At 36.0% G+C, this 144,179-nt stretch overlaps 1 protein-coding gene and 1 long non-coding RNA gene across 6 annotated transcripts in view; one reads left to right on the top strand and one right to left on the bottom strand.

Annotated features, from left to right (window-relative positions):
- Nucleotides 1-6,982, top strand: part of LOC145690107 (uncharacterized) — a 49,035-nt gene extending 42,053 nt beyond the window's left edge. The window contains exon 2 of the long non-coding RNA XR_014132169.1: nucleotides 6,783-6,982. This is a non-coding gene — a long non-coding RNA (uncharacterized LOC145690107). The remainder of the gene's footprint in view (nucleotides 1-6,782) is intronic.
- Nucleotides 6,983-75,557: 68,575 nt separating this feature from the next.
- Nucleotides 75,558-137,596, bottom strand: mtm (phosphatidylinositol-3-phosphate phosphatase). Of its 5 annotated transcripts, none has more exons than XM_081764675.1 (15): nucleotides 137,454-137,596; nucleotides 130,381-130,516; nucleotides 123,974-124,072; nucleotides 116,534-116,740; nucleotides 112,279-112,386; nucleotides 110,832-110,888; nucleotides 106,292-106,444; nucleotides 102,830-102,979; nucleotides 100,646-100,812; nucleotides 97,762-97,892; nucleotides 94,715-94,890; nucleotides 93,380-93,487; nucleotides 91,663-91,847; nucleotides 81,634-81,835; nucleotides 75,558-76,019 (listed from the first exon to the last, which is right to left on the bottom strand). In XM_081764675.1, the coding sequence occupies exons 2-15, from the start codon at nucleotides 130,501-130,503 to the stop codon at nucleotides 75,873-75,875; spliced, it is 2,013 nt and encodes a 670-aa protein (XP_081620801.1). In that variant the 5' UTR covers nucleotides 130,504-130,516; nucleotides 137,454-137,596; the 3' UTR covers nucleotides 75,558-75,872. The 5 variants fall into 5 exon arrangements, with proteins under 5 accessions (XP_081620801.1, XP_081620800.1, XP_081620799.1 ...); XM_081764674.1 differs by having other exon boundaries at nucleotides 137,438-137,567; XM_081764673.1 differs by having other exon boundaries at nucleotides 137,274-137,485.
- Between the last annotated feature and the right edge of the window lie 6,583 nt (nucleotides 137,597-144,179).

The following is a 144,179-nucleotide window of genomic DNA, read 5'->3' as shown; positions in this document are numbered from 1 at the left end:
TTGTGATAACAATAGACAACAAATACGCTTGGAGAACAAGCCTTTATTGTTAATGCAGTTTCTTTGATGAGATTTCTTGTCACTCACTCCGGAATGAACCGAGTGTTTATAACGTACGTTGCATTATACTTTAAGTCGACGTCACGTATTATACAGCCTCTGTGCTCAAAAGGGACGCTGAAGTCCAGAACAACCATCAACATAATAGCAGAACAGAAAAGAAAGAAAAAACATAGTTTTTCGGCTGACAATTGTTGTCTTTATTTGTTAATGTACTAAACATTTTTTTAAAATAGAGTTAACACGAAAATTGTGGAACATCAGGGTACTCATATGGTTAAAAAGTAAAAAGCATGCTCGAGACGTAACAGAAATATTTTGTTTCTCGTACAATTGATAATATTGTGCACGTCGTTGATATTCTAGAGATAACAACTGAATGTTTTCTTACATAAAAAACAACTTAAACAAAGTTATCTTGCCATGGAATTCTATCTACGTCGCTTACAAAATACCGGTAATCAGCCCATCTGTTTCTGCTTCCGTTTGCTGTGTTGCCTCCTTTTGGTGTGCTACACGTATTGGGGATTTCCTCAAACCCTTCTATCGTTAAATGTCACAATTATAAAAATGTCTCATTTTTCTTGCCTTAGAAATGGATTATTCGGAAACACTAAATCCATTATTTTTATTTAAGAGTTTACATTAAGAATTTCAAATCTCCAATCTAAGCGAATACTCATATTGAACACTTCTCAATATATAACGGGAAATGTCACTACTATAGGAATGAAATGAAATCCTTGAGTTTTACGTCGCACGCTTATACCGGGTAGGCTAAAGGAAATAACGATGATGATGATAAATGAATGAAATGGTGGAATGAACAAAGTGGAAGGAAACGGGAGAACTTCGAGAAAACTCACGCACACGGTGCTTCTCGCACCACAAAGCCCACTTGACCCAAGCTGGGATCGAACCAGAGGTGAACACTCTATCACTGAGCCACCAGACCCCACTACTATAGAAATCCCCCATCTCCCCTTCAAGAGAAAATTTTCAAAGACGCTGAAACCTGTGCTCCATTATTTTTATTATGAGTTTATATGCCGAATTTTACATCTCTAACTGAAGCGAATCCTCACATTCGGTAATTTGTAAATAAATAAAGGAAATTTTACTATTATTGAAACGCCCCCTCTTGAGCGGGATATTCGGGAAGTCTAAAATAAATGTCTCATTTTTAATTTAAAGCCACCAACTATGTCAAAAAATCGAAATTAGTAACGAAACTACGCCAGTGGCCGCTAATAACATCTGAAAATGTCTATAAATAGGTCTTCGAATGTTTAACTTTCTGTGCTCTTACAAACGATAATTAGTTAACATAATTAACTTACCTTAATGTAACAGTCAGAGCTCCTCCGTGGTTAAGCGGTTAGCGTACGCGCCTTTGGCGTGGGAGAAGCTGGTTCGATTCCCGTCGGGAGCTCATGCGGTTCGGATTCCACGTCAATCAGTAGGTCCATGTATCATATAGCCTCGCTGCTGAACGGGACGTTAAACTCAAAATCAACTCATTAATGTAACAGCCAACATTTCAATTGGTGGTATCGCAAGTCTCATGAAAGTATCTTCTGCTTTAATTTTGTCACTTATTTTCGATAAGAGTTCATCAAATGAAGTGATGCTCATGCGAAAATAATTAAATAACTTTTCTTCGTCATTGCGCTAATCAATAAACATGGAAGAAAATTCATCTTTAAGCAGTCGTGAGCTTACGTACGGATGAACCCAGTATCGTCTCTGTTTCTTCCTTAGGATTTTACTGGCTAAGTATACGAAAACAGCACGTTTTCTTCTTTCAATTTCCATCTTCATTCAACTGCAGCTGAAAATAAAATGAGCTGTTTTCTATGTCTATGTGAAGTGGTTGGAGTGAGACGCCCGCACGAGTCTAAATACTATACAATTGCTATACATTTCTTCGACAACATCACCCGAACACTTCGTCTTGATTTCAGTTTTGTAGTGATCTTTCAACGGAAATGTTGCTCGTCGTTTTAAAATTTCACAAATATTTTTTCCTGTGTCAAACATGTTAAAATTATAGTGAACTGATAGTCAGACAGTGAAACGGCGCAAAATGGCACTTTTATTGCGGCAGGAAACGAACAATCTAACATCCTAAGACTAAAATATGTCTGTCCTCTGCTGTGTTGCTAATCCTACAGGTTTGTCAGTAGATCTACTAGATTTTCAAATTACCTACTGATCTATGGATGGATTTTTAAAAAGCTATTAAATCTGTTGAAATTTAAGAGCTGGATTTAGATTTGGTGAGGCCCTAGGCTACTGAAGATAATAGGACAATTTATGTGTCCAGATTAACGTAGAACCCTATATACAGAAACGAAGAAACCAGTGATATTTTAGGAAGCAGGGTAGCAGAAGGAACCCCATTACATCATAGGGGCCTATACAAACTAAGCACTGTTGCTATATGCAAATCTTACTGCAAAAGGTTACCAAGCAAACAGCACGAGTGCATATGAAGCATTATTGGGCTGTATTTGTTTTACTTCAACTTAATGGCAATCGAGCATTACAAACGAGTTAGGGCTATTTTCGAGATGCCAAAGGCTGTATAGAGCGGCATTCTTATATGGATTTATTGTTGTACGCGTGTTTTAACGTGAAACCAAAGGCCATTAGAGAGCGGTTCACGTCCGGAGACAGATGCTCCTTGTCACTCCTAAGGCTCATTTTCCCTAAATTTAAAAGAAATATAGGAAAAATAGACTTATTCTGAACTTTATTAACCAACCCTCGTATACTTCCAAACGTTCTAGAAACTCTTCTCTCATCACTTTGGAATGTCTCCTCGTCTGTGTTAGTAAGCCTCCGTCAGTTTTTGTGACCAAATATGGACATACGTTGCAGAGACAATGATTTCCTTTGTGAACGCTCTCTGAGTCCGGAAAAACGGGAAAGTTGCAAAAACACTTTACTTCTTGTCATCGCCCAACGCTGATTCGATTATTTAAAACGTCCGCATTTCTTCAGCCAAAGAGTGTGAACCTGGTATTATACGTCATCACCGGGGACCTCCAGCCCCGAAAAAATGTATAGCATAGTGAACTGGACAAAGGAGGTAGTTCGTAACAAGCAGTCTGAGGGAGTCTTCTTGCTCCTAATTTCCGCGCGTAGTGCGCTTATACGAGAGCAGCGTTCACTGCTGCCTAAAACATAACGTGCTCATCTTCGAGTATGACGTCTGCATTAGTGAACAGATATATATTATTAATTACAAAAGGCTTGAATTTGTGAATCAGTTAAGCAGTTAATTTAGAAACAGTGCGACTTATGGTCTAATACTAAAGTGTTGGAAGTTGAACATAATAGTTTTATTTACGAAAACGTTTCAATACGATTAGTCAATCGGAGTTGTTATTCACCATAACGAATGTAAGCCAAGCCCCAAAGCACGAGTCGGCCGAGACTACGGATTCGATATTATACTCAAAGCACCACTTGGGATACTTACTGAGGAAAGATCAGTCGGGACTCAAACCTAGGACTTCAACCCCTGAAACAGCGCACACATTTGGATACAGGACGTCGAGGGAGCAACTCGTAAGGCTAGCCGAAGAATCACGTGAGTCAACTTTTAGTTAAGCCACGCCACCTCATCGTAATTAATAATGAATTGTTAATTATGGGTATGTTTGAAACTTGAATGCATGTAACATTTGTGCTTATACAGTAACATTATATTCTTTTTATAAAAAAGAGTGATTTTATCATTTGTTGCACAGTTAATATTTAGTTCTATTATATGTGTAGCTTAACAGATATCTTTACGTTGTCTACATTTTCGTCTGCCGTGTTTCCAGTCACCGCAAGTCGGAATTGTGGGCATGGGCAGTGACCATAATCGTCGTAGCGTAACTGGAAATTAAGATTAAGAAAAGGGGAATGTATGAGATAAAAAGTCAATCCGAACCACGACGCATACCTTGGTCACAAGGCAGAAGAAAAGTAGGTAACTAAGTGTTGAATACTGAAAAGTTGAAAAACGATGTTCAAACGAGGAAAGAATAGGTGCAGGCAGTGACGCACGGTGGGAACATATTAAACGTTGCTTATAGCAAGCCCCAGAAGAAGCAGTAGGTTACCGCGAACACTTTTCGTTAAAAAATTCGAAGAAAAATGTTCAAACAAGGAAAGAGTAGGTGCAGGTAGTGACGCACGGTGGGAACATATTAAACGTTGCTTATAGCAAGCCGCAGAAGAAGCAGTAGGTTACCGCGAACACAAAACTGCTAAGAAACCATGGGTTACAGAGCAGATGTTACAGAAAATGAGGGAGAGGAAGATGTGGAAACAGGTTGATACAGAAGAGGGCAGAAAGATGTACAGAAAGTTAAATAATGAATTACGAAGAGAAACAGACAGAGCGATGGAAGAGTTTTACAAAAGAAAATGCGAGTACATAGAAGAATTCGAAAGAGTTGGGAAATATGAGGAAATATACAAGGAGGTGAAATCTATGGAATTTCGGAGGAAACATGGGGATATTATGATGGCAGTAGAAAATAAGAATGGGAAGGTAGTCAGCGAGAGAAATGAGGTCATAGGAAGGTGGAAAGAATACATTGAAGACTTATATGAGAGTAGGGATATACCGTGTAGCCTAAATGTTGAAGTAGAAAATGAAGTAGGCGAGGATGATAAAGGATTTAGTATTCTTAGGGATGAGTTTGAAAAGGCTACATCCGAGATTAGGAATGGAAAGGCAACCGGAATAGATAACATACCAATCGAATTCATTAAAAATATAGGAGACAAGGGAAAGAAATAATTGTTCCGACTATGCAATGAAATATATGAAACAGGAGAATGGCCAAAAGACTTTCTGAAAACGATCATGATACCGATGGCTAAGAAATCGAACTCAAAGAGATGTGAGGATTATAGAACTATTAGTCTCATATCTCATGCAGCTAAAATTCTGCTCCGAATACTGAACAGAAGGTTATATGAAAGAACAAATAAAAAAGTTGAGGAGGAGCAGTTCGGGTTCAGAAGAGGCAAGGGCACAAGAGATGCAATTGGATTATTAAGGGCGATCGGTGAAAGATTTATAGAAAAAGGGAAAGAGATGTATGTTATATTTATTGATCTTGAAAAGGCTTTTGACCGCGTGAATTGGGAATTGTTGTTGGGAGTTCTAACGAAGATAGGGTTGGAATGGAAAGATAGAAGACTTATAAGAAACTTATACATGAACCAACAAGTAAGTGTTAGGATAGGGGAAAAAGTGACGGAAGACAGTGCAATTGGAAGGGGAGTTCGACAAGGATACTGCCTCTTGCCAACACTATTTAATGTCTATCTAGAAGAGATAGTGAAAAAGAGTTTACATGATGATGATGGTATTTCGGTAGGAGGTAGAATGATTAGATGCATAAGATTTGCAGATGATATGGCGCTTGTTGCAGAATCTGAAAAGAAAATCAATAAAATGTTAGAAAAAATGAGAAAGGGCTTTGAAGAATATGGGATGAAAATTAATGTTAGAAAGACAAAAGCCATGGTGATTGGAACGAAGGGGTCTGTGTCAAATATAAAAGTAGGAGGGGAGAAAATAGAACAAGTGAATAGTTTTCGATATCTGGGTAGTATTCTTAGTAATAACATGAAGTGCGAACGTGAAATAAAAGCAAGGATAGGAATGGCGAAAGAAGCCTTTAAGAGGAAGAAAAGTCTGTTTTGTGGGACCTTAAAGAAAGAGTTGAGAAAAAGACTCATAAATGCTTCGTGTGGAGTGTTGTACTGTATGGGGCGGAAACGTGGACATTACGTAAAGGTGATGAAAATCGACTGGAAGCCTTCGAAATGTGGGTGTGGAGAAGAATGGAAAGAATTAGTTGAGTCGAGCGCAAAACGAATGAGAGAGTGTTAGAAATGGTGGGTGAGAAAAGAGCACTTTTAGATATTATTAGGAAGAGAAACTGGTTGGGGCATTGCGTAAGAAAAAATTGTATCACGAGGGACGTCCTAGAGGGTATGGTGTCGGGAAAGAGAGGGAGGGGGCGAAGGAGACTACAATTAATGGATGATATAAAAACAGAAAGATCATACGCGAAGACGAAGAAGTTAGCGGAGGACCGTGGAGCATGGAAGCTTCTCAGCTGCGGCAAGTGACCTGCCAATAAAGGCAGAATACCTATGATGATGATGATATATTTTGGAAATGTCCATTCAATTTTTTTCCTTTAAGTTTTGTCTATCCCCAGAAAGTGGGGCCCTAAACTATAGCCTGTTTAGCTTATACGTAAATCTGGCACGGTTTATCTACGTTATAATTACCATTATGCACTATTATGTAATAATCGTGGCGCTACTTTGCGGAGTTACACAGTAGTCCCGTTATATTTAATTCTAATAAATAAGTACATTTAATGGACAGTTGAGCAGTGATGGGTAATTTGATTCTTCTCCCAGAACTGATTTATTTACCATCACCATTAAAGATTCGTTCATCTGGATCTACTTCTTTGATTTCGCATTGTTAATGATCACGAGTTCCTTGGTTTTACAATTTGATTCCTCCAAACAAGGAATTGTTCCTTTCTGTATCGAAGATTTTGGTTCTGGTAAGTTGAATGAATCTGAGTTCCCGTATGGCTCCCCAATATGTATTCTTCCTCATATCGAAAGTAGCAGAAACTACTTTTATCAATTCAGAAGTTATTACAAAGTTTCTTTTTTTTCAGTGAAAAAGATGGGAATGATTGAAGGAGGAAGCTGAAGGAGGAAGCATACAAGGAAAGCTTGCGGTGTTTGAAGATACAGAATATCCAGAATACTCCATTTTTCGGAATAAAGGCAATATTATATGTAAAATAAGAGCAAAGCAAATATTGTTTCTTCGTTTGAAGTCTTCTATTTATTAAAATATGTTACTATTACTACACGTTGAAGTTTCTTTTTATTTCTTTCGTTTCTTCTCTCTTTCTTTCTCTCTGGTAGAGCGTTCACCTCTAGTGCATGGGGTTCTTGGTTCGATCCCCGCTCAAGCCAAGTGAACTTTGTGGTGGACAAACACCGTGTGCGTGGGTTTACTCGGAGTTCTCGCGTTTCTTCCCACTTTCTTCATTCCACCATTTCATTCATTTCTCATCATCACAGTCTCCTTTAGCCTAGCCGGCATAGGCGTGGGAGGTAAAACTGAACTCTCTCTCTCTCTCTTTTTTTTTTTACATGACAAAATAAATTAAAGAAAGGTCAAAATAAGTAGCTTTTCTGCCATATTTAGTCTCAAAATTTATTCAAATATAAATACCAGCAACTATAAAACAAGTCTCATGTATCTTGAGTCCATTTTATTCTCATGGACCCATACAATTTATTGAATTTGTGTTGCCTACATTTTCGAATTTAGACAGACAGATGTAGGGTGACAATCACCAGATTTTCATGTTATGAACAAACATTGCTGCTTCTCTGAGAATCATTCTTGATTGCTACATAAAGTCTGAGCAGTTACAGAGGTTCGAAAGGGTGGAGTATCGAAACCCTATCTTCTTGTCTCTAGAACAAATGTATTTTAGTGCGAGAGTGGAAGTTTACAGTCCACTGCTATCTCACCGCAAACTTCACGTACCGCACAGTGAATTCTTGTCTGCTTCTTGCCACGCAATGTTTCAATCTTAGTGAACATTCTCTGATCGTCAATATATATATTGGATTCTTGGGTTGGCAACATTGGTATTGTGTCTATTGACGATCAGAGAATGTTCACTAAGATTGAAACATTGCGTGGCAAGAAGCAGACAGGAATTCACTGTGCGGCACGTGAAGTTTGCGGTGAGATAACAATGGACTGTAATACAGTTTCTACTGATGAAACGTGGGTATGATACTTGGAGCCGGAGTTGAAATCACAGTTCAGCAAACGCAGAGCTGCATCTTCCCCATGACCAACAAAATGTCGACGAGCTCAATCAAAAGTCAAATAAATATTGACTTTTATTTATGATAACCAAGGAATCATCATAACAGTTCCTCGTGGAAGAAGTGCCACAGCAGTGTATTATCGTGACTTCTTGTAAGAAATGCCCAGAAAAATGCAACAAATTCGACCTCATCTGATCGAGACTTCGCTACTCATTTTTTTGCAACAACATACGCCTGCATTTTAGGAGTCTCAAATAACGCGAATATGTTTCATGCTCCCTACAGTCTGGACACCCGAATCCACTAGAACGACCTATTCCCAAAGTTGAAACAACAACCTACGCGTGGACGTCGTTTTGCAGAAGAGCTTTCTGCCTCCGTTATTCAAGCCATTCTACAGTTGTATACACGACTCCAAAAGTGCATTACCACCTGCAATTCTCGTTTTCCTGCAATAGCAGGCAACCCAAAAAGCTCGGCGGTTGGGTTGGTTCCGAATCCGAAAGGCGCTGGACCAAACCTCAATTTTGTAATAAATATATCAGTGTGGCAGACTGCAAATGAGGGAATAAAACAAATTGTTAAAAATGACAATAATATTATCATGACGGAGATGGATGACATCAAAAGTTACAAAATGATCTTACTTAAGCAGTTCAAAAAAGATGAATGGCAAAAGACACATATCAGAGGAAAACATTTCTCTCCTCACCTCCCTAAAAAAGAATCTCATAAAAAAGAAAAAGTTACATAAAGTTACGTAAGTTTTAATACAAAAGCCCCACTCTATATTGTGAAAGTTGACACCCGAAAGGCAAGAACAACTGAACCAAAGTCAATAAAATTGTGCACAGATATTGTAGACGTAAAAGGAGGGAATACGAGTTTCGTATTTTCCTGGAAAAAACGGTTGGGTGGGGCACGGACCCCTCCAAACCTTTTATCACGAAATATCAAAACTGCTAGTAACAGTATGTCAGAAGTGTGTAAAAGACATGAATAATTGCAACGGAACATTTTGTATTGAAAATACGCAAAAACTAAAGGAATACGGCCTTTTTAAATTTTCTGCGGAAAAACGGATTTAGGGGCAAAAGCTCCCACCCAAAATTTTGAAACTTGATATCCGAAAGGCAAGAAGTGAACCGAAGTGAACGAAATTAAGCGCAGATATTGCAAACGTAACATGAGGATACGAGTTTCGTATTTTCCTCGAAAAAACGGTTAGGTGGGGCACGGAACGTGGCACGGAAAATCAAATGTGCTGGTAACAGCATGTCAGATGTGTGTAAAGGACATGAAGAATTTAATCAAACTGCGTCTATGGACAATACGCAAAAAATAAAGGAAAACATTTATTTAAATTTTCTGTGAAAAAAACAGTTTTAAGGGAAAAAAGCTCAAACCCAAAATTTTGAAAGTTGATGCCCGAAAGGCAAAAGGAAGTGAACCGAAGTGAATGAAATTGTGCACAGATATTGTAGATATAAAATGGGGGAATACAGTTTTAGTATTTTTCTGGAAGTAACGGTTCGGTGGGGCACTAACCCCTCCATACCTTTGATCACGAAATATCAAAAGTGCTAGTAACCGTATCTGAGATGTGTGTAAAGGACATGAAGAATTGCAACGAAACTTTATGTGTGGACAAAAAAATAAATGAATATTGTTTTTTTTTTATTTTCCGCGGAAAAACGGTTTTAGAGGGAAAAATTCCCACACAAAATTTTGGAAGTTGACGCCCGAAAGGCAGAAGAAAAAATGAAATCTTTCAGTTTTACGTCTCACGGTTATGCCGGTTAGGCTAAAGGAGACAGACGTTGATGATGAGTAATGAATGAAATTGGAATGAAGAAAGTGGGAGGAAACGGAGAACCCGTAGAAAACCCACGCACACGGTGTTTGTCCACCACAAAGTTCACTTGGCGGGGGCTGGGATCGAACCCAGGACCCCAAGCACCAGAGGTGAATGCTCTACCACTGAGCAACGGCGGCCCCTGAAAAGCAGAAGTAAACAGAAGTGAATAAAAATTTTCACAGATATTGAATACGTAAAATGAGGATACGAATGTCGTATTTCCCTGGAAAAAACGGCCGCATGGGGCACGGACCCCTCCAAACATTTGACCACGAAAAATAAAAGTTCTTGTAACAATATGTCAAATGTGTGTATAGGACATGAAAAATTTCAACGAAACTTTGTGTATGAACAATAGGCAAAAAATGAAAGAATACGTTTTCTTTCTGCAGGAAAACGGTTTTAGGGGGCAAATGAACCCACCCCAAAAGTTTGAAATTTGACGCCGAAAAAGCAAGAAGAAGTGAACCGAAGTGAATGAAATTTTTCACACATATTGTATAAATAAAATGTGGCAATTCTAGTTCCGTATTTCCTGAAAAAACTGTTAGGTGGGGCACGGACCACTCCAAACATTTGCTCAGGAAATATCAAAAGTGCTAGTAACAGTATATCAGATTTGTGTAAAGGACATGAAGAATTCCAATGAAACTTTATGTACGGGCAATACGCAAAAAAAATGGAGAATGGTTTTTCTGCGGAAAAACGGTTTTAGGGGCAAAAGCTCACACAAAATTATGAAAGTTGACGCCGGAAAGGCAAAAAGAAGTGAACCGAAGTGAATCAAATTGTGCACGGACATTGTAGACATAAAATGAGGGAATATGGGTTTGCTATTTTCCTGGAAAAAAGGAGTGGGTGCGGCACGGACCCTCCCTAACGTTTGATCACAAAATATCAAAAGTGCTAGTATGTCAGATGTGTGTCAAGGACATGAAAAATTGCAACATAACTTTGTGTATGGACAATACGCAAAAAATAAACGAACACGGGTTTTTCTAAGTTCTGCGGGAAAACGGTTTTAGAGGGCAACAGCTCCCACCCTAAATTTTGAAAGTTGAACTCGAAAGGCAAACAGAAGTGAATCAAAAAAAAAATGAAATGAAATCTTTGCGTTTTACGTCCCACAGCTATGCCGGTTAGGCTAAAGGAGACGGTGATGATGAGTAATGAATGAAATGGTGGAATGAAGAAAGTGGGATGAAACGGGAGAACCCCGAGAAAACCCACGCACACGGTGTTTGTCCACCACAAAGTTCACTTGGCGGGGGCTGGGATTGAACCCGGGACCCCAAGCACCAGAGGTGAACGCTCTACCACTGAGCCACCGCGGCCCCAAGAAGTGAATCGAAATGAGTGCAAATGTGAACATATATTGTAGACATAAAATAAGGATACGGGTTTCATATTTTCCTGGAGAAAATAGTCGTGTGGGGCACGGACTCCTCCAAACCTTTGATCACAAAAAATTAAAATGCTAATAACAGTATGTAGAAAGTGTATAAGGGACATGAAGAATTGCAATGAAACTTTTTGTATGGATAATACGCCAAAAATAAAGCAATACGGGTTCTTTTATGTTCTGTTGAAAAATGGTATTAGGGGGCAAAAGCTCCCACACAAAATTTTGAAAATTGACGCCCGAAAGGCAAAAAGAAGTGAACCGAAGTGAATGAATTTCTGCACAGATATTGTAGACGTAAAAGGAGGGAATACGGTTTTCTATTTTCCTGGAAAACAGGGTTGGGTGCTGCATGGACCCCTCCAAACCTGTGATCACGAAATATTAAAAGTGCTACCAACAGTATGTCAGACGTGTGCAAACAACTTGAAGAATTCCAACATAACTTTGTGTATTAACAATACGCAGAAAAATGAATACTTTTTTTTTGTTCTGCGGAAAAACGGTTTCAGGGGCAAAAGACACCACCCGAAATTTTGAAAGTTGACGTCCGAAAGGCAAGAAGAAGTGAGCCGAAGTGAATGAAATTGTGCACAGATATTGCAGACGTGAAATGAGGGTACGAGTTTCGTACTTTCCTGGGAAAAACAGTAGGGTCGTGCACAGACCCCTCCAAACCATTGATCCCGAAAAATCAAAAGTAATAATAACAGTATGTCAGATGTGTGTAAAGGAAATAAAGAATTGCAACATAACTTTGTGTATGGACAATACGCAGAAAGTAAATGAATACGGGTTTTGTTATGTTCTGCGGGAAAACGGTTTTTGGGGGGCAAAACCTCCCAAACAAAATTTTGAATGTTGACTCCCGAAAGGCAAAAAGAAGTGAACCGAAGGGAGTGAATTTGTGCACAGATATTGTAGACATAAAGTGAGTGAATACGGGTTTCGTATTTTTCTTTAGAAATCGGTTGGGTGGGGCACCGACCCCTCCAAAGCTTTGATCACAAAAAATGAAAAATGCTAGTAACAATATGTTAGATGTGTGTAAAAGACATGAAGAATTGCAACAAAACTTTCTGTGGACAAAAAATAAAGAATATGTTTTTCTTTTTTGCGGAAAGACGGTTATAGGGGCAAAAGAACCCAAAACCAAAATTTTGAAAGTTGACGCGCGAAAGGTAAGAAGAAGTGAACTGAAGTGAATGAAATATGGACATATATTGTACACACAAAATTAGGGAATAAGTTTCCTTATTTTCCTGGAAAAAACGGCCAGGTGGAGCATGGGTCCCTCCAAACCCTTCATCATGAAATATCAAAATATCTAGTAACAGTATATCAGATGCGTGTAACGTACATAAAGAATTGCATCAAACTGCGTGCATGGGTTGAGTTGAGTTGATTTTAGTTTAGCGTCCCTTTCAGCAGCGAGGCTATATGAGACGTGGACCTACTGATTAACGTGGAATCCGAACCACATGAGCTCCCGCCGGGAATCGAACCCGGGTCTCCCACGCCAAAGGCGCGTACGCTAACCGCTTAGCCACGGATGAGCTCTGCGAGTATGGTCAATACGCAAAAAATAAACGAATACATTTTTTAATTTTGGTTAAAAACGGTTTTGGTTATCAAAAGCCCCTGTCTACAATTTTGGAATTTGACCTCAAAAGACAAGAAGAAGTGAATGAAATGTCCACTAATATTGTAGAGGTAAGGTGAGGGAATACGTGTTTCGTATTTTCCTGAAAGAAAGAAAATTGTGAGTGAACCGAGGCGTTGAGTCGCGGGAGAAGTGGACCGAAGCGAAAGCAATTGTATGTAGATATTGGATATGTAAAATATGGCCTCTCGTGTTTCACAAGTGTCGTGTCTCCATCCGATTTCTTCAAATTTGGCAGATCAAGTAACAGCAAACACAAACAGTATAGCGTATTTTATAGTATTTCAGGAGGCACCTTTAACCCTTGCAATGTTTTTTTAGCATAAAGAAAAACACGTGTCGATTTATTTCCAGTTTGCTATTGGTATGCCAAATTTGAAGCAAAACGGATAGGAACACTTGAGAAACACGAGAGCCCTTATTTTACATATAATGTCTACACACAATTTGATTTGCTTGGGTCCACTCCTTTCTGAGCTATTACGGTAATATTTCCTTTTTGAGGGGGGGGATGGGACCTAGGCCCCAACACTGTTTTTCCCCAAAAATTAAAACACGTTTCATATACTGTTTTGCAAATAGTCCCTTTACGAAGTTTCGTTCCAATTCTCCATATTCTTTAGGAACTTTTGCGTATGCTTATTTGCACTTTTGATATTCCGTAATCAACGGTATAGAAGGTCCGTGCCTCACTCAACCGCTTTTCCCAGGAAAATACGAAACCCAATTATCTCGTTTTTCGTCTACAATATCTGCGCACAATTTCATTTAATTCGGTGCACTTCTTCTTGCATTTTGGGCCTCAAATTTCAAAATTTGGGATGGGGGCTTTTGCCCCCTAAAACCGTTTTTCCGCAGAAAATAAAAGAAAAACCGTATTCGTTTATTTTTTGCGTATTGTCCCTACACAATGTGTCGTTCCAATTCGTCATGTCCTTCAAACACTTCTGTTATTAGCAGTTTTGATATTTCATGATCAAAGTTCTGGAGGTGTGTGTGTCCCACCTAAACGTTTTTTTTCTCAGGAAAATGAGAAAAACGTATTCCCTCATCTTATGTCGACAATATCTGTGCACAATTTCATTCAGTTCGGTTCACTTCCTCTGGCCTTCCGGGCCTTAACTTTCAAAATTTTGGGTGATAGCTTTTGCCCCCTGAAATCGTTTCTCAGCACAAAATAAAAAAAACCGTGTGCCTTTATTTTTTGGTATGTTGTTCATACACAAAGTTTCGTTGCAATTCTTTGTGTCCTTTACACACATTTGTCATATTGCTATTATCACTTTCGATATTTCGTGATGAAAGTTTTGGAGGGATCCGGTCCCCACCTAACCGTTTTCTCCAGGAAAATACGAAACACTTGTTCCCTCATTTTATATCTGCAATATGTGTGTAAAATTTCGTTTACTTCGGTTTCCTTGGTTTTTGCCTTTATGGCGTCAACTTTCAAAATTGTGGGTGGGGTCTCTTGCCTCTTAAAACCCTTTTCTCCGCAGAAAATAAGAAACACGTATTCGTTTATTTCATGTATAGTATCTACCTTCCAAATTTTATCAAGATCGGAGTGTTACACTTCAGAAGTGTTGTTTGTTAATAATAATATTTCTCTAAAATTTTATGAACAAATAGAGGGAATTAAAGCGAAAAATTGGGATCAATTGGAACTTCGGCTCCTACCAACATTGAAAGAAATGACAGCACGAGTATTTAGATGCAAGGTAGACATAAAATTTAGAACTGAGATTTAACTATATTTCTGTCATGATTTTAATGCAGACTTCGAAGTTCTTAAATGCTAATTAAGTCAGGATTTCACATCCAAATTAAGTTGCAACATAATAATTCTTGTTAGAAAACCCGAATCGGCAATGCGAATTTAAGATTAGCCGATACTTTAGATAGCATGGGAAAAAGGTGAAGAGTGTAACCTAAGTGTGCTGCCAAGTGAGTTGCGAGGCGGTTTAATAAATTGGATGTCTTCTACTCGGCAGAGTCCACTTCAACCGTTTAATTTTGTTTTAAAACAAAACATTTTTGTCATGAGTTACATTTAGGGATGCGCAAGAGACGAATCGAGACAGGATTTTCCTGACAAAATTCGAGTCGAGACATGGCACTTTCAATAGAGAAATATACATTTTTCGAGTCGAGACATCACTTTTACAGCACATTTTCGAGACGAGACAGCCACAAATCTTGTCTCGTGCGCATCCCTAGTTATATTAGCACACACTACATGAGTGACAATTTATATTATGATAGAATATACTATGAGCTTTAATAGAAAAAGTGTAGACACTCGATAATTATTTTATGTAGTAAGATTTCAATAGATTCAGTGCTTGATCGTGCCGTGTATGAAGTTATGAAATATGAATTGGTTTCAACAGGCGCGGATGCAAGAGGAATTTTATAGGGGATAGGGATAGAGCCCCCCCCATGACGCTCAGGTGTACACTGGATAGAGTGGGTTTCAATCCTACTTTATTTACACTGGGTAAAGTTGGAAACTATGGTTTAGTCCAGCGTTTCCCAACCTTTTTCAACTTGCGGCACACTTCAGGGTAACTTGAATTCTCGCGGCACACATATTATTATTATTATTATTATTATTATTATTATTATTATTATTATTATTATTATTTGAAAATATAAAATACTGTAGTATTTTTTTCTGATTACTGACATCCTTCTCACAGAGAAGAAAGCTAGACCACTGTTTTTCCCCCGTGGTAAATCATTATGCTTATTTTTCATTTTAATTTAAAAATAGAAAACAATTACAATCAGATATAGGGCTCAAGTTGTTAAAAATACACTTTTTTTTCGAAAACTGTATCCAACCTTTCATTAAGAAGGAGGATCACTAAATAACGAACGAACAAACGAATCTCTTTTACTTTTAAAACACAAATATAGGTAATTCGTATGCATGTTTACTTTGCCGGAAGGATTGAATAATATTTTAAAATTTCAAGTTACGAAATAGTCTGCAACAATAAAGAAGCAATAATGGTCATAACAATGATAACAAATACTTTTTTCAAAATTAGAAATGTACAGAAAAATGTTCTACAGAAAAGTAACACAGTATGAAACTTTAAATTTTAGATTCATAGTAGTAATTTGAAATACAAATATACCTTTTTCTGTATGTCTTGCAATTTGATTGCTATAGAATTAATAATTTTGTTCCGATTTCCTCGCGGCACACCAGCGACCCATTCGCGGCACACCGATTGGGAAACGCTGGTTTAGTCCATCCCTTGATCATATTCTGGTTCTGCGGTGTTAATATCTGGTCAGAACTTGCTGTTCTAGAAGCCTTAAGTTCATACGCGATAAAATAGTATTTCCGCATTATGCACCTTTTTAAACTATTTTCAATATTTGTATGTATCTTCAGATAAACCCTCCGTGAAAAGTTTTATTTATTGCATACTGTATTTCTGACGATGCTTCCATTATCAAATAGTGTATGTAGTTTTATTTAACATAGAATTGCATACGACAAAACAGTAGAAAACATTCTCATTGTTTTAACTTTTCTTGAGTTGATTTTGAACTTAACGTCCCTTTCAGCAGCGAAGCTATATAAAACGTGGACCTACTAATTAACGTCGAATCCGAATCACATGAACTCCCACCGGGAATCGAACCTGGGTCTTCCATGCGTTAACTTTACTTGAATTTGGACTCGAACGCTCTGCAGCAGATTTAAAACGGTGGACTTGCCACCCCTGAGTTTTTCAATGAATGTATTTCTTAGTAATTATTTTAATTTTACTTTTGAAAAGGTGTAAGCATTTTGCTTTTTAAAAAAATCCTTGAATTATACGTAGTCAGTGTTGAATACAGGTTTCATTTTTGTACGTGGCAATAGTAACTTCCATGGTCCCCTCTCTTCTACCTCTAGACACAGAAATTTTGTTTTTAATAACGCCAAATTACGATTTTTATCCATAAAGAGTGGCTGTCCTACTAACTCTTGTATCGATTTCCTGTTAAGCAAAGATAAAGTGAATCTGAAAAGGTAGGGGAACTGTAGGTAGCGGCATGACATCACGCCGTCCCCCATGCCTATCTTTGCCCATTGTAATTTCTTAGGAACTGGGGGGACGCCGTACACATTTTTTGGAGGTGGGGGACGGCGTCCCCTGCATTCCCAAGCACTTTTACCTCTGCTGCTAAGTATTAATTGCTGTAAGGACTAACGAAAACTATTATGTGGTAATTCTACTACTACTACTACTACTACTACTACTACTACTACTACTACTACTACTACTACTAATAATAATAATAATAATAATAATAATAATAAATGATCTGAATGATAAAGATATTTTTTTAACTTTCTAATACAATCTCTGTGGGCTTTCGCGAATCTGGATATATTGTTTTTATGAGGAATAAAGAGGCTTCAAACAACGACGATTTGTATAAAAGTCTTATCAGGTGTCTGACAGCTGACGTTGTTTTTTTTAACACAATGTTACAAGGCACAGAAGCGTGCGGGCATTTTGCTTTTTTTTCGCCTGAGTGTAGTTTTAGTACTAAAATCAAGACTTTCGTTCTGTCGTTGGCACGTGCCGAAGCAGCTTGTTTGCTGTGCGATGTTTTGCCTTCAGGCGATCGACTAGATCGAAGAGTCAAGAAAGAAAGAAATAAACAAATCGATATGCTTGTTTCATGGAGATATGCTTGCTTCTTGGCATTAGTGTTTGAAAAACAAAACTGTTCTGAGTATCCATTTTGTTATGTCCATAATAAGTATAAAGGGAAATGTTAATTCTCATATATAGTAGGGGTAAAACTGAGGGGGAACGCGAGGGTAACGTTATATATATTAGGGATGGCCGGATCCGGATCTGGTCGGATTCGAAGATCCGGATCTGGATCCGGATCTCGGATCTGAATCCGGATCTCGGATATGGGTCCGGATCTCGAATCTCGGATCTGGATCCGGATCTGGATTCGAAATTCGGACTGGGTTCGAAATTCGGATCTCAGATCTTGATTCTTATCCAAACCCACATCCCACCCAAATTGTGATAAACTTGAATATCAAAAATTCGCCGAAAGAAATTTCACGAAGTCCTGACTGAAGAAGAAAACAGAAAATTAAGAAGAATACTGGCAAGTCTATTTGTCTCCTTCAATCTACACTAACGATTAAATGCTTGCCTAACTAAAAAATAATCTGATTTGATCCGGATGAGAGTTCGAATGTCGAATCTAAGTCCACCCGGTTGCAGGACCGAGATGAAATACATACATATTTATATTTGAAACCGGAATACAAAACACGAAAATTTAAAATTCCTCAATACACCTATTTCATTGACAGTTAAGAAAACATAAACAGTTAAGATAAGTATTGACTAGTTTTTACGTATATTTATCTTGCTCAGTCTTCTCAAAATATCAAATGTATAACTTACATTTAGATTTAATAATTATTTAATAAATCACAATATGAGCACCGAGAATAAACTATGAATTTTGGTGCCCCTTATCTAGATTTGAAATTTCGGATTCATACATAGAATCAGGCTGAAAGATAAATATTTGAGATCTGGAAACCGAAACAAGTGCTAGTACCAAGATCGTAGCCGTTTGTACCTAGGTAGTGCGAGCGGAAGGCACTTGCACTAAGTCCGGGTGTACTTTGGGGAACACGAGAAACTAAAAACAGATATATATTCTTTTTTAGGGGCAAGTCGCGCTTTAACATGACTTTTCATGAGTGTTGTGTTTAAATACGAAAACTGTAATGGCGACTTGTTTGAAATAAATGCCATTTTTTTAGCAAAAAAGTTAGGTACTTTCACATTGAATAAAAATTACCAAAGCACATTTCACTGATGAGAGTGCTGGTTCTTATGGAAGCTTTCACACTGAACCGAAGATTTCCTCATGTGGGTATCGGATTGCCACAATTCACCTTTCTGAAAGACGTGCTTTATCAGGAGGTCGGCCAAGATTCTTTTGGACTTAGCGTGTAGACTGCTTTTGGTCTCAATTATTCAAATATAGTAAGACTAACCGTATATAAAGTTGGTTCGAAATGATTTAAAATGAAGGGTGCGGTGGCTCCGTGGTAGAGCATTCACCTCCGGTGATTGGGGTTCCTGGTTCGATCACAGCACGCGCCGTGTGGACTTTGTGGTGGACAAACATCGTGCTCGTGGGTATTCTCGGGGTTCTCCCGTTTCCTCCCACTTCCTTCATTCCACCATTTCACTCATTTCTCATTATCACCGCCTCCTTTAGCCTAACCGGCATATGCGCGGGACGTTAAACTTAAAGATTTCATTTCATTTCATGATTTAAAATATCACTAATTGACCTTAAGGGTATAATTGCGATTTAAATATTCGTAAATTAGAAGAGATGTAAAAATTAAGCGTTAAAATAAATCCGATAATTCCTAATGCAACCTAATAATAGCAATAAAACTCCTTATGTAACATTTTTAAAGCTAAGATTAACAGTTATGTTCTTGAAGAGGGTTTATGGCAACATAGATTATAAATCCAATTATCATAAGTAGTACCTCTGACAGCCCCGCATTTCACATCACCATCGCCCTTCATCCTGACAATTCCGGACATCCGGGCAATTCACTTACCCACAATGACTTTTCAGGCGTTCCAGTGACATCAATATCTCAGTTTGGGTTTGGGTTCATGCTTCGGTGAACCTTGACTATCACCATCAGCAGCTATTAGAGAATCAGAACTTATTTCTGTATTAGATAATGTGGGTAACTATAGCTTTTCGTCTATAGAAGACTGAAAGCCTGCCTTCGGTGCCCGTGGTCATGGGTTCAATTTCCGGAGAGGCACTCAACAATTTCGATGTTGACCCAGCATCGTGGGGGAGTTATCTTAAGTAAGAGGTAGCGGACTCCGTCTAGAAAGCCGGCATAAGGACTTCGGGTGTCGATGCGTTGACTACACATCCCCACTTTGAACGTAAGGCCGCTGGTAGGAACCAAAGGACTGTCGTGCCAAGAAATTAGTTTGTTTTAATTATCATAAATGCCTTCTTTATTATTAAATTTTATCCAATATTTTCTTCTCAACTAGTTTGCGAAACACGGAGCTAGCTACTTATTTTCTTTTTAATTCATGTTCATAGTTAGAAGAACTAATCACTAAAGAAAAACAATCTTTTCAATAAAATTCGTCTCTCGTCTTTCGTAGCTCTAAGTTTAGTTATTTTTAGTTTTTTTTAAGTTGAAGGGCGGTTTATCATTTCCCCTCGCTTTCCCTATTTTTTTCTAGTTTTACCTATATTTCTTTGCACGGATATTGCACCTATACCCACGTGCTTAGTGTGTTCGTTTACAAAAGCGGGCCATTTTCCTGCCACTATAGAAAGTAAGAGTGCACTGTATCAGAGAAATATTAATTGACGTACGTAAGTGAATATATCTGTGACAAAGTCATAATTACTCAGTTTTTGCATCGTACATAGTTTCCTCATCCTCATTAATCTCTTTACCCCCGCTTCCTGAATTCCAGTTCTAGTATTCTTTCTTGATAGTGGACTGATGTCTCATGTAGACTTATTAACTATAACATCAGCAATAAATAAAGTACGGTTTAATTTGCACTAATTTTAAAACATTACATTAATTAAATAATAATAATAATACGGAGCGAGCTCAGGCTACTTGTTATGATTCTTGCTTCGCAATTGGATAATACCGGATTCGAATTCGGAGACCAACCATCCTGACTGAGGATTTTCCAGGGTTGTTTCTCAGTTATACTGGGCAAATGCTAGGTTAGTACCTTGATCTAAGGCTCTGGAGACCTTCCTTCCATTCCTTTTCCAATGTTTTCATCTGTTGATTACTACAGTGTAAAGTAGCCTCTGAGGATGTATCTGGTAGCTTATAGTGAAAAAACAATAACGACGTAATATATCTTCACGAAACGTGTGGGTTAATTTAACTACAGCCTTATAGTCCCAATATATAGCTAAAGTTTTAATATCAATTTCCTGACTTTTAAATACTATTTTCATATTGTTTCAGCTTTCAATTTTCTCATGTATGTTTCCACCGAGAATTGAACCTGAGATCACATGAACAAATGCGAATATGTTAAATATTTTTGAACACTTTAATATACAAAACACAAAACGCTTCAATGATACGACGCATGGATATGATTTGGTTACCTCCTGCAATGTATGTGTAAAGAAACATGGAGGGTGAAGAAAAAATAATAGAAATCTCTTTTATATTTACTCCTTCAACAAACGACCGACCTCAGAATGGCAAGCCATAAGTTAGGTAATAAAGTCATACAACGAACACAACCATATCGCTCTCTTGAAATTCTCACGCCAATCAGTCTATATTTTTTGTTGTATATACCTTCGAAGTGAAAGATATTCATTATTACATTTGTTGATGGTTGGACTCTAGTGAGTCAGAAACTACTATTAATAAAGAGTTTGTTTTGTCTAGTATTCCTGCGATTAAAACGGCCTTATCTAAAAGATATTTCATTTGTATCTGAGAAAAGGAGAAAGTTTATTTTCTAAGAATAAAATAAATATTATCAATGTGAAGTTAACATTAAGTTTCGAAGAGGAGCTAAACAGAAGAATTTGTTACCATTTACATCAGTTTTCAGACAGTTCACTATACTCTGAAATGGGAAGAAATCAAACTTGGAAATATTTTACTAAAGCGACTTCGACAGAAAGTGCAACATGTAAATATTGCAAGGTTAAAATAAAATAAAGAACAAAGGTAGCACAAACGTGTTACGGAAACATTTAAAAGCACAGCAACCTACTATATCAGTGAATCCGAAAAAAGTTTTAACGAATTTTAGATATTCAATTTTATAAGATCACAATTTCAGATGTAGGTTTGGATACGAATCAAGATCTGAGATTCGAATTTCGGATCCAGACCCGAGATCCGGATCTGCGATTCGGATCCGAGATCCGGATCCGAAAATTTTTGGCCATCCCAAATATATATAATAACATAGCATATTTCTTTCCAAAATTTTATAAAAACTATTTATTTTATAGAGTTCTAAATTCGACCAAATGTTTATTAGTATTAATATTGCATGTTCACTTTTACTTTTTCTTGCTAAGGTAATATTATAGCGCGCTAATTAAAAATTAATTTTCTTCCATTTAAAAGCTGTTTAAGATATTGGCTGCATTTTGCAACAGTGCAGAACAGCATATAGGAATCTAACCAGGTAGATTTCTTTCTCTCTCTTCCCTCGCTAGGTCACGTGCGTGAACTTAGGATTGTCCGCGGAGAAAAAGAAACCGATGGAATGCAGATTGACAGCAAATAAGAACAAAGTCTGTTTTCTTTCTCTTCATAGATCGTAAAGATTTCCTTGATTCTACGTAAACATCTCCGCGAATAATTACCTGTACAGGAATATTGCAGCTAACAACGTACGAAAGTTTCAGAAAATCTGTCTATGTTCTTTTCAAGTGTGGGGAGTCTGTTCATCTTATAAAATCAGTTTCGAAATGTAGAGCGTAGAACAAACTCACTTATTTTTCGCATCAACTGACAAAAGTTTACATACAGATCAAAGAGAAGTCTTAGTGCGTTTGCACACGGCAACGATAATCTCGGTGGAAGCATCGAAATGTCGGCGGAGAAATCGACTTCAATGTACTCAAATCGTAGCTTACACACGCCACCGATATTATCGGCCGATCCTCCGACACGCAGATGCTGTCGGCCAAGCCCCAGATAATGTCGGCGGTATCGCCGACACCGATTTTGTCGGTAGCAATGTTTTCTTATGATTGGATGCACATGTGGCCGATAATGTCGGCCGGCCAGTGGGTTAGATGAAGAGAGTGAGTGACAAGGCGCTGTATATTTTTGTTTCGTTTCTTGTCTTTGGAATTTTGTTGTTTCCATTTTTTTTCTATTATAATTGTATAATAATATTATTATTATCTTGTCCTATAAACAATTTCGGAACAGCTTATTATTTTTTTACAGTCTCTGTTTTGGAGTAGCTAATTCCCTTTATTAAATAAGTATAAAATGTGGGAAGTTTGAAGAGTACTGGTTTCCCTCTAAATAGCTATTACCAAATAGAATATAGAAAATTTAGATAACCAAGTTCTTGATTATTTTCCACTAATTTTTAATTTTTGTTCTTTCTCTCTCTGTCTCTCTTTCTCTCTCTCACACACACACACTCTTTGATGGTATATTTTTTAATCTATTAATGCATTTAAATTTCAATACATTCTGGAAATTAATTTAAGCGTAATTTTCAAATTTTGATACACTGTGAACATAAGCATATTGTAAAACTTTGTGTAAATTCGTCTCATATAAGGAAGAGGTAGAGCAGTTAATAAAAAGAGTGTCCGGAATCGTCTCCCACTACCAGTTTTATTATAAAAATATGAGTATTTGTACAAAATACTATACAATTTGGTCTCTATTTAAAAGGGTGATTAAAAGGTAGTCTTTGACCGAGTGGTCGCAGACAGGATCTCCAACAGAGCCCCGTAGCAGGCTAAGAGGAGTGGAGTTAAGGAACCAATGCTCCGTAGCAAGCAGAGGCAGGTTAAGTTGCCAACAGAGCCCCGTAGCAGGCTAAGCGGCTGAGGTTGGGATACCCAGACAGAGCCCCGTAGCAGGCTAAGCCAGGAGATAGGATAGGCGTAGTCCCGTAGCAGACTAGAGGCCTGGGGTTAGGTTACTCCAAGAGTCCCGTAGCAGACTAGAGGAGGGTCACCAGAAAACTGGTGTCGAGTTGCCTTCGTCCATCCAATTTATAGCGTCCCTTGGGTGGCGGTGGCGCTTCTGCTTCGATTTCGTCTTCTGCTCCGTAGGAGGGGCTAAACGTCGTCTGCAGGTGATAGCAGGTCCCTCTGGTGGAAGATCCTCTTGCCGAACCATGTGGTGTTGTTTGTAAACATTGAAGCGTGGAACTGCTTGTTTACGACATCACATAGGATATTACACCCCCCTGGCTTGTTTAAAAATAAGCCGAAGGGTTATTTTTGTTTATGTGATAGTTGGCAACACTGAAGAATCACACACACAAAAGAAATCACTGAACACTAAACACTTGTGGCACTGAAATAAATGAAAATCACTTTTCGGAGCAGTAATGTGGTAGCGGAATATAGAGCACTAAACAGGTGGTCCCTATATACAGGCAGGATCCGTACATGGTACATGATACTTCATTTCCCTCGAGATAGGGCTGTTTTTGGCTTGGCGTCAATAAATATAAACTAATTCACTTATAGTAAGTGGGGTTGGAGTCTGTGTTAGCTGTTGCTCCTTAGTTGTATTATTGGTATTAAATGTTTCCAATGGAATAGGAGATGAAATTTCTATGCGGTTCGTTCTAGATTTGTTTGGTAACGAACGAAGACGACGATATAATATGTATAAAATAATAAGACTTAGGAATACTAAAAAAGTTGCAATTGACACTGAGATATAAAGATAATTTATATTGGAAAGTTCTAATTCGAACGGCGTGATTTCTTGGTCACCCTGTATAAGGTGTAAAAGTTTCTAAAATATTTGCACTAAAGATATGTATTTCAATAAAATAATCCAATTTTAAATGTCAATGACAATAGTAATAATGGTCCTGAATTCCTGGTCATCCTGTATAATGTAGATGTGGTCATAACTTTTGAAACGTCCTGTACAATATTCAAGTTGCATAATGTCAGTTACAATATGTAGTTTACAGAGGAAAAGAAAAAAAATATCGATGATAATGTAGAATTATGTTGGCTGTCCTTGTAAAAGATCAGTTGCCTTTTAAATGCGGAAATGCAGATCTCAGCATTTTTTTTTTTCATTCAGTTGCAGAATAATGATTCAGCTTTTTATAAAACAAAGAGGAAATGAATGTTCGTGTCGTTATGAAAAGTGTTTTTATCTGCTGAAGTCTTGACTATATTTCTTTCTTCCTAGTGGTGAGTACTGCATTTTTTTTTTTTTTCGCTCGTTTAGAAAATAAAATGAAGTTATTTATTCTTGTTCTATGTTTTGTAATTCTTGATAAAATGGCTTGATTCGGTCTATTGAGATTTCTTGTATTTTCTTCCGAAAAGAATTTGGAAATTCTATCTTATAAAGGTTAGGATTCAGTCTATCCAGGATTTGAACGGGTCCAACATAGGAAGCTGAAAAACTTTCCGGCACTCCTATTTGCCGATTAGGAAAGTAAACTAGTACTTTTTGTCCCTTTTCAAATTGAGTTTGTCGGTGTCTGCTATCGAAATACTTTTTCTGCTTATTATAGCTAGCGATCAAGTTATTCTGTACACTCTCACGTATTTTATTCAAATGTTCTTTGTTGACACATAATGTTGGAGTTGACGCTAACGCAATATCAGAGATGGTCTTAGGTTCATATCCATACATGAGGAAAAAAGCAGAATATTTAGTTCCGGCTTGCACAAATGTATTAATTGCGAATGTAATATATGGTATCAGCTTCGGCCAAAGATTTTGGTTTTCTTGCACGAAAAATTTAAGTGCATTCTGTATTGTCTTGTGGAATGTTTCCACTACCCCTAGGTTTTTATGGTCGTATGCAGGGCAAAATTTAAATTCAAAGTTATAGCATTTTGCCAAATTTTGCAGCCTCTTAGCGTTATGTACTGGATGTCTATCCAGGTATAAATATGAAAAAGGTCCAAATTTGAGTATGATGTCATATATGAGAAATTGTTCAATTTCTTCCGCTGTTATGTTGTCCACAACCTTGGTCACACAATATCTTGTGCACATTTCTATGGCCACTAATATGTGTTTAAACTGTCCATTTCCCACTGTTATTTTTCCAATAGAATCATATTGCCAAGCTGTTGCGATCGGCTTAGGTGGGTGATGGAGTAATTGACCCGCTGGTTTAACTGGTAATTTCTTGAGTTTCTGACAGGAAATGCATGTTTTAATTCTGTTGGCAATGTACGCTTTCATATTAGGAAAGTAGTATTTCCTAAGCGCCGAATGATATGTTTTGGTATATCCAAAGTGTGGTGCCATTGGGTTATTGTGTAAGGCATCAAACCACTTACTTAATAAAGATTTCGGCACACAAAGTAGATATAACAATCCTAATTGGGGATGCTTCTGTGTTCTGTATAATATCCCGTCCTTTAGAGAAAAATATTTTGCGGCCCGAAGAGTAGACAACTTATTAGGTTCCTTATTTTCCAAAACAGTGATGATGTCAGAGAATGAAGGATCTTTCCTTTGTTCTTCTGCTAAATTTGGTAGGATTATAGGTTGTTCAATTTGGAGAGTAGTGTCTAAAGAATGGGATGCAAATACTTTAGCATCTTCTGTGTCCGAGAAATTGTCAATTTCTTGTTTTTCTCCCTGTTTAATCTCCTGTTTATCTTCTAAACGACTAAAGATGTCCGCTGGGTGTAATTGACTTTTAATGTGTTGTATTTCGAAATTGTAGTCTGCTAAGAATATTCGGTAGCGACTAAATTTTCCAACTTTGTCCACTTGTGTTGTGAGAGATGTCAAGCATTTGGCGTCTATAAATAATTTAAATCTTCTATTTAGTAGGAAGTATCTAAATTTTCTCAAAACATAAATTAAGGCGTACAGCTCTTTTTGCCAAGTGGATGCTTTCCTTTCACTTGGTGTAAAACGTCTACTAGCATAGGCAACAACACGTTCTTGTTTCGTTTTTTGGTTATAGCATGCTAATAAGCCTCCTGCGGAGATAGAGGAAGCGTCGGTATACACACGTATTTCCAGTGAAGGATCGAAGTGAAACAAAGATGGCGCGTGTATGATGTCAGTCTTAAGTTTCTCAAATAATTCGTCATGCTGAGAGGTCCATTTAAATTTTGAATTCTTGTCTAAAAGGCACTGAAATGGTTCTATTTTTTCTGAGAAATTTTTGATATGTGCTCTTAAATAAGAACATAATCCTAAAAAGCTTTTCAGAGTTCTTTTAGTAGTTGGTTTCTTAAAATTTCGAATCTTGTTAGCGATTTTAGGTGAAATCTTGATTTCTTTCCCACTAACTGTGAAGCCTAAAACGTCCAATTCTGTGTATAATAAGTGGGTCTTTTTTGGACTGGCACGAAAATCATGCTTTCTTAATCTTTTAAAAAGTAATTCTAAATCCGATAACTGTTGTTTCCAATTTTTACTTCCTATGACCAAATCATCAGCGAATGCAGTTATACGGGGTGGTAGGCCCTCTAAAAGCATGCGTACAGCTATACTGAGTCCGGCGGCGGAACTGGAGTGACCCATGGTACACCTCTGGAATTTATATGCCTTTCTAGTATGGTTGACCTCAAAAGTCATGTATTTTTGGCTTTTGGGATGCAACAATAGCTGGAAATAGGAGGATTTTATGTCGATTGTGGATATGGAGTTTTTTCCTCTTAAAACGTGTAGAATATCCTCCGTATTTTGAAATGGTATACTTAGGTAATGTGAGAACCTATTACAAGCTTGGAGGTTGAGAACTAAGCGGAACTCTGAAGTATTTGGCTTCTTCACTATGAGAAGTGGCGATGAAAACGAACTATCGCTAGTTTCCTTGATAATATTTGCGTCTAAGAGTTGCTTAATTTGTAAGTCAATTTGAGGTCTTACTGCTAATGGAACCGGAGGAGATCTTTGATGGAAGGATGCTCCTTTGTCTATCCGTATTTTATGTATATAACCTCGGAAATATCCAATGTCTGTTGGTGTGTAGGAAAAAACATCTCTGTATTTAAAGAGTAAATCTTGTACGGCTTTCTTTTTTTCTTCTGATAAATCCGGGTTTATGTCAAACAAATTAATATCAAAAAATGATTTTGTTTCTTCTAATCGATCCTGAATTTCTTTGTCTGATCTGTAAAAAGTTTCGTCATCATGGCCATTATCTTGACAATTACCCTGTAAATCTACTTCTTGAAGATTCTCTTCTACGTAAGCAATTGGGGTGCTCTTTACTAACGTTACCGGTCTACTAGTAGGATTTGATATCAATAAAGTCAAATTATTCTTAGGTACCTTAGTAGGTAACGTTTGTAGTCCGTATTTGTCCAGCAAATTTTCTAATGGAGAGATGAAAAAATATTTATTATTCTTTTGCCGATTCTTGACACTAATTGGTAAAAAGAAATGTGACCTGGCTGGTATGGTAACCTTTCGAGTTGTAAAAACATCAGCCGACTTGTGCTGTTTTATTGTATGCATAGCGTTAGCAGATAATTTTTCCTGGGTATCAATTTCAATTGGATACTGCGGAGGCCGTGGTTTCTTGTATACTGACAACATGTTATTCTTTAAGTCAATTTTGGTCTGTAATCGATTTAGAATGTCTTCACCGAATAAAGGCAAAAAATCTCCATGTTCTAAAATTCTGAAATAATGAGAAAATGTTGTTGAGCCAATTCTGAATGTAATCAAAGCTATATAGCGTAAATTTACGACAGAATTCTCAATTCCTCGTAGATTAGTGCTAAAAGGAATCAATTTTGTGTTTGGTGGAAGCCAATTTTTAGGCCAAAGACTCAATGAACTGCCAGTGTCTATGATTACAGGATACTTCTCTTTATTAATTGTTACATTAATTAATAATTTATGTTCCTGGTTTAACATTTTAATGTTCTCCCTTCTATCTGATAACGGAGCTACTGCATAAAGTGATGTATTTGTCAATCTTTGTTGTTCACTTTTTTCCTGGTTCTCGGCCCTCAGAACATGTTCTTGAGAGGGTGTGTCCTGGGGCCCCCCTAGGCGTTTCCCTGCTGATTGTTCTTATAACATGTACTGGAAGAATGACCTTTCTTATAGCACGTACCGCATACTGTAACAGTTTCCGGCCTAGGATTACTATTATTATCTTTATTATTATTTTTAGAATTGCTCTTATTTCCATTTCTCTGCCGATTTTGATTTCCGTTATTTGTACTTTTCGACCTATAATTGTTACGGCCACCTCTTCTAAATTGTGAGTTCTTAATGGCATTTTGAGCTACAAGAAGAGATAGTTCAGCCATTTGATTTGCTAATTTAGTAAAATCTAATGAATTGTTTGCACTGGAATTACTAGATGTGCTAGGCGCGGGGGGTTCGGGAGGGGGATTCGGATTAGCAACTTGGGGGGAAGGATTTGGAATTATCTGATTTTGTGATGCACCCTGTAGCTGTGGTGCTGAAGGTGTAGGAAAAACTGAAGCTGGTTGCTGGTATTGATTCCAACTAGGTGTTGGGTTACATATTGGATAGGTCAGTTGTTGATGATGTACAGGGAAGGAAGCGCCAGCGACTGCTGATGAATGTAAACTGCTGACTGGTGTACTCTGATCGCAGAGTGAATAGAATGCCTGTTGTAATTCCACGTAATCACGTTTCTTCATGAGGTCATTTGCTTTCTCGAGGTTGTGTAAATGCGTTTGTAAGGCGTGAACAGTTGTAAATGTTTCTAACGCTATCTTTTGCAAAAAAGTTTTCTTTAAACCTAAGGATAAATAATTTATTTTCTGCTCCTCGGTGGCCTGAGGCAGAACTTGTCTAATGACCCTTAATTTTCTGAGAAAATAAGCATCTACTGGCTCGTTTTCACCTTGTTGGACTTGAAAAATTTCGAATTCCGCTCGATATGCCGGTAATCTTGGTCTACTCAGTGCAACTAATTTGTCTTTTAATTGGTCATAATTAAGCGCTTCTAACTGATTCTGGGCCTTTAACTGTAGGACTAAATCAAGTGCTACATCTTGTAAGTACATAGGTAATAGTTCTTTCTTTTTCTGTTCATTCCATGAATGTAATAGTGCCAAATGGTCAAAGAGCATAAAAAATCTATCGGGGTCTTCCGTAACGTGTCCCGAATACTTAGTGAGGTGTGGTATATTAAAAGAAGGGCGCGAATTTTGCTCCATGTTAAAAATGTTTTCTGGAAAAGTGTTTTTACCAGTTCTAGTTTGAGGCATAAACAAAATTCAGTTCACTTAAAAGCACTAACACTTTAAAAAATTCACATACCTTCCACAGAAAAAAAAGTCCACTTCTGGTTAATAAAAATACTGTCCGGTAGGGGAGTATTCAGAGTTTATTCTGAGTCGGTCAAGCCTCTACCATGTAAAACTTTGTGTAAATTCGTCTCATATAAGGAAGAGGTAGAGCAGTTAATAAAAAGAGTGTCCGGAATCGTCTCCCACTACCAGTTTTATTATAAAAATATGAGTATTTGTACAAAATACTATACAATTTGGTCTCTATTTAAAAGGGTGATTAAAAGGTAGTCTTTGACCGAGTGGTCGCAGACAGGATCTCCAACAGAGCCCCGTAGCAGGCTAAGAGGAGTGGAGTTAAGGAACCAATGCTCCGTAGCAAGCAGAGGCAGGTTAAGTTGCCAACAGAGCCCCGTAGCAGGCTAAGCGGCTGAGGTTGGGATACCCAGACAGAGCCCCGTAGCAGGCTAAGCCAGGAGATAGGATAGGCGTAGTCCCGTAGCAGACTAGAGGCCTGGGGTTAGGTTACTCCAAGAGTCCCGTAGCAGACTAGAGGAGGGTCACCAGAAAACTGGTGTCGAGTTGCCTTCGTCCATCCAATTTATAGCGTCCCTTGGGTGGCGGTGGCGCTTCTGCTTCGATTTCGTCTTCTGCTCCGTAGGAGGGGCTAAACGTCGTCTGCAGGTGATAGCAGGTCCCTCTGGTGGAAGATCCTCTTGCCGAACCATGTGGTGTTGTTTGTAAACATTGAAGCGTGGAACTGCTTGTTTACGACATCACATAGGATATTACAATATGGAAAAAATCCTGATTATTATTACTTCCTTTTATTTTCATTGGAATTGTGTGCAGATCACTTTTCCTGGTTCCACTCAATAAGCAGTGATTGAATACAATATTTTTTGACAAGTCAAAGTAGAATTATTATTTGGAAACGAAACCAACACAATCAAACACTCTTTCCCAAGCTCCAAGGACAAGTTACTCACTTGGCATTTTCTTGATTGTGATCTCAACAATAGGGATGTGACTTCATGCTTCACTTGTTACAGATTTTTTCTCTCACTTCCAAAACTATCCCAAATCTCCCATTTTAAAAAAATAATGTGTAGAATGGCAATTGAAAACAAAGACCAAAGCTATGTATCCAAGCTTTCCCTCTCCCCTTTGTACCGGGATCGACCCCCTGATAGAGCTCTGCATTTTAGCTACAGTGACTGGGTCAAAAGGTTGTGTATTATTGCATTCTTACCTTTCTAGTTTTGCTTAGATTTTTAGAGATGGCAGGAATTTTTCCATTCGATATTTTAACCGTTATTGAACTTGTGGAATGTAGACTTTGCATATGGGATAAGATAACAGACTCTTTCAAGGACAGGATTGAAAAGCAAAAAGCACGGCGAGAAATTTATGCAAGCCTTGTCCAGGATTTTGAGTTCATGGACAAAAAGAAACGAGAAACGACAGGTATGTATGCAACAGCGCAAATCTGTCTTCAACATTAGGGGAGGGAGGGGACGGGTAAGATCGTTCCCATATTATATATATACATATATAGCGATGTTCAAAATATTTCTGTAGCCGAGAATGCTGTAGAGGATCAGGGGAGCAGAATTGTCTTCAACATTGGGAGGCGGGCAGATTTGAGGCTTATTCTGAGTGGACATTAATTTCATCTCACTTTCCTTTCTAGCCATCGGACACAAATAATCAAATTTCTCTCCCAAAAACACATTTCAAATCGGATTATTGGGGAGGACAATCTCCCCAGTTCCAATATTGGAGGGGACATGTCCCCTTCATCCCCCCGGGATTTGCTCCAGTGTATGTATGGAGCAATGTAAAACAGAATTACTAATTCGAATTTTATCATTTAATCTACTATGACATTAATGTTAACTACATGGAAAACAAAATAATATATATACATGTGTTTTCATTGGGAAGGCCGATGGGGGCTGAATTTGAACGTAAACACTATCGGGGTTGTCACTATACATCTGAGCAATCCCGATAAATATGGATTCGACACAAATATTGGTCATTTTCTACTACTTTTACATGTCCCGGTAAACGCCCCCTGAGACCCCCTTGGTTCGAATTGTGAAAAAATCGCCTCTGGCCTCCAGCCGATACCGCGAAAACTATGAATGTGACACTAAAATCTGCCATTTTCTACTACTTTTACATATTCCGATAAAAGCCCCTATGATCCTCTGGTTCCAATTTTGAAAAAAAACATGCCTCTGGGCAGCAGCCGATGGGGGCAGTATTTGGAAGTCAACGCTTGTGTGAGTATCACCATTCATCTCAGCGACAGTGAAAACTATTGATTTGAGACTCATATCGGTCATTTTCCATTATTTTTACATATCTCGCAATTCTCCACCCCGGTGACTCCCGGCCCACATACAATGGTGGCTGAATTAGAAAATCATCGCTAATGAAAGTATCACCATTGATCTCAGCGACCGCGAAAACTATGAAATCGACACTAATATCGGTCATTTTCTACTACTTTTACATGTCTGGGTTAACGCCCTCCTGAGACCCCCCTAGTTCGAATTTAGTCAAAAACGCTTCACCTTGGTCTGGGACCTGAACCAAGGTATCCGTGTCCAAAATTTGGTAACTCTCGGCCAACTTGTCTGGTTCCCAGGCCGGTCCCGGTTGAAAAAAAAAAACTCTTCGTCTTGATCTGTGGCCTAGACCAAGCTACCCGCGACCAAATTTTAAAAACTTTCGTCCACTCGTCTGGTCCACGGGCCGCACACAGATAGAGAGACAGACACTCAGGCAAACTCTATTTTATTTATATTGGAAAGGTCAGATCCACCGTTATTGTAATAGAGCGGTGCTTGAGTGATTGATCGTAGAAATTTAAAATCCAATGAGTGATAATTTCATAGCCTTGTTTTATTACAAGTTTAAACTCTTTAGTCAGTAGAGAAGAGGGCATGATTCGTGGGTCAGAGTTGATGACAATGGGTTTCGGTGGGTCTTGGGTCACAGTGTGTGACAGTGGTTCATGGTGGGTAGTGGGACAGAGTGGGTCACGGTGGGTCATGGGTCACGATGGGTGGTGGGTCAGTTGGTCGTGGCTAAAGTTTTCATTGCCCCACACTCTCTCTGAACTACAGTGTTGAAAATTAATCAGTGAAAATCAATTGCAATTGATCAATCAATTGAAAGTAATTGCTGTGGAAATCAAAAATTGCAATTGAATTAATTGCTAATTAATTTCAATTGCAATTACTTTCAATCGATTGATTAATTGCAATTGATTCTCCTTTATTAATGGGCAACTGCAATTAACAATTAACCATTACTTACTTCCGTTGTCAATTGCAATTAACAATTAAATTTACAGATTAATTGTTAATTGTCAATTCAATTGAAATTTGCCCAACACTGCCACTCTTCTCTTCACTGTCCCGATCCGGCCCTTCAAACTTTTTTTTCCCTTCTATCGAAGCCAGTACTGCCTATTTGGGAAAAGTCTCAATGTAGAGTGGTAGTGGTAAAAACGATGCATATTCGCCGTTCTGTTGGAAGGGGGGCTGGTGGAATGTGCCGTAAAATTTTACGTTGCCCCCATAGGAAAAATCTAGATTCGACACTAATATATATATATATATATATATATATATATATATATATATATATATATATATATATATATATATATAAAATTGAGAAACACTATGTTTGTGACTATAACTCTCCCGAACCGCCCCACTGATCTTAATCAAATTTGAAACATGGATGAGTTTTACGGTTGGGCTGGTTTTAGGCTATTCACTTTGATGGTACAACTTAGGGGGGGTGTAAAAATAAATAAAATTTAATAATTCCTGAACCACTCGGCCAATCTTGATCAAATTTTCAACATAGATGAGACTCAGGCCTGGGATCGTGTTATTTAAATTTGACGAAGTAACGTGGGGGCGGAGAAGGAGGATATATATATATATATATATATATATATATATATATATAAAATCAATTTATATAAGACTGAAAGCCACTATTTTTGTAACTTAATAACTCTTGAACTATATCTTGAATATCCGACCGATCGCAATCAAATTTTCAAGATGTATGAGGTTTGGATCTGGAAACATTTTTGTAATTTTACTTTAACGGTACATCCTAGGGGGGAGGGGGGAACGTATAAATAGAAACTAATAAAACCTAATAACTTTTGAACCACCCAACCAATCTCGATCTAATTTTCAACAAATATGAGGGTCGGGCCTTGGGTGTTTTTTTATCATTTTACTTTGACGAGCCAACGTAGGGGAGGGAGAGGGGGCAGATATATGTAAAAAAATAAAAATAAAAATAAAAATAAAAATGCCTGTCTCTGTGACTTCATCACTCTTGAACCACCCGACCGATCTAAATCAAATTTTCAATATACATGAGTATAGGGGCAGGGATTACTTTAGGCTCTTTACTTTGACGAAACAACGTAGGGGAGGGCGAGAGGGAGAGAAATTTAAGTATGATCAAAAATGACCGATATTAATGTTGAATCCATAGTTTTCGGGCCCGATGAGACAAACAGTAACCCTTCTGATGCTGTTTCAATCCAAGTTCAGCCCTAATAGTTGGGAAGGTGGAGGGTACAATGGAGGAGAGGGGGATAAACGTTTAAAAATGATCGAAACTGAGTAATATTAGTGTCGAATCAATAGTTTTAGGAGTAGCTGAGATTAACAGTGACAATTCTGATTTCGTGTGCCGCAGCACGGGGGAGGGGGAGCTATATATAATAATAATAATCGAAAATAACCAATATTAGTGCCTAATCCATAGTTTTCGGGATCATTCTGATGAACTGTGACATCTTGGTAATATATGCTAGTAATACTAATAAAGCTCAGGTACTGTCCTTTCTCTATTTCAAAACCACCTATTTTTTTAAATCTCTTTGCTATAATATCTATTACTGGAGCTATCAGTATATTTTTGTTTTTCGTCTTTATACAACACCACGGTTATAAAGGAAGGTCTTTTATATGTGGGTTCGGAACTTGAATCTGATAGGTCGTTCCCAACCATACTATCTCGCCTCCAGAAAAACTGGATTACAGGGCAGAGTCTAAAGCAAGAAATTTCTCTCTCTTTTGCTAAAAAAAAACTTTAGTTCGCATACTAGTCATAGCACATGTTTAGAGGTTTTTCAACGAATCTGTATGAGACGAGACCTGCAAATGACACAATACTGAAAGTTGAGCTTACACCAGGAGTCGAATCTGGTATCATCCTAAAACAAAAAATCCTAATGGCTGACTACTTTAATGCTCATAAATCATTCTAATGTAAAAATTTTTGGTGAGCCCGGCTCCCTAGACTCCCCGTGGATACGAGCCTGTGTGACCCCCCACCCTCGAACACAATTTTCTGGAAGAAAGCCTCTATTCTTCCTTTTGTCTGTCTAGTTTACTGAAAACATGAATAGCAAACTAGATCACAGAGCATAGAGTTGGAAATGATGGACATGTTGCATTGCAGACATATTTCGTACCGTTGGTGATTTTGGGAGGTTTTCCAGGGACAAAATTCACCTCGGAGTTATATCTCCTATGGTGCTCAATATGAGTTGAGTTGATTTTGTCGTCCCTTTCAGCAGCGAGGCTATATAAGACGGGACCTACTGATTAATTGACAAACCCGAACTACATGAGCTCTCACCAGAATCGAACCCGGGTCTCTCACGCCAAAGGCACGTACGCTAACCACTTAGACACGAAGAAGCTCGGAGCTCAAATTAGAAAAGAAGAAAGCACATTATGGGAATTTCAGTGCAGACAACTAAGTACGACGACTGTTAAAAGAATATTTGTATATATTCTTGAATATATTGTAATAATGGTCAATCTTATTCGATAATGTCATTTTTTAAAAAAATAGCATTCTCTTTTCTTTAACTTACTACAGTATACAAGTTAAATTTCACACAGTGTGCAAAAGAGGGGAGGGATTACAACGTACGATGGGCTTCGTTCGCTTCCTATCCGATGGACAAAACCTTTCTTGTAAAATTCAGCGTTTCAAAGAACCTTTGTGGTTGCTGATAGCTACACACAAATTGACAGAATTTTAGTACTGAAGCTGCCTGAGGCAAAAAAGCAAGCACACCGCAGACGTGGTGGCTTCTGTGCCTCGTAACATTATGTTTAAAAAAACAGACACAAGGCAACTTGTCAGTTCTTGCAACTGATAAGGCTTTTTTTCTTTTATACAAATCATATTGTTGTTTGAAGCCTGTTTATTCCTTTCAAAAACAATATAACCAGATTCATGGGAACCCACAGCAGTTGCAATAAAAGTTGAAAAAATATCTGTATCATTCAGATACTTTATTATTATTATTATTATTATTATTATTATTATTATTATTATTATTATTATTATCACATAATATTTTTCGTTAGTCCTCACAGCAATTAATACTTAGCAGCAGGGGTTAAAGTGCGTGGGAACGCGGGGGACCCTATCCTCGCCTCCAAAAAACTGTGTACGGCGTCCTCCCACTTCCTAAGCAATTACAATGGGCAAAGATAGGCATGGGGGACGGCGTGACGTCATGCCGCTACCTACCGTACCCCTACCTTTTCAGATGATTCAATCCCATCTAGCCTAATCCCACCTCGCCTAACGATTTATCAGCCACTTATATCTCCAAAATAAGAATGTCTACCATTTTAGGCGAGATGGGAATTTCCATCTTACTTAATCCCATCTCGCCTAAAATGGCGGTAGGATGCAAGGAGGGAATTTCTGTACTGAAGAGGGAATTCCTCTAATAGAATTTTAACCAGATATTTCAATCAATATTGGCAATCTCTGTCAATTACAATATAAATATATAATAAGTACTATACAAGAAGAAAGCATAGGGGGAAGGCGATTTAGTGAATTTAGTTCACTTTTGGTTTATTTTGGGAATACTGGAAATTGATTGGCAAAGAGAAGCTAATCAGAAACAGGATAGAAATATAGAGGGTGTTTCAAAACAACACTTACAACGTTTGAGAGCTCATTCCTGACACCGTGATAAGACAACCTGGGTGCACAATGCTTCCTTTTGGCGCTATGACCAGCCAAAAACGAGTCGGAAAAATGCCCAAAACAGCCGTAACTCGAGAACAAAATGTCGGATCGAAGTCGGGGGAAAGGAAATGTATATTATTTTTAGCCATGGCTTCCATTAATGCACAACCCGATATGGTACAGAGGCAGCACAAAGGTCACCTCAAATAAATTGAAGAATTATGGGGATATTTTATGAAAGGGAGTTATAGCCCCACACAAGTTACTGGCACATGCAAGGAGCATTAGAATATTAATTCTGTGACATTTGTGAAAAATCTGACGCTCACTGGCATTTCCGGAACAAAATTTTGAATTTTTATAAAGGTACATCATCTAATGCTTCGTCCCCTGTGCCCCCCCTAAGGCGGTGCGTTACCAAAATAGCATTCCATATTTCGAAAAAGCATACTCTTTTGCTACAATGACGCCAAATTTCACACTAATTAACAAAAACACCTTCTTCTCGTATGTCCCTACTAGGGATATTTCTGGTGATTTTCTTACTTTTGAAAGGGGGCTGTAGCCCCATTATCAGTCACTCTTACATGTAAGGAGCATTGGAGCATTAATTATGTGACATTCGTGATTAATCTGACGTTATGTCACTCCGAAAATAAATTTTGGGATTTGGTAACACATCACCCACCAGCTTTTTACGGCCCTTGCCCCCGAAGGGGGGCCTTCCCAAAATAATGTTTGAGACGGCTTTACTAGCTTTGTGAATGAGTGTTTTTGCATTTCGTAACAAATACAACTCATTTGCCCCAAAATCTTTACGAATAATTATTGGAGAAAACTGCTTCCAAAATTTAACATTGAACCTCCCATAAGGAAAATGAACTTCTGTGTTTACACTTCCAAAAGGGGGGCTAAACATTAATTTTCTTCTATTTCCTTTAGAAATTCGAAAAATTCAGATATTTCTCAATAAGAGTGCCAAATTTTATATTAATGGTGTGAAAACTTCATCTTCTCCCAGTGCTGTAGAAAATTACACGAATTGTATAACAGTCTGTAGGTATATATATATATATATATATAATTCAAAATCACGTTTTCAGTCAAAAGAAAAAAATAATATTTCGTTTGTAATACCAATATTACTGTTACGCATACTTTGGAATACCAATATCTAATCTAAATGATCTAGACCCTCAAAAGTATTGTAATATTTATTTTGTATATTACTGTTACGCACACGCCTAAAATGCCATGATTGTTCTTTCATTTTAGTAGATATTTCTTTTAAAGTTATGTTTTTTAAGTAACATTCCGTATTTTGGAATGCAAAATATTGATGATAATGCTTCTACAATAACTTTGTTTTCCTTCTGTCGTATCTTCCTTTCTCACCTCGCAAAAGTCGATTTATGGTCAAAAATGGTTGGAAAATGAAAATAGGGATATTTCACCCTGTTTGACAAGTCTTGTTATAAAATACTGTACTTAGAAGGTAAATTCTGTACCACCAGACATGTCAACTCTGACGCGAAATCGTAGCAGTTATAGTAGTATTAACTGTGGTCGTAGTAGTAATAATAGAAGTAGTAGTAATATTAGTAGTATTACAGTACTTTGCAGTCTTGAATAAAGAGTCAGTTTCCCAAACACACTACGATTAACATAAACTGACAGTAAGACCGTACGAACACGGCAAAGGCAGGGGTAGTGGAGGACATTTAAGGGAAAAAATGACAACATTAGTTTCCAATCAGTCCTTGAGTGCCCGGTTCCAACCCGGAAATACGTGCGCCCGGTTCGGCCCTATAGCATTTGTGTCCGGGCCGAACAGGACACGCCAAGCCCGTGCAGGGCAGAGCCCTGCAAACCCAGGCCCGAAGACGGCCCGGCCCGGCCCGACCCGAATGGATCTGAATTCTGTGCCCGGCTCGACCCGGCCCGGACCGGTCCGAATCTCGAGCCGGGCTCTAACTGGGCCGGGCACGAAGCGGGCCGAAACGGGCCGGGCACAAATCGGGCCGAAACGGGCCGAGCACAAATCGGGCCGAGCCGGGCCGGCCCGAACACTGTGAAAGACGGATCGGAAACTAATGTTGGCAGCCTGTGTTAATCGTAATGTGTTTGACATGGGCGGCGATTAGGGGGGCAAAGGGGGCAGTTGCCCCCGCACTTTTTTAAGTAACCAATTAATGTATATGGTTTCATTTGGAAATGTAACGATTTTGTATGTGTTACTGATTTATAGGAAAAAATGCTGCCATATAATATTTGCTGTTGCGTGAATACGTATTGGTTGTCTTCCGTGGAGTAAAGAAAGCTACAGTAATTGCGTTTTAATCACCACAGAAAATAACCCCAAAAAATAACCTATTGGAGCACAATTTCAGCATACTTTCATTTCTTCTTACAAGGGCTCGATATGTTAGTGAGCCGCTTTGAAGCTAATCGAAAGAACATTATGCAAAAAAGTAGGGCCTATTTCACAAGTTATTCTTTAATTGCACAAAAATTGACAGTTCCTAAAATGTCTTTTCTTCTTTCTAAAGTAAGGAATATCGATTAAAAAGAGCGTGATAAGAAACAACTTCTACCTTTTCCATTGTTTTGTAGTGTAATATACGAGTGAAGTGTTGTGTTTAAGGATGTACGAGTGTATATACAATAAAATTTAGTAAATTGAACATAATTCTAGGTTTTAAGTTTATTTTGTATAACTGAAGTGTGGATTGTAAGTATTGTTGTGTTTTGATGTGTTCCAGGAAAGTGAAATCTGCACCTAATGGTAACGAACATATTTCAAGAAGTTGCAAAAGCAAATATTTCTTTAAATGTCGTAGCATATGCTTGTAGTATTTACTGTCTTTCATTTTCTAAGAGTAATAACATACATTTAATAGCATGTGTGGAATTAAATATTAAGTTTTTCATTAATCCTCAGTTTCAATATAACTTTTGCAAAACAAGCATCATTATTCATTACTATGATTAATATTATCCTTTCTATTTATTTGTTTTGCAAATTTATTAAATAATCTGATCACACAATTTTCCAGACAGAATTTTAAGATGTTCATGAGCAAGGAATCAAATCTCTTCTTACACTTTCGTTGTTTAAGAGTACAAAGGGCTAGTATCTACTTGCGTTGTTCTTCTCAATTTACTTAATAAACTATTATATACGAAGTAGTAGGGACCGACGTTGGTGCAACTGACTCAGCAAAAATTTTTGTGACGTCATAGGTCAAAGGTCAATGACCTTGGCCCGGGGTCAATGACCTAGGGGTACCTAGGACCACCCCCTCTAAATTTTGACAGGGGCACCTTGGTCCACCCCCTAAATTTTGGCAGGGGTACATAGGACCACCCCCCTTAAATTTTGGAAATTGCCAAATCTGAAAATTTGGTGTGGTAGCCTAGGACCACAGTATGTACCTCTATCCGTATTGGGGGTCTATGTCGTTCCCTTTCATGGGTAAAAAATTGCCAAAAATTCAAATTTCGGGGGTTTTTGACCTAATTTATCCCCTTTGATGATGTATTATTACCTTATATAGTTATATGGGCGTATACAGGGGTCGATTACCTTTCATAAGACATGGGTATATTAATGCACCCCTTGAAAAATTTGGGAGGGGTACCTTCCCACCCAACACAAGTACATACTGATCATGTGTAAAGAATGTTCCTCGAGGTACATTGGAATGTACATGATAGGTACGTGAATAGAGCAATCATGTGAAATACACATGTAAGGAATAAGGTTACTTCCGCCCAAAAGTACGTGCATGACACATACCGAGGAATGTATCTATTATGTGTATATCACGTACCGTGTATGTACTTGACACATTTACTTGGCATTGGCATGTGCCAGGAATGTACTAGGCATGTCAGTAATGTTCCTTAGGGCAGTGCTATGCAACTGGGGGTGCGAGTACTTAAATACTAAAACCTTAACGCTTCATTTTTACGTTCGAATTTAGAAGCTTGTACTTTTAAAAAAAGCCAAGCAACTAACTCTGAAAATATGTGCCCTCCTCCGGCATCTGTGTGGCAGTTTAACTATCTATTAAAATACTACAGTAACATTTACGAGCGACCGAGCTCTAACCTATAATCTTAGCATTCAAACCTTTGATTTACGGTTATTTGTGATTTCACGTTTATAACAAAGACAAATATTTTTAAAAGAGTGTAGTTTAAATAAATTACTGAAATAAATGTTTTTCACAAAGTTTATCCTTTTAAATTATTGTTCAAAGGCCTTTGCCTTTAGTAAGCCTTCTCCGAAATACATGCAAATGAATTGTGCTGCCATCTTTGGAGCTCTTTTAAAATACACATATATGTTTCTCGACAATGAGATCTCAGAAACTACAGGCTCTAGAAAGATGACGGTTTCACTGATCGATTGCAAATTTCATGTAGATTGTCCAGTTCTAATTGAATATTTAAAAAACATGGGCACTATTTCTTTAGTACATTTTTACGGGTACATTGGAAGTGTTGACCTTTCAAAAAATAAAATAAAACATCACATCCTAATCATTACACATTCCAACACCACACTGTTGTATATAGCGGTTGTATATGTCTCCGGCATTTGTTTCATAGCCAAATAATAATGGAAAAGGAAGGATAACCATTTCCTGAAGGATGTCTATATTATCAGGCTGAATTTCTTTAAGGAGTTAGTTTATACTTAAACTTACGTCTTCCCGAAAATTTTATTTAACGTCTAGTTTTAACGTACAGGTTTTGAACTAATTCTCTGCTGTGTAACGTCACAATATAACCATCAATGCTAATTTTATGAGGACAATTCTGCCAGTGGGGTTTAGAATGTTACAACCTAGAGAACGCATCAAACGTCAGAAAATTGCAAAATGACACACACAATATATTACAATGTGGCTAAACTCAGAAAGTGGCTATAGAAGTGAAAAGCATATGGCTAAAAAGCCACTATTGGCTCTTTGGAAATTATGTGACTAACGACGTTCTCAAAATGGCCAGATCTCGTCACAAAGTGGCTAAATTGGCAACCCTAGTCGCAATACGAAGCAAACGCACAACCATGCCATGGTACATGGGGTATGTGCCATTCACATTCCTCACATTCCAGTGAAGCATGTAAAAGTACCTTTCAAGTGTCAGAAATTCCTCGAAAGGCACGTACCTAGCGACACGTGCTATGCATATGAAATGTACATGTTTCAAGTACCAGGTACGTAAACGGTACATATGGAACTTAAATGGCACGTTCCTAGAATGTACCTGGTTGGGTGGGTTGGCCCACCCCTTAAATTTTGGAAATTGACCAATTTAAACATTGGGTATTATAGGACAGGACCCTAATATGTATTATGATAAATTTGGGTGGTCCACCTCATTTCCTTCTAGGGGTACAAAATTGCCAAAAATATAAACGTAAGCAATACGTTATACCACGTGTTTGGTGTTTGGTCGATTTTATCCCCTTTGATGAGGTGTTATTACCTTATATGGTTATATGGTCATGTATAGGGGTCCATTCCCTATCATAAGACATAGGTACATTTGTGCACCCCGGGAGGGGTACCTTGGCCCACCCTTTAAATTTTGGAAATTGCCCAATTTCAACATTGTGTATTATAGTATTGGACCCTAACATGTATTATGATAAATTTGGGTGGTCCACCTCGTTCCCTTTTAGGGGTACAAAATTGCCAAAATTTTAGTATAACCACGTGTTTGGTATTTGGTACATTTTACCCCCCTTTGATGAGGTCCTATTACCTTATATGATTATATGGTCATGTATAGGGGTCCATTATCTATCATAAGACATGGGTACATTGGTGCACCCCGGGAGGGGTACCTTGGCCCACCCCTTCATTTTTGGAAAATGCCCAATTTAAACATTTGGTATTATAGTACAGGACCTCAATATGTATCATGATAAATTTGGATGGTCCACATCATTCCCTTTTAGGGGTACAAAATTGCCAAAATATAAACGTTGTACCACGTGTTTGGTTTTTGGTCCATTTTATCCCCTTTGATGTGATTCTATGATTACAGGGGTCCATTTCCTATCATAAGACATGGGTATATTGCTGCACTCTTCTTAAATTTTGGCAATGGGGGTCCACTGAAATTGTCCAATTGAAGCATAGTACAGGACCTCAATATGTTTCGGTGGTCCTATTGTTAAATTTTTAAGTACAACCACGTGTTCGGTTACTGACTCAATTTATCCTATTTGATAAGGTATGGACGGGTATCCCCTTTCAATTTGGTAGGACCCTTTGGGTGTAGTAAAGTCACGTGATCGATGATTTGGTTTTGATGCGCGACGAGGTCCCTGGTCAATGTTCCCTCTTTCAAACTAAAAAATCAAACGAAAGTTTTTAAAACAAAAATTAAAACGAAAACATTTAAACAAAAATCTTGAAATTAAAAAATTTTCAAACAAAAAATTTTGAAACAAAAAAAATTCAAACAAAAATTTTGAAACGAAAAAATTTTCAACCAAAAAATTTGAAATGAAAAATTTTCAAACAAAAAATTTTGAAAAATAAATTTACAAACAAAAATTTCAAACAAAAAATAATTGTAACCAAAATTTTGAAACAAAAAATTTCAAACAAAAAATAATTGTAACCAAAATTTTGAAACAAAAAATTTTCAAACAAAATTTTTGAAACAAAAATTTCAAAACAAATTTCAAAAGAAAAATTTTTTCAAATAGAATTTAAATCAGTGATCAACTTTCACGGTTAACCGTTAAACTTTATCCGGTTTTTAACTATTCGAATAACAAATAAACGATTTTCAACTATTCGATTAACAAATAAACGGTTTTCAACTATTCAATAAACAGATGAACGGTTTTTTTCCTTTTCACACCAGTGAGTGTAAGAATTGTTGTACTCGCTTTAAATACGCATCATTTTTGAAACAAGGTGTTAGTGTTCATCATGGATACACAGTGGAAACATCCATTTACCTGTATTCTCGCAGGGCCTAGTGGGTGTGGAAAAACGTATTTTGTGAAGCGATTACTGTCACATCTCCCAACCATGATCAATGCAAAATTTCGTAAGATATACTGGTATTATGCAGAATGGCAAGACGTGTATGCAACAATGCCGGTTCCAGTAGAATTTCACGAAGGACTTCCACGAATGAAAGATTTTCAGCCTCAAGATGGACCACATTTGATTATTATTGATGACCATATGCGAGAAGTGAATAGTGATATTGTTGATATGTTCACGAAAGGATCACATCATCGAAATATTAGTGTGATTTTTATAACACAAAATGTATTTCATCAAAGTAAAGCAAGTAGAAATATGAGTTTAAATTGTTCGTATTTGGTGTTGTTTAAAAATCCACGTGACAAGTCACAAATCAAGCATATGAGTTATCAAATCATGCCTGAGCATCCACTGTTTCTACAAGAAAGTTATGCAGACGCAACAAGAAATCCACATGGTTATTTACTGATGGATCTTAAACAAGATACACCCGATGAAATGCGATTTCGTACAAATATTTTTCCCCCACGATTTGCATCATTATGTTTACGTACCAACAAAACATGTTTAAATTATTGTGCATGTGAAAAGAATGACTTAGTCTGTCACGATGTCTCCTACAGTGAAACACGCTGATCTGCTACGTGCTCTGCACAAAGCTAAACCAAGATTGCGTAAAGCTATTATTGCCAATGCAGACGCTTCATTAATTCATAGTATTTGTGAATGTTGTTATAATGTCTTAAAAGGCAATGTTCCACTGACAAGTGCGCAGAAGTCAAGATTAAAGCGTTACAAGAACACGCTCCGTTATCTCGTAGACAATACAAAATCATTGGATAAAAAGAAGAAACATTTAGCCGTACAACAAGGAGGATTCTTACCTCCATTACTTGCACCTATTGTAGGAAGTGTGTTATCCAGTATTTTGTTTAAACAATAAACATCATGGAACATAGCAAGAAGATGGTTTTAGTCCCACCAGAAATGCTTCAACGAATGCATGGATCATCATCCCGTGCGAGTGAAAATCGAGAATCTAATCTCGATCGTGAAATGCAATCTATATTGAACACATCGTATCCAAGTGATGATGAAAAATGGAATCAGTACAATAGAATATTACAGAAATATCTTTATGTGATACGTAAACAAGAAGAACCAATACCACTTACAATTACATCAATGAAACCTGATGGTGACGTTCCGAATGTTGACGATAGCACGAAACAAGAAATTTTAGCCGCAATACCACAAATGTATCGTAATAAAGCCGAACTACTATTCCGTCGTTTAAAACAAGATGACGCAATTACGTGGGATCATAAAGAAACAGTGTACATCAACGACAATAAACTACATGGATCCAATATTGTAGATTTAATGTGCGATGTGACTCGACCGATTAAACATTCTAATCCTCAAGGCTGGGAATTGTTTTGCAACTACCTTGCATCGTCAAACACACCTCAAGAATTGATTGGTAATCCACGAAGATTAAACTATATTGTCAAGCATAATAGTACAACAGCATCTGAAGGATCTGCACCACCAAAACCGGCACCTGAATTATTTTCTTCCGGAGAAGAAGAAGAAGAAGATGATGATGATGATGTTTTAGAAGTCCGACCAAAAAGAAAACGTATCATTCCACAATGGTCAACGTACAAACCATGAACAAAAAGTTGAAATCCATTTATTACAATCCAGCACACCCTGCATCATTTTCTACTGCAAAGAAATTATGGCAAGCCACAGGAAAATCTATACCTCTAGCCAAAATAAAACTTTGGTTAAACAAACAACCTTCCTACACGTTACATCGTCCGGTACGTCGTCGTTTCCGTAGAGATTTTTACCTTGTCAACAATATTGATGATCAATGGGAATGTGATTTAAATGATTTACAATCACTTCAAAACTATAATGACAATTACCGCTATATTCTTACAGTGATTGATGTGTTTAGTCGGTACGGGTGGGCTGTACCACTAAAATCAAAAAGTGCCGAGGATATAGTGAATGCATTTGAAATGATTTTTCAGGAAAGGAAACCAATTGTGCTACGTAGTGATCAAGGAACTGAATTTACCAACAAGACAGTACAAAAGTTTTTCAGGAAACACAACGTGCAACATGTTCCAACAAAGGATCCAGATATTAAAGCCAGCATCGCAGAAAGATTTAATCAGACATTGAAACATCGTATGTGGAAATACTTTACCAAATATCAAACATACAATTACATCAAAGTATTGCCTTTACTTGTAAAAGCATACAATGAAAGTCGGCATTCCAGTATTAAAATGGCACCTGCAAACGTTTCTCAGGAAAATTTACTGGAGGTGTGGCATAACTTATACGACAAAAAGCTACAACGTTCAAAACAAGATACGGATTTATCTGTTGGTGATACTGTTCGTATAAGTAAAACAAAACGTATCTTTGACAAGGGTTACCTCGAGAACTGGACTTGGGAAATATTCAGAGTAAAAGCCATTGTACCAAGAAACCCACCAGTGTATCGACTAGAGGATTTAAATCATCAACTCATCGATGGTGTTTTCTACAGAGAAGAATTACAACCAGTGCAGCTCCCTTCGACGTTCCTCATCGATAAAATATTACGTACAAGAACAAAAGGTCGCAGAAAGGAGTATCTCGTCCAGTGGAAAGGATATCCTTCCTCATTCAATTCGTGGATCCCTGCAACTTCATTGAAGAAGAATGGAACCTGATCAAGATTTTTACGTTACACTTCCCAGTAATAGTTCCATGGATTATTTTCCAGAAAATACATTGACTTCATATATTACGAAATTACAACGACGTGTAGAGTTTCGCCAGAAATGGGATGTTGCAATTGTAGAGATTCATTATTCACATTCTTTGCTGAACATTAACAGTGAAAACAATAAAATATATTACAAATCATCAAGTAGTAATGATCAGGAACCGTGGAAGGTTGTAACGATCTCTGTTCGCTATTATAACAATATACGGGATCTTATTCATGCAATTAATATACATCATAAAGAAACCAATTTATTTATATCCCATGATGCAACTAATAATATATGCCTCATAAGACATCCCAATAAGGAAATCCATACTTCTGTACAAATCTCACCAAGTGTTAGTTTAATGCTTGGATTTGAACCAAAAAGTGATTTAAAAGATATGCAAAAGGGACAATATACACCGGATGTACGATTAGGTTTACCATCACAAATGTACGTCTACTGTGACATTATTGAATCTGTCATTGTTGGAGATACAATGGTACCCTTGCTACGAATTGTCAACATGGATCCTGTGAATCATACTTTTGGAAGTCATGCAGTACAAATCTTTAATCCTGCACATTATGTTCCGGTGGAAAAAATGAATTTTGAGCAAATACAAATCGATATAAGGGATAGCACAGGTCATCGGATGCCATTCACCTTTGGAACGGTGTGTACAAAACTACATTTCCGTCGTCGTCGTCATGACTGATCCGTATTTGCAATACTACCAAAAACAAGCGTTATCCGGTATCGGCAACGTCTATGTGGGAAGTCCCTATCAAGCAGGACATGGCATTGGAAGTTTCCTTGGTGGCTTATTTCGTTCAGTGTTACCACTTGTGAAGCAAGGCGCTAAAACTGTGGGAAAAGAATTATTAAAATCAGGTGCCAATATGATTAATGATGTTGTGATCTCGAATCAACCGCTGGAAGAATCGTTTCATCAACGTATGCAAGAGGCAAAATCAAATTTACAAGAAAAAGCTAAAAATAAGTTGAAAACTATGCTGGGAAGTGGATATCATAAACGAAAATGGGATGACTGCTCTCAGTTTGAGGTTGACCTTCCAACGATCAACAACACCATCAATCCTACGAAGAGACGTAAATTATCACATAAGAAGAAGAAGAGATCATTGGCATCGTCACCAGATATTTTTGATTAATTCAACGATGGCTTTCTTACATCATCAATCCTGTGAATGTGTAAAAAGTGAATTGGACATTTTTTCAACGTTGCCCACGCAAACCAGTGTTCTGGACAATCGTATTATAGGGTACAAACCAATTAGTTCAATAGCTGAAAATTCACCAATAGAATTTGTAGTGAGTGGTAGCAGTGATGAATACATTGATTTACCACAAACCTTATTATACATCCAAGCACAAATTGTGAAACCAGATGGTTCATCCTTCACCAATACGGATAAAGCAATTGCACCTGTCAATGATTTTCTAAATGCTATGTTTAGTGAAGTACAAATCTACTTGAACAATAAACTGATTTCATTTCCGTCACATAATCATCCATATCGTTCGTACCTGGAAAAACTGCTCAATTATAGTGATGGAGCTAAAAATACACATTTACAAACAGCAATGTGGTTTCAAGATACGGCTGGTCATATGAACGCAACCACAAGTGAGAACAAAGGATTTCAACAACGCTATGAACTGACAAAACAAAGTATGAAATTCGATATGATTGGACATCTTCATTGTGACATTTTTAATCAAGATAAATTTTTAATTCATGGAGTGGAATTACGTGTGAAACTTATTCCTGCAAAACCAAACTTTTGTCTCATGGCCGGTCAAGTGATGTCAGTGCAAAAATCAATATTCTAGATGCATCGTTGCAGGTGAAAAAAGTCAGCATTAGCCCTAGTGTCAAATTGGCACACAATAAAATTTTACAATCTACACCGGCAAAGTATCCTCTGACAAGGGTTCAAATGAAATCATTTACCATCCCGAAGGATATACAATCCAAAACTATTGATAACCTGTTTATGGGAACATTGCCAAATCGTATTATTGTAGGATTTACATCGAATGAAGCATCCAGTGGAACTATTACAACCAATCCATTTGAATTTCAACATCTAAACATTAATTTCTTTACATTGTACGTGGATGGAAAAGCTGTACCTTCAAAACCATTGCAACCCAACTTTGAAGAAAATCTCTACATTTCATCGTACCACACATTGTTCTCAGGCTCTGGCATACATTTTACCAATACTGGAAATACAATTTCAAGAGCCGACTACAAGAATGGATATACACTGTTTGTATTTGACCTAACTCCCGATTCTTCTGCTGGAGATTGTCACTATTGGAATTTACAACGACATGGAGCCATCCGATTGGAAGTTCATTTCCAAGAGAAATTAGCAGCACCTGCAAACTGTATTGTGTATGGGGAGTTTTCCTCACTCCTAGAGATAGACCACCAGCGCAACATTATCCTGGACTTTTAAATTACAAGGTACGTATACGTTATGTATCATTTCCATTCACGATGTTGAATACATTACAATTAGCTAGTGCTTTAAACGGTAGTCCATTGTTCAGAAATCATTTTACTGGGGTATTTGCAAGCGATGAGTTGCCCTCACGGATTTCTCTTCCTCTGGCAATCATTGTTAATACAGATCCATCCACAAAACTAGGAAGTCATTGGATTGCAATTTATATTGATAATCGCGGTGTTGGAGAATATTTTGACAGCTATGGCCTTCCTCCTTATGTACCACAACATGTTGCATTCTTAAAACTTCATTGTATGTACTATAAATATAATAATAGCCAAATGCAAAGTCTTGGTTCATCCGTATGTGGCTATTATGCTTATTTTTATTTGTGCTGTAAAGCCCAAGGAAAATCTCTGCGTGAAATTCAATACTTGTTCACAACAGTACCCACGGTTAATGATCGTAGACTGCTGCAATATACCTTCCAGGTAATTTTATCATATTTATCATTGTAAGTGTATTTGTTTAATCATCATCTATTTCTATACTAATCATCTTTTTCCTCGTTCTTTTTTTACAGAATTCACAATACGAAGCTTTGCAAACGGGTGCTATGCTGCAAAACATGGAAACAAATCATTACAATCAAGAAGAGGAGGCGGTCTAATGAAGAAACCCAGCTCAATATACAAACATTGTCAATAAGAAAGAAAAAAGAAGAAACCAGAAAAAAATTAATAAAATACAATTTATGCTTATTTATGTGTTTTTATTGTTCATTCCACATACAACGTTATCAGATTCTCCTAAAGAACTGTGCGATATAAGACGAGAACCCTGGGCAAAGTTTCCACCTAATTAATAGAGAACATTGACCAGGGACCTCGTCGCGCATCAAAATCAAATCATTGATCACGTGACTGTACTACACCCGAAGGGTCCTACCAAATTGAAAGGGGATACCCGTCCATACCTTATCAAATAGGATAAATTGAGTCAGTAACCGAACACGTGGTTGTACTTAAAAATTTAACAATAGGACCACCGAAACATATTGAGGTCCTGTACTATGCTTCAATTGGACAATTTCAGTGGACCCCCATTACCAAAATTTAAGAAGGGTGCAGCAATATACCCATGTCTTATGATAGGAAATGGACCCCTGTAATCATAGAATCACATCAAAGGGGATAAAATGGACCAAAAACCAAACACGTGGTACAACGTTTATATTTTGGCAATTTTGTACCCCTAAAAGGGAATGATGTGGACCATCCAAATTTATCATGATACATATTGAGGTCCTGTACTATAATACCAAATGTTTAAATTGGGCATTTTCCAAAAATGAAGGGGTGGGCCAAGGTACCCCTCCCAGGGTGCACCAATGTACCCATGTCTTATGATAGATAATGGACCCCCTATACATGACCATATAACCATATAAGGTAATAGGACCTCATCAAAGGGGGGTAAAATGTACCAAATACCAAACACGTGGTTATACTAAAATTTTGGCAATTTTGTACCCCTAAAAGGGAACGAGGTGGACCACCCAAATTTATCATAATACATGTTAGGGTCCAATACTATAATACACAATGTTGAAATTGGGCAATTTCCAAAATTTAAAGGGTGGGCCAAGGTACCCCTCCCGGGGTGCACAAATGTACCTATGTCTTATGATAGGGAATGGACCCCTATACATGACCATATAACCATATAAGGTAATAACACCTCATCAAAGGGGATAAAATCGACCAAACACCAAACACGTGGTATAACGTATTGCTTACGTTTATATTTTTGGCAATTTTGTACCCCTAGAAGGAAATGAGGTGGACCACCCAAATTTATCATAATACATATTAGGGTCCTGTCCTATAATACCCAATGTTTAAATTGGTCAATTTCCAAAATTTAAGGGGTGGGCCAAGGTACCCCTCCCAAATTTTTCAAGGAGTGCATTAATATACCCATGTCTTATGAAAGGTAATCGACCCCTGTATACGCCCATATAACTATATAAGGTAATAATACATCATCAAAGGGGATAAATTAGGTCAAAAACCCCCGAAATTTGAATTTTTGGCAATTTTTTACCCATGAAAGGGAACGACATAGACCCCCAATACTGATAGAGGTACATACTGTGGTCCTAGGCTACCACACCAAATTTTCAGATTTGGCAATTTCCAAAATTTAAGGGGGGTGGTCCTATGTACCCCTGCCAAAATTTAGGGGGTGGACCAAGGTGCCCCTGTCAAAATTTAGAGGGGGTGGTCCTAGGTACCCCTAGGTCATTGACCCCGGGCCAAGGTCATTGACCTTTGACCTATGACGTCACAAAAATTTTTGCTGAGTCAGTTGCACCAACGTCGGTCCCTACTACTTACGATATACGGTATTTTAACTGAAAATATAGTATCCTATTAGTTATACAACCTTTCGTCAAACAAAATGTTAGAAACAACCAGGAAAACTAACATTTATATACAAATATTCAGATCATGTCTTGCCCCCTCACTTTTAACGTCCAACCGCCGCCACTGGTGTATGGGAAATTAACTCTTTATTCAAGACTGTAAAGTACTGTACTTCTACTACTCTTATTACTACTACTACTGCTACTGCTATTATTATTATTATTATTATTATTATTACTTCTACTACTACAACTGCTACGAGCGTCAGAGTTGACATGTCTGGTGGTACATTACAATCTAAGTACAGAAAAAATCGAAGAAATACTAGTTATTATGGCCAGTCTGCGTAGTCTGGCCAGTAGAATGCATTCACATCTGGTGCTAGAGGTCGTCGGATCGATCCCTCCTCGTGTTATGTGAGCTTTGTTGTGGACAAAAATCGTGAGCGTGGGAGTTTTTGGATTAGACCGTTTTCGTCCACTGCCTTCATTCCACCAATTCATCCATCATCATTCATACGTCTTGAGCCGTAATTGCCTAAAGAACATATGAGAAAGTCAAGTCCTTGACCTACTAATTAGAATTTGTTCTGCTACATTAGACCACGGAGGCCGAAACCATGAACTGGCGTGTTCATAAGATTAGCGCAATTTGTAGTAATGTTCAATTAGCACGGCAGATTCCAAATCATATTACATGTTCCTGTATTCTTTATAATTCGATGCTACAATAATAATAACAAAAAACAATGATCAAATAAATCACCCAGACCCCAGGATCGATGAAGTGTTCCTGGAACGGTGCGTAACAAGTAAATAACAGAGCTATATGACGGAATGCGAGGCAGTAAATCAAAACAAAATCCACACATATCATTGTTGATCAAAAAATACCTCAAAAGTCCCCTGAATGAAAAATGTATAGATATCAGCTATCAAAAATGCCTCTTAACATCACATATAATAGATGAAATAGTGGAGTAAATAAAGTGGAAGGAAACAGGAGAACGCCGCGAACCCCCACACGGTGTTTGTCCACCACAAAGTTCACTTGGCGAGAGCTCGGATCAAACCAGGGACCCCATACACCAGAGGTGAACGCTCAACCGCTGAGCCACCGTTCCAGGAACACCTAATCGACCCTGGCGATTTGATTTATTTGATCATTATATTTTGTTATATTTGTAGCATCATACTATAAACAATACATGAACATGTAACACCATTCGATATTTGCCTTGCTAATTGAAATCATTAGCAAATTGCACTGATCGTATGAGCACGCCAGTTTATGGTTTTGCCCTCCGTGGTCCAATGGTAGCGTACCAAATTCTACTTACTAGGTCAAGTACTTGACTTTACCATACGTTCTTTAGGTAACTACGGCTCAGGCTGAATGGATGATGATGGGATGAATTGGTGGAAAGAAAACAGTGGGAGGAAGCGGGACCACCCCAGAAACTCACATGCACACGATGTTTGTCCACAACAAAGCTCACATAGCATGAGCAGGGATTGATCCGACGACCTCTAGCACCAGATGTGAGTGTTTTTTCTATTGAGCCACTATTCTCCCTCGTAGATCAAGCATCGGTTCACATTCTACGCAGACCCGCCATAATAACTAGCATTTCTCAATTTTATTCTGTACTTAGAAGGCAAATTCGGTACCATCAGACATGTCAACTCTGACGCGAAGTCGTAGCACTTGTAGTAGTATTAGCAGTGGTCGTAGTAGTAATAGTAGAAGTAGTAATAGTAGTAGTAGAAGTAGTAATAGTAATAGTATTACCAGTACATCACAGTCTTGAATAAAGAGTCAGTTTCCCAAACACATTACGATTAACATAGGCTGACAGTAAGACCGTACAAACACGGCAAAAATAGAGGTAGTGGAGGACATTAAAAAAACAAGTAGGCTGACAACATTAGTTTCCGAACCGTCTTTCAGACTATAGGGCCGAGCCGGGCCGGCCCGAAATGTGCCCGGCCCGGTTAGGGCCCGGTCCAGTTTGATATTACTTGAAACGGGTCGGGTCGGGCCGGGCACCGGGCCGAATCGGGCGCGCCCAGACCGTGCAGGGCTCTGGTGCAGGGCTCTGATTCATATCCACTGCAAACGCTGTTTTTGTTCCATTTTAACTTTTATTTTAGTACTCAGACGAGAATTGTGTTCTATGTCTTAATTTTCTGCATTCTTTCACATATGGAAAGATTCGTTTACGTATCTAAATGTTTCATTACGTATGGAGAGCTAAATGACAAACAGGCATGTACTGATATTAATACAAAGTTTCGAAATATTGAATTATTAAGTATTTCAATCAATGTTGCTTTTTTATACAATTAATAATATTTAAAAGAAGAAAAACACATCTGCAAAATTTCTCCCGATTGCAAAGGTTGACTTCGAGGTTCGAACCTGGTTTAATTTTTCCCGAAGATACCCGAATCTGGACTTAGAAAATTTTTCCCTTAAAATAGCAATAAAGAATGCCCTCGACTTTTGAGACAACATGTACTCCCATGCGCAAAAAAAATTGCGCGTATACTGTAACTCAAGATTTTTCGCATTTATTCCATTTTCCTTACGTTTATGGGTAAAATTCAGTTATTAGTATGTGGAGATAATAGAAAGCAATCCATCTAAGGAGATATTTCCAAAAAATATAATAAAATAATAAAAATATAAGCAAAAAACAAAATTATGCTCGGTTTTGTGTATACTGGCAACGATGATTTCTAGGGATTTTTTCAGTAGCAGATCACAATTGCGGAGGGAATTCAGTAGGGGAATCGAGGAGTTGGATCAAGGAACTCGATACTGGACTATAATGTTGCATTTATTGGTTAAAACCTAGTGTGTAGATTGCCTGCCAAATATAAATTAGCTTCTGTAACTAAGATGTCGTACAAAAATATAGAATTAAACAGAAAAACTCTTATCTTAAGGTTCGAAGCGATACGCACCATGGTTATGAAGATTATTTCTTTAAAAAAAAAGAGCCAACACAACGTAACCTCCGTGGTTAGGTGGATAGAGTGGCGGAGTCGTAGTTATTTTATTATTTTGACACCACATCGAATCCCTCCCATCCCATCCCATCCCTTTTTTTTTTTTTTTTTTACAAAACATTATAGGAAGTGTATAATTTTGATGTTAATAAGAACCGAAACAATATAATAAGGAAATAATTTATTGGTAGTATCCTTTAATCGACGTATTTATTTAGTATTAGAATACGTGTACTATTGGAAGCAGTTATTGTTTTCAGTTTATAGTCTTGTATGTTACTTCCCGTTCTTGAACAGCAGACGACTCACTTCGGGTTTGTGTGTCAGGAAGAACATACGCGACCTTGAAAATCTGTGCAGTCTTACCCCTTGTTACATCGACCTGATGTTAAATGATCGTTTATGTGTGTGTGTGTGTGTGTGCTTGTTTTTTCCTTTTTAGAGTATTGACTTTCTCTCTTTTTTTTCATATCCACAAGTGCAAGAATGCTTTCGTTGAACGTAACTAAATTATACAGATCTATGTATACGGAACACGAATATTTCCAAATATAGAATGAATATGAACGATAATCATACCATATTTCTACATTATATAGTAGCGTGAAAAACTTATATTAAAATGATATAACAAACAGGCATAAGCTTTTTTTTCTAGCATGGCAACACATTAAACGTAACTCATTAAATTTTGGGAATTACAAATTATCACCTTACGTGTCGTTGTATTCCTATTCTTTTTCACGTTCAAGCGACCAAAGAAGAAATTGTAGTAATAGTGATAAAAATCGAATTCGAGATTTCAATGAATTCAAGTTTCACGCCCCCACATATCGAAAAAGTTATTTTGATGTCTGTCCATCTGTTCGTTTGTTGGTTCGTCACGCTTTTACATGCATTCAAATAGAGGCCATACTGTTCGACGTATCTGGACCTAGGTCTAGACATGAAGTTTTTATAACACTTTATCGTTTCGAATTCTATATTCTCCGACACCTAAAAATAAGGGTAGTTTACTGAAGGATGAAAATTTAAAATAATTAAATTGTTTCAAAAATAGCTGTAAAGATTTTGCTTATTTTTTTTTACAAATATAGTTTGAATCATTGCTCTGAAAAAAATACATAAGGTGTAATTTACTGTATGGGATGCGTTTTTTCGAGCAATTTTCTCAATCACATTTCATAAATAATTGTATAATTAATAACCTCACAATATGACACAACTCGTTCGTCCTGTAAACATTCAGAAGAGATAGTTTACTCTTCTCCAACGATTTTCCCATTAACGCCTGACGCAATTTTGTTCGTATTTCATAAATGAATGTCACCTAAATAACCTAACGATATGGTATAATTCCATTATCCTAAAAAGCTAGAAGTGGTATATTACTTTTCGGGGCAATTTTTACTCTACGATTTTGTCGAGAATGACTCTGGCAATTTTTTTTCGTATTTCATAAATAGCCTAACTCGTTTGTCCTGAAAAGATACACAAGGGATATTTTATTCTTGGGGATGACTTTTTTGACGATTTCTCAGAAAGTACTCAGACGCTTTTGCTCATAGTTCACATACAATTATTTCTTTAATAATTCTAATATATGGCATAAGTTATTTCTAACAGAAATAGACCAATGGGTACTTTACTTTTGGACATAAGTTGCTTCGAACAAAGTTTTCCAAAAACACATTATTTTATTCGCATTTCCCAAATAAATGTTTCAGTAATAGCTGCAGCCTAACACGAGTCAGTTTAAGAAATTCGAGCGAGAAAATTCAGTGCGTTTCATCCGTACCCATTCTTAAATATATTTTTAAATGTTACACCTAATCACAATTTTCCTAACAAAATCGAAACTTCTATTTAAATGTGCCTTGTTGTTGCCAAATGGTTCAAGTCCATTGGTTCTGGATTTGATTCCCGGTGAGAGCTAGTGTATTTTTATCCAACGTTAAGGTATAGGTAATGAGTAGGTGCAAAGAGAAAAGTGTTGAAACAAGCCTAACCAACCTAATAAATAATACAAAGAAATAATACAATATTACGAAATTATAGAAGAAACGTTGTTGATATTAGATATTTGCGTGTGAGATTGTCCAACCGATGACTGTCAACTCCAAAGGTAAGAAAGTGAAACATCCAATACCAGGTTAATCAGTGGTCTCTAGGTAAAGCTATCCTACTAGGAAGTGATTGAGATACCAAAAAATGTTGTAATCGCTGGGAGACATGTTAGGAGAATACATTGGGTGAGAGACTAATTCATGAATAGTCTGCACCTTCGTTGGTGTATTGAAGTGCGTAGGTGGTGTGTGTTTAGCACATCGGGTTCCTTTGTTGTTAGTCCCAGCTTTCTAGACCGGATGCAGTTATTCCCGATAGAAAATACATACATATATATATATATATATATATATATATATATATATATATATATATATATATATACATTTCTATTACTATTAAAGTAAATAATTATACTCATTCCCTCAATGTGATACTTGTTTGTTTAATTGTATAGAGAGAGCTGATCCGTGGAAGAATCGTTCATAATAATAAATAAAATAAACTCGACAAATATTCTTGTAAATAATAGGTAAAAGTTTGCGTCACACTGTTCATTTTGCTGGGCACGCCAGTGTGCTACGTTATCCGGTTGTGGCACACTGGAATATAGGGTATGGCTTTCTAATTTTTCCCAACTATTTTAACAGCTTCAATTGAAATGAATTTATAAGAATAAGAGAGTGAATTTAGCCTTCTTACCCTTCGATTTAGAAATAAGATCCGCTAGAATTGTAGATATAAAAAATAATAATACTCAGAATTTTATAGAGTAGTTTGTTTTATTCGAAATGACATACTTCCTGCAACTGTTTGGGTTGGAATTATTTGAAATCAAATCTTTACGTTTTACGACCCACGGTTATACCGGCTAGGCTAAAGGACACGGTGATGATGAGAAATGAATGCAATGATGGAATGAAAAAGTGGGAGAAAACGGGAGAACCCCGAGAAAACCCATGCACATGGTGTTTCTCCACCACAAAATTCACTTGGTGCGAGCTGGGGTCGAACCAAGGATCCCATGCACCAAAGGTGAACGCTTTATCACTGAGCCACCGCGGCCCCTCTGAAATTATTTATAGGAGAGAGTGACTACTTTTATGAAAACTTGATATCGAACACATTTGTTTAAAAATACCAGCTTTTTGTGAAATATTGCTTAATATTCAGGAAAACCTAAGTCAATAAAATAATAATAATAATAATAATAATAATAATAATAATAATAATAATAATAATAATAATAATAATAATAATTATTATTATTATTATTATTATTATTATTATTATTATTATTATTATTATTATTATTATCATCTTAAATTAAAAACTCTCTGAACCTAGTGCATTGGCACAATTCCACGAATTAAAAAGAATGTGTTTACTTATCATATAAGTGTAGAAGGACTTAATCCCTGTTGCTTTCAATATAAAAAGAAAGTGTCCAACTATCAAATGATATGCTACATAAAATGCTCTATGCAACATAATGTAGTATAGAGTCATCATTCCAGGTTGTCTAAAGAACACTTTCGTTGTAGCAAGAAAGGAAGAAAATAGAAAATACTGAGTTTTAACCTAGTAGAAAGTTTGCAAATTTAAGGGAAAATGCACAGAGTTGTTGGATATAAAATGTAGTTCGGATTAATGGAGTAAGACACCGTAAATATTTTATTGTTTGAAATATACTGGGAGTGACCAAGCTATTACATATGGAAATATCGAAAGAGATACGTTAATGGTGTTATTTGCAAACTTTTTTAGAAATGAAAAAAATAAGGAAATCCCTAAAACTCTGATATCACAGATCCAAATTGACTGACTGTTAAGTAAAACTGCTAAATCTGAGTAAAGCAAAAAAAAAAAAAAAAAAAAAAAAAAAAGTATTAATGACCTGTGTTAGTTTCAGACATATCATTCTCATATCAAAACTACGATAGAAGTAAATTATGAATAAAGGTGAATTCACAGTTCTGGAATACCAACAAATGATTTTGCTAGATGTAACTTTTCAGAAAACTTTTTTATAAGGCTTTAGATTTATTATTATTTTTTTTTTGTTTGTTTATTTATTAGCTTACCCATGCCGTAAACGTCGCCAACTCCTAGTGGCTCACTTGCCGGTAAATAGCTATCGTCGATATAGCGACGCGTCGAAGGATTGCCGCTAGCGTGCCACTAGTGGCAGGGATTCGTCGAGTCGAAGCAGATATCTAGAATCGGGGGTATTGAAGTTACCACAACGTAAGAACGAGGACTTCATTTTGGTCCGCGCTCGTTTGATTTGTCACGGAGAATCGTAAAGGGACCAACATGAACTATCGCCAGTCATGTGCATGCGGTTATTATTATATATATTATTTTTCCCTGACGAATTGTTATTATAAGGACAATATTTGAGCTCCGGGGGTCAAGAGTAACTCCTGCCTTTACATCATGAAGTGAAAAATCTTGAGGTGGGTGCGTATAATTGTATGAATTTAGTTGGCAACTGTCGCCGATCACTAGCAAGTGAATATGAAAGAACTATGAAAAAAGTAAATAGACGCTTGCCATTTTGTTATAAAATTACATGACGAGTGCATTTGATTTGATTCCGAACAGTTGTCTTCAAATATACACGGTTAAAGAAGCACTCTGATTAGAAATATTAAAAAGACTTCAACGATTTATCACTCTACAAGCTGTGTCTTCATAATCGCCTCCGTGACGAATTCGGAAGAACACGCAATTAGTAACCCTAAGGTTGATGGTTCACGCCCAGCTCAGGGCACTTTCGCTTTATTTTTTTAAAAATGTTTTTAGACTCATCTTGATGCAAAGAAATTACGCATATCGGCGATTTAACGTATTTTAAGGGAATAATTTTGTGGTTCGTTGGCGTTCCGTCGCTTCTCTGCCGGTGGTGGTATAATTTTCAAAACGGAAGTGGGACCAATTTTTGGCTGCGGGACCGCCAATTTTTGGGGACATGTCACTAGTTGCCTATCGGTGGTCCACCGACGCTTACGGCATGGGATTGTTCCCTCACGAGTGAGGCAGATTGTAATCGACCAAGAGTGTTTTGGAAAAATGGGAAACATCTTCCGACTTCGACTTCTGAATAATCCGTTTAGGATCAAGTCGAATCAAGGCTGCGCCACGGGAAGGTAGAACAAGTGAGGCAATCGTTCCAAGCACTACGCTCGACAGCTTCCGTCTCATTCACGACTTAGACTCTTCAGGAAAAGTAACAAGTTTATTACTTGTAATTTATTCTTTGAGTCAAAGTATTTTGCAATAAACCATCGTTTTGTAAGATATTTTTACGATTGTATACTATTAATTTCGAAAATTGTTTTCATAATATAATTTCCCATCATGGATTTGAAAAAATCAAAGTTCGATCAAAGTTCGAACAAAGAAAGATCTTCGATCCACATGTCTCTTCATGTTTGATATGGAAGTCTCATCTTCATTATTGACCCTTAATTTATTTTAGTCCTAGGCAACGCGAATCGATGGTATGGCTCTAAGTGAAAACATTCATTTAGATGGTTAAGTAATCAGGAAATTCCTGCTGTTATTTCACGAAACACAACAGATCTTGAGGAAAAAAAAAAAAACAATTTTGCTTACCAGGGGGAGGGAGTAAATCATCTGCTTACGTTTGCTTAACTAGGAAGAAGGCAAGGGCGCCGATCCTGGGGGGCCGGGCCCGCTCAAAGCTCATGTAGGCCTCCTTTGTATTTATGAATATGCAATATTTGGCATTATTTGAGTGTAATTTGTCTTAAAATCTTCATATATATATATATATCTTCTGCATTTGAATGCCCCCCCCCCAATTTACAGAGAAATTGGCGTCCTTGGAAGATCTAGTGAAATGAATAAAAATGTGATAACGTAATACTTGAACAACTCTATCTAATGGAGGAAAGTAAATTAGTATTCAACACTTCTTTCAGTTTTAAGCATTTCAAAGATTCTCGTAATTTAGTAGCGTCCCGGATTTGCATTTTTGAAGTACGGGAACTTTATCTATACCTTAACGTGGGAATCGGTTTCGGACCATGCACTTAAGCCGCTTTGCCATAAGAGGCACAAGAAGTTTTTCTTTAGATTTCCTTAGGAATATTGCGAATGGTATAACTTTTAAAAATATGTTTAAAAAAGAATACACATCGACATAATAAGATGATAATCTGATACCTAGGAAATATATTGAATTGTTTTTAATTTGTTCTCACGCTTCCAAAACAGTACTTATGTTTTTTTTATTCCAGCCTTTTAATATAAGCATTTCAGACTATTGTCTGTTCTAGGACGATACAATTCTAGTTCATGTATATGCTAGCTTTGGAAATACAGTAGAGTTTCGCTTATCCGACATAAACAGGCAGGCAGAACGCTGGATAATATGGATGTGTTAAGAAAAGACCTATTAAAAGTAAAACTTATGATATAATTTTACATATTACGCATCTAATAATAATGTTTTATAACAAATAACTGCACTGCACTGAATCAGGGACGTATCCAGCGTGAGGGCCTGAGAGCTGTCTCTCTCCGAAACTCAAGCACTTTTTAATAAACTTGCCTTTACCCTTTTGAGGTTCTTTTATATCAGTTTACTAGTAGTCAGTGTCCAAACTTTGGGCAATGTGCTGTTGTCTTGTTATAATTCTAAGAACATACCATAATGTCATTATGCCAGTATTTAGGGGGGTGGCTTTCGGGCTTAAGCCCCCCAAGAAATCTTACTTAGTATAGTAAAGTAAATGAAATATCTTGCAGAATTTTCACATTTCCAGGCAAAGCCCCCCTCCCCCGAAAGTTAGCAAAGCCCCTCCCGAAACAAAATCGTAAATACGCCACTGACCAGGTGGAATTAAAGAACAGTCTTAAATAGGATTAACATTTCGTTTCCGTTCTGTTTTTAACTTTAATATATTAGAACGATACACTCCATGTCTTCTTGCTATTTTTGTTATGTGATATACGTAGCAGACAGTTTTCTTTAGTTACATTTCTCTCGAAAATATGTTTCATTTTGTTTGTGCTATAATGCAGTTTCCAAAATAAACCGGTTTATAAATGAAAAGTACGAAAAAGTTTAAGAGAGGTACAGAACTGTTGCATTATTATTATTATTATTATTATTATTATTATTATTATTATTATTATTATTATTATTATTATTATTATTATTGATATTGATATTTTTAAAACATTAGAATTACGTGCTTAGGAGGATTCGTGTTGGGCCCCCTCCGAATAGAAAACCTGGATACGTGTCTGCACTGAATGATAGACGTATGAGTCAAGGTGTAGACGGGCGCGCTAGGCGATAGACTCCACAGCATGAAAAATAGATTAAGACCACAACTTGGAGATCTTCTTGCCGATTGGTGCTATTTGCAATGATATATCGGATCATATGGTATGTGGAACAAAGGATGGTCGGATAAGCGAGACCATGGTGTATTGGTGTTTCACGCAACTAAACCTGTAAAATGTTTGTATAAACAATTATCTTTCACTCCCTAGCTAAATTTGTGGGTATGATCACACACCTTGCCTCATAAAGTATAGTCTTATAAAGAAAAAAATATTTTTTTTAGCTAAAACCTAAAGAAAAGCCAACTCCATTTTTTTTTTTTTAAATAATGGCAAACTAGTCCACTTCATCACGATAAATCACGTTTGGTACTAAGATGTCTTTTTCTGTCCGTATATATCCTTCACACTTCGTTGGAGACAAAATTGTTTTTTCCCCAAGAAAACAGGATGAGAGAAACTATACAACAGCATGAATAGAAAACAATAGCTATTAACAATAGTTTTCTAATCCTGGATAAATACGTCATTACAGCAAAATATCAGTAAGTTGTCCTTATTATATTGCTTCGGTTCTTATTAACATGAAAATTATAATGTTTTGTCAAAAGAAAAAGAAAAGAAAAGAAAAGAAAAGAAAAGAAAAAAGAAATGGGATGGGATGGGATGGGATTCGATGTGGTGTCAAAATAATAAAATAACTACGACTCCGTCACTCTATCCACCTAACCACGGAGGTTACGTTGTGTTGGCTCTTTTTTTTAAAGAAATAATCTTCATAACCATGGTGCGTATCGCTTCGAACCTTAAGATAAGAGTTTTTCTGTTTAATTCTATATTTTTGTACGACATCTTAGTTACAGAAGCTAATTTATATTTGGCAGGCAATCTACACACTAGGTTTTAACCAATAAATGCAACATTATAGTCCAGTATCGAGTTCCTTGATCCAACTCCTCGATTCCCCTACTGAATTCCCTCCGCAATTGTGATCTGCTACTGAAAAAATCCCTAGAAATCATCGTTGCCAGTATACACAAAACCGAGCATAATTTTGTTTTTTGCTTATATTTTTATTATTTTATTATATTTTTTTGGAAATATCTCCTTAGATGGATTGCTTTCTATTATCTCCACATACTAATAACTGAATTTTACCCATAAACGTAAGGAAAATGGAATAAATGCGAAAAATCTTGAGTTACAGTATACGCGCAATTTTTTTTGCGCATGGGAGTACCTTTCGGGAGTCAACTTTCAAAAGTTTGGTGTGGGCCTTAAAATAGCAATAAAGAATGCCCTCGACTTTTGAGACAACATGTACCTTTCGGGAGTCAACTTTCAAAAGTTTGGTGTGGGTTCTTTTGCCCCATAAAACTGTTTTTCTGCAGAAAATAAAAAAGCATTCCTTTATTTTTTTGCGTATTTGTCCATACAAAATGTTTCGTTGGAATTCTTCGTGGCCTTTACACACATATGACATACCAGCATTTTTTATATTTCGTGATCAAAGGTTTGGAGGGGTCCGAGCCCCCTAACCGTTTTTCTCAGAAAAATACGAAACCCGTTTGCCCTCAATTTAAACCTACAATATCTGTGCAATATTTGATTCAATTTGGTTCACTTCTTCGCGTCTTTCGGGCGTCAACTTTTAAAATTTTGGGTGGGTCTCTTGCCGCCTAAAACCGTTTTCCCGCAGATAATAAAAAACAAGTATTCCTTTATTTTTTGCGTATTGTCCATACAAAAGGTTGTGTTGCAATTCTTCATGTGCTTTACACACATCTGACATACTAGCACTTTTCATATTTCGTGATCAAAGGTTTGGAGGGGTCGGCGCCCCACGCTTCCGTTTTCCCCAGGAAAATATGAAACTCGTATTCCCTCATTTTATGTCTACAATATCTGTGCACAATTTAATTCACTTCGCCTCACTTCTTCTTGCCTTTCGGGCATCAACTTTCAAAACTTTGGGTGGGTTCTTTTGCCCCCTACTACTGTTTCTCCGCAGAAAATAAAAAAAACGTATTCCTTTATTTTTTGCGTATTGTCCATACAGAAAGTTTCTTTGGAATTCTTGGTGGGCTTCACACACACCTGACAATCTGTTATTAGCACTCTTGATATTTCGTGATCAAAGGTTCAGAAGAGTCCGGGCCCCAACTAACCGTTTTTTTTAGGTAAATACGAAACTCGTATTCCCTCGTTTTATGTCTACAATATTTGTGCAAAATTTCATTCACTTCCGTTTACTTTTTTCTTACGTTTTGGCGTCAAATTTCAAAATTTTGGGATGGGGTCTTTTGCCCCATAAAACCGTTTTTCCGCAAAAATAAAAAACCCGTATTCCTTTGTTTTCAGTCCATTGTCCATACAAAAGTTTCGGTGCAATTCTTCATGTCCTATACACACATTTGACATACTGTTAGTAGCACTTTTGATTTTTCGTTATCAAACGTCTGGACGGGTCGGCGCTCCACCCGACTGTTTTCTCTAGAAAAATACGAAACCCGTAACCTCATTTTCTGTCTGCAATATCTGTGCAAATTTCATTTACTTCGGCTCATTTCTTCTTTTCTTTCGGGTGTTAACTTCAAAATTTTGGGTGAGAGATTTTGACCCGTAAAACAGTTTTCCGCAGAAAATAAGAAACCAGTATTCATTTATTTTTTTGGTTATTTTGCATACACAATGTTTCGTTGCAATTCTTCATGTTCTTTACACACATCTGACATACTGTTACTAGCGCTTTTGATATTTCGTGATCAAAGGTTTGGAGGGGTCGGTGCCTCACCCAACCTTTTTCTTCAGCAAAATACGAAACTCATATTCTCATTTTACGTCTGTAATATCTGTGCAGAATTTCATTTACCTCGGCTAATGTCTTTTTACCTTTCGGGCGTCAAATTTTAAAATTTTGGATGGGGTCTTTTGCCCCCTAAAACCGTTTCTCGCAGAACATTAGAAACTCATATTCCTTTATTTTTTGCGTATTGTCTATACAAAAAGTTATGTTGCAATTCTTCGTGTCCTTTACACATATCTCAAATACTGTTACTAGTACTTTTGATATTTCGTGATCAAAATGTTTGAAGGAGTCCGTGCCTCACCCAACCTCTTTTTCCAGGAAAATACGAAACCCGTATTCCCTCGTTTTAAGCCTTCAATATCTGTGCAATATTTCACTCACTTCGGTTCACTTGTTCTGACCTTTCCAGCTTCAAATTTAAAATTTTGGGGTGGGTTGTTTTGCCCCATAAAACAGTCTTTCCGCAGAAAATAATAAACCCGTATTCCTTTATGGCGTGGGAGACCCGGGTTCGATTCCCGGCGGGAGCTCATGTGGTTCGGATTCCACGTTAATCAGTAGGTCCACGTCTCATATAGCCTCGCTGCTGAAAGGGACGCTAAACTAAAATCAACTCAACAACCGTATTCCTTTATTTTTTGCGTATTGTCCATACAAAAAGATATGTTGCAATTCTTCATGTCCTTTACACACATCTCAGATACTGTTACTAGTACTTTTGATATTTGGTGATCAAAGGTTTGGAGGGGTTGGCCCACTACGGAACCGTTTTCCCCAGGACAATACGAAACCCGTATCCTCATTTTACGTCTGCAGTATCTGTGCACAATTTAATTCACTTCGGCTCACTTCTTCTTGCCTTTCGGGCTTCAACTTTCAAAAGTTTGGGTGGGGCTATAGCCTTTAAAACCGTTTTCCCGCAGAACATAAAAAACCCGTATTCCTTTATTTTTTGCGTATTGTCGATACGAAATGTTTCTTTGGAATTCTTCATGTCCTTTACACACATCTGACATACTATTACTAGTACTTTCGATATTTCGTGATCAAAGGTTTGGAATGGTCGGCACCCCACGCTTCCGTTTTCTCAAGGAAAATACGAAACCCATACTCCCCCATTTTATGCCTACAATATCTGTGCACAATTTCGTTCACTTCGGCTCAATTCTTCTTACCTTTCGGGCATCAACTTTCTAAATTTTGGGGTGGGTTCTTTTGCCCACAAAATAATTTTTCCGCATAAAATAAGAAACAAGTATTCATTTTCTTTTTGCGTATTCTCCATACATAATGTTTCGTTGCAATTCTTCATGTCCTTTACAGACATCTGACATACTGTTACTAGCGCTTATGAAATTTCGTGATCAAAGATTCGGAGGAGTCCGTGCCACACTTAACCAGTTTTTTTAGGTAAATGCGAAACCCGTATACCCTCATTTTATGTCTACAATATCTGCGCAAACTTTTATTCACTTCGGTTCACTTTTTCTTCCCTTTCGGTGCCAAATTTCAAAATTTTGGAGTGGGGCCTTTTGCCCCATAAAACCATTTTTCCGCAAAAATGAAAAACCCGTATTTTTTTGTTTTCAGCACATTTCCCACACAAAAAGTTTCGTTGAAAGTCTTAATTTCCTTTACACACATCTCACATACTATTATTTTTGATTTTTTGTTATCAAACGTTTGGGAGGGTCGGCGCCCCACCTAACTGTTTTCTCTAAGAAAATATAAAACCCTTATCCTCATTTTACGTCTGCAGTACTTGTGCAAATTTCATTCACTTCGGCTCATTTCTTCTTGTCTTTCGGGTGTCAACTTTCAAAATTTTGGGTAGGAGCCTTTGACCCCTAAAACAGTTTTTCCGCAGGAAATAAGAAACTCGCATTGATTTATTTTATGGTTATTTTCCATACAAAATGTTTCGTTGCAATTCTTCATTTCCTTTACACACACCTCACTGTTACTAGTACTTTTGATATTTCGTGATCAAAATTTTGGAAGGGTTCGTGCCCTTTCCAACAGTTTTTTCCAGGAAAATACGAAACCCGTATTCACTCATTTTACGTTTACTATATGTGTGCACAAGTTCATTCATTTCGATTCACTTGTCCTTGCTTTTCGTTCGTCAACTTTCAAACTTTTGGGTGGGTGCTTTTCCCCGTGAAACCATTTTTACGCAGAAATAAAAAAAACAGTATTCGTATGTTTTTCGCACATTATCCATACATTAAGTTTCGTTGCAATTCTTCATGTTCTTTACACCCATCTGACATTTGTTACTAGTACTTTTGATATTTCATGATCAAATGTTTGGAGGAGTCCGCGCCCTACCCAGCCGTTTTTTAAAGGAAAATAAGAAACCCGTATTCCCTCATTTTATGTTTATAATATCTGTGCAGAATTTCATTCAGTTCGGTTCACTTCTTCTTACCTTTCGGACGTCAAATTTCAAAATTTTTCGTGGGGGCTTTTGCCCCCTAAAACTGTTTTCCGCAGAACATTAAAACCTCGTATTCCTTTATTTTTTACGTGTTGTCCATAGAAAAAGTTTCGTTACAATTCTTCATGTCCTTTACACACATCTGACATACTGTTACAAGCATTTTTTATATCTCGTGATCAAGGGTTTGGAGGGGTCCGTGCCCCACCCTACCGTTTTTTTTCAGGAAAATATGAAGCCTGTATTCCCACATTTTACGTCTGCAATATCTGTGCACAATTTTATTCACTTGGGTTCAGTTTTTGTTGCCTTTCGCGTGTCAATTTTCAAAATTTTGGGTGAGTCTTTTATATTAAACCTTTACTTTATGTAACTTTTTCTTTTTTAAAATTCTTTTTTTGGGGGGGAGAAGGAGAGAAATGTTTTTTCTGATATGTGTCTTTTGCCATTCATATTTTTTGAACTGCTTAAGTAAGATCGTTTTGTAACTTTTGATGTCATCCAACTCCGTCACGATAATAAAATTGTCATTCTGAACAATTTGTTTTATTTCCTTATTTTTCAGTTTGCCACACTGATATATTTTTAACAAAATTGAGATTTGGTCCAACGCCTTTCGAATTCGGAACCAACCCAACCGCCGAGCTTTTTGGGTTGCCTGCTATTGCAGGAAAACGAGAATTGCAGGTGGTAATGCACTTTTGGAGTCGTGTATACAAAAGTGGCGTTTGAATGGAATACTGAAACTTCCCGATGTTGGGGCTCAGTCACTGAGAACCAGGAAGACTACATTGAATGCTTTGTAAAGAGATATTTAAAAAAGTAAGCATATACGAAAAACAAAGTATCATTTATGGAATAACTCTCATATATTCTTCATTTTGTTCTCAGAAAAGCGAAACTCTTGGATTTCTGGTGAGGATGAAATTAGAAAATCTCATAGTACAGGAAAATCTCTCCTGTAACTCTATATCTATATAAATTACTGTGTAGATTAATTTGCAGTTTTGATGATTCCTCTGTGTTAATAATAATTGAAGAGCTTCTGAAGGCATGTACGAGGAGCATGCTGGAAATTTTCAGATACTCTTTGAAAATATCTTTATTTACACAAAACCATTTACAGTTTTTCAATAGCCCTTACAAGCATCAATACACTTTTCTTAAAAACCACAAGTCAAATATTTTTTGAAATTCGCCTTTCGGAACATAAGTTTCATTATTATATGCTGCGATAACCTCTTCACTTGTTCAAAATCGGCGTCCTCGAAGCTTTTTCTTGAGTTTTTAGAAGAAGGCAAAATCACACACGAACCTAAATCTGAAGAATAAACCGGATGTGGTAAAATACAAACTCCACTTTCCTATAGGAACTACAAAGTTTTCGCTGCTGTATATGATTGTGCATTGTCATGATGAAGAAGAAAGTGAAACAGTGGAGACGTTTGATGGGCAGATCTCCAAGCTTGAAAAACACTCAAAAGGCAATAAGTAACTAGTAACGTATCACTCTGCTTTCACTGTAGTCGATCATCTAACTTTATAATTAGAAATGACATGAATGCACTTTTCAATATGCCAATGACACTGCTTTTCTTTGCACAGGCTGGACCATCCAACAAATTAATTCTTCTCTCAGTAAAATGAATCAGAGGTACCTTGGCCAGGCTATGACGTCATTGAATTGGGAGTATTGGATCAGAGGTCATGATGATTCTTTAAACGGATTAACGGATGATCAGAGGTCATGATGAGAACCTACTAATTAACGTGAAATCCGAACCGCATGAGCTCCTTCCGGGAATCGAACTCTGGTCTCCCACGTTAAAGGCGCATACGCTAACCGGTTAGCCACAAAGGAACTCCAAAGTTTTCGAGTTTCATATTAATACTAATACTAATTTATACTATTACTGGGGTCTACTAATTCATAACGTAATAGATCATCAAGAAAGAGATCATACCTTGTTTTGGTAATTTTATACCCATAAAAGGAAACGAAACAAGCCATCATAAGTTCCAAGCTAAAAATCCCAGTTCAGTGACGTCAAACGAACATATTAGCTCGAACCAACTACCTCTAATTCATTCATACCAGTAGAGGCGCGGTGGCTCAGTGGTAGAGCGTTTACCTCTGCTGTGTGTGGTCCCTGATTTAAAACACCTCGAAAATAGTTTTGTGGTGGGTAACACTATGCTCCAATTTTCTAACACACTTTCATTCCTTTCTTATCGTCACCGTCTCCTTTAGCCTAAACTGCATAAGCGTGGGACGTAAAACTAAAAGATTTCATTTGCACCCGTGTTAGTCCATCTCATCAAAGATATAACAATCTCCAAATTTTATGCCATAAAAGGGAACGAAAGCATTCGTAAACCTGTACTATTTCGTAACGTAATGAATCATCAAGACCATATTTTTAGTAATTTTAAAGAATCATCATGACCTCTGATCCAATACTCCCAATTCAATGACGTCAAAGCCTGGCCAAGGTACCTCTGATTCATTTACACCAACGTGCATGGCCCCTGAATAAGCATAAGCAAAAATTCAATAGGTGACGCAATCCCGGGCCAAAGCATCCCTGATTCATTCACTATGGTCCATGGGGGGGACCCAAAATTGGATAATCGAGAGTTAGGCCAAGTCAGGCCATTACTACTACGATCGACCCTTTCTTTCGATGGTGCAATAATTTGCGACTCCATATCAACTCCATTAAGACGGAGGCCATATCTTTATTCCACCTCGCAAGTGCTCTCGAGTCCAGAAAATCCGATTTTTCTTAATATCAGTGTCCATGGCACACGTATTCACTACACCAAACAAGTCCTTACGTTGGTTTCACTATCGACCATCATCTAGCTTGGCGGCCACATCTGAAAGAAATCATTCGCAAGACCTACAATCGTTTACATTTACTAGAACGCCTGAATGGTACCACATGGGATTACAGCTTTAATATTTAGTGCTTAACATCTATAAGGTCTTTTTGCGCCAAATCTGGTCGTATGGCTACCCTGCATAGAGTGCTGCATTATCTTTTTCTATGACAAACTGAAAGTTCTTCAACGTCATGCTGTCCGCTTAGCTTACAGAATTAAGCTTCCGAGTCCAACACAGGAGTTGTATGACCGAATCACTTTTCTACCATACTTCATCATGTAGAAAAGTTACAGCTCAAATTCAACACCACCAGACTTCAGCATCGGCATCCCCTACTTCTGAACACAATGGATATGGATTGCCACTACGATCTCGGCTATAACTGGTAATTAACCAATTGCTCCAGTCTTCAATATCTGAGTTAGATACCTCCCATCTCTTAAATCAAGAGGTTACCTCTGATGAAATACGAGATGTTCTGAAGGTAAACGTAATACTGCACCTGGTATCTTTCGTCTTTGTTTAACCTCCCACGACTATGCCTGTTTGGCTAAGGAAGACGACAATTAAGGCAAGTGAGTGATGAAATAATTGGTGGAATGAGAATATAAGAGGAAACGGGTGCCCGAAAACCCATGGACACGAAGTTGTCAACTACGAACTTACCCGTCCGGGGATCGAACCAGAAACACCACGCATCATGGGTTAGCGTTCTGCCAGAACCACTGTGCTCCCCTGTGCCTTGTATCGATCATATATCATATAGATTATTTAAAGAGTGTTCACTATAGTTTTTCTCTTTTCTTGGCAACGATCTGTATACGTTTATTTTAAGAATCGGCTATTATCTACAGGACTGGAAGATGTCTGAAGTTCGCATATTCTTAAAACCAAACAAACCACTTCACGCTGTGAAATAATATCGTCCCATACAATTAACACCTACCTCGGGAAACTTATTTGAGAAAATACTTATGCACAGTCTACATCATATCAAAATGATCATAACCTTTTACCTTCTCACCAGACAGGATTTGATCCATATTACAATCTCAATGATTAATTACCCTACCATAATTGTTATAAATCATTATAACCAAATACTCCCGTCCTACCTCATACTCATTTGGAGAAAGTATTTGATGCATTTGACATTTCGAACTATTTTATAAATTGTTTAAACTCGGTGTTTCTCTAACTTACCTTAGAGTTATATATTCCTTTATACTTAACCGTATTGTCTATGTTAACACCATCGGCTCTCTATTGCATCCGATATTCCCCTACACGGCAGTACCACAAGGGTCAACCTTATCTCTTCTGTATATACATCCTTTATACCTCCGATTTATCATCTCTAGCACCTAGCTAATACATCTCTTCCAATATGATAATGATACAGCTTTTCTAACACTCGGTGAAACAATCCAGTAGATTACCGACTTACTTCGCTGGAGTAATAAATGAAGATTTACTGTTAATGAAGATAAATCACAAATTTTAGTTATTTTGAACTCAAGTGCCGCCGTAAAGTACATCGAAATCCGAATTTGCTCCAGATACATATAGGTGATCACCCGCTTGCATACTTGCGGATCCCAAACATTTCAGGGATCCTCTGATCTTATTGGCCGATACAGATAAGACATCAAGTCATGAGATACATATAGCAGAAAGCAAACGCGAGATGCTGTCGGCCTTCGTAGCTAGTAATGAAAGTCACTTTTGGCGTAGGTTCAAACCCGGCTTTTTTTTTTTTTTCATTTTCATTAAAATGAGCGTGCAGTTTTATTATACGGATCCATAGTATTAGTAGTAGTAGTAGGAACGGGTTAGACGCCACGCAGGAATTGGTTGGGTTCTGTTCTCGACATCAAATGGGCAACTTAAGGACTTGCCCAAATTTTGCTGTACATGACCAACTTAAAAACAGCTGGCTAGGGTAGCGCGCAACTGTAACGTTTGGGATTGGCAAAAAGGCCATCCGCTTCGACCATCTAAAACTGTTACTTATTTAGGTTTCACTTTCGATGATAAGTTACCGTGGCCAGTACAACTCCAGAAACTAGCTATAAAAGCCAGAAATGGACTTCAACTTCTATGCCACCTTGTGGGTCAATTCTCATTTAAACTCCCCATTACTACTGAACACTTACAAAACATTTATGAGGAGTCTTTTCACTTTTGGTCATGTGGCCTGGTGTTTAGTCCCCCAGAAGTTTTATAACAGATTGGAGATACTCGCGCGTTATGCCTTTTGGCTAGCATTTCGCATCCAACTTCCTTACCATAATCAAGATCTCTATGACAAAACCAACTTTCTACCGCTTGTCCAGCACATTGTACACTTACGTAGAACATATAGCGATAGATGTCTTTACGACTGACTACAAGGGTATCTTTCTGGATATGTTTATAGACTTGGAGCAGGAATTATAGTTCAGATACTGTTCTACGCCTCAAAGCATATTACTCTTCATCTATTCTCGCAATCTACCGGACGATCATCATGATGACAGATTTTTCCAACTCATCCATCATGATACTTCCATACCACATCATCATTAATGAGATCTCGCTATATTTTCTCATCAGTAGACGGGTAATTAATCCTCTTAAACAAAGTAATTTGGAGCGCCCCTGTCCCCTCATCGTTAACATTGGGGGACTCGGCCTATGTAGTCGGCGCCTATGCGACATTTTTCATGATACATAAAACAGGAGTAATAAAGTAAATATGTAGCTCTTGTTTTTCTTATGTATTCACTTATATTTTTCATTCATTTTTTTTCTAAGTAAAGTTTTGGAATGGCAAGGGTAAGGACTTGAGCCCCATATGGACCCCCATGACTACAATCATTCCTTCTACTTACGATGGGACAGCCCGATTCTAGTGGTCTTTGTAGTGTCTGAAACCGTATTCATATTTATTTTTGTGTGTCCTTACTACTTCCAAAACGATGATGATGTATACATTGTAGGAAACGCATTTAAGAATATTCTGATCAGGTCCAATGTTGGTACAGAACAGGAATGCACCCACAGGAGGTCCATCGGGTCCGGATCTCCCCCCCCCAAAAAAAAAGTTCTTCAACATACATTTGTACAATTTCTCAATAAAACTATCATGTTTAATACGGAAATGATCGATGTAGCATGAAAATTTGATCTTACATTTCCTCTGTACTCTTTCTCTCATAAAAACAATGTAGGCTATTTATATATATATATATTTCTGGAAATATAGATGGAAGTATTTTACAATTATTATCGTATTTTTAGGCGCAGAATAATACCCGTTCAATGCTACATAGACGTAGTGGCTTGTAGTATTGGACTCCTCCTGTCCCCCCCCCCCAAAAAAAATCTGGGTGCGCGCCTGCCACAGAATACAGATAATCCTAATATGGTCCCAATGGTGCACTCGCAGTATTATACAGGATGTTTAACAGTACTCATTTTAATAGTACGTCTAGCGGTCACATAAGCAGCAGCTCGGGCAGGTGGGGGGGGGGAAGGGGTCATACAAATGCAGAATGTCTGTGTGGTGTATGGTATTCCATACTCACATAAATCTTGTTGTAGCTCAGTAGTCATCGTAGCCGTTATCTCCGGTGGCGGTCAGACATTGTCCCAACGTGTCTCATGTGTGCTCGATATGATTGTAGTGAGATATCGCAGGTCATCATATAAAGCATATACTGAAGAAATACTGCATTGCTCTGTATAAGTAGGCGCATTATCATGATAGATGGAGGCCCGCAATGTCCACATAAGTTCAGAAGACGTCATGAGTGCACAATGCACTAGTCATATGTCGTCATTGATACTGCAACGTGTCATATAAGTTTTTAGAAGAGTTTTTAAAACAAAAATGTTTCTGTAACCAAATTCGAAATCCCTCGACACTGATCAGAATATTCTGCTGTTAGTGCGACGTTTATCAAGACACTGCTGCTGGCAATTCTGATTACAAAATGACGATGAACTGCACATGTTTTGACATACGGTGTATTACAGTATCAACGGCGATGTACTTTCATAAATGGAGACCAGAGACAAATGAAATGCGTACTTCGTTGATCTCCGTATCACATTGATAGGTATGGGTCTTTTGTGGCGATTGCGAACACAAACTGGATTTTTCCAACTCACCTGCACGTCTACGGACACAAACAAGACCTTGACTGTGTGCGAGACAAAAACGAATGCAATCACTGAATGCTAACGCCAGAGACAATGCTACAGAGGGCGAGGAGGTATCATCTTCCCCCAAGACATGCATTGTAAGGTGGGTCAAGTAATATAAAACTATTAATTTCAACATACTACAAAATAACTCCCTCCCGAAAAAAAAAAAATTCTGTCCTCCTCCACTTGCCCGCGCAAGAAATTACAAACTGGCATTGAGAATGGGTCAAGGGTAATATTTCGGGAGAAATGTGGGAGCGCATATCTGTCTCCAACAAATGACTGTTTAGTATTCGTGTTTACACATGGAAGATCACAGTGGCTCTGATTGATTCGGAAGCCATCCTTCCAGTTAGGACAATCTGAACAATCCTTCTGTACAGGAGATCCTGGTGTGTTGTGCGATTTATCGTACATAAACACAAGGCTACAGAGCTTAGCAGATTTTGCAAGGGATATCTGTTAAGTAAGGTCCGTTTGTGAATATCATTTGAAATTTTGCATGCCCTTGAGAATGAACGCACGCGCAGGCTGTCGGCATCCCTTGTGTACGATGAGACGCCATTTGCATTCACGGTTTCAGACTGTATGCTTCGTAGTGTGAGGTCAACATGTTTTAGAAAATCGAGCGGCCCGACTGATATAGGTCATCCGATTCCTAACAGCAAGAAACATGATAGCTGTAAATATTCATCTCTAGATATATATGAGAAGTTTGGCGACAATGCAATAATGGTAAAGTGTAAAAATGGGTATGATTGTTCCAGGAAGTTCATGACAAATAACAACGGAGAGGAACGCCATCATTCGCGACTTGAGTCTACCGACTACCACTTCTTTCGCCATCTGAAAACCTGCCTGGCTGGCAAGCGTTTAGACAATGTTGAAGCAGTGAAAATGAGAAGTGAATAACTAGCAATCATCAGGCCGCCGAGTTCTATGAGAAGGGTACCCAAAAACTAGTTGTTCGTTACGATACATGTTTAAACTATTAAGGAAACTAAGTGAAAAAATAGAAAATTGTACGTGTATGTACATCCAGAAAACATTTTTTAAAACAATGTTTACTCGTTTCATTTCTCTTGCACAACGAACCTTACTTAAAAAAGGTATACAAGAAATCCTAGAATTAAATCATGTTATAAAAACACAAAATGAACACTGTATATAACATCCTTTCCTTTGTTTTATTACAAATAATATCTACAATTATGTATATAATTTAACACTGCACAGCTGTAAATTACTATCATCTTAGAGGTAAATTATAAAATCTTCTCTTAAGCTCTCTTTGCAACATTTAGGCAAAATATCGTAACACATTACAATATAGAACAATCTCATCTTTCAATTTTGTTAGTTATTTACAAATATAAACGTGACAACGCAAATAGCTTCAGATATGATTATGTCTCACTTTATATATATTATATATATATATCTATATACACTTCTATGATTGAAAGAAGTGCGGAGCAGTTAGTTAGCTATGGACTGGAGATGTTAACCGTGGTGGAGTACCCAAGTTCCGATTTGTTCGTGCATCCGCCTCCCGTTGACTCTCTTCGACTTGCTGCAGTAGCTGAGCTTTTACGGCCAGCAACTCACGACAGCGCTGAGCTAATGGATCCTAAAACATCAAATAACAAATAATAACGACGTAAGTACAAACATTCGAAGGACAGTTCCTTTAAAGTTAATTACCACATTTTGAAAGGATTTTAATAAGACACATTAACGAACAAATATCATGTACAAATTAGTACGAAACTTTCACTTTTTCCTTCAGAAAAACTGACCATCATCATTAGTTAAAAGGGGATGATAAGACATTCATTATGTATACAAAAACATTAAATGAAATCATTTATCAATTTGAAACACACTTGGCACGCTTCAAGAATATCAATAGATTTTTTCAACCTTTTACATACAGGAAGATTCAAAAGTTACCGAACTGAAATTATTTGGCTATATATAGGTGGATAAAAAGTAGTGGCAACACTGTTCTCACGTCAGAGGGTTGTGTCTCAGTAGTACAAAAGTTGTATAGCCGATAAGGAAATGTGAGGCGATGAAGTGTAGCAGTTGTAATGACTGTGTTTATTCCGTCAAAAGCAGCAGTGCCTTAAAATAGGGGAGAAAAGTGGAAGCGCCATAACAGTATATTTCTAAAACAACAACAACGTGCGTGGATCAAGAACTGAAGTCGTACTGAACACAGTGCACAACAATGTTTTCAGAGAGACTTCATCCCTTCACGGAAAGCACTACGACACAAGAGAAACCATCACCCATGCCATATTGCTGTCCCCGCGGGACATCGATAAAGATTGACGCACTGACGGTGTATGAAGCAAAAGGTGATAGAAATGGAAGGCGATTACATTGGAGAAACGTGACTGGTGTTCCTCTGTGCATAAAGCCATTTACTAATCATAACTACGTTGCCACTACTTGTTTCTAGCTCTTGTATCTAAATAAATAGTGTAGCAAATTATCTTATACTGGTCTTTTTCATGAAATACATTTTATTTTTTTAACTACAAAGCCCTTAAACTATCTTAACAAAAGCAGGATTCCCACAGATTTTTGTAAACTGTTTTCCCTGACAAAATTTCATTTTTTCACTTTTTCGTAACTCCATTAGTATAGTTAGATACCTAAACTAAAAGTAGGGCACTAACTAACTTTCTATAAAATGGGTCGGCCTAGAAAACATGCATGAACATATTATATATATATATATATATATATATATATATATATATATATATATATATATATATATATATATAATCGATTTACATGATACAGAGTTATACATGAACACACACGCTGTATTATCAGCTATTGAGGAGTCATCAGAGACAGTCATTAGATCCTGATAAAATTTATAAGCAGCTCCTTCGTGGCTAAGTGGTTAGCATGCGCGCCTTTGGCGTGGGAGACCCGGGTTCAATTCCCGACGGGAGCTCATGTGGTTCGGATTCCACGTTAATCAGTAGGTCTCATATAGAGACCTGCACGGGCTGGGCTCAGCCCGAGGCCCGAAGCACGGCCCGGCCCGCGGGCCGACACTGATTTCTCGTCAAGTCGGGCCGAGCTAGGGCCAATTAATTGCAATTCTTTAGTAATTATTGACTTTCGTTAAACGATAATTAGAATAAAGGCAAAAGTTGAAGAAGTGTGTCCGTGAAAAATGTTACAAAATGAGACTTTAAAAATTTTTCGGGCCCGGGCCGGGCTTGGGCCAAGAATTTTTAAAATCTTATCGGGCCGGGCCGGGCCGGGCTCGGGCCAAAAATCTCCAAAAGTTTTCGGGCCCGGGCTGGGCCGGGCCTAGGTACATTCGGGCTGGATTGGGCTCGGGCCGAAACATTCGGCCCGTGCAGGTCTCTAGTCTCATATAGCCTCGCTGCTCAAAGGGACGTTAAACTCAAATTCAACTCAAAATTTTTATGGAATCTGCGAAAAAGTATGCTTTTTGAAACTAAAAAAGACTAATCAAAATCAGTACATCTGTGTTTAAGTTATGTGTGAACATGCACGCAATGAAGTTGGTTAATTACGATATTAACACTATGAACCGTTAAGTGAACACCATGGTCTCGCTTCAAAGATTATAATCAGATCCTAACAAAATTTATAGGAAAACATTCTCTTTCAAACAAAAAGTACCTACAAAATTGGTGCACATATGTCGACATTATGCGTGCACATACACACAATTATGGTATGAACACTGTTAGCCATTGATAAGTTTCATAGTCAGGTCGGAAAACTATAGTTAGAGTCTCATGAAATTTATGTGGAACATTCGAATATATATATATACTATTTCAAATAATAATACAGAAAATGAACCATTAAGCTTGGAGCACCTGTGTCGAAGACTTATATTTGAACGTACGCACAACACATATGTATAAATAAGTCGAATCGAGAACCTCGTCCTTTTTTTGAAGACAGTTAAAAAGATCTATGTATCTCAGCTCAGAAGGTCAGAGACGCCACACTTTCTATATTCAGGAATTCAAGATGCTGTAGCTCAACTGATTTCTTAGTTATAAACCTAACCACACATCATGGCACAACACACCTTAACATAACCTAATGCATCTGTAACCTACTATTCTATATTGTTGTGTTGTATGAACTCTAAATCTTAAATAACCCTATTATTTCAAAGTTGCCTTCGTTATCGAATAGACTACTTACTTACCTTGACACTAAAGAACTTTTTAAGAATTTCTCTGGTATTAAAGAACTTTTTAAGTATTTCCCTGATAAAAATTAAATCCCCTGACATTAAATTCCCTGATTTTCCAGGTCTGTGAGAACCCTGAAAACAGGTTCCAAATGTCATTCATTAACGTCAAAGCACAAACTGACCAGTAACATATGCAGGTTGCAATTTTGTGCATTAGCTGGATGTCACTAAAGGCACTGATTTTGTACCGCAAATATTGGATAATCATTGGGTTGCTGTGGTATATAAGGTATTCTTTAGATAACCACATAAATAAAACTCTGATGAACTCAATCATGTAAGCGAGTGGCGCATAAATCTTTTGATGTCAGCTGTTCTTGGAAAAATTCATGAAGTATCTTCACGCTCATGTTAAATGTATGGGTTTTCGCTTTGTCCTGTTGGAACTAGCAATAAGATTCGGCTTTTCCAAACATAGAAACGATATGAGAGAGAATCTTAGTATCATAACTGTATCTATAAAAATTGGCCCCAGAGTTTACCGCCTACAAACTGCGGATGGTCTATAGGATGGGCTATACAACCGTACATGCCTTGCGAAAACGTTACAGCACGATATATATATATATTTTTTTCATATTAATACAGGAAAGCTCTAATACAATATATAGACAACGTTCATACGAAAAATGAAATGAAATCTTTAAGTTTTACGTACCACAGTTATGCCGGCTAGGCTAAAGGAGACGGTGATGAGAAATGAATGAAATGGTGGAATGAAGAAATTGGGAGGAAACGGGAGAACTCCCGAGAAAACCCACGCATACGGTTTGTTCACCACAAAATTCACTTGGCGCGGGCTGGGATCGAACCCAGAACCCCATACGTTCATACGATTTTGTTGTAAATGCGCTTCTACAAAAGCAATTCTGTTCTTGCTTAAGACTCATTACGGATTTACTCTCCTTTGTCCTCGACTTCTTACCAACTCTAATGCATCCACTGTTAATTGGAACTACGTGTCTGGTGATCGCAAAACATTTCCAAGGTCCCTCACAAATATCGAAAGCAATAATATTCATAAACATTTTCGCATTTTCCAATTATTACATTTTAAATCGCGACTTTTGAATCGCACTGTGTAACATAAGCGGCATTGACTTCTACAGGAGATCAATTTATGAAATATACTAATGAATTTAGAGTTTGTTGCAGAAATAATCTATTTAGTATATTAAGAAGGGGCTATACATAATGACAGTCGGTAGCCGGTAGAAAGTTTACGAAGATCTATAAGCTACAAGGATCAACTGACTGTTGCAAGTACGAGTCAAATTTACCGGAAATTACCTCTAACATATTCATTCTCACAGAGCAGAAAACTCACTGATGTGCCTTACAATATGACCTATTCATCCAGCGAGATGCGCCTAAATTTTTTATAAAATCTAAACGCACATTCTAAAAAAATGAAGCCTTTGACTATGTAGCGTACCCCAGCAGTATTGTCGCTAGTTCACTCACTCTAAAAGAATAATTAGATTGCTGCAGTATTGCTGTGAGTGTGAATCTTCTGGTACCTATTGAAATTACGCACAAAAATTTTATTTGCAGATGTAGGGAGGGGGAGGGGTAACCAGGGACTTGATTCGTTCTAAACTTTTTGTTTCTTTGCTTTTACGTTCAATTCCATCCCTGAAAAAATAACTTTTCCTTTTCAATTCCATTTTAGAAATATCTTCAACTTTCACACAAAGCCTATATATATATATATACACATATATATATATATATATATATATATATATATATATATATCTTTTACTAGCAGGTGTGCGTTCTTCACACGGGTTGAACGATATGCGACCTGGAACACACGCCATTTTGGTTCTTTCTTCAGGGCTTCTGAGATAAAATTTTAGCCTCTCCTTCCTAGTTACTTGGAAGTTTGCCAAGCCAATGGTGCAGATATGTAGGACAAAGAAACATTCAGTTTTATACGTAAGATTTAACTTTCTACATACATCTATACATCTCTACAGTAGCTTTCTACATATACATCTAAAATATATCTAGTAAATGCGTCTATAACTCTAGCAAAATATATCGAGTCAGATTTATAACCAAAAAAAGGGACAAAAAGATTCTTTAGACATCAAAGGAAAGTATTAGCAGTTTTTGATCGATATTTATTTGTTCCACACATAAATTTTATTCTTATTAGCCACGGATTATATAATTTTATCATAGGAAACAAGTCCAATACAGTGTTCATTAGTACAAATTATAGTTCTTGGTGTTGAAAATAGGGATTCGTTAGATCAGAAAAAATACAGCTGAGAGTAAGAAGAAATGATAAGTTTTCTGAACTAAGTGTTCTAGTAAGCCTTAAGATATTTCGGATGTCGCTTATCCCCGAGTTTGATTATAGATAAAGAAATGAAATGAAAAGAAATACTTCAGTTTAATGTCCTACGTTAATGCCTTTTAGGCTTAGGGAGACGATGATTAAGGCAAGTGAATGATGGAACTGGTGGAATGAGAATGTGGGGTATTCCGATAAAAATCCACGGACATGTTCATGAACTTACTCGGCCGGGAATCGAACCAGGGACCCAACGCAACACAGGTAATCACTCTATCACTGAGCCACTGTGCCTCCCTGATTATAGATAAGGAGAAAACAACACATAAAAAACTAATGGAAGTCAGAACAACGTTATTCCCAGTGTTATTTCTAGAGTAAAGAAGTACTTTCGTAATAAGTAAGAAGACAGCTTAGTTTAAATTGTTTTTACACTGCAAGAATGTTACTAATAGTGTGATGCTCACGCAACGCAAAATTCCCTAAAGGATTCACACTGACGAAAGCAACAAGACATCGCTGAAATGCTTACAATCAAAATAACCATTTGCACTGTTTGAAGTGCTTCACTGAGTACGAACTTCACAGACATTCGATATACATCTTATTAGTTCACTGTGTATACGTGTATTTGCACTTCTTACTCTTTGACTTCGTAAAACCTACCTGTGGTCTCATACTTGGATTCCATCGGCAATAATAGCCTTTCCATAAGCTCACATAACGCAAACTGGAAACAGGTACAAGAACGTGCTGATTCAGGTAGGCATGATAAAACGGGTTGCGATACTCATCAGCTTGACTGTTGATGTACGACCAAAGAGAAACAGTCTTTTGCTTCACTCCTTCATTTACTCGCTCTCTATCACTGTGGACAAAAATATAAAAATATGAAAAACTAAATGTTTAGTACACTTAAACACTCAGTGAGAAATAACACACCATTAACGTTATAGGCATTGTTAACTTTAAAGCTTGATTATCTTATTTAAAGTAATTCTTTGCACACTCAACATCGAGACCACCTAGACGCTTCAAGCTACTTTCCTGTTTTCTTTCTTTCTTCTCTCGCTATTTCCTTCCCTTAGTATTTAATGAATCATTTAACGAAAGAGCCTACAGCAGTAATTTCCAACTGTCCGATGTATGATGTCGAGGCGCACTTTTACAATCTGAGGAAGGCAGAGAGAAACACAAAGGGGATGCAGCAGGAGAATGGAATAAGCAAGTCTTGGCATTGTACGCGTAGTCATGCATCCAAGAGTACTGTTGCCTGCAAAACCATCGGTGATCTGGTTTGCCTGTCACTACAGTCTTTTACTAACGTTGGGTCACCTGCCAGCTCTTTCTCTTACTGAGAAGGTGACCACCGAACTGTAACGTCACAGATCATTCAGTTGGAAATGACTATGTAGTATAACATTTTTGTATTTGGGATTACGATTCTGTACTTTCTGCTAAATAATACATTTTCATTCCCGTTTTGCAGCTATGACTGTACAAGATTGTCCTCCAAGAAGAAAATATAAGCTTTGAGTCTTTTGGCGGTAATATTACACTACAATTTCATCTGAATTTGTTCTTTTCTTGTCTCTTGGACATTATCATGTGGTTTATTCTTAATTAACCTTCTCTACTTAAGCAAAATCTTCACCCATAAATAATGTAAAAAGTATGAAAAATACCTGGAACATATTATAACTTGAGCTGCGAACTTTACTAAATATGTCACGAAGATTGTGAGATAATTTAATTTTGGGCGAACACAAGGAAACTAACTTGCTTCCGTTTCTTAAATCATATCATGTTTCAGTTATTACTACAATTAGGCATTTTCGAAAAATCTCGTCGGAAGAAAACTTACACACACGAGTGTAAGTGCCCGATGTATTCCAGTAAAGCTGAATATATATATATATATATATATATATATATATATATATATATTCTGTATCTTTGAACCAGGAAAAAAATATGGTATTCAGTTTTACTGCATCTCAAGCTCTCCACACCATCAATATCTGCTGCGATAACTAAAATAATCATAGATTATTGTACCATACTACCTGCATGCATTTTTTATATTATTTCCTTCCAAGACTGTCAGTAACATAACACAGTATGAATAAAATTATAGTACTTATTTATAATATCTTTTAGACTGTATGTTGTCCAGCTTATTCTTTTACTATGAATATGTGTAGTCTCTTTGGGCTTCATTAGAAGATATCTGAGAGAGGTGGTGGTGTGGCGCACAGTGTAGCTCACTAGTTTACTGCAATACATGAGACAAGATATTTCAGCTTGATTTTCCCTGGGAGGCTGTTTTTACAAGTAGCATCTGCGTTACTACCAGGAATTTGTGAGTTAGTGTTAGAACTTTGTAGAAAACAGTTACAGGACAAACAACAATATACACGTGCTACTTAACAGTGAATTTCTTTCACGTACACAACACATACACAATTTGTTACAGCAGAAGAAAAACTACGGCAACGAACGGCTATAGCGCTATATATATATATATATATATATATATATATATATATATATATATATAAACTTTCTCCCGATTCTGTCGAAAAGCACGCATGAGAATTTTCCTTCAAGCATTTCAACATGTAATGTGAACTGTCAATTGATATATCACATCTTTGGACTATACTATAGTGGAACGAACATTACAGTTGAAGAATTATCCATAATTTTTGGCTATGTCTCATTGACCATACTGTATGCTATTGTCTTGCTCGTGTAATAATGGAAAGCGTGATCAGGATATACTTCAGTATCAATTTTATCTCAATACGAGAGCTATCATCATATAACATTAATTTCTAGGTTAACAAAAACATTAGTTTATTTCGATTTTCTAGAAAATTAAGCAACGGGATTTACATTACACTCATATCACTTTGTTTAGCTCCATGGGATGTATCGACTGGTACACTCATGTCCAAAATTATTGTCGCATGTATATACATATGTTGTAGGAATATAATCTGACAACAAATTCGCCCGGTATTTCTTATAGCAGGGTTGGCTGGTTTTAACCAAGGTGGTTTAAACCAGCTAGTAATTTAAAAAAAAAAAAAAAAAAGGTTTACACCAAAAAACAAAGAACGAAAAATGCCTTAAATCGGGCGAACATCATGGTGACGTTTCCACATATCAAACCATCCGCATTACGTTTATCTACTTTTCACCTTTTAATCAAGGTGTCCCGTGTTCAATTCTCGGTCGAACCACAACCCATCTTTCAAGTGTAAACCAAGTAGCGATTTGAGGTGTCCCTCTAAGCAAAAATCTTCTCCGTGATAACCTTGGTATTTCATAAGGATGTTAAGCCTAAACATACGAAATGAAACCAAATTATATATTTCTACTTGAATGAATGCCTGTTGTTTTATAAAGAAGCAACGGTTGCTTAAATATATTAATAGATATTGGCAAAATTTATCAACTGCCTACGTAGCTTCCAACATCAGCTTGGATTTGACTTGGTTTTAATTTTATTGAATGATATCCACATACTAAATTTGTAATTTAATACCTCAGTTTTAGAGTAGTGATTATGATACGTTGACCTTAAAATTTTACATACAAATACATTTAAAGTAATAACAGGATTTTCCCAATGGCTACCGCGGGAGTTTCCCGATTTATATATAATTCTGTACAATGTTTTTACTTGTGTAACTGTTTATCTTTTTGTCTTTCTGATATGACTCTTGACAATTATATTAACAAGTAGGCCTACGTAAAGATCAGTACAACGTATTTTTATCACGAGTCCTTCGTGAGTCGGCAATCGCATTTGTGACCAATTAGTCCCGGTTTCGTGTCCAAATGGACAATTTCTCTTGGATGTAAGCCGAGAAGCGGTTTGGATTCCGCTTTAAGCTTATGAGACCCCTTCTAGCATAACCTTGTTATTGCATAATAACACAAAGGCGAAACAAACTAATTTCTGTCCATATCTATATATATAAAAGAGAACGCACAAATCCTTTGTTCCCTCATCACGCTAATACGGCTGAACCAATTTCTTTTATTTTTGGGGGGTTATTAGGATTTGGACCCTAGATGGTTTTTATCATATCACTTTAATTTTTAATTACCAGTGTCTTGAGATAATTGACCATTCAAGTGTCCATAACGTACAAATCCTTTGTTAGTTCATCATAGGTAAAAATAAACGTATTTATATGCAACCCGCATGACCGTGTCACTCGGCGGGTTAACATAAATGACAGGCGATATAATGTTAACATTTACTGCAATCTACTATGGTTTTTATCATATCACTTGAAAGCGAAAACTTCCGGGATGACCGCAGCGAAGCGGGGCGGGTTAACATAAATGACAGGCGATATAATGTTAAGATTTACTGCAATCTTCTATGGTTTTTATCATATCACTTGAAAGCGAAAAAGTAAAAATTATCTAAGTAACAAAGTTTATTGCGTTCCGGGGTGACCGCAGCGAAGCGGGGTGAACGCTGCTAGTTTAATATAAATACAGAGTAAATTATTTAAACCAAAAAAACCGGGTTTAAACCAAAATAACTGTTTTTTTTTTGTTTTGTTTTTTCAATAAAAACCATGGTTTCTTCCAACCCTGAATGATAGTATGTGTATAATCGGCAAAGGCATGTATGTGGCAAGCAGTAAATAAGAACAATAAAACGAAAATAAAATTTTATTGTCCATTTAGCAACATTTTGTTTTACTCATTCTAATTTTCGTATTTATAATTCTTTTCCTATGAAATTCACCACAAGTATACATTTTCTGATTATACATATAGTATCAGTATTAAAAGTACCCTGCAAAGTACCCTGTTATCATATAACATCAATTTCTAGGTTTACAAAAACATTAGTTTATTTCGATTTTCTAGAAAATTAAGCAACGGGATTTACATTACACTCATATCATTTTGTTTAGCTCCATGGGATGTATCGACTGGTACACTCATGTCCAAAATTATTGTCGCATGTCTACATATATGTTGTTGTAGGAATATAATTTGACAACAAATTCGCCCGGTATTTCTTATAATGTTAGTATGTGTATACTAATTATCATTATCAAATTATATTCTTACAAGAAGACAGTTGTAGATATGCGACAACCATTTTGGACATGAGTGTACACGTCTCATTTTTATCCTCCGTGAGAAAGGATACAGAGGTAAGCCGAAAGATTGCAAGCGCAAGGATCATTCAGAGTCAAAAATTTAAGTACCGTTATGTGAGGTGACTTGCAAGTGTTTTCCTAAGTACACAGCACTAAATCAAAATTCAGAAAACACAATGTGTGACAGTTGCCTCATATCCATTTTTTAATTTAATTATGCATATGATTCAATAACTTTATTAAGTGTCATTTTAATTTTGCATGCATGTTAAAAAAGAAAAAAGGAAAAAGAAACTGGAACACAGTATTCTTTATTTTCATTCCCTATCCAAAGATGTTTTTTTCTAATTTGTGTATCTTTTGTTGCGGAAAGGAAAGGACTTTACTTTCTTTTACCCATTATAGCAATGCCAACGTCGCCACGTGACCGCACGACCCCCCCCCCATATATATATATATATGTATGTATATATACACAGAACCATTGACTCAGTCAAGAAAGGAAACAGAGACTGCAAAAACTTTTAGCATAATCTTGTGAAGAAAGCAGAGAAACAGCATATCTACCAAATTGAATGGAATCGGAATGGAAGATAATTACTGAAAATTTGCGAGAAGCATATTTCAGACTGTTCGTCTCCAAACCGAGATGAGATAATTTTTTTTTTACACATCTATGAGACTCTAGCTCACGCACATACAGGACAGAACGTCGCCGACTCTAAGTTCCAGAGAATTTTAGCCAAAAATATTGTGAAATGTCAAAAAAAGCACGTATCTCGAAAACAGACGCTAGACCACCGTTAATGGACGTATACCTTGAATAAAACCCAAAACGCCACAAAAACCAAGGGACGGATCAGAGGTGAAAAATTAAGAAAAATAGGTTATAGCCGGATCCAAATCACCAGGAAAATTTGTAGCTACAAACTTCAAGAGAGTCTGAACTTATCTATGGTGTAGAACACAACTTTTCGATTTCAGTCATACACTTAATACAACCCCACGTAGAATTTTACACACACACACACACACACACACATAAGGTAAAGTAACAATTATGGCTGGCTAAGTAAAGCGTCCAGACTCCACAACACTTACTGACTTAGCCACTCAGCTTTAAAAACTTTCTTTAGCAAGCCACAAACTTATAACAAAATCAAGTTACTTACATATTTTTGTGTGTTATATATTGCGTTTGGAGTTAAGAGAAACTAAACTCATTTGACTCTCTCATTACATCCTATTGAGACCTAGTGATCACAATATTAAAACAGTAACATAATCATGGCTCGTGTAGGTAACTTAGATTCATAAACAGTTTCGAAAAACATTTTCTGCAACACACACATCCACGATAACAAAATGGTGTTAGTGAAGTGTGGTGACCAGGAGTGCTCTAGCTCGCACACGCACAGCGAGGAAAGAAAGTGCCGAGTGGATTCCGATAGAGAGGAAGAAACGTCCAAAGGTTCGTCGCCTCGTGCAGATAGAAACGAAGGCAAAGCAATTCTCCTTAGCGGCAATCCAACATCGCTCAGGGGACGTGAACCTGTGAAAACCTCTCTCTCTCTGTGTGTGTGTGTGTGGTAAGAAGGCGTGTAGTGAGAAAAGCGCCGACAACGAAAGGTAGGATCAACCTATTTTATTTTCTAGTGTTGAAAGACAGATTTTCACCCTTAAATAAAAATGCAAGACGTTGCTACGTAAAGATCAGTGTCAGAATAACCGATATTTTGAAAAATGTTAACTTTGCTTTCATCACTTCGAAATTAGTATTTTATTTCGGACATTGGAGATAAATAAGCAATAAAATATCTTCATTTTCAAATTAATGTATTTTTGATCTCGAGAAAACTAAAGCGACTATGCATAATCTTCAAAACCTCTACATTTTTGTTGGCTTAAAGAAATCTTTTAGTAAATTGCTTCTGCAAGATGTAGCTTAAAAATGGCTCATAGAGAGAAACTAACCACATGTAACTGTTAAAAAGTCCATATACTCTTCTTAATATTAATTATGTGATATTAGTTAGCAAAGTAATGCCAGCATTCAAGCTATGATTTTATTTTTTGATATCGATTTACTTAAAATGTCCAAAGCATATTATTGCCAAGCATTCCTTGTACGTATAATGCCTAAAGTCATGCATTGTATATTTTTGTTAGTATAAAATAATGATATGTATTAATATTTTCAAGTAGGTATTTGTAAAATGGAAATTAACTTTAATTAGGGTTTTAATGAGAGTTGAAAGAATTTAACATTGAGAAATCAAATAGAGAAGCATTTGTTAGAGAAATGATACATAAATCTTATAGGTAGCCATGTTAAAGATACGTACCCATTGGCTAGACATGGTATTCTAGCAAAATTAATAATTGTTTACATATAATAAAAACATTAGGCTAAGCAAAGCCACCATCTACTCCTCCTACGCAATAGGGAGATCAGAATCTAAGCGCATAGACAACGATCAACAACCAGGTCAGAAGAAAATGTTGCAACATAGTAAAACCATACAAAACAACTAAATTTGTCCAACTAAAAAAGCCCTTTGAACAGACGTCTTTGCATTATATCTATATATAATATTCATGTAGTAATTGTATTATGTGTATACATGTCGATATCTCATTTATATATTTGTATGTTAGTATATTTCTGTGTGTGCTAAAATATGTATTATGCATGGTAGATTGACGATGTAAATCGTATCTATATATAATCTATGTTTATTGTTGATAATAACTAAATATGTAAATATGCATAAGCTAGCTCCAAGGTTTAGTCGTAGTTGTAAAAGACTAAAACCCAGCTATCACTCAGTTATTCTTATAAGGCAATCCCATTTTTCTTTAAAAATTTCTTATCAAGTTTCTTTAAGAGCCATGACTTCTATATTTCCTTATGTTACTCATCCTACTAATTTACTTGATTTACTTAGTTTAAATTTCGTTATTCAAACGTAGATTCCAGAGAAACTATACACATTTTTTTTTTTTTAAATTGATAAATCTTGAGTTAAGGTATCAACTCATTAACAGCAATTATCTGCTAATCCGTATGAATTATGTCAATAGATATTGGCAAATGTAAGGTGTTATCAATTATGAAAACTCATTAACTTATAAGATAAATCGAAATTAATATACTAAAGACTTGTTACGAAAAACTGTCACTGCCTGCTTCAAGTATGTCAAATCATTCAGAAATTTATTCAAGTCAAGGTTAAGAAGGAGAAAAATTGCAAGAAGTTTGACTAGATTAAATTTTGGTGCTAAGGCCTTATGCCTTACCCTCTTTCTTTTTATATATATATTTGTTATTATACCTTCAAAATTAACTGTTATTTTTCGTTATACTTGTTTTCAACCATTACTTTTAATCATTAAAGCTTTTATTCACTGTTAACCTAAATTTGTAAGTTTTTCTTTAACAAACCATTTGTTGCATCCCTAGGTTCTGTAATAATAATAACTTTTTTATTAGGGTTTGATAGGTTAAGAGGTTAGGAAATGCAGAAAATTTCTAGTTCAATCTATCACGGGCGGAATTAAACTGATTTTCATGACTCAGTCAAAATTTGAATTCAGAATATGTCTACTTATCTCAACATTTTATTATTATTATTATTATTATTATTATTATTATTATTATTATTATTATTATTATTATTATTATTATTATTCCAATTTTCATAGAAAGTGAAAGTTAGTCTAGTCTGTCTCTATACATCAGACATTAGAGCGTAATTCTTTTTCAGAATTGCAGCATGTGATTATATGAATATGCTACAGGAGTAAAATAAATAAATTTTCGCTTGCTCTCACGGTTTAGGGGGATCTTATTTTTCTAAAAGCCCTGGAATACCGCGGGAAGATGGTATTTCCATTACCGTGAAATCAGTCTTCATTTTTTTAAATTAATCATTTTTTTTAATTAAGAGGGTTGTGAGTTCGAAACCCAAAAAGGTCACTTCCCTTTTTTTTTCTTTCTTTTTTTTTAAATACGCCTTGTGATTTATTTAGTTTACGCTTTTGGGTTAATTAGCATAGAGGAACGCATACTCATTTCGGTTCTTCCACTTAATTTACCTACGTGACGTAATACCCAGATCGAAAACAGTGCCGTATCGAGTCCTAAACCATCTTAGTTCTAGGAACGGAGACTTCAACGGTGGTGCTAACAAAAATAAATCTTGGTACCCAAAATTTGAACCCGAGTAAACTCTCATGGAAAATTTCTCTACTTTCCTCTTCTAACAAAAAGTAGCACCCCATAATATATTATAACTTTTTATACAATTTGGTTCCGCGAACAGAGACCTCAATTTTGATTTTTACAAATGCTCTAGACATTAAAAGTTACAATCGATCAAGAGTAGTAAGATATATGGTTATGGTATTTGCAGCTAAGAAACGCCATGATAATGTTATGATTCAATATTTGGGTCAATAACAGCTTGAAGTTAACTTGGAATCACTCTTACTTTAAAAACAGTCACAGAAAATTATTTGTTTATTGAAGTTTAGCGTCCTTTTTCAGCATCGAGGCTATATGAGACGTAGACATAACTGTTTAAGGTGGAATCCGAAACACTGTAATACGCTTGAATTTAAAGACTCTCCCACTGGGAATCGAACCTAGGGCAATGCACACCAAAGGCGTGGGAGCTAGCCACTACACCAGCGGGGAAAGTTTACATAAAATTAGTTACGCTTAATTACGATAAATAGTAAAATGCAATACCTCTCACTTATTTCAACTTCTGATTACTGAAAAGTCTTTGCACTTTCAATGTTTCGGTCCCCCCAGGAGCCTTGTTCATGGCGACCTAAAAACGGGAGTAACAGAAATAAAAAGTAACGGACCCATCGGGGAAAAGCACTGACAATACACTGTTCTATCAATTGCTGCTCTAACTCATCAAAAGGCGGTCTGGGATGCTGTGAAACTGTGGAGTTTATGAAGAACCAGACCGTGTTTCACATTTGTCTTGAAATAAGATTTTTGACGCTACAATATTGTGTTCTTTTAAATGTTTCGAAAGGACTGAAACCGAATGTTCTGTTTAGTATCACTAAGATATTCTTTAACCCATACTTACTTTTCGTCAAGTCTATATAATCATTCAAGCAGTTGTATTTTATTTCACAGATTTCTGATTTTCCATTTGGATCAGTGTAAATTGAGTAATATATTTGTTCAAAGTTTTAGTTTTAAAAAAACATTATTCACTGCACTTACCAATCTGAGAAATATAGGTAGTTTTTATAAATAGTCTCGGTTTTACGTCTGTCAAAATTTAAGTATCTTTTAGCCTGATTCTAACAATTTAATGCAGTGGCACAGAATATGCATTCAGACCACAAATCCTCAATGAATAATTAGTTTTTATACTTAAATTTGATTTTAACGACGGAAGCTATATAGCACGCAGAAAGAACTTTTACTATGTATCAACTTTAGTGACTGATGAATGAGTGGATTGGTAGTGTATATAATCGTAACGTGCAGCACGTGTATGATGAACACTGGTAACAAACTTACCTGTTAAAAAGAAACGTGCCAAACCTACACGAATAGAGATGGTCCAATATAGTGATCAGAAAGTAATCATTGAACTCAAAGGCATTCCGGAATTCATTTGCAATTTGCCACACACAATCAATGAATTGCAAAAAGACGGGTGATCGATCAGCGTCAGAATGGTGATCATCTCCATGACCAACTCTCTAAAAAGAATACAAGAAGATTTATATCAATTTACTTTTCATATCTGCGTCGTCAAATTCGGCTGTATGACGCCTGCCGGCTCACGGAACATGTCTACTTTATATGAAACAGCTTAGAATTTTAGATGTATCCCGAAAAATAGCTAAATAATAGTAGTTTATCACAGGTACAAGAAAAATTCTGGAAAATGTACGTAAATCAAGTTCCTAACAGCTGAAGGCACTTTTCTCTCTCTCTCTCTCTCTCTCTCTCTCTCTCTCTCTCTCTCTCTCTCACGTAGGTTGGAATTGTTGGCAGCGGTGCAGCCAAGAATTTTCTGTTAGGCGCACAGTATTTCTGCAGGAAAGCGCAACTTTGTTCTACATAACGTTTATTCAATTTCCAGTCTGCTCTTAGCACAACAAATACTAGTTCTTGAAATACACACTTAATTTCTATTTTAGTATTTACTTAGTAGTATCATACAAATTAGCCAGTATGCCTGGTACCTGAATGCTCTGCACCGTTGATGGTACTGATCTTTGGGTCATAGTAATAAAACCCACATAACAATTTTTTAATACATGTAACAACATTGATTCATGTGGAAAACAGTTCAAACATGCCTTCAACACATACCCTCAGTAAGTTATTAACAGTTCGGTAATTATCAGTTGCTTTTGTATGCATACCACGACTGGCCTTTGTTGTTTATTAAAAGTTATCTACTCACTGACGTTCCATGATAACATCTATCTTTGCTCACTTATGTTCCACGGTATAACCTATTACAGTATCTGAAAAATTATACTAACGCCTCATAGTAATTATTACTTTTAAATATTTGCTACTATAAAACTATGAATATCTGGCAGTCTTAATTAGTTGGCTTTTACATAAAAATACCTAGAAACAACCCTGATCTAGTTAAGTACTAAAAGTAAAGTACGTTCAATACATAGAAAAACAACATTTTTATAGTAAAGTTCACCTCTGGTGTAAGAAGTCCTTGGTTCAATCAAAGGCAAAGTGAATTTGTGGTAGAAAATATCGTGTTTGTGGATTTTCCCAGAGTTCTCCCGTTTCCTTTTGCGTTCTCATTTCATCAATTCTTTTGTAATCATTTCTTTTCATTGATTTTTATCTTCTTTCGCCTACAGGACACAATCATGAGACGTAGAAATAAAACAATGGAAAAGAAAGAAAAGTAAAGTTTGCAAAAATTTCATTCTTTTTGTTGTAAAAATAAGGTTTCCTTTTGATTTCATTTCTCGATTCGTTATCGAAATTAACCAGTTTCTACTGTCTTGCTATCATGATTTGAAGGATATGTCGCAATGTCTTTTGTATATAATATGAAGTTTTTTTTTTTTTAATTTTACCTTATATTTGTTGCGAAGCACAGAACTTTCCATTCTATATTCGAATCAAACAATTACAAAAATAAATAAATAAATAAATACATAAAATAAAATTAAAATGTAAGGTTCTTGCAGAAACATACAACAAAAGCATATTTTCTATTAAATTGTACATACTGTTCATTACTTACTTGTTGATACTTGTGTCCGAAACTAAGCCACTCCTTTTCGATCAGCACCTCAAAGCCTTTAATTGTTCGGTAATACGGGTCTAACATAACCATCGCTAGAGCAGTAAGCTGAAAATTTTACATAGAGTTAACTTTTTTTTTTTTTTTTTTTAAACATTTGCTTTTACATTTATCGGCATTATTTTAAAAACAGCAATATGCAGTAAGGTTGAAATACATATACAACTATCTGTTCTTTAATAACGTTAATATTTCTAGCCCTTTAATGTAAATTGTAAAAACTATATTTAAATAAAAGCTTGATCCATACTTCAACCACTGCATTTATTTTCCAATATATTTTAGATCATTTGTAAACGGCTCTGTTAAGTACAACGAACAAACTGAAAACCACAGGTTTATCAAGTGTAGGCGTAACGTTCTTTTCTTATTGGTGTCCCTACCAATTTACCTTAACATTTGCAGCCAACTCATAAACCAAATCCTATCTTCAACATCCATTCCACTTCTTTATTTTAAATAAAGACATACAAGCTATTATAATAAATAATTATACAAAGCCATAAGTAAACTAAATTTTTGAAAACTCTCCGAACCTGTTACAAATAAACCCTCTATAATCAACCTCATATTGTTTGAACCTATGTTCAAAACTTGTCGGGCCAACCCCCCAACTACACAAAAAGAACTTTGTAATACAAACTTCTTCCCAAACAGTTAAATAAATACATTACTGAGATGCTCTAGACTGCATTATTTACATCTATAACCAAACATGCCAGGTGCATACTTTTAATGTATTCTATAAACATATCCTTTCTCATATTACTGATGCTCTACAAATTTATCCTCAACTTATTTTAATAAATTCCTCCATTGATATACCCTCAATCATAAATAATTTTTGAACTTGGGAAAGCCTCCATAACACACAAAGCGTTTATTATATGCACCAAACCATATCTAGATTAAGTAATATAACCTAACTAGCCTTAGGTCCTTACGCTCAAGTCAACTTCAACAGCTCCGTGTGTTCCTCTGTACAATTATATGTTTACTCCATATCCCATTTCATTTTAATTTCCGGTTTCGTGTCATTATCTACATAGTTTGTTCGAACTATAACCGGCCTATTATCAATTAATATATTATATTAGAATATTACTACTTCAATTTACCTATTCTGAATCATTAATAATAAACGTTATGATATCTGTATGTTTTGGCTATAAATACTTAAAAAAACTGGTAACTGTTTAATTTCTATGAAATTTACCTTTTTTCTCATTTTACAACAGTAAGACAAACTAAAAAGGAAAACAAAAATTAGCTTACTTGTGCCGTTCTATCCCATCCATCAGAACAATGAACAAGAACAGATGTTTTATGGTTTTCCACTTTATCAACAATACGAATAGCGCCACCCAATATGCACTTAATATGCTTCAACCAAAACGTGGACTCCAATCCTGACAACCAGCGTGATTCTTCTATGTTGGGGAAACAGAGTTCTGAAATGGTAATATTAAAAATATATTACACACGTATGTAGCTCAAGCAGTATTTATGAATATTATACGTAAACTACGTAATCAACTCGTATTCAGAAGAAAGCTCATTTGTAGCCAAAAGCCACGCAGGAATCTCTGATGGGAGCTCTAACCCTTAGATAGAAACCAGAGTAGTGGTTCAGATTCGAACTGACAGAAAACAGTGAAAACAAAACCACACATACGAACTAAAAGAAGTTTGGCAACCGACCAAGCTGGAAATTTTGCACATATTCCCAAGCTCATACAAAAGATTTGCCACTATTGAAAACTTCCCTGTCAAAACTAATTTCGCAGCACAAAAATAGTTTCGTTTCCTAATTGCTGCACTATGTATTCCTGAAACAAACTGAAAAATAAAATGTACCCATTACCTTACTTGAAACTAATAAGACTTTCCCTACTTACCGTAAAATCATTTATCGAAGACTCCCTAACCTCCAAATCCCATCATGAATACAATAGACACCTTCTATCAATCTGGTAGTTGCGATTCTTATAACCATATTTACATCCTGAAATGTACCCACGATCCAACCTTTTATATTCATGGTTCATGCTGAAATTCTGAAATTTCCCTGAATTTCCATGACGTACAGTAAATTTTACCTGATACTATCATTTATAGTCAGGTTTAGATTTTTTTTAAAGTACCTTCACTATCTCTATAGACATTCAACGTTATCTTTCTTTACTTTTTAAATACAGTAATGTGCTTACATCTAAATAAGTCAAACATCCTGTATTTGGGATAAAAGGAAACAATAATTATATACTATTTTCAATATTTCGGTATTCCGAACACAGTCATAAACGTAAACAAATAAGATAATAATAAAATAATTATAATCTGACCTATATATCATAATTTGGTCTAACTTTGATTATCAAGAACCAACTAACCTAACTTAAGTTTTTCTTTTGTAGTATCTGAATTTTTTACTTAATTTGTTCTATTTTCAAGGCATCGGCGCTCCTCAAGTTACTTTATTTAGTTTTTCTTTTGTAGTATCTGAATTTTGACTTAATTTGTTCTGCTTTCAAAGCATCGACGCTTCTCAAGTTACTTTATTTTTAACGATTTGTTTTTCGGCCTTTTTCGTATCTTTTTGAGTCTGATTTGATTCCTTGAAGTGTTACTCGTATCTTGTGTGGGCAGCTATAATGCTTGTTAATATCACTTGAGTGACAGTAACTTTCTGAATAATTCCTTCAAATATCATTGCCGTTTCTACTGTACTCTGAGCAAATAGATATATTCATGTAAATTTTCTGTAAGTACGATTTTACAAACCAGTATTTAGATGTATCTCAAGTCTAACCAAAACCGGTGGAAATAATGAGCTACAAATCACTTGAACCACTTATTTGCACTAAAATTGTAAACATAAAATGAAAATACACCAACAATAAATAATAATAGTAATATTAAATGTACAAGCAAACTTACCGTTGGATATTCAATTTTCATTATAAATATTGATAATTGCAGAAATAAATTTTAAAAATCCCCTGACTCTTCTGTGAAATACAGTGATTTCCCTTACTCTTGGCATATTTGAACCATTTGCGGATATTCCCTGACTCATTTTAATTTCCCTCATTTTCAAGATCAATGTGAACCCTGGCATTAATAAAACTGAAAATCCTCTTTCTATTCGCATCAACAATACTGATATTCCTGCTGCGCTCACCGCATATCATTCCACAAGAAGGCGCCCACCTGCACGCTTCATAGATAACTCCTTTGTTTTTATTCTTTTTCCCTACTTCCTGACCTAATGGCGTTTAACAAAAGTGCTACGAGTATACTCTTTTTAGTGTGTGACTACGTTTTCAGTATTTTCCTGTAAATAAAACTCATTACTCATTAAATATATGATGATTAAACGGAATTTTTTAAATGCTGTGGCACCAAATTGACAAAAAAATTTCAAATAACGCTTGCCACGTTTATGCCAGGGGATAGAAAAAAATAAAGTTTGAAAATAAATGGTTTAGAAACTACCAGTTAGTAACGGGTTACTGCCAGCTAAGGTGCTTTATTAACTCTCCTTTAGTGAGTGACATAAAGTAATAATACCAAGTTGATATATCAAATAACCCTCCCCAGCGAATATTTCTAAGAGACTATCAAAACAGCTGCAATCATAATCAAAGATGGAAGTTGGGGAACTGATATTGAAAATTAACTTTTATTAGCTGATGCTATTTAAAAATTGCCAGAAAAAACAAATTGAAGTTAACTATTAATTTTGTATATAAAAAGGACGGTGAGAAACGAGATGATGATCGCCCACTCTTTTTGGAAAACTCATATTGTTCTCGGTATAAACGTCAATCACGCTTAAGCAAATCATCTTTTTTTTTTAGAGAAGCGTCTAGTGGAAAAAAGAAGTGGCAACTAATCTCCTGTGAGAAGATATTCGATCACAGTCTGAAAGTCTGAAAACAGCCTTGTATATGTTAACAGCATTGCTTATTCGTGCCTTTTATTTAACATGCTTTGTTTCACTATTACTAATGGCAAATAATGCTAAAATCATAGTTCATAAATTTTCAAATACCATTACTATAAGGTAACACAGCTAAAAATTAAAATCGCAAAATCAAATAAAATAGAATATGAGAATTTAAAACTTATTACACACCCTTGCATTAAATATTTATGAAAGCACAAAAAGAAATTACATGTCCTCATTACTGGTTTCAATTATCAATACAAATTCATATATTTTCAATGAATTGCAATATAGAAATTGAATACGCTGAGCACTACAGTAAAACATATTGACTGTTACGGACATTACTAGAAATAAGAATGAACGATACCTTTCAACTTTCTCAGTGATTCCCTCATCACATGGATATTATGAATATCTAAGAAAATCAGTTCCGCATGTTGATATGCATCCTCTGACTCGTACCCACCTCCTTTGGCTTTGTTTGCTATTGCATTCGCACTAAAGTAATAATACAAGCATATAAATACACAGCAAGAAATAAACATCTTAATATTTCTTTATAAAACTCAATACCATTCTAGCTACGTGTAAACAAATGAGAAATTATATCAAGATTTGTTCTCTCTCACATTTTTACAGCAGTAGTTTCTAATTTTTTAAAAGACATTTACATTTTTTAAAAGGTAAAGAACAACTACTTTATCACATTCATTCTTCATAGATACAATGAATTAAATACAGGTATATATATATACACACACACAATGAAATTCAGAATGAAAGTATTACGACTGGACTAAGAATCGAAACAATAATCTTGGCTTTCTCGCCGGTGCGATGACCACTACTTTACTCAATCCTTTCCCTGCCCTCCCCGTTTGTCTAGTGGCTAGCGCGTGTGTCTTTGGTTTACTTGGTTTCGGGTTCGATTCCCGATGGGAGAGCACCAAATAATAATAATAATAATAATAATAATAATAATAATAATAATAATAATAATAATAATAATAATAATAATAATAATTCAATCATTCACTTTCATTAACCATTCGTCCCCTTGAGCCTAAAGGGCATAATCGTGAGACGTTAAATAAATAAAAAAAAATCATTATATTAACGATGGAATGAAACAACCGATTTTTTACACATCGGTTGTTGGTGCGAATTCAATATACAAAAAAGCGGAAAATGCATGACTGGACCGTGATCTTCGGCATAGCGTGCCGATGTGTTAACCACTACGGTAACCCAGAACAGCCATACACTCTATCACTCTTAAAATCGATGTTCTTTCACTCAGACCACATGGTTTGTACCACAACTTCTTGTGCTTGGACAATTTAGTGTCCATATTCAGAACACTGTATTATCATCGTATTAATGAAAGAAAGAAACAATGGATTTTTTTATACACCAAATCAGGCATAGGTGCGAACTCAATGATACAGAAAAAGCGAAAAACTGCATGACTGGAGCAGGACTTGAATCTGGAATCTTCAGCGTAATGTGCCGATACATTAATCACCACGCTACCCAGCCCGCTCCCAGAAATGACTACAGATTTGATTTGACTTCATTTCATTCCAACTCAATTTTTCCCCAAACCATACACATTTCACCCCTTCAGATCAGACCATTTAGACCACATAGTCTGTATCACAAGTTACTTAGCGTAAATTCTACTGAATTTCAATTTAGTGTCAGCAGTATTAAGTTGTGGTACAAACCATCTGGTCTCAATTAGCAGATAAACAAGTGCCAAGGCAGCAAGTACGGTTTCGTCTTGTTAACCAGATTGCCGGGCTACTAGATTTCAGGACTTGTTTATTCATACTTTTTACTTCTTTACTAATTTATTAATTTCCTCAAAGAATTATGGTTTCAATACAGCTTCTCCAACCTTATTTACTTTTTGTCTTTAAGTTTAAAAAAAAAAAAAAGTCGTATACGAATGCGACATTTAACATACAGTTTTATTTTTTTAAGTACCTATTGACAAAGCGTAACACGACTAAAATGTATATTACTCCATTTAATACTACTTGTGAAACTGCAATACGTGATTTAATATGTTTAAATCTATATGCTAAAAACAGTATTCATACAGAACTTTATTTTAATAATTCCTAAAATTAATAAAACTAATACCAACAGGTTAATTTTGATTCTACCATAGCGACATGAACAGTAACTACCTCTGTTAAGAATTTGTATCCAGTAGTGACGAATATTATGTTGTTGGAAAACAGTTCAACGCCAAAACTGAATGCAGATTTACGGTGTAAATGAAAATTCTACTTCAATGCCTCACGATTATTCACCGAAGTTAAGATGGACGGTGATGATGTTGTGAATGAATAAAATGATGGAATGAAGAAAGTGGGAGAAAATCTCACACATGGTGTTTGTCCTCCACAAAGTTCATTTGAGATTTAAGTTAATTTTCTACGAAGTATACTCTCACTTAAGTATGAAGTACTTATTTATATTCAATACTTTTCATCCTCCCTTTATTTTCCTTTTTCAAATAGGAGCAGTCTAATGGTCAGAGCGTTGGAATTACGTCTACGTGGTTACGGGTTCGATTCCCGGCCGGTGCTTCCCAATTTTCGGCGTCCACCCAGCGTCGTGAGGTAAACTTGGGAGTCATGTGAATGAAAGACGTGACGGCCCCTAGGTCTAGAAAGCTCCCAATACGCCGGTCAATGACAGGGTGACACAGCGCGCTGATCACGTGCTCGTCGCTACACTGGACGTAATTCAGCTGGTCGCTGACAGATGGAGTTGGAGCAGGCTCAGGTTTACAGTTGCGCTGTTATGCCGTTATTATTATTAGTTTCCTTTTTCAAATAGGAGCAATCTAATGGTTAGAGCGTTGGACTTACGTCTACGTGGTTCCGGGTTCGATTCCCGGCCGGCGCTTCCCAATTTTCGGCGTCCACCCAGCGTCGTGAGGTAAACTGAGGAGTCATGTGAATGAAAGACGTGACGGCCCCTAGGTCTAGAAAGCTCCCAATACGCCGGTCAATGACAGGGTGACACAGCGCGCTGATCACGTGCTCGTCGCTACGCTGGACGTAATTCAGCTGGTCGCTGACAGATGGCGTTGGAGCAGGCTCAGGTTTACAGTTGCGCTGTTACGCCATTTTTTTTTTTTTTAATAACTCATACACCAGTATTTTAACAAAATGTAGTATTAACGGAATTTAAGCAAAAACAAATATTAACGTGAAATGTTTCATAGTACTTGCCTCGGTCTTGCATCCATAATAAACAGCTTGTGAGACTGTGCATTCGCATCCATTATTAGTTGGATATATTTTTCATCGTCTCTACTTCTTTTCCCGCTAACACCAACCAACGGCTGGGAGCAACGGGTTATTGTAGCTTGACTTTCTGGATGGATCCAAGACAATACCTGTAATGAAACACAATATATTTGTACATTGAATATAAAATCCGTGCTAAGTGCCAGAAATGAAAAAGTTCGGTTTAATGTAAAAATGTAGCCTATATACCTAACACTACTCAGTGAAAAACTGGATATATGTAGTATTCACTGTGGAAATAGTTCAAATAATCCCCAGAAGAACGTGCGCGCCTGTATGTCTTATCAGTTCTGAAGTAACATCTCGACTTTTTTTTATTATTTTTTTATTTTTTTTTAAATTATTTAGCACTTCCTAATAATGCGGTACTATAGTGCTTGTAGGAATATTTCTTATGAAAGCGAAAGTACTTCTACATCTCTTCTTTCTGAAATCGATTTTTTTTAACGGAATGCTTAAATTCATCATACAAACGAACATTTTACGCAAAATTTCTTCGCCTATAGACAGACAAGTATAGGAATCATTCATCAGGACCAAGGAATCAAAATTAAACCTGGATAAAGGTTGCTTAGACAAGCGATGGGACTACACCATAGATACCAGCAAACAATAAAATCTTATACCTACTATCATTGCACAGAAATTTCCAAAGTATTCGATTCAGCAAGTCATACTACCTACCAAATTTCGATCTTAAACTCTAAAGATATTGTTTTTACTAGTGAAATATATAGCAGGAAAATAAAAAAAATCTTGATACACCACACAGGTAACAACATTCGCTCTTTTTTACTGAGTGGAGCTTATTTTCGTTTGCCTCGTTCCAATCTGCTTGCCAGTGAGAGCACATCCGTTGGACGAAACAGCAACTGAGAACGGAGCATAAGAGGTGCTCTGTGCAACCTCTGCTAATGCGTCGTTCTTGGGCGCTGTGTTGACATGCTCGTCTCCCCGAATGCTGACATGTCCCGAAACCCAGCAGATAACGACGACAGTCCTGCTGCGATAGCTGATAGCATCTCTCAAGAATTCTTAGACTATGGTGTGTTTAATACGATCGTTCTCCAGGCTTATCACCTATAATACCGCTCTGTGAGCCAGTGCAAACCACACGACGTAGCGAAAGCTGAAGCGCATGATCGAGGTCACTTACCTGCTGTTAGCTTGACAGTAAATACTGAACATGTCCATAAAAAGTGAATTGTGAGCTATCCTCATCCATGACGAAGACACAGTCAACAGCATTCTCACTTGGAATTGTTCGTATACATTAAAATCGCGGTACTGTTCTAGCAATGCTCCGAACTGTTGGATATTTGTATGCCGTTTGGTACAGATCGAGTCAACAGCTATGGTGCAAAAGCATAAATATGTAGTTAACCAAAAGATGTTAACATAGATTGCTCTCCAAGGTGACTCTCATAAGCACAAACTTATCATGGGCGTGTATCCCGAAGACGTGCAATATACCAGCCGTAAATTTGGCATCACGCAAAAGAAAGCAGCAAGGGGGGGGGGGGAGGTAAGAAATGCAATGTACATGGGTTGTATAATTTAGAAGTCTCACACGACCGTAGGCTAGGAACAGGGCTAGTGCGAAAAGCATCAGTAGCTAGCTCAATTCCCTTGTAATGAAAAGTATAAGATGCTACAGCAGAGGAAATGATGATGATGATGATATAATAATAATAATAATAATAATAATAATAATAATAATAATAATAATAATAATAATAATAATAATAATAATAATAATAATAATAATATGAAAGGCATGGACTTAAGAGTTTAATGTGGGATACGGAATACACTTAATATTGTTGCAAACAGAACCTGGTCTCAAAAGAACAGCAATGTCACTCATTTAGCTACAATGCCACCTTAAAAGCTTTTAAACAATGGTGTTATTCGTAAATTGGTCAAGTAATGACATCATACAGAAATGCTAATAAAAGTATTTTTTATGTCTGTGTTTACAGTATGCTTATCTAATAAAGAACATATCTACCTAACAGAACGTTTTTAAACAGAGAAAAGTTTTACTTTTTATTTCTAAAGTCTCAGAGATTAATAAACACATATTCTGATTTCTAAAATACTTACAGGTATTCTCCCTCTGCTTCGAAAGGAAGCAACAGCCCGTAAGTCATCGTCTGTAGCTTGCGCAGGAACAGCCAAAATTGGTGGGTAACTATCACATATCTCATAATTTTCGTTGATTTTGGATATTTTCCACATGTCGTTAGGCACACCCTAAAGAAAGAAAGGTTTATAGTTTTAATGCTGAGAACAAAACAGGATGCGGTTGTTTCAAGTCACAAATATATCATGTGTTAGACCCCTTCCCATGGTAATTCTTAGAAGATAATTAGATGGATGATGAGTTTGATTTGTTTGCCCTTAATGGTGTAAGATATTTGCCTTGTGTTCGAGTCAAAAAAGGAGGGGAACAATTGAAAAGATGTACGGACAAGAAATGATATGATATAAACAAGATTTAATAATGTCTGCTAAGACTATATGCAATGTTGAGTCTACCCAAAATATCGGCGTCTAGATCTGCGATGATTTAAAGATCGCTCATGTAGTCTTCCCACTGAATTCAATAGAATTCCATCTATCACAGTATTCTTACCCCGGAAAGTGCCGTCCGCTCCGCATTGTGTAAGATTGAATTTTAATAGATATATCAAGTTGTCTAAAAAGTATTGAGGGTTTGGAGATCAAAATTGAGAAGGCATTTATTGTTATTTGATAATCACATCAAAAAACAACATAGGCACCAGTCTGTCCGATGGCCTTCTGCCATTTTTCCGGCAACACCATTATTCCGTCGCCGGTTCCTGTTCAAAATCACAAAAAAAGTGACACTGGTCTTCACAGACCTCTTCTGAAACTAACTTAACACCATTCGGAGTGTTCTACAGAGACCGAAACAAATTATACCCTGACAGTACCAGGTCCTGGATATGCGATGGATGCATTCTCCCAGCCAAGTTCTCACAATTCCTGACAGGTCGTTAAATATGTATGTGATCTGGCGTTGTCAGCGTGGTATACAACAATCTTTCTGATGGCCAGTTCCGGCTGTTTCTTTTGAATTGCTACGTGCACTCACGTCCGACTTTATCGTTCTGTCCGGTGGCAGCAGCTCGTGATGCATGATCCTTCAGAACAAAGTTTTCAGAATGAGCAATCTTTTGACTGTTGCTTTTGATAACGTATCTTCTCCATAATTCTGTGTGAACAGCACAAATTTCTTGACAGATCCGCTCCGCGCAGCATTTGTGCTTTTATCGAAATTAAAAATGAAATATCTCAATTTTTAAGACCCACGTTATGTCGTGTTGGATAAAGGAGAAGGAGATGATGAGAATGAATGAAATGGTGGTAGAAAGTAGGAAAACACCGCGAAAATCCACGCACACAGTGTTTGTTCATGAGAAAGTCCAATTGGCGCAACTTCGGATCGAAATGGGACCCCATGCACCAGATGTGAACCCTCTACCACTGAGCCACCGCGACCCCACGCGCCTTTATCGAAATAATATTCTAAAATGTAGCAAAGTTTTGCGGCAAGTTCACTTATCTTCAAAATCTTACGTGCGATTACAGAAGATTAACACTTTTTGTACATTTACTAGTTCCAATCGTCAGTTGTCAAATGACGTTATCCTGATCCGTCGCGACTCATATACCATGAGATTTGGGACACTAACGCTATCTCGTGCGCAAAAGGTTCAATACAGAGGGTTGATTAATTCGTGTGTCAATTTCATTTGTTCACTGTGCAAAAGTGGTAGGAGGTGAAGCCGTACAATTTCGTGTAACTTTAGACGAAGAACATAAGTTTTGTTTTGTTTCGCCATAGAAGCATTTCACTTGTACTACAGATTAAAGAGATATAGTGTCAAAGGTCAAATTTCGAGGTTTTCCTTATGGGACTGCAATGGTAAATTCTGAAAGAGCCTAAAATAAATAAATAAATAAATAAATAACAACATGTAAATCCAAGTGATAACAAAGAAAAAGCTGTATGGTATGATTCTACGTCGCAAGCCGATAAAATATGCGTAAATCAAGTGTCGTCAGAAGTCATGGTCAGATCAAGGTCACAAGTCACCTTGAGAACCCATTTGAATACACTGAAAACAACGCAATGCCCATATCAAATCATGTTAAACATCAATATGAAGCAGCGGAACAAGCAAGGAACACTCAATAGTAGTATGAGGTCAAAGGTCACAGGCAAATGCAAGGGTCAAAGGTCAACCACAAAAATCAAATAGTCGCTGGGAAAACAGCATGTTGTTATAATGAAAGGGCATGTTGAAGAACGAAAGAAAACAGTTGAACAATCAAGGAACAATCCGTACTGCGCTGAGATCAAAAGTCACAAGCAAATACAAGGGCAAAGGTCAACCACATTTCTAAACGAAACGTGAGCACAATATGGGTGTGCTTAACACTACGTTGTTTATGCTCTCGGAAAAGCACTAGGTTTATCGAGCATGAACGACAATAATCCTGATTTACCATTGCAGTCCCATAAGGAAAACATCGAAATTTGACCTTTGACCCTATATCTCTTCAACCTTTAGTACAAGTGACATGCTTCTATGGCGAAACAAAACAAAACTTATGTCCTTCGTCTAAAGTTACACGAAATTGTACGGCTTCACCTCCTACCACTTTTGCACAGTGAACAAATGAAATTGACACACGAATTAATCAACCCTCCGTATATATATATATATATATATATATATATATATATATATATATGTGTGTGTGTGTGTGTGTGTGCATTATTATATTATTTTCTTATACTCACGTACTTACTATTGTTTTCATATGTTACAGTATAAAATTGCTTATCTGGAACTATATAAACTAAATTAAATAAATTCATAAAACCAGCACAGTCCAAAAAGTGAACATGCAAAAAGTAAGCATAATACTAAGTAGCTGCCAGGCGGAGAACTAAATGATCTCGTCATCTCGTGAAAGAAGCAGCGAAACAATTCATCACGTTAAATACACGTTTACGATTATACATCGAATCTGAATTGAGTGAAGCCAAGCAGAAGACCACAATCTTGCTTTTGGGGATTAAGTGATGGTACTTACTAATAGGATTTTATGATAATACATACAATAATCAAACAGATTCCAAAATGAATCAAATGTATCTGTCTTTTATATTATGTGTAAGAGTACGGAAGAATTATAGGCAAGTGGAGGAAGGATATGTTGTAAGAAAGAAAGAAAGAAGAAAAAACATTCGTATAAAAAAATGGTATGATGAAATCAATAAGCACTGAAGACTGACATGAAAAAGAATTCCTTATTTCTCTTCTCGTGTAAAAGCAATATAAAAACTTACATGTGACAGTAAGCCTACGAATATATTTATTTTTCTTAAGCACTTCAAACATTTGGAGAAAAAAAAAAAAAAAATTGGTTACAACGAAATATAAGATTGTTGTAACTGACATAATGGCTTCATATTATTGATAAACACGATTCCGCTAAAAATATACCAAGTCCATTCTGAATGCTTACCATTCTTTTCAACTCAGCAATAGGTTCATAAACAGTCCACCCGTTTTCTGGAAACTTTTCCGTATATTCGAATGCAAAAAATGGTAACTTGTGTGACAAGGGAAACGCATACTGTTGTAACTTCTCAAACACATTTCTTCTAGAATGGTTTTCCTGTTGAAAAACAATAAATGATCTATATATGACAGAAAAAAAAAATGTGCAAATTGCATAACAAAGCATAATTACAGCATACACTAGCACAGTTCTAGACATATTACTTTTATAAGTACTACAAATCATCAACAGGATTTTTTCAGTATTTACAATTCATGTTCTATCATTTTAAAACTATGATTACGTAATTTTTAATAATCAAACAACATGACAAAATACTCTCCAAAATTTATTCACGAGAAATTTATTGGTAATTGTAGAAATGCTATGAACTTTTTCTCATGTCACTTAATATGACTGGCAACTGACACAGAACCTTTTACTGCCAATCTCTCTTCCAATTTGTTTTTTCTCGCTCCCCCCCCCCCCCCCCCCGACACACTTCCCCTGTCGCTTCTCATCCTCTCTACACTCAGCTTTCGAGACACAATGCCTCATCGTCTAAATTTTATTTTTACATATATATCGGGTGTTCTAAAAAAGGCACTCACAGAAACTATTCTACAAGTCTAAATTAAACGAAAGTGAGTATAATATATATACACACATGGGTATACTCTCCGGGACCTCTTTCAGGGGCTAGGGGAACGAAACATTTCACAATAAAGAAAGATCACAGATAAACTCTGAACCATTAGCAGCACTGCTTTATGAATCCATCAAGTAATTACATAGATTCTGCTTAGATGGCAGTTAAAGCCAGTACATGTTGATATTAACTCCACCTATTAACATCGGTATACTCCATGAAAAGTCACATCTTTAACAATTTGTATATGTATTGTTTGCTCTTTTGTTAGCAAGTTATTATGTTTTTTTTCTATTTACATACAAACTTGTACTGATGCTAATAGATGGAGTTAGTATCATCTACCAGACACGATAGAAGTTGGACGAGTAATGCCAACTTATTCTCCAACTAAGGACAGAATGGCCAATGAAGAATGCTGAAACAGACGACTAGCCAATCAAGCTGCCCGAAACAATTCCCAGATGCTCTGAAAATAATTGCTGTCATTCTGAAAATAATTGCTGTGTCATTACTCATACATCTTCCATTTACTGTACGTCTACCGGCTTTAACTGCCATCTTAGAAGAAGCGATGTAACTATTTGATGGATTTGTAGATGAATGTTATGGCCCAACGTTTATCTATGTTTCTATATTGATTTTTTTTTTTTTTTAATGCAGAGTCCAAAAGTGGTTCTGAAGGGTATAACATTGAATAGCATTTTCGCTTTATTTTGACCTGTAGAACAATTTTCTGTGGTTCATGTGCGCCATTTTTAAAACATCCAATATAAACATGTGCATCTCTCGTGACAAATGAGAAAGAAAATTTCATAAAAACTTTCAATAATGATGATGGTTCAATAAATCTAATTCAACTGATGTCTACAATTGTAACGCGAGCAGGCCATATTTTGCTATCCTTTTCGCTCATTACCAGCTCAACTAAAATAAGAACAAACTTTCCATGCTATGGGTTTCATCAACGTAAGTGCACATGCTACAAAAATCACAATAAAATCAACATTCATGTGGATAAAGTACACATTTTAGCAAATGCATTTGACTTTCATAATAAAGCATAATAAAGTACTCATTTTTGTTTTGAAAACAAAGGATATTTAACGATATAGCATTAATCAGCAATGGTATCATTATCTTTAAATACATTGGAATTCTTTCGTAAATTTATGTCTAAAGCAGTAGCTGATGCATAAGCTATGTTTTAGGGTTAAACAAGTAGCGCCTAGTTGGGGCTGCAATATGCTTTTTCACAAATCAATCAATACGTGATTCTACTTCTCTCTGAAACTAAGAACAAAAGGTCAGAAAGATAAAACTACAAATTCCTTGAACGATGCTAAATTAAAACAATGATACACGCCATAAAACACCAGGCTAACACAGTTCAGAATTACGAATTCCAAAAATAACGCGTCTCAATTTTCAGATCAATCAGATACGTCACGATTGAAGTAACTTCCACCGCAAGAGAGAAAAAATTAAAAATATACTCTACTATACAGTGCAGAACTGAAAATTACCTTGAAACTTAAATGAGAGATAAAAAAAGAAGTAAGATTAACTCTCTAAAATCATAGAAAAGATTTTTAGTCTCTAATGGACAGATGGGCAATATGTTACCTCTGGTGAACATAGCCGAGTTCAGTATCCAATAGAAGCCTACTTCACTGGTCTTCATACCTTAACTTGACTGACTGAAGTTAAACGTTCCTTTTTAACACTGAGGCTATATCGCACGACGTCTGGTGCTTAAAATGGGATCCAAACCTTAATTAGGAATTGTATCAGAGCCACGACCTCCTTCCTCCTACGTATTGGAGGATGAAAAACTGAACATATCGAAATAATTTTTAAGGAGCTACTCTGCCCGAAGAAATTCAATGTCGACTAAAAACGGGGAATTCATGTTATTATTCAGTTCAAAATCTCTTGTAGCGAATTCTGTCGAGGAATTTGAAGCTTAAAATACATAAGACGATAATCATGCCTGTTGTTCTGTATGGTTGCGAAAGATGGTCGCTTACTCTGAGGGAAGAACATAGATGAACATAGACTGAAAGTATTTGAGAACTAGGTCCTGAGACGGATATTCGAACCCAAGAGGAATGGAATGGGGGAATGGACGAAACTTTATAACGAGAAACTACATAATTTATATCGTTTACCAAACATTGTTAGTGATCAAATCTAGGAAGGCAGGTCATGTAGCCAGAATGGATGAAAGTAGAAACGCTTTTAAAGTTTTACCTCTTAACACTTTTAAAGTGTTAAGAAATTAGCAGTAATAACGAGATCACAGCAGCTGCAGAACAATTTTTCTTGAAATCAAATAGGTAGGTGCGTGTGTAATATATATGTATGTATGTTGAGGGGTTAGAGAAGTTGGAACTGGAACTTATCAGTTCCCCCTCGTATGAACTCCCTCGAATTATTAAAAAAGGCGAATTTCTTGTAATTCTACTCCTAAGAAGGGGAAATGGAAGCAATTTTTATAATTTCCGATTTTACGAACACTTTGAGACCCAGATGTTCTTCACTAGTTGGATCTAGAAACCCAGTGTGTTGAAGCATATTTTTTTATTTTTATTTTATTTATTTATTTATTTATTTTGCATAATGTAATGACTACAGGTAAAACATTGGTCATATTCTGAAGGTTATTTGATGAAAATGACAATGCTATATATATATACATACAGTCTTACATTCAATATTAACTTAAATTTTGTTTCCACGGAAATAAAATTTACTTCCTTCTTCTTGATGATTATATCACCAGTACGACTTTCTTCAACCAACTCTATAATTATCACTAACTTCCCGGGAAAATGTATACATGTCTGCTATTGAGATATGGACGAGCAAACGTATTTCTATCTTTCACTCCTATATCTAGAACCTCAACAAACTAAATTTAAAGTTTTCTTCGTTATGAGTGGTGGTAGTGGACAACTACGAAAAAGTTCCTTTTCAGCTTCTTTGAAGTCTCAACTGTTCATCTCTTCCTCATTACATGCTCCTTTTTCTATCTTTTCCGTCTGCAACTTTTCCCTCTGTTCACATACAAAACGGATTTCTCAGAAGGAAGGTTTATTTTCGTCCTTCAAACTTTCGCACAGCTTGAAATAAAATATTTTGCACTCTTCGAAACTTAAAAACTTTTTTTTTTTTTTTTTTTTAAACTTCATGATCTGGTGATCTGGCAAACTATTTCGAAACATGTTCTGGATTAAAATATTTTCTTGATATTTTCGTATCACAGTTCGGAAATTTTGTTCACTGTCTGTTTAAAAATAATGGAAATGCATCCTTGAGAGAGTGAGCATCACATATTTCTTTATTTCTTTCACCACGCTCAACACTACACTACAAGTCCACTTCCTGACCAGCTACACATTCATGACAGTATACTTACCCTTAATCGAAGTAGGACACGTTTTCGTCAGTCACATGTACTTCGTTGCTTTACTCAAAAACTGATCTAATATTTGAGTATACACTTTCCTTTTTATTTAAAAATAAATAATACTGGGAACTACATTATTGCTTGAGTATTTGTTTCGTTTTATCATGTGGGTATTATCTAGTGCTAGTAGAAATAAAAATAGATCCTCTAGCTTCGCGAACGTTAGTTAAATATCACATACAGTAACAGCTAAATGGTCTGGAAATGTCCCCTTCCACCTCATTTATTTATTTATTTTTAATACAAGGCAAAGATTATTGACAAACATACTCATAGAAAGGATTTATGAAACAACTCCAACCACAAACGTATTAAAAGAAAAGCGCACACGACTGTTAAGTCATGGAACTTTCTCTTTTGTCGCAAACATAGTAATAAATTACCTTTAAATAATCATAATGAAGCATACTTCTTAAATGATACGACTTTACAAATGGGACCTGAAAAGCGAACAATTCTTTAACAATATATATCAACTTGAACAAAATATTTTCTTTTTGCATGCAAAGCCTATGTGCTGTATATACAAAAACTAGCTTTGGTCAACCCGTTTGATGGGATTAGCTAAGGAACTGAAAAACTAACTGAAATAATTCTAACTGAAAAAAAAAAAGCAACAAATGAAGATTAAGAAATGATGAAATAAATAAAAAAAAATGTAAATAATACAGCAAAAGCACATTCAAATGAAATATTTGCGTAAAGAGGATTGTCTAATTGTTGTTTCTTACAACGTTGGAAAGTTCCAAGGAAAGTAAAATCAATGCGCAGTGACTAGCCAGAACGATGAGAAACTGGTAGCATTGCAAACAATGAAAATTTTGATGATTAAGTATCTTAACTTGTGGATAGTTGATTATCAAAGTAAAATAATACAACCTATCTCGATCGCAAAGGATGTCTACGTCTGACTCTTCAGAGCTTGCAGCAGCTGCAGACATTGTGCTTTCATTACCATACATTTCTACCAAACTTGCCATTCAGTTTTTTGCAAAATACCTAGAAATCGGCCTGATTTGTACGTGAGCTTTTGAGTACTCTTTGTAAAACTTGCATGGACATGCTTCACTGTATCTTTTCCTTCCGGTGGACAGAATGCCGATTTTCAGCTGCCAATGCAGCTAGTCTCTTGAAACTGAGAATGGTAGTTCCGAGCTGACTTACCAGAGTGTAGGCCAATTCTAAACTCTGTATGGAAATCTCGTTCTGATGAACAATCATGACAAATTTGCTCGAATGAAAAATCATAGAAATTGTATGCTTTACGTTGTCCACTAGAAGACATTTTTCTTATTTCCACTATGTTGCCTCAAGATGCCACTGAATCTATCAAGATACTGTTAGTAGAGATATAAACTTTGAACAATTATTGTCAAAAATTTATTTATCTCAATAAGGAAGGACACTTCATTTGCATAAGAATTAATTCGAATCAGGAACATAATTTAGACTTATCCTATATACGATATGTAGCTGTGGTCACACAAAAGGCCAGGTAAAACTTTAGTTACTGCAATTAACCCCAGTTTTTAAATCTATATAATCTATGTGCATTGTACAGAGTCGTCATACCTTATACTCAGCCAAAGTTCCTCTACTTTAAACATGAGCAACTAAAATTACATATGCCAAGGAACAATCAGAAAAGCAATTCTCACTAAATAAGAATACTAATAATAGAAAAACTTGAATTATACATCATCTCTGTGAGGTTATATATGTATATGTATGTTGTGTGTGTGTGTGTGTGTGTGCTATCATGTTTGTACTATCGATATAATCTGGTACTTCATTAAATGCATACTAACCTGTACATACCAACACACTAACCTGTTTGTGTGCAAATCTAAGATTTCTCATATCCTTACAAAATACTTCAATTCCATACGAGTTTTCTCCTCTACTGGATTGACCACCGACTTTTTCTATCCTACTAACCTAAAACAAAGGTTTAAAAAATTGCTCTTGATTACAATAGGGAAAACGTATAACAATAAAGTAATATTATTTGATTGTCTTACATAAGGGTACAGATCAAAGAATTGAATACAATTTGCACGAGTTACTCTGTGAGAGTAGTACACTCGACTCTAGAAATGAATACGTTTTCTTAGTATTATTTTATATCTAGTTTATCTCCGTCATTTTATAAGTACGTACGAATTAAAAAAAAAAAAAAAATGATAACAATATACCAATAGTATAATACTTCTATACGTTAGTAATTGTGTATATATGTATCTCTAATACCACATTACGAAATTCAACACAATTATGTATTTTTTTTTTTCTAAATATATCACGGTTTACTTTGCAATTTTAACGAATCAATTGATTGAACTGATTTTAGTATACGTCGGTCATATAGTAATTCTTGAAATTTTCAATGGGGATCCAATCTTCCTGAACGACTCCTTCTTAAAAAATCAGCAGCAAATTTATCATATTACATGCATTCCATTCTTGAGATACAAAAGTATCAAACCATATTTTTTTCTTTTTTTTTAAGTTACTAGTTGATGCCTTTTTAAATTCCTCTTACCTTTTACTGATTTGAATTCCTCTTACCTTTTATTTGTTCATTTATTCACTAAATGTATGTGAATATATAGTTATTTATAGTGATCTGTGTGTGTGATAGTAAGCGTTTTATATTTTATACATACTGAATTATTATTATTATTGTAATTTTAACCATGATCATGGCATAGTCAAGTGGGAGACAAGGAATGATTACCCTTAATTTAAAATGTAAAATAAGATTAAACAAGACTAAATAATAAATAAATATAACTCCATATCTTCAATATTTCACTTCACCAGGCCCGCAACTAGAGGGGGGCCTGCCCCCCTAACTTTTTATGGCTCCTCCAGACCTCAATACAGAATGGTATTATTAATACAAAAACCACAATTTAGATATTTGTAAGAGAATTTTTAATGACTCCCCCCCCCCAAACTTGTGTCTGGTTGCGGGCCTGCACTTCACTCTAGAACTTTGGTAACAAACACAATTACTTGAAAAGCTAAAAACCATAATCGAACATTATTTTTTGTTGCTTTGGCCTGTAACAGATTGAAAAGAGCGAACACTATGTATGTTTAACATTTTAAGGTTGGAATTATATCCTTTTATTCCTGGAAATTGAGGTAACCACAATCGGATGGTTTGTTTAATTATGTAATAAAAACATTCCAGAATTTCATCACTTGAGAGTTTTTTTTTTTTCTAATAATAAAAATTAAGTATAAAGAAAGTTTTCACAGAACCACTATTGCGAAACTTTTCTAGCTTATTCAATCCATATTCAATCTTCCTCTTGTGAATAATGTGATGCATTCAGTACATTTTCTATTGCTTATTGTCTTGTCGTAAGTATCCACAAACTAATACGTCTGTCTTTCATTTTTCTCACGACGTAATCTTTGGCATAAAAACGAGTGTGTCCTTACTGCACGAGATCACAGGTTTGATTTCCAGTAGGCATCGAGCGAACTACAGTGGTTCGTATCTCGCTTTTAAACTGTAGATCAGAGTTTCCTAACCGGTGTGCCGCAAACGAGCCCCTGGTGTGCCGCGAGGAAATCGAAACAAAATTATTAATTCTATAGCAACCAAATTGCAAGAAATAGCAAATATATATATATATATATATATATATATTATTTTGCATTACTATGATCATCTACAATGGAAAATATACTTAATTGTAAACTTAATATATTATTGTGCATACATTACTGTGTAGCAGGTAGTATTTCGAAAACAATTTTATTTGCCGCAGCCTCTTACACATTTCTACAGCTATTTCTACAAAGGCTGTGAAAGTTGTCATTCCCTTTTCTACATCCTACTTAAGTGAAGCAGGATTTTCTGCAATGAATACAATCAAGTGTAAGAACAGGTCACAACTGTTAACTCCGGAACACGATATGAGGGTGCGTTTATTAACTATCCATCCACAATTAAAGAAGATTATGAAAGAATATTATACTCAAGTTGCTTCATGCACCAACCTATTTTCTTTATTTTTCAAATATTGTAATTTTTATATATTAGAAAATATTATTGAACAATTCTAACTTTTGTGTAATATTTAAAAATTGTAACGTATATTAACCGTGTTAATAAATTATAAGTTCCATACTGTGTTACTTTTATGTACATTTTTAATGTCGAAAAAAGTACTTGTTATCATTGTTATAACCATTATTGCTTCTTTATTGTTTCAAACTATTTCCTAACTTGAAATTTTAAAATGTCATTCAATCCTTTCGACAAAGTAAACATGCATACAAATTACCTACATTTATACTTTTAAAGTACAAGAGATTTGTTTGTTCCTTCGTTATTTAGTGATCTTTCTTCTTAGTGAAAGGTTGGATCTAGTTTTCGAAAAAGAAACTGTATTTTAGAAAACCTGAGTCCTATATTTCATTGCAATTATTTTCTATTTTAAAATTAGAATGAAATAATAAGCATAATGATTTACCACAGGGAAAGCCAGTCATCGAGCTTTCTTTGTAAGAAGATGATCAGTATTAAAAAAAAAAAAAAAAAAGTATTTTATATTTACAAGTGTGTGTGCCGCAAGAATTAAAATTACATCGGTAGTGTGCCGCGAGTTGAAAAAGGTTGGGAAACGCTGCTGTAGATCGTGTCCTACATAGGCTCGCTGCTGACTAAGTACGTAAATACAACTTAAGGAACTAAACTGACGCACGGTTAACAAAACTTCACAGCGTTTTGGTTTATATACTTCTATACCATAACGACGGATGCCACGTGATGGATTGGGGTTGCCACTTGCCTCGAATCGGGCAGAACATCTCCAATTTTAAGAAATTTTCATCGTCCTGAATTACGACTAAGAGGGACACATTATTACCCAAAACATTTACAAAATATACCTGTGACATTTTTAAATTTCGATCTATGTTTGTATATATATATACACATGACGATCGAAATATCGATGTGGTTCTATCGCTAAAATTCTTCTGTTGGCACCAGTAAAATCATTACCAACGATGTTATTCTTTGTATTGGCTCAGATATTCGTACCTTCTCTTCAACTAGCCAAAAAACAAGTTGACATATAAATTTTCTGTTTCGTGTGATTTGGGTTTAAATTTTCATTTCAATTTTTATTCATGAATATATTCTTAATAAATTGTAAGACTATCCATGGCTTTGGATTGATTATTTTAACAAAAGAAGCACTGACCAAAGCTTAAAACACGATATGTTAGATATCCGAAACCATTACAAATTATAACTTAAAATAAAGCGTGTTTTAAGCTTTGGTCAGTGTTTCTTTTGTTAAAATTAATAAATTGTTCTCTATCTCCAATTTGGATATGATGAACTGGTATTCGACAAACATGTCTTGCTTTAGGCTTATGAAAAGAAAATAAATTATATCTTTCAGTTTTACGTCCTACGGTTATGCCGTGTAGACTAAAGGAGACGATTATGGTGAAAATGAACGAAAACGTGGAATAAAGAGGAATACACGGGAGAACCACGAGAAATCCCACGCACACGATGTTTCTCTACCACAAAGCCCACCTGACAAGATGGGGTCGAACCAGGGACCCACTTACTAGAGGTGAACCTTATACCACTGAGCCATCGTGGGCCCGGCTTATCAACAGGGCAACCCTACCATAGATGTGATGAGTTTGCAGTAGATGCTTTAGAAAAACGCCACACAAGAAGGAAGTTCCCACTGAAAATTTCGGCAGTTACTAAATGACAGACATAACAAAATTAGCCTACGTAAATACAAATCAATCAATCACTAGTGTTATTTTAATATGCTGTTAACTTTATATGATTGAGCTCGGTTTAAATCAAACTAACATATTACGATTACCGGGAAGACGAGAAATCCTTAGATAAGAAAAAATACAGTTATATCTTACCTTGTTATATGATCATAATGTAACTACTTAATTTAACAAAACTAGGTGTAATTTACATCTGCGAGTCAACGCTAGAGGAAACTACAAGAAAACTGAGATACGACGAGTTAAAAAAAATCCAAGACAAATAAGGAGTGACCTGTCTACAATTACTTACCACACCCAAAGGAACATCAACAATATATGGAGTTTCTCTGTCTAAGCTTCGAAAATATAATTTATAGTTTGTAACAGATAGTACCCCTCGCGATGGACCACTGTAAGGACATAGATAAGTCACTTCTCGAGCTACGCCTTGCACCTTCTCCCCAGGCAGTAATGGGGGATCGTCTGGTCTTGTTGGAACAGTTTCTGATACATGGATCTGCAACAAGAAAGAAAGAAACCTCTCTTGATTAATGATATAGAAACTAACTCTTCGCTACAGAAAACTCAGTGGTTTCATATTTTCTCACTACACTACGTGACATGTAAAGATGAACACAGTGGATATGTTATACAAAAATGAAATTCAAAAACAGCACTGCGTTTATTTGTAAAACATACAAAGTACAAAATCTTTATTTTTTCCTTAAAGCACTTACGTTAGATGTAACATTTTTGCTAAGACATACGCATACGTGACTTAATAGTATGTCAAAATAAAACGAACGTTCAAATATAGTACTATTCTCTGAAATTGAAAAAAAAAAAAAGATACAGTTATATCCAATGTAAGAGAGAAAAAGCCTGGTACATTATTTTTAATTCTAATGATATAACTGACCATATTATGCCTATGTATTTATCCGAGCGAAATGATTTCAAGACTTGCTGCACCTAGTCCCTTCGTAAGTCTTCGATGAACGGTGAACAGCAATCTCTCAGAACTCACATACGTAAATTGTCCATATTTAATATAAAAGTCAAAAGATGAAATATAGTTTTGTAAGGCTACGAACCCGCGGAAAATAAGATAAAAGAGATAAGAACTTCATCAAGACGCAATACGAAGGTTGAATACAGTATATTGTATAGTTAGTTGATAGTTCTTACTGATCACTCTAGAACCGTAATTTACTTCTTTTCCTTGTATTCCTTCATCCTTGGCAGGGACGGTATCGAAATGATTGGGTGAACAGCTTCCTTTTCTTCTCTGAACGGAATAGTAAAATACTGTATTTTATCTTCGATATTCTCCGGTCGCATCATCTTATACAGTAAGTCCACGATACTTTCTCTTTGCATTTTCCTATGTACAAAGCTGGTCCTTCTAAAACTATGATATTATTTTTCGTAATCACACATGAATGGACACACCGTACTTGCAACACAAGATTGTTGAAACGAAAAGAAGAAAAATAACGAGTTATCCCTCTCATTTTCCATGTTACAAGCAAGACGAGTACATCCCCATTAAAACACACCAACTAATCAAGAGAGAAAACCCTGCTATACAAATTCATACTCGTACGCGCCTTTGGCGTGGGAGGCCCGGGTTCGATTCCCGGCGGGAGCTCATGTGGTTCGGATTCCACGTTAATCAGTAGGTCCACGTCTCATATAACCTCGCTGCTGAACAGGACGTTAAACTCAAAATCAACTCAACAAATTCATACTTCAGATACTATTACATCACAGAAATAGAGAAACGTTCAGAATGTATTTATATTAGAGGTTTCTTTTAAAATTTAATTTTCAAAATATAACTAAACATATAATAGTTTCTCTGCATAAGTCTTCGGAACTTTTTGAAATAATTATTGTTACTTAAATGGAAGTGAATGAATTATGAGGTGTCCCATTTTTCAAGAATACGTCTTCAAACATTACGACATCATGCATTGGCGATGAACTGTTCAAACACTTCGAAGTTCATATCGTTGGTTAAGTGATGTTCCTTTTCCTCATATGAAACATGGACCTGCAGTTTAGGATGGAATCCCAACTACTGTAATGTAATGTGTTTAAATTTCTAAACTGTTCCACGGGTGCACGGTGACCCAGTGCTAGAGCGCTCACCTCTGGTGTGTGGTATCCCTAGTTCTATCCCCAGCCAAGTAAGTTTGTGGAGGACTATCGTGTCCGTGATTTTTATAAGGAATACTCCCGTTTCCTCCCACATTCTCATTCCACCAATTATTCCATCATGATTTATTTGCCTTAATCATCCGTCTCCCTTAGCATAAAGGCATAATCATGAGACGTTAAACTGAAAGACTTCGTTTCATTTCATTTTCAAAGCTGTTCCAAGAGAATCGAACCCTGAACACCATAATGGACTGTTGAATATTCATAAAGACATACAGCCTTGATCAAAAGTATTTGCCACTCCCTTAATTCTTAATAATTTACCTCCTTTTAACAGTTACCAATTATTTAGAATGTCTGCAGGTATCGCCACGCTAAACTAACCAACTTAAACAGAGTATGACATCATAAACACGCAAGCAAAAGTGGCGAGATGTGTACAGAAGAAAAAATACGTTTAGCGTGCACATTACTGAATAGTCTTCTGATAGTAACTTACTCTAAAGAATATTATTTTCCTACAGAAATGGCAAAAACGTGTGAATTTGATTTATCTAAACGAGTAAGAATAAGGGCATGGACTAAAGTTAATACACAAAGAAGAAAGAAAAGAAAAACACTATTACCAGGCAAATACCAACGTAATGATGGAGACACACTGTTGACAAGTAATCATTCTTGTTACAAGGATGCATGAGATCCGTGGTTTTCAAATTGTTTTATTTGTGGCGTACCCTCTTCAGCATACTTTGGATGGGTCTGGAGTCCAAGTTCCGTAGCTTAATCTTGATGCGATGGTGGTGGTGTGGTGCAGTTTTGGTTTCCCACTCCCCATCATAGACGTCCGCAGCCAACAGAGACCAGAAATGTTTTATTAAGCGTGCCTGTGGGACATCTGGCGGATTGGCGTTCCATGGCCTTGAGTACGCCAACAACTTGTTAGCTGTTTTTCTGACATGATGATTAGTTGGGAGTTGGCCAAAATACACAGCTATCATTATGATGATATGTGTTAATGAACTGAAGTAACTTTGATAGATATCTCTTGATGTACATGTTGGCTGTGATTGTTGGGCCATTAACATGAATGGTTGGGTGACATCCTTCGGTGAAATTGACACCCATGTCAGTATTTTTTTATGAAAATTTTCCTTGCTTTCGTAGCGTATAGTAGTTGGAGCCCCTATAACAATCGGAAGTATAATATCCACCCTTTACTGACATTTCATCTCCGGTAAATGAAAAATATTTTTTATCGTCCACATGATGATCATTGTGTCAGGATGCAAAATGTCGCTACGAAGTTTTCTACGTTGCTTTCTATTGTAGTGAATTGCTTCTCTATATACTTGGGTGTTTTATGAGCAATTGTCCTCTTGAAGACAAGAAATTTACCAGGCAGTTTCTGACTACTTGTCCCAATACTGTTTTCTGCAAGTTTCCTCCGTTTCCTCTTGCCACTGTGGGTCGGTTTGCCAGGACGGTCACACCTTGCCAAGTCTTCAACCGGGAAACCATTTTCATAGTTTTTATGATTATTTATATCGTGTAAGGTGAAAAGTCCTCGTTTTGAAAATGCTCGAAAACTTCCACCACATGTAGTTGTCCAAGGTCATACACCCATCATCGTAATGCAATTCTCTCTTCCTTTTTCAGCCATATGCTGCTTACATCTGCTTGCCCAGTACGAAGCATACTATCTACGAAAAAATCAGTTTGATATCCAAGACTGATTGATACTGCTCAATGTGGCCTTGGCACAACGATGACACGTTTGTGTGTTAACTTTCGCCCATGTCCTTACAATAACTGTCTGAGGAGAAAGAAAATAAAGGACAATCGCAAAAACAGTGTATTCTCTTCATAATAATGTGCGATACACTATAAATCGTTATAAAAAGGATGAAAAATCATGAAAACTAACAAAGTGCAAAAAACGTATCGTAAGTGCAAGAGAAGCCCAGTAATTGGTATCTACTTCTTTAAGAAATTGACAAAAGACGTATTCTGAGCTGACCTTTGACTTATTCGGAAACACCGAGAAAAAAGTTTCTGCCAGAATAATAAGGAGACTTCAACAAGCCATACAAGGTTACGAAGTGAGGGAAAAACCCTGGTTGTTTGGTTGTTCGACAAGAATAAAAAGCAGCACTTGCAGTGGTGTATGAAACATAGAAATTTCAATGCAGAGGATTGGTCACATACTGTGTGGTCGAACGAGTATAATCTCAAAGTATGTTTATTTGATTAATCCTAGATTTATTTGAAACACGATAAATAGATGAACAAATTAACTTAATGTTGGCTGTCCTTTCGTATTTTAATGATTTTCGTTATAAGTTTAGGTATTTGGTGCTGCGACTGTTCTACGTCAGACGCAGAGTGAGCGAAAAACACAAGCCACAATGTGCAGTACGAACCATAAAACACAGAGGAGGAAGTAAAGTTGTGTAGAGCTGCATGTTGGCCCATGAAATCGTCAAAATTTTGAAGTGTGCGAGCCGCATTGATTCCACAAAATACATCCAGGCACTAGAAAATGCGTTGGAACCGTTTACTAATAAAATGTTCGGTGACATCAACATGGATGGTTAGTTTCCAGCAAAACAACGCGCCGTGCAAGAAGTCGCGAGTTTTGATGAAATGGTTCTCAAATAATGGAGCTGAGCTCCCGGATTGGCATCCTCAGTCAACGGGCCTCAACTCCACTGAAAATATTTGCTCGATACTGAAATCCAAGATTAGGAACCACTCTATTGTATCAAATGAATCAGTAAAAAATGTTTTTATTCAAAAACGGCAGGTTATTACTGCACGAACGTCGCTGTTTAGTGTTGACTTTGCCAAGAATAGTAACTGCTGTTGTCAAAGAAAAATATTTCTGAACAAAATACGAGTATTGATTTACTATTTGGTCTAGGAATTAATTCGTGCGGGTGGACAAGAGATGGCGCAACGAACGGAGCGTCCCACAGTTCCGTGTATCCACACATGTGTTGCAAATCCCTGTCATCGCGTATCGTTCGTAGTATAGGGCAGTGGATTAAAGCGTCAACAACACCAGTTTGTAGTTAAGTGAACATGGCGCAATTTGTGCCTGATAAAGTGTTTTTGCGGGGTGTCCTGCTGCATTACTTTAACATGCAGAAAAGTGCGACTGAAAGTCATCGTATTTTGGTGGAAGTGTATGGTGACCATGCTCTAGCTGAGCAAACGTGTCAGAAGTGGTTTGCACGGTTTAGAAGTGGTGATTTCGGCTTGCAGACCAAGAGCGAGCTGGACAGCCAAAAAAATTTCAAGACGAAGAATTGACAGCATTGCTCGAGCAGGATTCGTGTCAAACGCAGGAACAACTTGCAGCAGCATTAGGCGTTGATCAAACAACAGTCTCCAAACGCTTGAAAGCCATGGGAATGATTCAAAAGATGTCACATTGGGTTCCACATGAATTGAAAGACAGAGACGTTGAAAGACGAAAAACCATTTGCGAATTGCTGCTTCAACGACAGAGCAGAACGGGGTTTCTGCATCGAATTATTACGGGTGATGAGAAGTGGATCCATTACAAGAACCCTAAACGAAAAAAGGCCTGGGTGAAACCAGGTCCATCACAACCAAAACGAGATATTCACTGTGCAAAGGTTATGCTGTGCATATGGTGGGATATGAAAGGTGTGGTGTACTATGAGCTGCTGCAACCGGGTGAAACTATGAATGGAGAACGTTATCGACGACAATTAATGCGTTTGAAGCAAGCTCTGGCCAGAACACGACCAGAATGGGAGAACAGACATGATAAACTTATTGTTCAACATGATAACGCTCGCCCACATGTCGCAAAACCGGTCAAAACCTATTTAGAAAATGTCGGATGGGAAGTTTTACCCCACCCGCCGTATTCACCAGACGTTGCTCCTTCGGACTACTACTTGTTCGATTGCATGAACAACGATTTGATTGGACAGCGGTTTACTTCTTCAGAAGATATCGAAACATGGGTCTCTGACTGGATCGCTTCCAAGGATGAGGACTTCTTTCGCCACGGAATCCGTACAGTGCCTGACAGATGGGCGAAAGTGGTGGCTAGCGATGGACAATATTTTTCTTAAGGTATTTATGTATTTTGTATTTGTACTACAGCTTCAATGTGTGCGTACCAACCGCACGAATTAATTCCTAGACCAAATATAATAAATATTCCCATTTTCGACAACTCGCATTTTGTATTTAACCTGAATGAAAAAAAAAAAAAAATACTATTAAGATTTCACACAGGTGGCGAATAATTTCAGCCAGTCCTTACAACATGGCAAATATACATGATCATACAAGGATGACAAATACACATAATCAAGTACTACAAGGTTATAAACGTTCAAGAACTCCTTAATTTTGAGAAACAATTCAAATCACACACACACATATATATATACATACCCTACGACAAAAATTAATAAATTGTATGTATATGTATATTAACTGACATTCACCTACAATATGCCCTGGGAATTCTAAAAGGATAGTCATACTCCTAGTATGATTTCGGCAACCAATCCTGTTGCCTTCAACACAACGTTAGGGGTACAAAAATAAAAATTACGATGTTAACTCTTTACAAGTGTTTCTTACAACTTCCCAGGGAATACTGTAGATGAGTATTAATAAATCTTAAGATGTATCAGACTGTATTTCTGTCAATGTACATATATTTATACAGGGTGTTTCAAAACAACACCGACAACGTTTGGGAAGTAATTCCTGACACCAAGATAAGACAAAAAGTATATACCATCCTGGGTGCACAAATGCTTCCTTTCAGAGCTACATGATGCCGAAAACATGAAAAAAAAAAAAAAAAAATGAACTTCAAACGTTCATAGCTCCAATACGATGGGACCTACCGTAGTTAGGTCAAGACTTCACTTAGGAACCAATATGTGCCCTATCCAAATATCCATGTTTCAGAATCCTGCGGTACTTGCGCAACAATTTTTATAGAGGTAGTTGGTGAATACTTCATATTATATGCCCGTAGCCAAACTCATTCTACAGAAATCGTTGCGTGAGTACCGCATGATTCTGAAATGGATTTTTGGATAGCGCACATATTAGTTCCTAAATGAAGTCTTGACTCGACTACGGTAGGTTCCACAGTACTGAAGCTATGGGCCTTCAAAATTCATTTTTTATTTTCGGCAGCCTATAACTCCGAAAGAAAGCATTTATGCACCCAGGTTGGTCTATACTTTTTGTCTTATACTGGAGTCAGGAATCATTTCCCAAATGTTGTCGGTGTTGTTTTGAAATACCCTATATATTATTGACTATATTACAGAAACAAAGAAAAGAACTTATAAGTGGTATAAGTTGCGTTGTGAGCAAAGATAACGTACGTAGAAAGAAAATTAAAGCATGAAAGTAACGAAAGAATCCTAAGTACAGAAACCTCAGCAAGTACCTTATTACTACTACTACGTGAGAAGACTACGGATCTTGTAAAGCATAAAGCTAAGGAAGCAAAGAAGAGACGACGTTGCAAAACTACTTTTGTGGAGAAAAGACGTTTAGCAATTTAGCAGCTACTTACTTTGCCTTTAATTTTACTCTCAACAGTTGATACATTTTCGGTGGAGGTTGAACTGGAGGAACAGAAACTCTTTGAGGGGGAGCCTTTGCTTGAACTTACCTATAAGAAAAACTCGGTCTTTATTTATCTGTATTTTATATATATATATTGATTTTATCCTCAGAAGATTCTAACCAAAACATTACGGTACGACAAGAAAATCCACGATAAATTAGGGGTAAATTCAGGAAATGAATAAAATACGAAATCCTCAAAACGAAAGGCAACATCATAAATAAGCTTTTTATACCCTTGTATAGTAAACTCAGATTACGGTAGATTATGAATAAACTTGAAACATGAGCTCGTGAATGACACTGGATTAGTCATGTGCACATATTTCATAACAACTGATCCATCATGTGTCAAGTGCTACACTACATAGACACCTAGACAAAACTCATAATCCTACATACGTTCATTTGTTAGTAGTTCCGGAACTCTATTATTTATAAAACAAAAGAAACGGTAGAAATGCTTTTGGTGGCGGAAGCACCAGCATCACAAGCGAGCTCAAGGTGGTATTATTAGTAATTCTCTTATAAACGACCTAAGAATCGTAAGTAAATTCGACTTCAACTTACATCTATGACATTCCCTGCAACATTCACTTTTTAAAATTACTGATGATTTATTATAATCATCACAAAATTTAAAGAAGTTTGAGTGTTTGTATGTACACAGCAACTACTATTAAGGCAGCGTTTCCAAACCTTTCTCAACTTGCGGTACACTACGGGTGTAACTTGAATTCTCGGGGCACACTCATAGATATTATTATTATTTGCAAATATAAAATACCATGGTATTTTTTCTGTGATTACTGATCATCTTCTCACAGAGATGAAAGCTCGATTACTGGTTTTCCCCTATGCTAATTCATTATGCTTATTTTTATTCTAATTTTAAAATAGAAAACAGTTGCAATGAAATATAGGACTCAGATTTTTAAAAATAAGCTTTCTTTTTCGAAAACTGTATCCAACCTTTCACTATTAATAAGAACGAAGATCACTAAATAACGAAGTACAAACGAATGTTTTGTACTTTTAACTTTGCTGTTTTAACCAAAACCGGTGCATATTATTGCAATCACACAGCTTGCGATACGTCGAAGTCAAAACACAGCTGTTGAACAAAGTGCTGTTCTGTCATTCACGTGGGGATGTGTGTTCTACGAACGTTCTCTTGACGCATGCCGTACAAGTGCTTCCATTTCTCGGTGTCAGTATGACTCTCAATTGAAGCATAACATAGCAGCTAATCGTGGAAATGTGTATTAATACGAGTCGAAATACTGTCCGCTACATAGCAATAGATGTAGAATAATATATTACAATTACAGTAATTTTTTTCCACGGTGGAAATTCATAGTAATGTGAAATATAAAAATATACACTTTTCCGTTTGTCTTGCAATTTGGTTGCTATAGAATTAATAATTTTGTTTCGATTTCCTCGCGGCACACCACCGGTCCATTCGTGGCACACCGGTTGGGAAACGCTGTATTAAGGTTAATATAACCGTACCATCTAACGTTTCCTTAGCAACTTAGTTTCCAGTTTAGCGAAAATTAGAGTGGAAAATCACCTTTGATAAATACAAAACTTTTTTTTTTTTTTTAATGTAACTAGACAAGCAGCAAAACTAATTCGATATTTTCTACGGGACCTGAAAAACTATATTCATATCGCCCTTCCCCATCTTTAACGTTCTACTTTTTATTTTTTAAATACAGCTTACTTTCTTACTGTAGATTCTAATCTTGAGTCCAACTTTCTGTATTTGCAACATAATAAATCACTAGTACTAAATAATAGTTATACATAACGATATCTTTAATATCTCGGAATTCTCCATCTACTCAAAAGAAGTAAACATATATCATAATTTGATGTATCTCTTTATCTAAAACCAACGAACCTGACTTATTTTTTTCTCCTGTAGCATTTCAATTTTTGATTTAATTTGTTATTTACCTTTCAAAGCTTGAAGTTTTAACACCTTTTGGTGCTCTTTAAGTTTTCTGAGTTTATCCTGATTTTTTGTGTGTTCTTCCTACCTTCTGTGAATATATATATAACCTGAATCCTCTGTAAAATATAGAAGACGTCCATGGGTTTCGGCATATTTTGAAACATTTCTCTGACTTTCCAAAGGTCAGTGTAAACCCTAATATTTGTCGGAAATCCAGACCTAAGGAGAAGCTAAGGATGAAAACTGGTTTACAGTAAAAGCTAAATAAATGGTTAATGGAACATTTGACTCCAATGATGATAATCGTTGTTTAGTTAATGAGCATGGGTTAAGAGAAAACGTGCAAGTACTGAATATGTCGAGAGGACGCAGTGCTCGGACTATGTTTAATACGATATATGTTTGTATCTAGCAATGTATACTAGATGGAAGTAGTATTCTAAGGAAAAAAGTACCAGCCATACAAAATGGTAATCCATGTAGAGGATACAGAATAAAAAGATACTTAATGTAATAGTACGTTGTTCCTTTATTATATATGCTAATCCTGGTATTACTCCCATTAATACCCTTTATTGTTTCCAATAACGAAAATACATAAGATCTTATGTTTATTTGAAAATATGGGGATTGAAATTAGTTACATATTTCTCTTAAATGAGAGTAAAAAAGTATTATTCAGAAGACTGACACTCCATTAGCTTAGTGAATTCAGTAAATTTTCTGGCCACCTTCGATAGCTGACGTTTACTACACTCCCTAATTCAAACATAAATTTTAATTTCGTTTAAAAAGAAATGTTCTAGGACAGTGGTTTTCAACTGCCAGACTACGAAATTTTTTTGCTTAAGTATGGCTAGAACTGAGATGCTTTCTATTTTGCCGGTTCTCAACATTCGTCTTTTGTCGGTACGCAGTTACCTAAAGGTTCAAAACCACTGCTCTAAGCTCAATCCAATCGCAACAAAAACTGAAAATGTTACTTTACATTACTGATTACGAAGAGCCTTGAGAAATTCGTATTTTATTCATTACACAGTTATTAACACATGTTCCTGTTATCTGTATATGGATAAGTACACTCAGTTAAACATGTCTCCTAAATGTTTGTTACAACTACTAGCAGAACCAAACCCAACTTCATGCAGCTTCGTCTTTATACTTTATTCTTTAACGGATTAACTCTGCTTAGTTGCACTTCATGCAACAACTACATTTTAACCAAGCTCATTAGAAATATTGCAGTTTTCGAATTACCATTAAAGTTAGTTAAGCAGAATAACAGAATATCCTACTTACAACAACAAAACAAGAAAAAAGCATTTAGTAACTGTTATAAATCTACCATTCCAACAATATTAACTACAATTAAACTTTCTACGAATTACAAGATATTCAAATAACTTGTGTTAGAAAGTTTTCATGAAGTGACGATTTCAGATCAATTTTCCGAAAGGAAAAATGAAATACTGGGGAAGGGAATGAATCCCCCAAATTACCACATGAAATCAGCACAGCGTATAATAGTACTATACTTACATAAAATCAGATGTCACTTAATGTCAGCAACACTAAAAGCTTTTAAATCATCATCAGAACTCTGTGTCGCGTTCAAAGAAAAAGAACAGCCCTTATCATAAAATCAACAATTCTTGGAATGAAGCAATATCAAGCAACATCATTTAAACACACAAAACCTACATCGAAAATACGACTATAACTTAAAATGGAAGACAAAACAAGCGATAATATTGGTAAGCGTTAATTGAAATTCTTACTAATCGTCGCATACAAGCAGGGTGGATTGATTTAAATAACTTGATTTTTAAAATAAAAATCGTTGATTTAAATCGAATTCCGAAATAAATTAATTTAAAGTGAAAATAAGTAAAATCCCGTTTCTGTTCTGTTATTTCGATTATGGAAATTAATAATCATAATACATTGGGACTCAAATGTACAGTATAGTATGAAAACAAGTATCATGCAGAGCATGATTAGGGAAAATCCCGTTTTGAACAGGAAACGGAGCAATCCTGCTTTCTTCTTTTTGTAATCGTTAGAATCGTTAACTATTCCAACGGGGAAATCACCATCGACATTTAAAACGAAAATTCTTTTTTGTGCGTGTCTGTTTGTTTGTTCCCAGATAATAGGGCGCATTTAGAGGGGTCCTATTCCCCCTCTCTTTTTTTTATTTTTATTTTATTTTATTTTATTTATTTTTTGTTAATTTTATAACTTTAGGCGAAATTTATGTATTTCATGCCGCAAGTTAGTTCTGAGTTTTTTAAAATAGGCCCCTGCCCAATATCAGTAACTTTTGTGAAAAACAGCGTCATTTTGAGATAACGTTGCTGTACTTTTTCCTTAACGCTTAACCTTTTAAATTATATCACCTATTTTTAGGTGATAGGGTAGAGTCTTCATTTTTCGAATAAAAAGTACCAATAAGGCTTTTTACTTCGTTTACTTCAGACTGGAGGCACTTTAGAACACGTTACATATGCTTTTACGACTTTCTGCGTTGAGGCATAGTGTGTGATGAAGTCATAAATTTAAAAATATATTTTTTGTTATGCGTATTATTATTATTTTTTGGCGGGTTACATTTTGCATTCAGAAGACTGAAATTTTGCACACTCGTTCAGTGCACCCCTTAATAATTTTCAGATGTTTTTAGATCTGCGTGGAAACAGCAGATCCCGAGGGACAAAAGTGTTTAAAAAAAAAGGATATTTTTAACAAAAAATAGCTTTTTTCGTGATTTTTCCGCCTCAGATGGAGATATATGAATGGTACCGTTTGAAAGGCTGTTCTATTCTGAAGAAAATGATGTACGTACTATGCTCCTAGGATAAATAGGGATGTCTCAGGAAACTGTTACCTGAGATCCTATTTTATACGGGAATCTGGAGTATTTGGGGAATATTATTTTTCGCGGGCTTACTTTTGCACCCACAAGATTGAAACTTTGCACATTTACTCAGTGCACCCCTCAGTATTTTTCAGATTTGTTTCAGATCTCTGCCTTAAAACAGGGGGGGGGGGGAAGGGTCCACAGAGGTAAAAATTTTAAATATATATATATATATTTTTTTTTTAACAGAAAATTCCTTTTTCCGTGATTTACCCACCCCAGATACATGATGGAGACATTTGAAGGGTACCGTTTGAAAATTTGTTTTATTCTGAAGAGAATAATGTACAAATCATGATCATAGGCTAAATAGGGATGTCTGAGGAAATTTTTATATTACATCCGGGTCATCTGGGGCATTGTGGGAATGTTCTTAGCTCATTGTTAAATAGTTTCCTCACCCTTACTACTCAAGATAGAAGCTCGAAATTTTGTACACACATTTAGTACACCCCTTAGTATTTCCCAGTTGATTTTGAGATGTGTGCGTCGACACAGAGGAATCCAGAGGGGGTCAAAATTAAAAAAAAAAAAAGTAAAAAAAATGTCGATTACTCCCAAAATTTCCCGCTTCAGGGACATGATAGGGAAATGTGAATGTTACCGTTTTAAAAGCTGCTCTATTCTAAAGACAGTGATGTATGTCCTAGGATAAATAGGGATGATGCTGTAGCTGCTTGACTGAAAGTGTATAATTTACCTTTAAAAAGAGCCATATTTTAAAAAGGTTAAGAAACATTGTTTGGGATTGATATAGGTTAACGATTGGGGATAATTCAAAATTCAACCCCAATACTTTCACTTAAATGGCATAATTAGCATTTAATACTAATTCCTAATGTTTTTTCTTCAGTTCGCGACTTGTATTATACGAGGAGAAAGATTTGATTTAAATCAAAAAAATCGATTTAAATCAAAAAATCAACAAAAATGATTTTTTTTTAAAAAAAAAACATGATTTTTTTCCACCCTGCATACAAGTAATAGTTGGGCTTCAAATCAATTCCAAAGACTGAAAAATCCATAAATCAACCCATAATTTTCAATGCAACACAAATCACAACCAGCAGCAGTTCACCTATTCAAAGATTACACCTGGCAGAAGTTTAACATGTACTGCAACTTAATTCAACAATATGAGGCCCAGAAAAAAGGATTACATTACCAGTGGAGGCTTTTGAGGGAAGTCACATCGGTAAAAATGTACATTTTATCACTACAAGCTAGGAGAAGAACGCTTCATACAGTTTCAGAACTCTGTATACGAGTATTAGTGCAGTAGGATACGTTTTCCTGCTTTAGCTTGTCCTAGTATAATTTAAATTTTTACTGATGTCGCTTCCTTCATGAGCTGACTTGATATTACATTAACAAACAAACAAACAAAAAAATCACTACACACCAAAACTGCTCACTTTTAAAGCGAGCAACGTTAGCATTGAAATTGTTGTTAGTAAAGATTCTGACTTACTGATTCTTGTCCTAGTTTGGAATTAAGTGAGCTCGATTTAGAATCAGAAGCTAATGAGTCCGAGCTGGCATGTTTTGAGTTTCCATCTGGACTTAGTAATTCCGCACTTCCTTTTCTTTCCATCTTCTACACATACCTGCAAATATATATAAAAAAAGTTAACAATGATTATTAGAAGATAGGACATTAAATTCTTAAAAAAAAAATTAAATACTGTACCTTTCAACAATAATTTCTGTAGTAATTAATTTCATTTTAACGTCAAGAGGAACATAAATAAGTTGCAAGTGAAATGGATTTCTTAGTTTTACGCCCACCGATATACTCTTCGCGCTAAAGAAGATGGATAATTAACGAAAAAGAATGATCATGAAATAATTGGTGGAATGAGAATATGGGAGAATACCGAGAAAATCCACGGACACGATGCAGTCCATTACAAATTCACATGATCTGACATCGAACCAGCAACCCTTTGACCAAACATAGGTGTGCTTTCTACCGTAACCACTTCCCACAACACACAAAAAATACGAAAACAATTCATGTAGTGAACAGTCTGGCTGTCACATCACAGTAAGTGTGTATTTACTGTTTAATTGAAGAAAAATCACCTCCTATTGCTTTCTTTTTACACTTTGTAAGATGAATCTGATTGTCATTTGTTATTTTTTGCAAATTTCCCAGGAGGAAAAAGCTCCTAACACGTCATGAAAACAAATCGAACACATTAGTTTTACATGATGATAGTAAATTTCAATTTTAAGTACCCTTTCCCTGTGGTAACCGTTTGGCTCCCGCGTTAACACATATAAACCTATACATTTTTTGTGGTGATCAAACACCATGTGCACGGATTTTCTAAGTTCTCCCGTTTCCTCCATTTTCTGCATTGTATCATTATCATCAATCTCATTAACACTGTTTTCCTTAGCTATGGTGAAAGGTCATAGGACATAAAACAAAAGTAACGCTTCGCGTTTGTTGAGTCTTGATATAGTGTATCTAGTATCAAAATGTTATTTTATACGGGTCGCCGTGTTGCTCTAGTAACAGTTTCTGACAACCTGATTTCTATTTGTATTTATTTATTTTTGGTAATACATCAGGTCAATACGCATTGGGACGCATTTCAGACAATCCAGATCCTTATACAAATAGCGCAGGACAGAGTTAATGGATATTGTTTTCGATAATTAAAATAGTACAAACAATTTTAAAGTAATTGGAGATTCTTGCTAAGAAATGATATTTCAAATACAATAAATTAGGTGTAATAATTTCAGGCTTTCCAATGCTAATGAAGAAAAATATAGGAAATCACGACGAAAAAATATAGGAGGTTTTGTGAAGCTGTGAAAAAGGAAATCGGTTGAAATAAAATAAAATAATCACGTGGAAATTACATCAATTGTTATACGAACATACATTCTACTCTAAATATAACTAAATGACTAATTATTTCGTTGCAAAATTTTATACGACTTTCTTAGTGTTTTCGTATGTAGCTCACCAGTACTGAGGAAACTGTAAAAAGGATCTACATCAGAAAATCAGTGTTTGTAAGTATACGCCTCCATGATCTAAATGAAATGTTTACAATGATCTAAATGGTAAACTCTAAAATGTAAACCTTCTGCAGCTGGCGTTTTTAAAGTAAAATTTGACTATGTGTAACATATTCTACAATTATTTGCTTACAGTTAGTGCAAAAAGTATTGATACACTTAAATAAATTATATATAAATCTTTAAAGTCACTAGCCCATACAACTTTTTGATGAATATGACGAAATTAGTTTACTTTTTTGTTCCATTTTGTAGGTGTATGAATACTTTTTGCGCTAACTGTATATTGTTTGGTGTAATTATCATTAGACAATAAGCAGGAAAGGATGAAACACAGAAGAGTCTCCATTCAACTACCTTATTATGGAGACAAAAGGCCCTCCAACCATCCATACCTAATTTCCTTCCGTTATATTCACAAGTGGAAATAGCAATGCAACAGAAATATAGGAGGTTTCGTTAAAATACAGGAGATATAGGAGCATTGGAAAGCCTGTAATTCAGTTGAATGAATTTCATTTCTCAAAATCGAGAAGGATGTATATCGTTGGGATACTTGCAATAGTTGTAGTATTAGTTTAGTTTCTCAGTAACAGAATCAGGAAGAGTACAGATCATTTATCTCCTCCTCTGAAAAATACATGTTGGTATACTTTTTACCACCATGAACAATGGTTGTAAAGATTAAATTTGCATCTTGTAAAACAATCAAAACGTGCTCAGTGCTAGAGACAAAGAGATACATAGTAGGCATATAACACGTGACCTACTTTAACAATCATTAGAGTTCCTTATATTCTCAATACAGGCCTACTCTATTGTACACTCTTCTCTACTTATATGACCGTCTTCTATACTGTAAGAAACTTACCCGCGATCGATTAGTTCTCTGAAACTGCTGCGGTTAAAAACCCGTGTCCCACACCCCTGCCATGATTTCCATTGTCATACGTAAGACGCAGTACCTCGTGATTCCAATTAATTTTCGATCAGAATATTAATCATGTATAACAATTAAAAAAAAAAAAAATGAACGTATTTCGTTATAGGTACAGTCCTAGCTCGGTTTTGAAACTTCGAATTTTGCTAGATTTACATACACTTGCCGTACCCATGTATCCTAACTGCGCTTGCCCGATATTCTACACGCGTTTACTTTAGAAGGGCAATAACATTCTTTTCTTCAGTAATGAGCCCATAAGAAAATGATTTGTTAACCTTTTATACAATTTCACCTTGCAAAACTGTCAACGAACTCTCTCAGTGCTTCCTGTTCTGTCATTTTTAACCTGCATTGACTTGAGAGACGACGGAATGTTAACACTACTTCTCAAGTTCAGATTTGAAGAAAACATTATAAAGTTATATCAATAAAATTGGCTCTCAGATACTTTTTATTAATGTTTCCAGCTAAAAATTGTGGATTATGAATCTAAAGTAAGAACTCAAGTGAAGCAGTAGACACTGATCACAATGTAAGTCAAGTCTTAATATAAAGTACATAATATAGACGTTCTAACTCGAAATAAAATAACATTTCTATTAACAATTTAAAAATGAAAACGTAACACACCAACGTCACTGAAATACCTTCGTAACAAACCGCCTCCAGATACCAACCAACGAACTATATTCCCAACAATAACGTCCATAAATACAATACTCGATGTGTCAATAATTTGCATTTTATTCCGCAAAATCATTATTATTGGATCAAAAGATCCAATATATATAGATCAAAAATTTCCTTGTGCGTCTTATATGTGAAAAACTACATACAGTGTAGCCAAACCCAAACTGTCACTTAACTCAGTATGATGTGCTTATTCCGTAGAAAATACGAAAACTCGATTCAGGAGCCGTTCAGAAATTTTGTGGCACCTGATCCAATAACTAACTATTGGCTAAGATCGCAATCTTTCGATGCACTTTTTGATCATTCCTAAAATTCTTGTTATTATTACTTTAGAAAAGCATACATATAAACTGTACGAGTGTTTTCAATAAGTTACTTGAGTCTCTAAAGCAAATACAACATATTCTGCGTTCAAATCGAAACTTTTTTACTCTGTAAATGAGTTTTATGAAGATAGTTTATTGGTTTCCTTCTGTATTACTTATGTTCTGAATGTGTTGAGTGTGTGTGTGTGTTTGTGTATGAAAAGTTATTTTATTGGGTATTTCTGTAAATTAAGGTTTTGTTCACGCATTATTTTCGGGTTAACTGCCGCAGACGGCGGTCCCCAAATACAAAATTTACGGAGAAATGAACAGAATCAGACGAAATGTTAGTATGAGAGTAACAACAAGAATTTCATAAATGATTAATAAAAAAAAAAAAAAAGACTGCGATCTTAGCCAATAATTAGTTTTTGGGTCACGGGCCACAAAATTTTTTAACGGCCCCTAAATATTTGAGTTTTCGTATTTTCTACGGAATAAACACATCATACTGAATTAAGTAATAGTCTGGGATTAGCTACACTGTATGTAGTTCTGCAGACATAAGGCATACAAGAAAATTTTTGATTGAAATATATTGGATCTTTTGATAAAAAAAAAGTAACACAGGATCAATGTAGGGTGGTTTATTAGGGAAAAAAAAAAACGAGGTTAAATTCTGGACTATATTAGTTCGCGTATTGATACTATATTAGATGAAGAGGCAATAGAACATATGGTAACGTTTCAAACTCATTGTCTTATTAACCTAGGGCGTGTATGCTGTAGTGGTAGAGGAAATTCAGAAATATAGAGCGGAAACTATTATGAGCTGCATCTGAGGCAAATGTGGCAAACCGACGCAAAATTTTGGGTCCTATTCCATTTTATGGGGGCATAAATTTGTAAAATCCACGGAAGGAAACGTTACCTGGTTTTACAATACGACGATATAAATAATGAAAATATATCGGTACCTTAGCTCTATACGCAGAGGCGAAACTTTTTCATTAATGCGACATGTGCGAAACGTTAAAAACATACATATATATTTAAAAAAAAAAAAAAAAAAAAACTCAAACTTTTGGTTTCAGAGCCAGAAATCACATTTACATTATCGCGAATTTCGGCATTACTCGCAATAAATGCGAATGAAAACGAAAAAGTGAAATTCTTGTTAATTATTGCTAATAATAACTAAATATCGCACTTCCAATGTTATCTAACTTAAAAAACGTTGCATTTACGAAAAAGCTCTGAGAGTTATTTGATCCAGAAACTGTTTCACTTTATAAAAATGTAGACATCAACCAAACTGAAATGTTGTTTAAATCCTAGACTGTTTTGTGGTGAAATTGTTCATGATCTGTTAGTTCCTTACCGTGGATTTAAAAGTAAGATCATTGAAATTCTCAACAGTGAAGATTAGGAAGTTGACAATTTGTCATGGTTAAACAGTTTAAAAGTTAACTATAGATTTTTTGCAGTCAGCTCGTTACATTCAATATGGTTGCTAGTCTCAAGTGTTGATGCCGAGAGATTCTTTTCCAAGTATAATACAATTGTTACTGATAGGAGAACAAACTCAAAAGAAGAATTGTTAATGCCTTACTGCAGGTTATCCTTTAACTAATGATAAGATTAGAGGAAGAGTTAAAATTTTTGTATTAGTTTCTATACTTCAGTGAATACATTAGCTAGAACGTGTACCTAATCAAGGCATAACCTCATTTTCGTATTAGATACACACCTTACTACCAAAAATACACTTCAGAAGTTTCATATTTTTGTAAAATGTGATATATATATAAATGCGACATAAATGCGAAAATTGTGCAATTAATCCAACAAAATATCAAAATTGTTGCGAAAAAGTTTCGTCTCTATCTATCTATACGTATAATAAGGTAGAAATACGAAATGGAAGCATCTTTATTACATAATACTTCATAAGAAAGACATGATGAAGATAAATGTTAAGAGAAGGCAGTGTACAAAGTAATCATAGAAGTGTCGCAAAGCTGTGTCACACACAAGGGATATATTTTATACTATATAAAGAGTTTTTATACTGTTTATGCGTATATCGACTGTCACAGACGTGCCTGCTCTCTCTTGCTAGTGCTCGGCCCCTTTTGATGCGCTCCTGTCAAACTCGGCTGGATAGTATTCGTACATTTTAGTGGCCACCTAACACAAGTTGGTTTGTTTTAAACTTAATTCGTGATTTAAGGATTGCAATTTTTTGCCATATGTGCACACGTTGTATTTATGCCCTGCCTCATTATGTCAGTCTGCACCGATTAATTCAAATCTCTCCACCACAAACACTTTCTAAGGCCATAAAAGTGCATTTGTTACTAAGAGAAATTTATATTACAAGAACGTAAGTACTCCCTCGTGTGGCCATCTAGTATCGAAAAGAAGTATCTTCATATGCGTCTTTTAATTCTTAATGTCCCAGTGACATGTATGTGATAGGAGGTTTGGTATTATTCGAGCAGAAAATGACATAAAACCTACAGTGCATAAAACATGAACCAACTTGTGCTAGGTGGCCACTAAAAAAGCACGAATGCTATCTTACCGATTGAGGTTAGGAACGTAGCAGGTGGTTTCTAGCGGTAGCGAGGTGTGCGTCCGTGGGCACCACGCGCGCCAGTGACGAGGAGTATACGCATAAAGGAGAAGTGGAAGAGCACACTTACACATACTATGCTTTCACTCTCACTCAAAATTCGCAATATACTGTGCAGTGACAGTAATTACGCATATTCACACTGTCATTCCTTCACGAAAATTGTTTCACATTGTATTTTATCTATACATTTTCTATTGGTAGAACCGTCTGCTCCAGTGATCCCCTTAATAGTGCACAGTTTACAACACCTAACAGTTGGAAGGTACCAATTTTGTCGCAGCAATAGAATACAGATGAATACGTACCTGATAAAATGCAAAGAAAACATAACAATATTTGTGATTTAGTTAAATGAACGACAAAAATGAAAGAGGAGTAATACTTCATAAGATGCATTCAAATAAAAAGTACCAATAAAACGTTAAAAACGGGTTAATGTGAACCTAAAGCGGGGCCGCCATCTGCGGAAGATTAGTCTCACTTTGTAATTATTGACAACTGTATGCGTACTAGAGATAAATCTCAATTGTATTTTAAACAGGCTAATAAATAAAACATATTTGTAAACGCTAGAATTCGATATTTCTGAGTAATAATATGTAAAACGTACATACAATTATTTACAAATATACGGCACCAAAATGGCTTCAATTGTTACAATATGACTACCTGTTATGTATAGTTCTACGCGTTTAACGACCCATATACTTTTTTCCCACAGCTATATAGTTGATTACTCTCACCTGATAGAAGTTAGAGAAACTAAATTTAATTTGGTGCAGTTAAAGTGCAACTATATTTATTATTCTTGTTAGTATTATTTAACGTACAAACATTTCATATATTAACTTCTAATATATGCATTGAAACGCTTGTATACTCAGAAAATAAATATTTCACACTCAACTTGTCAAACACATCACCTGCCCAATCTACTCCAAGTCTCACAGAATATTGCCTACTGACTTGGTTCTTTGTCTTCTTCTCGAAACAACAAACAATACAATGGATGCCTCGGATACAAGACACGTAGGCTACAGATAAAAACATTTTCTTATGGGTATCTCACAACGAGGATTTTTGAGATGAAAACAAAAGCAATCAAAAGCAAATGTCAGTCAGCAAAAGTAAAAGTTATAGTTAGGGGAAGGAAACATCAAATCAGAAAAAGTTAAAATCGAGAAAGAAGTTCAGGCAGTGAATGAGGGGTTAGTACCAAGATGGACGGAGCTAAAAAAGATGAGGAAGATTAGGAATGTATAATAAAAAAAGGAGAACTGTAAAGGAAGAAGAGGATGTATGAACTAGTAAATGTACAAAAAGAGAGATGTAAGTGCGGTGTATGTGAAGAAAGTCCAGTTAATCTCTTTCCTCGATACAGCATCATGGGAAAATGTTATGTACTGGAAGACTATCACTGACGAATTCGCTGGCTAGTTGCAAACACCAAGACAAACACTCAATATATCAACATTTCAGACTACATCTAACACAGGAGAAGTTGTCGAGCACAGAAAATATTAGCCTTACTGTTCCAAGGAATGCTAAACCAACTTCCAGCCGGAAGTTTAGTGGTCGGAACGGTATGCGTCAACGTTTTACAAAATTTAGGGGTTAAGTTCCAAAGTTGGGCGTCCGTTTCCAGCAAAATTTTTAAAATTTACAGGAAAAATATGGATAATTTGATCGTTTGTGTGCTTGATAATATATGAGAGTCTCGAAAAATTGTTTATTTGTTATATATAAGCAGCTATAAACATGGGACTATACGGCGAGCGAAAGGAACTACTTGGCGCAAGGTAACCGAACAGTTGCATTGTGGGAAAGAAACGAGCATTTATGTTATCAACATGGCAATGTACAAGGGCAATGAACCAACAGTTTTAACATTTGTGAAGCAATACGTTGATAACGAGCAAAATCTTTTAAAAGTTTGTGAAGAGCATGGATTAATGAACCTAATAACAAATTGCAGAAAGTGTGCGAAAGAGATAACAGCAGAAAAACGTGGAGAAAGCGGACGCCCAACTTCGGAATATATGCCAAATTTAGTTTAGTTGGCTATAGGCGGCATAGTAATTATAAGTACTTGTACGTTATTTGCACTGCGATTTTTGCGAAAATCATTACGGATTGAACCCTTTAAGTTATATATATAGGAATAGATAACTGTGTGAGACTGAGTTTATCCTCTCTCTCTCTCTCTCTCTCTCTCTCTCTCTATATATATATATATATATATATATATATATATATATATATATATATATATATACAGTGAAACCTGTCAAGTTGGCCACCTGCTTATCTTGGCCTAGTTCGTCTTGAACCTGCATTTTTCCATAAGACATTCGTTACTTACTACTCTATAAGTTGGCCAACTGTCTATCTTGGAAGTTGGCCACACTGAAGAAATGTTTACCCTATGATGATAATGGTAAATTTACCTGCGTATCTTGCCACGATAAATACAGTTTTGTTATTTTTCTTAACTCTTTCGAATTACCATATGAGAGGCAGATGTTCTGCATTTGTGACTGGACACAAAGCAGCATAGATTAGCACGATTTGTTCTTGGAGGTCAATGGCCAGAACACTATCCTCATAAAAGGGTGGTGAAGGAAGATGTGAATAAGAAAAAGCACGTACAGGAATTCAGGAAATGGTACCCTGTCTGTTTTGGTAAAACCATTAGCTATATCGGTTCCTTTCATCAGTCGGAAGCTTTAGTAATTCCCGAAAATTCTCAAGGTTAAAGCTCAATTGTCATTTATTGGCACCTGACTGCATGTCAAAAGGTAGCGGAGATTTTGAGATATGAATTCCCTCAAGATTTTCTCAAAACATATTTTGCTCCGAGGGAAACACTTCTAGCTCATTAACAAGAGGTAGTTAACTACAATATTAGAATGTGCATATCTGCCAAAATGAATAAAGCAAATATGTCTAGAATGAATCACCATTCAGTAACTGAAAAGAAGTTATATAAATTACATATGAATTTCTCAGTTTATAACTTAGCTTTTCTTGCTTTCAATCTGAATAACTCAGTGTGCTATAATATCAATTTCAATAAACTTCGTACATACACTTCTATTTCATGGTTGTTTGTGTTATTGTGTTTTCAATCCGAATAATCCAATGTACCAGACTAGTTTTCAGGAAGAGGAAGGTATGCATATATATTAAACATACTATCAAGAGCGCCAATCCTGGGGGGACCGGGCCCCCCAAAGCTCATGTGGCCCTATTTTATTTATGAGTATACAATATTTGGTATAATTTGAGTGCAATTTGTCTTAAAATCTTCATATATATACCTTCTGCATCTGAATGGGCCCCCCGAATTTACAGAGAAATGCGCGCTTTTGCATACTATAGCAATATTTTCTAGTACTGTATATTTTTTATGATTACTCCATATACATTATTTGTAAGTAGCTGTCGTGCCACTGCTTATTAAAATTTTACAATCAAGTAATACTAGAAATCCTATTCTAAAAATATACAAATCACACTTATATCTGTAAGTTGGCCACTTTTCGATTTAACCGATGGTGGCCAACATAGACAGGTTTCACTGTATATATATATATATATATATATATATATATATATATATATATATATATATATATATATATATATATATATATATATATATATATATATATATATATAAATGGTTTTTCTCTTGTATGCGTTTTCTCCTGTTGTTATAATAACCAAATAAAAAACAAAATACTTCACTCACCAGGGAGGAAGCGAGATTTTAAAAGTAATCGAGGGAGCGAGATTTTAATAAATATTAGTATTTAATTTATAGTTTTCGAGGTCGCTAACTTTAAAGGTATCAGTTTTTATAATGTTCAAGTTCATCCTCGGGGTGGGTGTAGAAGAGGATGGCCTTTTATAAATAATCAGATATGCTAGTTAATTAGTAACTACTGTAATTTGAGCGAATTTAACATATTAATATATTTTCTCGCTCTTGCGCGGGACTCTACAGGTTGCTAGCTCTAAATATTATCTTAATGTGAACCTTTAAAAAATTCCAAAATTTTGCCGTTCTCTAAATTCTGCTGCTCTGTACTCGAGCACAGAATAACACCTACCTAAATACGTGCCTGGGACATATGCACTTCTTCGCAAGGATTCTGCAACAACATACATGTGTGCACAGTGTAATGTTTATTTGTGTATGGATTTTTTTTTTTTTTTTGAGATTTTCCATTGTATATGATTCCAATAGTTTACAATAGCATCCCAAGACTGTCTATGGAAAAGAAAATAATAGATGAGAGGACGGTGTCAAGTCAATTTGTGTATACAGCTCTTCTAGTGTCGTCTTTGTAAGTGATCAAAACAACCGTAGTAATGAGTTCTGATCACAATGTAATGTTATATGTGGAACCCATTTTGCATAGAAGCCTCATATGAGGCATATAAAACTTTTTACTGTAATTTTAATGGAAAATATCAATTCATAAATATAACACTTAAAATACTCTTTTGTGTGCATAATACATCTCATATGTTTTTTCCAAACCATTTCTTTAATTTTAAAGTAATTCATGCATGAAAGTGTTAAACAATACAATAAATTCTAAAAACAAGGGGAAAAAGAGACAAAATAAATTTTAGATCACATTGACCTGCTGTAGCCACGAGAAATCAAAACATTCACACGGGAAGAAAATAGTCTGAATGGGGAGCACTTTTTGACAATTTTCTTTCTCTGGTAGATATTTTACAAAAATAAAATAAAATAAAAATAAACGTATGTTTAAAACAAGTCGCTTTAACGTATGTTTTATTTTATACACAAAAAATACACGTGTTTGAAAACAAAAAAGTTTAAAACGTATATAAAATTTGTTTTAAACAAAATCAATTTGTTTCAAACAAAACAACCCTGAAATAAATAGATATACTTGAGGGTAAATTTGAGATCGTCAGGAACGAATTTTTATAAGTATATCATACGATGTCCATAATAATTGATAACTTTTATTTGCTGAAATTTATTAAAAGAAAAAAATCATCACTGACTCACTGGTTGGTGATTGATCAATGCCCAGGCCAAATCGCTTAAACTAGAAACTTAAAATTTGGAGATAGCATAGGATTTGCAATGTAAGGTCCTATCTAAGGAAGGATTTTGGAAATTTGACAGGGAAGGGGAAAAGAAGAATGGCAATTATTATCTTAAAATGGTCTGTATCTCGGAATTTCTGGATGCTAGAGACATGGACTTCTCATTTAAAATAATTAGACATACCTTTCAACATTTTTTAAATGTTTAACCCAGAAGGGAAGAAAATGGGATAATATGGGAAAAGGGGTGGAAATTACAATTATTATAATAAGATATCCATATCTCGGAATCTCTCAAGGTTAGGGACATGACATTCGGTATTTGAACTTCTAATTTAAAGTGATAGACACGTCTCTCATCGTTTTCTGTTATTTGCCCTAAGAGGGAAGAAAAAGGCGGACAGAGAAGGGTGGGGTTACAATTCTTATAATCGGATGACCATATCTCGAAATTTGTTAAGGTTAAGAGACATGAAATTTGGTATTTAGTTTTTCATTTAAAATAATTAAAGTGTTGCTTCAACGTTTTTTAAAAATATTTTCTCTAGAAAGGAAGGAAAAAGGCGGGTAGTAAACAAACAGTGGGGGCTGCGCTTGTTACAATAACATGGACAAATCTCGAAAGTACTTAAGAGTAGCGACATGTTGCACTATAAAAAAATCATAGGTAAATTTACAAAGAACGGTGTCAATCTTTTTGCCATTAATAAAAATATAATATTTTCTTATAAATTTACTGTAAATTAGTAAAAAAGACCACAGATTTTGTAATTTAATCCAAGGAAATGTATATCAACTTACAAAATGAAAAGTAAATGATTTTACATTGATATTTGGCAATTAAACGACAAAAAAAATTTTCCAGTGTAATTGAAGACATATTTCTATGTTTTCTTATGTTTTTCTTAGGAAAGAAGAAGAAAGGCGAAAAGAAATGAGTGTGTGGCTGTAATTGTTATAATAAGATGGCCATATCTAGAAAATCCATAAGATTAGAAATGTGTTGGGAATATGAGAAGTGAGAGGGTCTGGGGACGTAGTGTGTATATATGTGGGAGGTTTTAAATTATTAGACGAAAGAATATTTTGATCAGATGGAAGAATACAAAACAAATATTATTTCACTTCGTTTCGTTATACGTTGTACACAGTTAAATTCTTATGTACGATCTAGAGTTTCCTTCTTGGCTGGAGATAAACATACGGGGGAAACAACAGAATATGATCTAGAAAATTTGTACGGATGTACAAAGATAAAGAATGAGTATGCGTCCTGACCTGGCGCCAACTCAGTAAATCTGAACCAGAACCCAAACTGCACTTCTGTCGTGGCTAGAGCAGCGCTAAGAAAGCCTGTAGCCGTAGTCAACGGATTTTTCTTCTAAATGTACTCGATATTTCTCTCCATGTACATACGTATAGTTTATATCTTTTGATTCGATTCATAAACATCATGATCATGCTTTCTGCTTCCAACTTGAAGCAGGAAATCAAGTCTTGAGCTTTCGGATGGGGTCTACCGAGCAGTTTGAGATCTCCAAAATTTGTATGTTGAGGAGAATGAAAAAATGTTTTAACTGATTGGAACAATAGGCTAACAGACACATGTATGGTTTCACATAGTAACATAGAATAATTTTAATCGGAATAATAATAATAATAATAATAATAATAATAATAATAATAATAATAATAATAATAATAATAATAATAATAATAATAATAATAATTTTATTTATTCATTTATTTATTTATTTATTAAGAATGATAGAGACCACAGCCAAAGCCATAATGGTCATATACACAATTAAGTACAAGAAAATGTTACAAGAAAAATACAAGCAAAACAAAGAGAAATTAAAATACATGAAGTCATCACAACCAAATACAGAAAAAAGTAAATAAAAAATTTACACCAGTTGAATACAAACTAAATTATAAAATAAAATTACAAACATATCCTCAATTCAGTGAATATTAAATTAAGCAGGATGTATTACTAAGAATTTACATATGTTGATCATAAAAAATAAAAAAATATTAGAAAAATATTACTAATAAAACACATGGACAAATATAAACAATATAGGTAAAAGAAAGAGAATGAAAATTCAATAGACAATATACAAACTAAGGTTGAATTTTGTATATCAATTAAATAAAACAATTCAAAAACTGTCTTCTAAGCATTGTAAACTTCGAATCAAAGAAATCAATTTTAAATGACTTTTTATTTATGTTGTCAACGCAAATAAATAATGGAGAACCAACTAATTTACCATTACACAATATAGAACGGTAAACCCTAGATTTATACAGGGGAACTTTAATATACAAATATTCAATTATGTTCAGTCTAGCATGTATTATGTCATGAATAAATTTGATTTGCCTTAAATTACGTCGAACTTCAAGAACAAGTAAATCCAGTTTGGCAAGAATCTCCCTATTAGTCAGATCGTATAATTTAAATTTATATTTCAACCAAGCCAAGAAGGAAATCTGGACTGACTCCAGAACTTGAGTAATACTGGTAAGATTACGGTTCCAGA

Source organism: Thermobia domestica, chromosome 7, assembly GCF_964235325.1.
Source record: "Thermobia domestica chromosome 7, izTheDome1.hap1.1, whole genome shotgun sequence".
NCBI lineage: Eukaryota > Metazoa > Arthropoda > Insecta > Zygentoma > Lepismatidae > Thermobia > Thermobia domestica.
The sequence above is the reverse complement of the archived record's forward strand: the minus strand, read 5'-3'. Positions and strand labels throughout refer to the sequence as shown.

Excerpts from the sequence above, each read along its gene's own strand:
- mtm (XM_081764675.1), bottom strand. The coding sequence starts at position 130,503 with ATGGAAAGAAAAGGAAGTGCGGAATTACTAAGTCCAGATGGAAACTCA. Across the intron at positions 110,889-112,278 it reads TTAGATTTGCACACAAACAG|GTCCCATTTGTAAAGTCGTA; the intron begins GTTAGTGTGTTG and ends TTCGCTTTTCAG. Across the intron at positions 106,445-110,831 it reads TTCATTATGATTATTTAAAG|GAAAACCATTCTAGAAGAAA; the intron begins GTAATTTATTAC and ends GTTTTTCAACAG.